At 35.0% G+C, this 144,179-nt stretch overlaps 1 long non-coding RNA gene across 2 annotated transcripts; it reads right to left on the bottom strand.

The window, feature by feature from the left end:
- Nucleotides 1-70,710: 70,710 nt before the first annotated feature.
- LOC116585130 lies at nt 70,711-132,161 on the bottom strand. 2 transcript variants are annotated; one of them, XR_004283479.1, is made up of 4 exons: nt 131,995-132,161; nt 124,251-124,362; nt 123,031-123,116; nt 70,711-70,879 (listed from the first exon to the last, which is right to left on the bottom strand). It is a non-coding gene; the product is annotated as an uncharacterized LOC116585130 (long non-coding RNA). The 2 variants fall into 2 exon arrangements; XR_004283478.1 differs by lacking the exon at nt 70,711-70,879 and adding an exon at nt 115,415-115,448.
- Nucleotides 132,162-144,179: the final 12,018 nt, after the last annotated feature.

The raw sequence follows: 144,179 nt of genomic DNA, 5'->3' as shown, positions 1-144,179 counted from the left end.
AATGGAAGGACATTTAGTATTTACAGATTGTGAGACTTAATATTATTAATAAAATGTCAGTGTTTTCTAAGGTGATCTACAGATTCAATGCAATTTTTTATCAAAATGCTAACATTTTTTGCAGAAACAGAAAAATCCATACTAAAATTAGTTTGGAATCCCAAGAAATGCCCCAAAAGCTAAAACAATCTTAAGAAAAGAACAAAGTTGTAGGTCTCACAATTCTTGATTTCAGACTTAATACTAAGCTACAATGATCAAAACAGTGTAGTCTCAACATAAAAATACATATATAGACCAATGGAATAGAAGAGAGGTCCCAGAAAAAACCTTCATGTATATGGTCAAGTTATTTTCAACAAGAGCACCCATTTAACTGGGAAAAGACAATTTTTTTCAGTAAAAGGTATTGGGAAAAGTGAATATCCACATGCAAAATAATGAAGTTGGCTCTTACACTATACACAAAAATTAACTCAAAATGGATCAAAGCCATAAACATAAGTGTTAAAACTATAAAATTCTTAGAAGAAAACATGGAGGGAAGCTTTATGACATTGGATTTGGGAATGATTTCTTGACTATGACACTAAATGGACAGGAAGCAAAAATAGAAAAAATTGTTAAATTGACTTCATCAACATTGAAAGAAAGGTTTTGTACATCAAAAGACGCTATCAATAAAATAAAAAGGCAATTTAGCAAAAAGGGAGAATATATTTTCAAATTTTATAAATGAGAAGGGACTAGTGACTAGAATATATAAAGAAGTCCTAAGAGTTTGATTTAAAATGAGCAAAGGACTTAAAGAGACATTTCTCCAAAGAAAATATATGGAGGGCCAATAGGGACATGAAAGGATGTTCAACATGACTAATCATTAAGGAAATGAGGAAAATACAAACCAAACCCACCATGGGATACTAATTCATACCCATTAGACTAGAAAGAAAAAGAAAACCAGCATTACAGAAAATAAGGAGAAATTGGAACTCTATCCAATTTGGGAACATAAAATTGTACAGCTGGTGAGAACATAAATAGTACAACCACCATGGAAAATGGTATGATGATTTCTCAAAAACAAACTAAACTACTAGTTATTATACTTCTGGGTATATATTCAAAAGAATCAAAAGAAGGGGTTCAAACAGATATCTGTACACCCATGTTCATAGCAGCATTGTTCACAATAGCCAAAAGGTAGAAGCAACCTAACTGTCCATCAAGAGATAAATAGATAAGCAAAAATGTGGTATAAATGTGCAATGGAATATCACTCATCTTAAAAAGGAAGAAAATTCTGACAAATGATACAATATGGATTAAATCTGAAGATATTACACTAGGTGAAATAAAGTAGTCACAAAAAGACAAATACTACATGAATCCATTTATATCATGTACTCAGAATAGTCAGATTCATAGAGAGAAAAAGTAGAATGGTGGTTGCCAGAAGATAAAGAAAGAGGAGAATTGAGATTCAATGTTAAGCCATTTAACATATGTATGCAAGTTCAGATTAGGAAGATAAAGAAAAGTTCCCGAGATGGTTGCAGTGGTGGTTACATAGCAACATGAATATACTTGATGTCACTGAGCTCATGGCATTTAAATATGGTTAAAAAGGTAAAATTTATGTTACATATTTTTTTTATCACAATCATATGATAAATGGAAGAAACAAAGGAATCTCTCCAAAGGAAATGAATTATAAGTAATACACATATATAGATATTCAAAGATATCTGTAGAGATAATCTGCCCTTATTAGTGTCTATGCTGTGTAAGCTGCACAGAATGACTTCCTTCTTTTAAGAGTACAGTATGTGGAGGAAGGGAAAGAGAATAACTTTGCAGTCAAGAAAACTGACAAATACTTCCTCAGCTAGGAGGGTCAATATCAATAGTAGTAAATCATATTGATATCTTGTACTCTAATATGAGGTAATAAGAATGGCACTTTCCCTCTGTGATCTTGCATCCAAAAATGTAGAACAAGGCAAATCATGAAAAAATCATCATAATTGAGATATGTTCTACAAAGTCCCTGATGAGCACTCCTCAAAACTGTGAAAGTCATCAAAAGAAAAGTCTGAGGTACTTTAACAGTCAAGAGGAGCCTTAGCTTTGAGACATGGCAACTAAATGTAATGTGATACCCTCAATGGGATCCCTAGAGAGAAAAAAGATGCTAGGTGAAAATTAAGGAAATATGAATAAAGAATGGATTTCATTAGTCATAATATATCAGTATTGGTTCATTAACTATAACAAGTATACATGCCTCTCTCTCTCAAATAAATAAATAAATCTTTAAAAAATCTAAAATGATCCTGATTTTTAAAAATTATTTAAAAAAGACTGAGAAAATGAGTAGACAAAACACAAAGCATGAAAAATATAAAATATTTAATAAAATAATTTTATTTAGTGTATACAAAGCTCTTATAATTTGAAAAAATATAAAAATTTTGAAATGGAGAAAAGTTATTTTCTTAAGTTATTTAGGTTCAGGGCAACTGTTTCTGTTGTTTGTGGGTTTTTTTTTGTTTGTTCTGTTTCTGAATGAATATTTTGATGGGGGATCAAAGAAACAGCCATTCTCTGTCTTCTAATGAACATGCTAAGATATTAAGAGAAGTTTACATTTAACTAGAGACACTAAGAGTAGTATCATTTTGGGATACACAGTAAATGCTTTCTCTATGAAATGATATAGCTTTGCTTTATAGATTTAAGTGGATGAAATAGGAGGAATAAAGGATGAAGCTATAACTCCAGAGGTTCAGCTAAAAATTAAAATTTCATAGTCTGCCTGAACTGAGAAACAAACTGCATAATCTCTAAGTAGCCAGTATTAAGACATTTGTCAGTATTTTTTATTGATTAAATGTTTTATTAAATCAGGAAAAAAGTGCATTTCTTAACAATTCAACCCCAGAGATAATATTATTTGTACAAATTTGTTTTATTTTATTTCATACCCCACTTTGAGAAAACATTTATATGTTTCACTGATAAGCCCTGCCTTTTGTTCTTTTTATGGTTATGTGATGGGTGAGAATAAGTAGTAAAGGTTTAAATTGGAATGGGATATAAATACAATCTAGATTTCCCCTAAATGAACATAGCAAGATTTTTTTTTTTTAAAGGTAAGATCGAAGGTTGTGGACATAATGCTTTGTTTTAGGTAATAAATTGTTTTATTTTAAGTTCTCAGTAGGAGCCTCTTCATTTAAAAGTTAAATTGAATGAACCAGATACTGCATTTGTTGCTTACTTCAAAATTAGCCATTCAATTAATGAGAGATGTTGGCAAGGGTTAAAGATCAAGGACTCTGCATTATTCATTCATGTATTTATTATGTATTTCCTGCCACACTACATTACCCTGAATCTATGTCTTATAAATAAGAATTGGGAACCTTGTAGCACACTGAATACCAATGTATCTTAGATGCATAGAAATGTACTACATGAACATGCATTAAAATCATAGCACATTAGACTTGGAACCTTATAGGTCATTTTGTCCAATTTTATCATTTTTCAAATGGTTTAGAGTGAGAATGGGAATTGTTTTGCAGAAGTGAGAGAAAGACTAGGTTAAATAGCTTCTCAAAATTCACATGCATACTTAGTTTTAGAACTAGAGTTATAATCCAGGCATTGTTATTTTCAGTGTAACACACTCTCCACTTCATTAGGCTGATAATTTGAAAAATGTCACAATTAATGTTCTATGACCTTTATGTGAAAATGTATAACCTCTGGTGAAATTAAATAAAATGTAAATAATCTGCACACATATTTTAAACAAGTATTTTCAAATACTATAAATTATGTTAACTATGATTTGCATAATATATTTTAGTGCAAATGAAAAGAAACCGTAGTATAAATTAATGGAGGGTCAAGCATGTAACATTCCCCATTTCATTCAGATTTGGCTACCTGATCTCATTTTGTGTATTAGACGTGTATAATCTTTCTCTTCCTGAAGGGGAAAAGGTAAATAAATTCTGACACTCTTCTGTAAAATTAATCTTACAGAATTATAAATATTTGGAAAAATCAAAACGAATAGGACATAGTCAGGAAAATAATTTATCATGGCCTGGGTAGAATATCATCCACAATGTTTCTGTCCCTCTACTTCTAAATCTTGTGTTACTGTAATCAATCGGCATAAATAATTGAAAAGCTCTCTTAAAATAAGTAAAAGCTAACTTTAAATACAGCTGAAGGTTAGAATCAGCTTGATATGGTAGAAAGAAGAGTGAATGGGAGTTAGAAGACCACATAGGATCTCTAGCATTGTCACTGACCCGTATTATTGAACGATTCACTTTTTTAATCTTGTGTAACAAGATTAAAAAATCCTCACTTTTTTTAATCTTGTGTAACAACAGGGGCAAGTAACATATCTTTGTTACTATTGTATCTGCTTCATACATTCTATGTTGATGATTATTTTTTTACTACAAAAAAATCTCAGGTCTTGTAATTTACTTCACTGATCTTACATTATGTGAATTGAAATTCAGAAATAACAATAATGATTATAATAAGACAGAGTGCTCACTGAAAATTTGGTATAAAATAATTCAAAAACACTGCTATTACTTAAATGAATGTAGACTATAAATAAACATTTTAGATCATTACAATTAAAGCCTATTGAATGTACCATTTTTTAATTGTTCTCCAATCTTCAATTCTTCAAGGTAAAGACAGCTTTTCCTTTCTTTCTTTCTATCTTTCTTTTCTTTTTTTTTTTTTTTAATCAGTCCTTCAAAACTCTAGCAGAAATATTAAGGGTACAAACTTATGACTAATAGACATGTAAATCTGGATTTCTTATACACATGAAAGTAAATATAGACAATCATATTCTATTATAATCATCAAACTTGCTAAAAGACTTAATTGTTGCCACAAAAAAGAAAAAAAAAGAAATGAAACGTGTTCTGATAGAGATATAATTCCTACAATGGCAATCATATTATAGTATATAAGTGGATTAAATTAACATGTACCCCCTAAATTTACACAGTTATATCTCTAACATATTTCAAGAAAAATAAAAACTCATGAATAAAATAAAATAAAATAAAACTCATGTAGTAATTATGGATTTAAAAAACCCTAGTAGAAGTTCTGAAATAAAATTTAATTTAAAAAAAATAAATATTTTTTTAGCAAATGTCCTACATTTAAGTCAAATAATGAAGATGTAAACAATGTCTAAAAGAACCTAGTTAAGTAATAATTATTGTTTAGGGGACCAACTGGGTTAGAGGATTTTTTTTTTAAGTTGTTTTTGTACACCATTTAAACATAGAGGACCAATGTAGAGACTTCTAAGTATGACAATGTGGCAGGTCAGATCCAAAAACCTGATTCATTTTTGAAATATACATTGATCTCATTAAAAAAAATAAGTAAAATCCCTATTGACCAAAAAAGATAGACTTGAGAATCATAGAAATGAGATCATTAGATAACATTAGATAACATTAGTTCTGGATGGATTGAGTGACTTCCAACCTCAATAACCACAATCCTATAGTTTTACTGCCCAGACATGGGAATAAATGAGACATAGAGCCCAGTTGCCCACATAATTCCAGGGACTATGATAAGCTATTCTCTCAGTGAAAAGATAGCACACACACAAAAATAAATCTTACAGGCAGAACCTTTTGTCTACTTGTGTTTTTGTTAATTTCAAAAATGTTAAAATTTATAGTTTTACTTCATGTTACATTATATTGTTATTCCTATTGAAAGCACTTACTGAAAATTCATTCATTTGTTTGCAGATTTCCACCAAAATACACTGGATCACTCAGTCTCAAATATTCTTTGATGAGAGAGAATTACAACACTGTTCTCAAAGCAGAGTTTGAGAAGTTAAGACTAAATATAAGATTATAAACCATTTTTGTGTATTTATACCATTTTTCATATAATAATTACACATGGAGAACAGCAATTCAAATGTTTTTATAGTCAATGATGGGAGGGATCCCTCTTTACATCTGATGAGAATAAACCATACTTTTGATTGAAAGAATGGCTATTGTACATAATGCATCTGGAGCTTTTCACTTAGAAGTCAGATGTTTCATTCATGAATATCTCAGTCAGTGAATGTTTAAAAAAGGCAATGATTCTAGATTGGTAAGGCTGTCCTAGCATCCTATTTTGTAGGGCATCGGTAATAGCTCTATAATTACAAGGGAATTACATGTTCCTACAAATTACTTGATAATTATACTTGATATTACCAAGTAATTCAAAGATTAGTTACTATATAACTTACAATTTTGAGATCTCATTGCTACATATTTCTTTCCTTATTTTAAGGTTTCACTGCTACCCTGTGCAGTGGACACTGAGAGTATATTTTATATTATTTTTAGGTTACTTTGCAACACAAATTTGTTACAAAAATCAAACATCTGTCAGAAAGAGCCAGTAAATATGGACAATGTAGTCATTTATCTTCAGGCTTAATTTGCATTCATAATATATTTTAAGTATTATATTTCCTTTAATGTAGATGGTTCTGTGGGACCAGCCAGGGGTTTCTTGTAAAAGCTACATTTAAACCAAAATGATAAATTAGGTAAATTAATTCATAGTGAATTTATATAATCAAAATATTAAATGGCATAAATACTCAAAACTATTTAGATTGATAGCAAACTTTAAGGATCTAATGGTAGGTCAATTCAGTTATGCTAGAGACTCAACAGCATTTATAGAACATTAATTGGCATAGGGAAATTAAAAGATTTTAGAAACAATTTAATCTGAGTGTAATTATATAGCAACTGAAATATGTTGGATACTTGTGTTTTAATAAAAGCCAAGGAAAAGAAAGGATCAGATAATGTTTCTTTAATATCCTATGTCAGTTAATTGTCAATTAATGTTTTATATTGAGATTATGAGATGTATAGATGTTTGCTTCAAGGAGACACCCAGTGAGAAAGAGTGGGTGCTAGAGTTGCACTCCCCTTTGCCGATGGAACAAGAAATCACTTTCAGAGAACAAGAGAAATTCAACCAGACAGGTGTAGTTCTAATTCAAATTGAGGTATTAAGCCCCTCATATGAAAATTTAGGGCCTCATTCAAAATTAGGAATTTCAAGACAGCAATAGTTGAACATTAAACCAAACATGAGATCTCTCTGAATATAAGTTGTTTGCTCATGTAGTTGGCCTTGTACCGGTGTCTGAAATATTTGCTTCTGTGGCCAGTATTGGCTAGGACACAATAACAGAGACTTCAGAATGGATGATCCCTGGAAGTCAAAGCAAGCAACTTGAAATTAAGAAACATTTTATAATCTTTAGAACAAAGAAGTCATGAAAAATAAAATGATCAACTACTATGTAAAAAGCAATAAATTGATTTCACCCCTAAATTTTTGGGACACTTCTAAGTTTCACTCAGGAAAAATTTGAACACTTACACTTTATTATTAAAAAGAAAAATTCTAAAAAAAAAAAAAAGAAAAATCCTAAAAATAAATGATGTAGCTATTAATCTCAAGAAATCAAAAACTAAACTTTACATCAAAATAACATAATGTATTATAGCTTAATTAAATAAGAACTCTTTTAACTAATGAAACATAAGAGTTAATAAGTATTGATTTTTATAGAATCATCAAGCTAAAAATGGGAAAAATTGGGAGATTTGGGGACTTTGCTTTGGTTCTAACTTAATAGATAAATAGCGATTCAGGTGGAAAAAAATCACATTAGAAGACATTGTAATGTTATAGTTTCAGGTGTCTTCAAATTCCATCACTAAAACCATGGAAAGAGAAGAGGAAGTTCAGAGGATTGAAAAATGATGTTTGAAATAATCAGCCATGGGGTGCATGGGTGGCTCAGTGGGTTAAGCCTTTGCTCTTCGCTCAGGTCGTGATCTCAGGGTCCTGGGATCGAGCCCCGCATCGGGCTCTCTGCTCAGCAGGCAGCCTGCTTCTCCCTCTCTCTCTCTCTGCCTGCCTCTGCCTACTTGTGATCTTTCTCCCTCTGTCGAATAAATAGAATCTTTAAAAAATTTTAAAAGAAATAATTAGTTGTGTTATCTAAACATGATAAGAAGAAATTCATGTCATGATGGTATTGCTAGGCTAGGTTAAAATGTTTCATGAATTAATGGGTACACAGAGTAGTTTCAGAAACTGGGGGAAAGTTGGAAATCTATACTTGCAGGTGAATTCTTAAAGGTCAATATGTTAACAGAGGAAGCTCTCAAGTTATGGCCAGGCCAATCTTGTCTTATCTTGTGCTTTGATATGGAATAGGGTCCACTATAAAAGAATCCTGATTTGAATAAATGATGAAAAATGACATTTGCAAATAATAATAATGTAAACCATACTCAAGTGGAATGGAACTATTTATGTGGAAATTTATATACTGTTTTCAAATGTTAATGGTCTAAAAATATTCCTCTTGTGTTTATCCTTATTTTATTTTACCTTCACCTATAATCCATATTTTGGAAAATATTTTAAAGAGGAAAATTAAGATTGCTTCTTAAAGTAATGAAAGCATTTACAAGTCAGTACTAGCCAGAGGCTGGAGAGTCTCTAGCTAAAATTAAATTACTGGTTAGAGAACTTAAGGCAAATAGCAATCTTTCAACAACAACAAAAAATGTATACTTGGGTTTTTGCTACAGGCTGTGTGCGCTGAAAGTCTGCCTTCAAATGGAAGCCATAAAATGTAGCGGTTTCTCCATTACCTACTCCTACATTTTTAAAAAATTGTACTAGATTTCAAATATTTGTTATTTATTCTAGATTGGAAAATGGAAAAAGCCTGAGAGCAGCAAGGGCACTGTTACTGGAAATATCAAAGGCAGTGAGGAAATTACAGAATCCTAAGAAAAAGTGGTGCCTGTTATAAAGTGGCAGGATATTTGCAACACTGTTGCCTATGGTAAGGTAAATCTGAAAATATAACTAATGAGCTTGTGGAAGTGGTTATGGAGACTTCCAGGCAGCATGTAAAAAGTGCCAAATGTCTCTTTTAATTGTGTCTGATAAAATTTGGGAGGACAGAAATGTATCAAGGAGGGAACTGTCCAGTTCCAAGGGAAATTGAGGGAAATATTTTTACCTAAAGACTTGGTTGAAAACTAAAGCTATTTCTCCTTTGAACTTCTCAGGCTGGCAAAATATTCTCGAAGTATGAAATTGTTTCAGTACCAACAACTCAGAGGGCGGGACACACAGCTCAGAAAGTAGAGCACAGAATGAAGAAGTACCTTGGGAGCGGACTGTCCTACTCCACACACATTTCATGGTTGTTAAACAGGGCCACTTCCGGACGTCTGCCTGGCCCTATAGACAGGATTGCTGCATGTCTTGCATTTTCCCCTTTTTGAACTGTTATTTGATCTATTTGAACTGTGTTATTACCAGAGTAATTACCTATTTGAACTGGGTTATTACCAGAGTGATCCCACCATGACTATTTCTATTACTATATATAAACTACCTTCCTCATACATCTTTGTCTTTTTAGATTCATCACTTAATTCTCTTAAAGTATACACACGTATTAACCAGTTCATTGCCCAAGTATTTCAGACAGCCGCTCATCAGTTTTGTTGGCAAGGTGGTTCACTTGGTAAATCTTCATGACTCTGAAAGATCATTCAGTTATTAAAAAAAATGACTAAAAAATTAATGTTGAATTAAGTGCAGTTGTATTGCTGGGATGAAATGGAGTTCATGTATGGCCTGAAAGCAATCCTGAAAATATAGGAATGTTGTATTTTGAATGGAGACTACTTATTCCTCTATGTTCATTTATAACAAAATTACATTGACATCATAAATACTTCAAAGGAACCCTAAGATCTCTGGCTAAGTGTTTAAATTATGACATTTTCCTTCCTGGGTGCTTCTAGGAAGTTGAGAGTTTTTCTAGAAGTAATATGTTGATATTCCATTTACACTTAAAAAAGAATTCTGTTGCAGTTATAAAACTATAAATTAAACAGACTTTGCACAGTTCAAAAGGAAGAAAGTAAGAAAAAGAGGGACCCTGAAAAAAATTAATTACATTATAAATCCTTAGCTCAGGGGGTGTGGTAATAGAAATAAAAGTTCTAAGGCTTGGAAGGAGGACTTCAAAAATTGATAATTTTCCTGCAGTTATATTGTCATTTAAAACTATATAAATCAATAAGCTATATATATATATATTTTAAAGATTTTTATTTATTTATTTATTTGAGAGACAGAGATCACAAGTAGGCAGAGAGACAGGCAGGGAGAGAGAGAGAGAGGAGGAAGCAGGCTCCCTGCAGAGGAGAGAGTCCGATGTGGGGCTTGGTCCCAGGACCCTGGGATCATAACCTGAGCCAAAGGCAGAGGCTTTAACCCACTGAGCCACCCAGGTGCCCCAATAAGCTATATTTTAAACTTAATCCATTCTGTTAGATTCCCAGCCTCCATAAACAACTTCTTACATAAATATAGTATGTCAAATAAAAATCATTGTCAAAATCGAAAAACATCGTTAAAACATGATTTCAGGCCAGCATATCATAACATGGCAGTCCTTTTAAGGAAAAATACATTGAAAGTATTATATCTTATCCAGATCCATATGGTTTTATAATTACAAATACTATTCAATCTTTTTTAACCTGTATTTTTTGCAATAAAAATTTCAGGGTTTTAGGGAATTGGTGTTCATTCTGAAACTAAATTGTCTTGCAGTAAGTTTTAATGTGACTTTATAGGGAGAAGAAAGTTGTTAAAATAAATCTTCCTGCATTTCAAAGTAAAGCAAAGGTACCTGTTTCCAAACTGCAAATTGCTATACATTCAGCAATAACATTTGTGATGATTTTCAAAGACTTCCAGCCTTACATTAAGCATCTTTGTAATGAAAGTCTAGTCTTTGAATAGTTTCACCTGCTTCTTCTTTGTGCTTATGTAGAAATTACTGAAATACTTTCTGGAACATTAAAAACTGCTTCATAGACATTGAACTACTGTCAAGAGGAGGGAATATATATAGCCAGGAACCATCATCTAACATCTTTCTAAGACTTGTCAAACTGTATGTAACAGAGAGATCATTTCTGCATTATAGGCATGAAAATGGTTGTAATTAAGTTCTCAAGCCCAACTGCATGGTGAGAGGGATAATTATAAAAGAATTCAAACCAATCTCAGCCTTAATTATTCTGCACAGGGATGGGGTGTGGGGATTTCCAATAGTCTCCTGTTGTGCTATTGGAGCCAAAGCAAGCTTGATTGGTACAGACTATGTCAGGTTCTTCTTCACCCAAATAGTTATATTGACTCTCAACATAAAATGCAAGCAGTAACCTTTGTCAACTTAGAGAACCATTTCAGAGAATTTAGTTTAAGAACAGGATGGGTTACAGATGAGGTTGAAGGTCATACACCTGGGAGAAGATTCTCTTAGACAAGGATTCAAATCTGATTTGACAACAAGGGCAACAAATTAAAACGTGTCACTGTTTTTGACAGGTTTGATACTAAAAGCCTCCTTTTATTTGATTTGTGCCATTATAGTCTTTATTGTGAAGAGAAGGGAAGCACTGAAATTTCTATAAAGAGAGATACAAGTGCTGTACGAGTGCTATTATTGTTGTTATTGCCATTAACCTGAGTATCGATGTATTTCTGTTTTTTAGGATTTTAATTTACGTATTTTTCAAAATTAGTTAAGACCTATTTTCTTCCTTTTTACATCAAAGGAGAAGGATAGAATACTACTGTTGTACTGAAGTGCACACATAATTACAATAAGGGTGGGGCTACCGTATGAAGTGTTAGGTACTGGAGATAAAGAGCTAGTAAAAGACTAAGTAATTTTACAGAAGCACTTCCAGCAAAACCCCGGTTCTGGCCACCTTAGGGACATTGTTTATATACTTTTTATAAATGTTTTTTGTTTGTTTTTGTACTGTGTAATCTATAAAGGACTTAAGTATTTGCAGTAAAATATACAGCCAAACCCATTTAAACAAAGATTAAAAAATACCCATGTAGGGGAGATTCCCGGGATTATATTTATGGACTAGCTAAACACACTATAAGCAAACCTCAAATATATGTCTGAGATTCCTGAAAATCTGGGAAAATATAAAATAACCTTCATTGACTAGTATCAGATGCAAAATATTTGTGATAGATAATTCTGAGAAGTTGTTATGTGGCGTACTAAATAACTTAGCCTAGTACCAAGTTTTATACAGAATAAGAGCATGAAAATGAATTGTTATTTAATTTAAACACTGTTCCATATGTAATGAATTATTTATGAGAACCTAATGTTATATAGACCAATAGATAGTCTTAATATATTTTATTTATATCTATTTCATACCTGCATTCAGTTTAGTTTTAGTTTTCAATTATATTTTCATATTTTTAGTGAATTTGTTGTTTATTATTTTAGTACTGATAAAGTATATATTGAAAGTAAACCATATGACAGACTTAAAATATTTTGAGAGAAATGAGAGAACAAATTATCTCATAATTGTGTCGATATATTAAATCTGTGGAAACTTTTAAATGATGATGCTTGACTAATTCAAATTAATCCAGTATGGCTTATTTTTCAAGTCAGGTACAGACTTTCACAAGTACGATGAAAGGTTGAGGTCTATAGCTAGCAAAAACAATAGGATTAGCTGTTTAGAATTATTATAAGAACTGCAACATAAGTGATTATTGTTTGTTACCTTTTCTCATTCTTGACTTTTTGCTTCTCACTTCAATGGGTCATCCAAAATTATTTTGTCCTCACATGTCTTAACAAATGGTGTTAAAAAATAAGCCCTAAGAGCGGAATTTCCAGTGTTAGCCCTGTAAATGCTAATGGCAGCAAATGATCATTTCTCTGTAACCACTATCTCTTCGTGACCTTTAAAGACATTGACAAATATTTTGGCCAAAAACAAATACAGGATCTCCAACTTGTGTAAACTCAAGATAAAAGAAAAAAAAAAAAAAAGGGAAAAATGTATGTTTAAAATACTATTTCAGTGGCAAAAGAAAAACCCAATACTTTTGTTTACCTCAAAATTCCTTCAAATTATCAGCCAGTGAGGATTTATCCTTCTAAATTTATACACCACAGTCATATCACAGGCACTTCTGTGGAATCTCTAAATAACATGGATGCTGAGGACGAACTATTACCAATATTATTATTATTATTATTTTATATTATTATATATTATATAATATATAACATTGTATAGTATATATTATATATCATTAATATTAATTGATTATTAATAATTAATTTATTAATAATAATAATATTACAAATATTATTATATTGTAGATACTCTCATTTAAAGAATCCTAGAGTTATAAGTCACCTCACAAATATTTAGTTCAAACTACCTTCCATTATGTAATGATTCTTTCTGCTGACTCTGCTAAATTAAATGCTTCCCCCAAAAAAGCAGTTGTACTTTTATTTTACTTATTTATTTGTGGGGGTGGGTGGTGGGGAGAGCACACAAGAAAGGGAGCAGCAGGCAGAGAGAGAATAATACCCCCCCTGAGCAGGGAGCCTGATGCCAACTCAATCCCAGGACTCTGGGATCATGAGCAGAGCCGAAGGCAAACACTTAACCCACTGAGCCACCCAGACACTACTTTTTCAGGGAAATACAAAAATTCTTCACATTAGCAAATCCAAATGATACTTTGTAAATTTAACTGTTCTTAGAGGTCCTATAAAACATCAGTAGATTGAACAAAACTGGGAATTGTGGTTGGAAGTGTGAGCATATGTGTGTGTTATTGTCCAAGTGTGTGTGTGTGCATAGGTGTGTGTTTTATTAATATTGATCAATTTGGTGGCAAGGCCCACTTAAAATCTATCTTTTGATAGAATCACCTGTTTATTTTCACTATAGTAAGATTAAGTTTTACTTCACAACCAAAATTCAATCAAATGGCACACTTCTTTCCTGATTTGGTTTAGAGAGTTTTCTGGAAATGTAAATTCTTCCAGCTGATCATTAAATTAACCTGCCATGTAAAGAGTGCTATTTGCTCCTGTGCTAGGCATTTTTCTCTTGACTCTTGGATCCACTTATCTTTCTTCTCTCTCTCTCTCTCTCATATATGCTCTCTCAGGAGCATATGTGCCCACTCACTAATGCTTTTCTTACTAGCCCTTTATTGAATTACATAGTATATTTACAGTTTCTTTGCTAGATACTGACTTAAGCCACCACCATTCTTTGATATGGACAAGTTAAATGACAATCTAAAGAAACAAATACATTACATTAATATTATTTACTTCAAGAAGTTATGAAAAACAAATAAAAAGAGATTAGTGAGTGTAATAAAAATCTGACTATAATATTATAGCATATATACATATATGCATATTATATATTTATATAGAAATAGATTTCTATATAATATAGATATATAATATATACACATATAAAAACCTATTATTTATATATCTATATATAGATATATATTTATATTTATTTATATAAATATGTAGATATATAATATATAGAAATACATTTCTATATAATAACATAAATAACAGAAACATCACTTCTGTTCCTTTTCTAGAACAGAAAGACCTGGGTTGACACAGCTACTGTTTTCCTCAAGGACAAACAGAAGGCTGAATAAAAAATTTGCAATAAAAATTTAGTATAACTAGTTTTTAAAATATAAACATATTTTATATTTTGCATATAAATAGTAAAAGGCAACCCAAAATACTATATTCAGTTTTGCTAGAATTTCCTGGAATTCCTCAAAAACAAACATCCAATAATATCCATTCATAAATAATCATAAACTAATTTAAGTTACACAGGTAATACTAAATTGAATAAAGAAATAAATGTAATATTCCTTCAACTTTTTTTTCCCATTGACACAGATTGTCTTAGTCCTTTCTGATACAGATCTATAGAGCATTTTTCTTTTTTATTAAGCACAACTTCCTGCAAATAGTAGGTTTTGACGTTTTGATATTATGAAATGTCTCTATTAAATAGTGATTTTAAAAAATGAAACAAGTAACACTTCTTTTTGAGGTATTTTATCATTTACTCCATTTTCTTTTGCAGTATTATTATTATTACTATTATTTATACTTTATAGCAAGAGAGAGTTAAACAAAATATTTTATTTTCCTGTATTTTTGCTCCCTAGCAATGGTTCATATTTAAAGTTTGTTCTTTCACCTTGGACAATCTGACAAGGACAAATGGTTCATATATCAGGAAACACCCTGAACTGCGACGTGAGGCTCTCACACTTTGTGGACACAGTGTCCTACAGAGGTGATCGTAATGACTGTAATACATCATCTGGCAATGGGGCTGCAGAAACGGTGAATCCACGTCCCAGGAACAAAGTTTATTTATTTCTGCTGTTTTGATAGGAGCTGCTAGAAGCATTTTTCTAATGGTCCTAATGAGTCCCTGAAGACCTTGCTTTTTGTCTTATTTCTTACAGTACCTAAAAATAGAAGTTAGTATTTGTACTGCAATAGAGCTAGATAAATAGCTTCAGGAGAATTCAACAAACCACATTTTTTGTTTTATTTATTTATTTTTTCTCTGAATGGACTGCCAGGGACTTTAGCTTATTTTCTATGGCTTATCCTTACGTCAGGAAACAAGAACAGTTGGTATAAAATAGACATAACATATGCTAAACGAGTCATTCATATCCATTGCGTCTTAAAGGTACAGCACTTTCTAGCCATGTTCAGGTTCATTGAAATATATTTTAATCCTATCTTCTGATTATTTATTTAGTACACTCACTACTATGATCTATGGATATCAACTATACAATAAGCTGCTCCTTGAGAGAAGAGTTTTGTTTACTACAAAACTATTAATTTGAAAATACCCCTGACAATATTATAATTTTGGAATTGTACAAAGTACTTTAGTTGCATAGTTATTTTCAGAATTCTGCCTTTAGCTGGAAATTATTCTTTTTGATTTCTTAAGATTAGAAATGGAAGAGCCTTGGGTTTTAATAAGATAAGGACAAACAGAAGCGGTAACTTGGGGAGGATTTTGAAGCGGGTTCTATCAACATGACAACTGATAGATGACCGGGAATGTTCGACCAGTCATTTATCACCCCAGGCCTTACACTAGAACATTCCATCACAGGAGGGATCAGAAAAATCTGTTCAAACCTTAAAATGAATATAAACTTCATTTGAAAGTGAAATGAAAATTTTTGAGAGAGTAAACAAAATGATTATATATTTACATTGAATGACTCTATATAAAATGACTTTGTAAAGCCACTTGGCATTTCATAGTATGTCCCTTTTTACTTCTGAAAGGACATATGACTGACTAGTGATATTCCCCCCTTCCTCTGCCCCTTTATACATCCGGTTGTTAACTGTGGGGCAACCCCATTGGGTGGAGGCCCAGTCAGGTGGAGGCCATTGGTCTGGCAGTGAAAGTATTCTCCCAAAGCAGAGCAAAGAACATAGAAGTTTACTAGATACACTGAAAGGGAGCAGTAGGCGGGTCAGCAAAGGAGAGACTGTGAGGAGGCAGTGGTGGGGGGCTCTAGTTAAGGGGGAAGGTGAGGAGGTGTTCGAGAATTTTCCTTTTGTGGTATCTGTGTCTGGATGTAAGGAACCCATTGTTCAGTAGGGTTGAAGGATGTTTGGAGGTGGGTCACCTAATGGGCCTGCTTGTTTTCAGCCCCTGGGTCTGAACCCTTCTACCTCATTCAGGTTTCAGTGCTCAAGCTGGTTGCCTTAAAGCGGTCTCTACATTCACTTCTTCTTTACTTTTGTTGTCTTTCTCTACCGAACACTCTTCTACATGATTCACTTTCTATTATAGAGAACATCAAAATTACCATCCACACTTAGCAGTTATACTATAAAGACAAATTTTTCAACGTCCGCTGAGTTTCTGAATCAATCAAATAAGGCATTTGAATCCCTACACCATTAAAAGAACAAACAACAACAAACAACTTACAAGGGGGAGTGCTTTTATTTCTCTCTTTTATCAACAAAAGTGGATGAGCCTTTTTTTTTCTTATTTTACCTTTTTATCTATATGAGTTAAATTCATTCTTTCTAAATATATACCACAGGTTTCAGTTTCTGTCTTGATATAGTATTTTAGGTGAGATAAATGATACTATTTTCAAAGTGTCAAAAGGAAAGCTGGAATTCTGTTGAAATCATTCATGCAAAATGCAGACTTAGTCCACCAAAATTTGGAACTAAGAGTGAGTGTGAGAGTTCTTAACTCTATATGTCATAGTGTATATTAAAAATTTCTTTTAGCAGTCCAGTAAAGATGTTTAAATTTCACCTCCACCTAAAGTTAGTAAAACTTACGAAAATACGAGAGAAGCAGAAAACTCTTTGTTGATCAAGGAAACACAGTATGGCTAGACATTAAACAAAAACTACTTTATCTCTGAGTTTATTAAATGACTGGACCTAGCCTTAAAGAACTTGAAATTTTCCCTTCACATATAATTTGGGAATAGAAATTAAATATACATCTTTTAAAATTTCCTTAAGATTTTATCCACCACTTAAATATTTGAAACTTCCTAAGCCGTATTCCCTTGAGAAGTCTGTTAATAGTAAATTGCTTCTATTGCTTCATTTTGGCAAGCAGGACCATTCATTTTACTTAACATGGGTGAGGAACCTACTCTTATGAACTATATTATTTATATTATTTTAAACATGTTCTTGTTGCAAAATAATGGTGATCATTATCCATACTGCCTATTACGATGTGCGTAGTGTGTAACTAGCTCATAACTCTTTCATTCAGAACCAGCGCCATATAAAATACACCTAAGAATAATTTGTTACATGATTTTAAAATATGCTATTTTCCAAACGCCAGCAATCTATCAATTCTGGTAATAAATATGCAATAACAGTGCAGTATTTTCCTTTTATTGTATATCACTTATGGTAATAATGCTTCCTTTTCATTATCTATCTTTTATAAATAAAGACCAAATGCTTCTCCCTCTATCATAAATCTAAATTACACAGTACATCATTGACTGCTTTATCACCTTATAATACAAAGTCAGATATATTCCATTTAAATAACAAGAGAAATCAAATGCTTATAAAAACATGTTCTAGCACACTTTAAATTAATACATACAAATAGCAGAACCATACTTTCAGACCAAGTGAACATGGTCATGGAGGAGAAAAATTGAGTCCAAAAACTGATTTCACCGTCAAAATTTCAAGGAGTCACAATCTGAAGAGAAGTGATACATTTAAAGAGCATGGCAAATATTTTGACAAAATTTTACATTTAATATGCATTGAGAGCTGATCAATAGAATATACAGACATAATGCGAGCAGTCACCTTCTTGAGGGCTATTTATTTTTTCAGTCTTGCCTCCTTTTGGGCAAGAATGATTTATGAAATAACGAAAAGCTGCATTTTGCTTCACCACTAACCAAAAATGCAAAAAACACCACGTTTGAAGTCCTTTGTAAGACGGTAGCCAGGAAATTTGTCGTACTGAATGGAAAAGGTAAAGGAATTGTTTAGGGCGACCCAAGGGTGTATAACGAGGAGTAAAGGCATGAAATGAAGTAAAAGGGAAATGTAGGCTGATCTTCAGATCGATGTCCTAAGTTTATTAGGCTCTACAACTCTCTCTCGAGGGACATGGTGAAAGCCCCATTATTTCAGTCACTTAAAATTACCCAGGCAGAATACTCTAGGACATAATGTAAAAAATAATCCTGTATTGTCAGAATCAGATGGAAGAGATGATCTAACAGGTCTTTTCTATCATTAATTTCCATGGTCTATGAACTAGTGATTGTGGCTGCAATTAGCAGTGTTTAAATGAAAGTGCAATTTCAATACCACAACTAGCTTCCCTGGAGCTAAAACGCCTGGACCTAATTCAAAGTGAAAACAAGGGAAGGGGACCGGGAGCCAAACCAAACTACAATAAATATACTTAGAAGTGACAAAAGAAGGAAATTCTAGTGTTAGTGCTGCTGGAGATGGCTGTTGAGTCTTTTTTCTTTTTCTTTTACAAAGGAAACTTTGGTGGCAGTCCCAGCATTATTCTTTTCCACTCATGCATCATCTTGATTCATCGATTTATTTTCAGGTTCGGGGATAATGAATGTTTGGAGACTGTAAGGCTTGGCTCTCTAGTTAGCCACTTGAAATTGGTCCATGTCTTTATTCTCTCCATTTGTATGCTATTTTATCAAGCCATTTCGAAAAGATTCAAAACGCACAGATGAATTTCCAATGATGTCTAAAGAATTAAACTCTCCAGGGCAATGAAGTACAGGATCTCTAACCAACCAGCCACCCTTAGTAGCTATCTTTGTCAAATTTTTAAAAAGCATTTAACTTTTCTTCAGACATTTGTTAATGATTTATTCTCTTTTTTTTAGGTTAAAAAAAGGAGAAATGAAAAGGAGCAATTCTGTATCCTTGACACTGATTCTGAAAAATAACTTTCAAAATAAGAAGGAGAGCAATATTTGACGCTCATACTTCCTAGAAGTAAATATTTCAGAAAGGTGAAATGAACATTGTAGAGCAAAGGCGCTTCCCAGGGAAAAGAGAGCCATTTTCATATCAGTAAATACAATCGTAGAAGTCTATCGGATGTTTGCAGAAAGGCAGAAAAAAGAATTTACCTGAATTTTACTTTCAGTAAAAAGGAAGAGAACGGCCATATTTTAAAATTCTTCAAACAAAATCATTCTTATCTGTTTGAACTCCGCAGTCATTTTCAAGCGACAGCCTCTGCCTTCAAAGAGCACACAGTCTAAATGGCAGGAGGAGATAAAACATGCATTAAATGTAACGTTGATCATAATCGAATAATTTAATAAATACAACTGTATGTGTTGAAAAGATGAATTTACCTGACTGGTTCAAGGACAGAACCACAGTTTATTTATTTTTTAAAAAGTATTTTATTTATTTAATTGACAGAGAGAGAGATCACAAGTAGAGGGAGAGGCAGGCAGGGAGAGAGGGGGAAGCAGGCTCCCCGTGGAGCAGAGAGCCTAAAGCAGGGCTGGATCCCAGGACCCTGATTTCATGACCTGAGCCAAAGGCAGAGGCATAACCCAGGTGCCCCAGGACAGAACCACAGTTTATTAATCTTTGACTCTGTGTGTGTGTGTATGTGTGTGTGTGTGTGTATTGTGAGGATATAAAAAGGTATTTCTGCAAGTTGGGGCAGAATGAATAACCACATGGAAAAATGAAGTATATTAGGTCTTTGGGGAGCGACAGTTGTATGTTGCCAAAGGCAGACGTTTGAGAAGGAGTGCTAAGAATAAATGTACACACTAGAACAAGGATTCTCCATTCTTTGGCCATAGAGGACCATTAAAACGTTCTGTGTTTGCTCACTTGTTGGTTTGTTTAGCCAGGACTACTGTGATTAGTATGCGAACTACAAAGATTTCTGTGTCAAAGGGAATGGAAAGAAGAGCCTGCTGGAACCACAGAGATCCGCAGAAAGGCGAGTCCAAAAATGCTAACATTTTCTTTTCCCCAATTTTTTTTTTCAAATTTAATTTGGCCCCTCATACCCCCCCCCACAAAATATCTAGAAAGTATCGCTAGATATTGAATAACTATGAGTCTTTCTACTATAATTCACGGGAAATCAAATGTAATTAAACCGAAAAGGATAAAACAAAGTTTATCCACATCACTTAGGGCAAACAGCACAATAACCTTGGTAGAATTAGTATATACAACAGCAAGTTGATTCTGAAAGGCTATTGAATGAAAGCGGAAACCACCCTGTAATCTCATGTACTAAGTACAAAAATTGGCCTAAGAGTTTCAGCCGCCGCTGTGAACTGAAACAGGGCAGACGTGGTATCTAGGGCTTTGCTCCCTAGTATTGGGTTAGAAAGCTAAGACGCAAAGCTTCGAGAACCACAGGGGGGCGCTTTGACTGAAAACAGCATCATTCATTATCAAAAAAGAGCACCTCAAAAAAATACTTCTGAAGGAATAAAGATGTATTTTGCTTTGATCACTTTTAGAAACTTCTTTTATCAGTCATATTTTCTCCGATGGCAGGAATATAAGCTTAGCCACATGAACATTCACCTCACAGAGATCATGTAGCTATAGGCATCTGTAATGAAACACTCTAATCATTTTTGAAACCATCTCTATCATTGAGTACTACCTAAGTATGTATGAACTGATTTTGTTGTGGTTTTTGTTGTTTGGTTGGTTGGTTGGTTAGTTTGGTTTGGTTTTAACTGGTGGCTCTAAATATTGATGATTTATTTTGAACATTTCAACTCACCTTTATCACAAATTTTCCCAAAGCCTATTACTATAGAATAAACTACACTTAGGAGAAGCTTAAGCCTTATCATTAGAGATATTTTTACCTATCAGATGTTTCTATGGCAATTGCTTCTGCAATTATTATCAAGTAAACTCCAGTGTGTTTAATGTCGCAAATCACTTACGTAGACTCTTTCTGTATATCCAAAGTGAACATACATGATCTTACAAGCTTCTCTAGAGCCTACTGGCATCTCAGTCATTGTAAATGACCTTATCTTCCAGGGTCATCAGAGAACACAGAAGAGAATAAGCACAGAACTCTCACAAATTTCTCAACATCCACATAGAAATTTCTCATCACTTACATTCATCTTTCTCTCCCTAGTTCCACTTCCATGAGAAGAGACACCCTTCAATGTACATGTGGAAGGTGTTAAATATTACAAGGTACTTGAGTGATAAATGAGTAGAAAGAAGGGTGCCCTACAGAACACACACTTCCAAATCACAGGACAAAGATGACCATACTCTTTGTATCTCACTTAATCATGTTCCCTTACCATTTAGTTCATGACATGTGAAGATTTTGATATGAGAGACAAATAAGACAAGATTTTGAAGTATTATACTGGAGAAGGATATATATATGTATCTATCTATCTATCTATCTATATATAGAAAGAAAGAGAGATACAGATATAGATATATAATTTGAAATGAACTTGGACTGGAAGAAAGACATCTTGGCCTTTCTTCCTTACAACTCTAGGCTGTTCTAAAGTAAAATAAAATCTCTTAAGAGATGCGAATCATAATGATCTTTGTTTTAGTAACTAATCTTCACATGTCCATGGAGCCTGAGTTCTAAAGGATAATATTAACATCAGCTTTAGTCTGCAAATTATGTTTTTTGTTGTTTTTTTTTTACCATTTTACAGATGAGGCAAGTGATCACTAGGTATTAACTAATGTATCTAAGCTCACAACTTTTTCTGTCTGAATTCATGGAAATTTTCAGTAAACATTTTCACAAACATCTGTTTATTTGGCAAGTATTTTGTGTTTGTTTTGTTTTATGTATTTTGCATATATTTTCTTTGTTTCTGTTAACTGGTATAATTATCCCGTATTTAGTGATAAGAAAATTAAGGTTGAGTCTGACAGTCCTGGGAGTGAAGAGTGATCCAGGAAAGCCCACGGCAGATCCACCAGCACTAGCCCGGCCAGCATTATCATCAATAAGGCCATAGGCATGGCAGCAGTTCTTAGCACCTCAGGGACTGAACAGTGAGGAAGGAACCAGTTTTCACTCATTTTTGAGTCTTCCCCAGTTTGAGAAAACCAGGTCTGGCACCCCAGGTAGAGGTGAGGCACAAAGGAAGCAGCAGACCAGTGACCTCCAATTCATGACATCTTACACTAACATCTACTATATAAAAATATTTAAGACAAAATCAAATGAAAGACATTGTGAGATTTATTTTTGTGTAGAAGGGTTCCATAAGGATGATAAATCAGGAAGCAACTTCGTGATGCAAGAGGGGGAGAAACTATTTTGTCTAGTGTTTTTGAAAGAGACAAGGTACATTAACAGTAACTAATGTTACAGATTGTGTTCCAAGTCAAAGCGGAAAATCTGAAACAGATCATAACCATCATGGATGTCAACCATCCCAAATTACCCACAGCACCACCAACATAGTGAGAATGAGAAAAAAAGATGAATTAAAAGACGGTTCATGGAAGGCAACCCAATAATGCCATCCTCACTACAAATGATGGTGATTGTCTCATTACCGGATATAAACTCACTATGACCCTCAGTCAGGTATCCTAAGCTTCCCTGGGCAGTCGTGGAGAGTGTTGACAACTGTAACTAAGGTAAAGGAGGTAAACCAGAGAGACAGAATGTGTGCTAAGGTTGCAGAGGGCAACCTACTCAGCAGGGGGCCTCTTCACCAATGACAGCTTAAAGAGGGCATCAGTAAAGGACGAGGGTGAGGGAAATTGAGAAAATATGACCCAGGGAAAATAGTCACCTCGATTTAGGTACTACCACATCTTTAGCTACCTACCCAGACTGCCACAAAACTAAATTACAAGATGACAAAGAAAAGAAAAGGAGCACATCAATCATCTGAAGAATTCTTCGTCCAGAAAACCCTACACTTAACCCAGGAAACCCTCAGGTCTTGCTATTGAAAGTGTAATCCAGGAACCAGCATCATCAACATCTCCCAAGACTTTGTTAGAGATGCAGAACATTGGGGTCTCACCTCAGCCCTACTAAATCAGAATCTGCATTTTAACAGCATTCATTCCGAAATGATTGGTGAAGATGTCAGGCTTAGGAAGCACTGTCTTAATTCACAAGAGGGTAAAGATACATTAGCATCAGATTCACCAGATGAGCAAAATACATCTGCTCCAAGCTGTGCAATGGTTTACTGATTAAATGCTGCCTTAGCAACTTTAACCTTATCCAGTTTTGTTATTCAACTAGAAGTAATTGACATGAAATTATAGCAATAAGATTTGAACTAAAGGAGATAGAAAGAGTTCCGTGTTGGGTCTGTTATCAAAGGAACGAGACTGAGACAAAGTTACGCAAAGCCTTATTCTATGCCAAGCATTAGAAGTTAGACTGACCGGCCAGGGCGGCCTCCTAAGAGAGCGACGCCTTACAGGCTTGGTCTTACAGGCTAGTTTTTATAGGGCACAATCGCAGACATCTGCATATGTGGCTTTGGCTGATTGGATGTCTCCTACCTGTGTGTTTTAGTAACGGTTACCTGGAACCGATACTAGTAACTGTTTTGGCATTTATTAAACAACAAAATGGCCTTGTTTTAAGTATGTGTTCTATTAATAGTTACCTGGAACCGATATAAACAAAATGGCCTTATTTTAGGTGTGTGTTTTAGTAACAGTTACCTGGAACTGATATCAATAACTGTTGAGGCATTTATTAAACAACAAAATGTCTACCTAGGCAATATGGAGTCACTATGGCTAAGTAGGCCCAGGCAGGCCCTAGGGGATTAACATGTTTTAACGTGGAATCGACCCCAACACTCAGATGTTAGGAAATACGTAAAATGTATAAATTCATGAAGGTACCATCTTTGAAGCTTTTTAGTTAGTTTGGTAAATATTACAATAAATAATAAAAGAACAAATGAAAAACAATAAATATGGCAAAAATAAGTTTAAAATCACTTGTCATAAAAAAAATTAAGTGAGTGCCAATAAGTAATCCTTTTGTTATCCTTGGGAGCCTAATTTTCCACATAAGAGACAGATTCTACAGATATAAGATTAAAGATATTATGTTAAAAAAAATCCTTGAAATCCTAAATTTGAATTGGAGATACTGTTTTATACTCACAATGCATATCTTTAAAATGTAATATTTCTTAGATATAATAATCAAATGCAATGTGTGATTCTAGACTGGATCTTAGATTGAAAAAATAAAAACATTCTTTGCAGGACAAATTGGAATAATTTTAGAGAAGAGGATTTTATCATTATATTAAATTTGTTTTTTCTAGTGTTGTTATCTAAGATAATATCTTTCTTTTTAAGAGATTTGTGGATAATAGTTTTGTTCTTAAGAGATGTGTAGTGAAGTACTTAGATTAAGAGGGTCATGATTTCTTCAATTTACTCTCTAATGTTTAGCAAAATAACATGAATAAACAAAATAGTATATAGGTTTATATATCAATCCAGATGAATCAATAGAGAGGTAGATAAAACAACAGTCATAACATGTTAACAACTGGTGAATATAGAAACATACAGAATATGTTGTAACACGTAAAATCAAGGATGCTATCAAAGACTGCTGGAGTTGTATCTTACTCCCTTGAAAAGGCTCCCACAAGTCAAGATTTGTCCCACGAGCAGGAATAATTTGAGCATTAACAAGAATAACCATTACAATTTATTAAAATATTACATATCTAATTCTGTGAGTTTATCAAGATACAAAAATATATTTTTTTCAATTCCCATTCATCATTTTTGAAAAATATCCAGAACTAACTTGCTGTTTAAAACTGTGAATAAAATAAAATAATCAGACATCTATCTTGACAACTATATCACAGATAATTAATGAGAAAGTATTTCTCTCTATGGCAATATTGCAGCTAAGAAGCAAAGAAAAAAACACAGAAAAATACTATTTTTCAAACCCTTAATGAAATTCTTTTTTTTTTTTTTTAAGATTTTACTTATTTATTTGACAAACGGAGATCACAAGTAGGCAGAGAAGCAGGGAGAGAGAGGGGGAAGCAGTCTCTCTGCTGAGCAGAGAGCCCAATGCGGGGCTTGATCCCAGGACCCTGGGTTCATGACCTGAGCCAAAAGCAGAGGCTTTAACCCACTGAGCCACCCAGGCACCCCTAAGATGCATAATGGAATTCTTAATTTAGGCCATGATAATCATCAGACATTAATATCATAAAAGCAAAGACGACTAGCTAGTTTATACCCTTTGATGGAAGAACACAAGCCACCTATGAAACATGCTTACTAAAAACTTCTAACTTGAATCTGATTCCAGTTCCTATACTAGATGGATGGATGGATGGATGGTGGAAGGAACAAAGGAAGGGAGGGAGAGAGAGAGGATGGGGAACGAAGGAAGAAAGGAAGAAACGATGGAGAGGAAGGGAGGAAGGAGAAGATGAACAAAAAAAAATGGACTTGACAACTGCTTAAGTACTTGTTATGTGCTGACTACGTAACACTGTCTGCATTACCTATGTAGCAGGACTTTTGCTGTTTTGTTACATAATGTTCCTTTGGATAATGTTTTCTTATGTCTGGAACTTTTAAAAGCTCCTTTAAAGATTTTCACGCGGTCTTATGTACAATTGTAGTGATTTTTTTGAGAACTTCATTTTTAATTAGCAATATAACTTCCCAAATTATTTTCAAATGTCCATCTATAAGCATATACAGATTTGTTCCAGTAAAAGCAACAAAATAAAACAACAAAAACATCAACAACCAAATCAATAGTGGGAAATAAGAAGGATAATGCTTGAGAATATAGTCATTGAACTGTATGAGGAAACAAAAACTTGGCCTTCAGAAATAATGAATTTGTTATAAAGAACAGGTTAGGGGCACCTGTGTGGCTCAGCCAGCAAGTGTCTTCTTTTGGTTCAGGTCGTGATCCCAGAGTCCTGGGACTGAGTCCCCTCATGGACTCTCTATTCAGCAGGAAGCCTGCTTCTCCCTCTCCCACTCCCCTTGCTTGTGTTCCCTCTCTTGCTGTCTCTGTCAAATAAATAAAAATCTTAAAAAAAGAAAAGAGGTTAGAAAATTGTAAAATCAATATCAAAAAGTAGGTAAAGCTCAGTTGTTCAATATAGATAAAATAGAGCTGATTTTAAAAATATTCTAAAATCTTCTGTTAACATTTTATGGAGAAGAAGAGTTACAAATGGTAACTTTATATTTTCATGAATTTTCACAAATGTAACCAGCACCCAGGTTAAGAAACCAAAATTATCGGCACTTAGAAGCCCTTTTCATGGGACTGGCGAAAGGAAGAACCAAGAATTGAAAATCAGAGAAAGAGGGAGGAAGAGTGGAAGGGAAGAGAGTGGTCTTGGGAGACCTGGGCGGGGATCACCGCTGTTCTCTTTCACCTGAGGTCTTTGAAGGACTTCAACTCTCTGCCAGGGGGAGGGAGGATCTGGACTAGATGTTTCCAGCTCTGCTCAAGGCTCTCTGAAGATGCCGTATCAGCAGACCACGCAGTTGTTGCATCAAGCAGAGCAGATCCCTTTGAAGTCTCAGGTCATCCGTGGTCATCTAGGAGGAGGGGGAGAGATGTAGATGGAAGGGAGTCCCAGGGGGGCTCAAAAGGAGGTAAATAAATCCTAGGCGCAGCCAGCAAGGAGCCGCGTGAAAGGAGGACAACGGGTAGAAGGTGGGAAGACCATCAGTGCCCCGAAGCAGAAGAGATCTCTGAACTGCAGAATGGGAGATGCAGGTGAACGGCTTGGAGTCTAGGAAATAAGAGCTAAAGAAACAGCTGGATTTGCAACATACACTCACACAAGTGGTAGGGAGCTAATCAGAAGATTGAGGACCTCCAGGCCAATCAAGGTGTCAGGGCAGACCAGGAGCAGAAAATAAAGGACTTGGAGCAGAAGCTGCCCCTGCAGGAGCAAGATGATTGTGAAGGACAGGAAGTGTGCCGAGGCTGCCCCAGAGGGCAAGGGAGCTGCAGCACTAGAGGGTGGATGATGCCCGCCCGCTGGAGATACCCGAGGCCCACGGGCTGCTAGAGGAAGAGCTAGAGGGGCTCCAGCAGAGGCTGGAGCATCAGGAAAAGAGACAGGAAATCTGGTTGACCTGGAACTGGATAAGGAGAGGTTGCTGGCAAAGCTGCAAAGCTGGGAGAGACGGGACAAGACCATGGGCTGCCCACCCTACCCCCGCAAAGACATTTCCAGATTCATGGTTGACCTATAGTCGAGGGAGCTAGCCCTGAAGCACAGGGAAAGCTCCATCACCAGCAGCCCCCTGGGACAGAAGATCAGGCAACAGCTCAGAAGGAGGACCACCAGATCAGCTGTCTGCTGCCAGTGGAGAGGGAGAAGAGGGAGACCCATTAGGCATGGCCTGAAGACTTCAACTCCCACTGCTGACTGAAAAAGGTGAGGAAATGGAGGCCCAGAGAGCGTGAGGTGCCCAAGTAAATAAATAAAAAGCAGTATGTCCCTTACCCTGATTCTGTGCTGCCTCCCTTTGGCGACCACTGGGGTCTGTCCTGGTTCCCTTCCACCTTCCAGCCAGAACTTGTGCCGTGCCCTGCGTGTGGCAGCCAACTTCTGATTTCCGTGGCGTGTTTGAGCACATCAAAAGTGCTTGCAGCAAGATAACCCACACAGATATGTCTAATTGTGATGCTGTGGCTTAAAATTAACAACCTGGTAAGTGGTGTTAATTGCCTCTGCCTCCCTCTCCCCAATAATGAAAGTTAGAAGAATTGTAGCAGCTCTCAGTGGCAGAAGGCAGGAAGGTGAGTGGTGTGGGAGCAGGTGCCCAGGACCAGGACAGGGCTGACAACCTAGTCCGCTCTTCTTGAAGTGACCCCCCCCTTCTTTCTTCAGGTCTTTAGAGTTGCCAGTGCTTAGTGCAGAGGTGTTGGGACTCAGGCAGCACCGATGTCCCCTCAGATGCTAGTTCCTGCTACTCCACCTGTTCTAGAAGTCCCACACCCCCTCTTCTCCAGAGCACCTCATGCAGACTGGTCCTCATTCTCTGTTCTGTCACCTTCCTTGTGTCACATACAGGAAACTGGGGGTGCGTGGGTCACTGGGCTGTCATCAGCTCTTTCCAGCTGTTTTCTCCAGACTTAACTGATTGTGCACCCTTTTGTAAAAAAATTTCAATATGCATGTCAATATGTGCATATTCATTCTAAAAGCAGATATGAGACCTATGGGCAATGATTAAATATTAAATAATTAAATACTGAGTACACTTATTTTGAAAGTGTTTTAAAGATAAGATTACTTATAAAATGTTTTAAAGACTTCTTCATTTTAATTGAGATATAATTGACATAATATTAGTTTCAGATGTACAACATAATGATTCAATATGTGTATATATTGCCAGATGATTACCACACTAAGTCTGGTTCATATCATTCACCACACATAGTTATAATTTTTTCTTGTGATGATGGGAACTTCTTTCTTTTTTAAAGATTTATTTATTTATTTATTTATTTGACAGAGAGAGAGAGAGAGAGAGAGAGAGAGTGAGCACTAGAAAGGTGGGAGTGAGAGAGAGAGAAATTTCACAGAGTGCTAGAAAGGGGGGAGTGGGAGAGAGAGAAATTTCTCTCAGGCTTCCTGCTGAGCAGGGAACCCAATGTGGGGCTCGATCCCAGGACTCTGTGATCATGATCTAAGCCGAAGGCAGATACTTAACAACTGAGCCACGCAGGCACCCCAGATGAGAACTTTTAATATCTACTCTCTTAGCAACTTCCAAATATACAATATAGTATTACTAACTATGGTTACCGTACTATACATTAGAACCCCAAAAGCTTATTTATTTTATAATTGGAAATTTGTAACTTTTGAAGCTTTCACCCATTGTTGAGGACTTTGGCATCTATGTGCATCAGGGATATCTTCTAATTTTCTTGCCATGTCCCTGTCCAGTTTTGGTATCAGGGTAATGTTGGTCTTTTAAAATGAGTTTGGAAGTTTTTCCCCCTCTTCTTTTTTTTTTAGGAGTTTGAGAAGAACTAGTATTAATTCTTTATTAAATATTTGGTGGACTTCCGCAGTGAAGTCATTTGTGTGTGGACTTTCATTGAGAAGCTTGATTACTGATTCAGTCTCATTAGTAGTAATCATTCTGTTCAGATTTTCTATTTCTTCATGATTGAGTTTTGATAAATTGTGTATTTCTAAGAATGTGTAGACTTCCAGGTTGTCCGCATCCCAGAGGTTGAAAACCACTAGAAGGAAGAACATACCTAAGGGAAAAAAAATCATATTCAATTACACTCAAAGCAACACCTTATTCTGGTTTGAGGGGAATGAAACACAGAGCAGAGTATCTCTGTTTCAGAGTTCTAAAAAATAGTTCCTCTTTCTTATTAAGGAGTATCAACAAAGAACAACAAATTTAGTGTCATTTATGTGACTGGGAGACTAAACTACAAAGTCTGATAGCTTATTCCTATCCATTCTTAATGGGGTGAGGGAACTTAGTCTATTCACAGTAAGAACAGATTTTCTGCGGGTGCTCCAGAAACAAATAATGGTGCAATTTACCTGATAGTTATGTTTACTCACCTTCAAGTATGAACTCATAAAAACCCAAACCATGCATCAACATATTTCAGTATATCAGACTCAGCAATCGACACAATTTTGATGTTTTGATAATTTATCTTACTCTTCATAGTAAATACATCTGTGCTCTCATGAGTTCAAAATCCTCATACTGAACCTCTGACGTATTTGACAGTAAGCTCTATTTCTAAAACAGCCTAACATTTCCTTAATATTTCCCTTTACTTCTAAAACACCTTAATATTTCCAAACCTTTACTGATCAAAACACCCAAGCCTATTCCTCAATAAAAGGAGACATCTGTTAATACAAGTATATTGAATCCCGAATTGTTACAAGCTCCTTTACGATCTAGCAAGGCAACTGTGATTTAATAAGGAACAAACCACACAGAATTATTTTTTTCAAGGAAAGCACATAAAGTGGGAGGATGAATAAATGGTCTAGATGTTTTCATTTACTCAAGTGATAACCTCAGAATACACGAAAAATGTATCCTGCCAGTTGGATCTAAACTGAAGAAATGTCATTGTATCACTGTGGTTATGAATCACCTTCCCTTGACATGAAATAAAAAAGATTATGTGTACCTACAAATCTGCTTAATACAAAGAGAAGGAAGATTAAGCATCTCCATGTATTTGAAAGCTAGTTCCATGGAAGTCTATATATTATAAAATTTTTCATTTCTAAAATACATTTGTAATTATCAATAAGAAGAAACCACTTGAATCTCTTATTAAAATGAGGGTTTTAACTCCCTAATTCTATGCTACTTTTTATGAAGCTAAAAATTAACTTTATATATCTTTTAACTCACCCTTTTAAATCTGTAAAAAAAAATCTCTTCGGAAAATACATATAATATGTCTTAAACCAGCTGTCTCTGGGAATTACATAATAATGTTCCTTGGTAATAAATTACATCATAATTAATGACATCAGAGTGCTCTCAGAAAGTAATACTAGATTTCACTATTTTGATTCTCTTTGTTAGCAAATTGCCAAACAAATATTTATATTATTTCTTTAGATAGATCCATAGTTATTTTCTTCTTAAAATGCCATGCTGGGAACAATATGTATCTTGATACTTTAAAACCTACAGTAATTTCTACTTTAAGCAGTTTGTTACTATATTTTACAAAGTTAACAGTTTATAACATATTGGAAAAAGAAAAGTGGTCTTTCATTACAGATAATTTCAGAAGCACACCTCTATTCTACAACAGGATAGACTAGAAGCTAGTTCAAATGGATTCTGTCTCGTTCTCATCTTTTGGGGCTAAACTTTCCTTTTGCATACTATGACACAAAAATGTGTTCCAATCCTTTCAACTTTTATTCTGTTGGCTTTGAGGATTCATTAAATTATTAATACACTGAACAGAATCTCCCAGACTAATGAGGTATTCATTGTTACAAGGTGAACAATCAGTGGGCAAGGAGACTGGGTGCTGTCCAGAGAGAGTAACACAGGCCCTCAGTTTGGTTCCACAGATTCATGGTATTTTGACCTACCCATCCACATCTGGTCTTCCAACCATCTGACTCCCCAAAGTTGAAGGGCTCTTTTTTATTTTTCTTTTTTTTTCTTTTTTTTTTTTTTCTTTCCAGTTTCATAGAAGTTGAATTTCTAAGACACAGATATCCCTTCTCCTTTTCTATTACTTCAAATAAACATTTATCCAATTTCTGCTTCTGAAAAACTCTTCTTATTGAGGGACTCCTGGGTGTTTCAGTTGGTTAAGAGTCTGTCTTCAGCTCAGGTCATGATCCCAGGATCTTGGGATGGAGCCCCGCATCAGGCTCCCTGATCATCACGGAGTCTGCTTCTCCCTTTCCCATTTCATTGCTCATGCTCTCTCTCTCAAATAAATAAGTAAATCAGAAAAAAAAAAAAAGAGCGCATCTAAAATCTTTGTGACTAATGAGTGAAGTATCCACAGCCCTTATGTCTACCTTTGTAACAGATGGCTGAAATCTAACTGTGCAGGGCTAAAAAAATAAGTGTATCAAGTATCATTTGGGAAAATAAAATGCAGTCAAGGTGAAAAGGAAAACTCAGAGGTTAACATTTTGGATAATATTCCAAATTGGGATAATATATTCGTACTCTTAAATATTATATATATATACACACACACACACACACACACACACACACACACATACTATTTATTGTTACAAAACTGTTGATTCTTATTTTATATATTCTGAAGTAAAGTATTACCTTGTCAAAGGCAGAATGCAAGCATTAAGTGATAGAGCCAGTAACCAAACTCAGTTCTACACAAATCTGAGCCCCATTTACACTAGACTCAGTGTTTTCATCAGTCCATTTCACCTCCACCACAATAATGGAATATATGGCTAATTAGTATTTCCATACCTTTTTTTTTTTTTTATTTCCAGCATAACAGTATTCATTATTTTTGCACCACACCCCGTGCTCCATGCAATCCGTGCCCTCTATAATACCCACCACCTGGTGCCCCAACCTCCCACCCCCCGTCCCTTCAAAACCCTCAGATTGTTTTTCAGAGTCCATAGTCTCTCATGGTTCACCTCCCCTTCCAATTTCCCCCAACTCCCTTCTCCACTCTAAGTCCCCATGTCCTCCATGCTATTTGTTATGCTCCACAAATAAGTGAAACCATATGATAATTGACTCTCTCTGCTTGACTTATTTCACTCAGCATAATCTCTTCCAGTCCCGTCCATGTTGCTACAAAAGTTGGGTATTCATCCTTTCTGATGGAGGCATAATACTCTATCCCCAGGGGTACAGGTCTGTGAATCACCAGGTTTACACACTTCACAGCACTCACCAAAGCACATACCCTCCCCAATGTCCATAATCCCACCCCCTTCTCCCAAACCCCCTCCCCCCAGCAACCCTCAGTTTGTTTTGTGAGATTAAAAGTCACTTATGGTTTGTCTCCATACCTTTTATTTATTTATTTTTCTATTAGGCAGCAAGGGGTGATGAAAATTGTAGATGAAATGTGCAGAGCAATTTTATTGTACTGAAAGTAATCTTCATCAATTACAAGACTAAGACTAAACTTGAAAAATCATCCCAAACAAATAGGAATATTACATGGCCTACTCAGACAAAATAATAATAATAATAATATGGGACTTCAGGTTTAAAAATAAAATTACTATGCAAATGATAATCACATAAATGGAGAAGACATTCAGAATATTTACAAAATAAGATAGAGTTTAGGATATAAGACACAACAAACATTTATTTTTTTCTAGTACATTAGAATAAAGATAATATAAAACCAACATAAATTAGAATAGCATTGTAAGATGTCTTTTTCCCCTACTTTCCACATTTTACTCTTTTTTTTTTTTTTCTCTTTGAAGAAACAGCTGCTATTGGATGGAAAGAATAAAATTTCATTCCATGTACTTTACCTTGGCCAAGTGCAAATGACTTAGAATGGTGTTTATCTTATTAATCTAAATAGCATTAGGGAGGAGAGAGAAATGAACAGAAGAGAAGTACAATTCTGATTTCTGTGTCTGCAAATGGAAATACTTATCAGAGAATATGGTCTAACTGTGTGATCCTCTGAATAGAAATAAGGGAACAATGTGCATGATTTGTTAACTAGGTTTATCCTATGAAGTGTAATAATGTAATTGTCTGCTACATCAAACAAATAGAAGTATGCTGATTCATTCACTTACTTAGTTACTTCTGTGAAATGTCCTAATTTTCTTTCTTTATTTTTTTAGTATTTTGTTTTACTTTGTTTTGATGATATTGTTCATTTTTGAAGGGCAAAGTGAAAAAGAAACACAAGCTCATTCTAAAAATGATCTTAAAATTCTATTTTAGCCTTTAAAAATGTATTTATAATAAAATGAATTCCAATATGGAACTGTTAAAGTGTTTCTTTTTTTTTTTTTTCCTAAGTGCATGTTCATTCTCAACCACAAGACAAACACTTTTTATTGCAATATGATATTTTAGGGTCAAGTATATTTAAAAGTCAAGCAATGTTATTTAACTTGTGTTATGCTTCTAAGTTGTTATCCATATACAGGAATGTGTTATAATGAGCCCTGTTTAGTTCTTGACTACAGTAAGCTCTGTGCAGGCAGGAAGCACACAAATCTGTTTCATTGCTATATAAGGAATGAAGGACCTTTGCTCGTCAAGAAGACGTGTTCCTAACACAGAATTATGAATGAATTACTTAGTATTTAACTTCTTTTTTTTTTTTAATGTGTAAAATGAGAAAGTTAGATGAACTTATTTTAAGTGTTAATAAGTGAATTCTTTTTTTTTTTTTTTTTACTTTTTGGCCAAATAAACATGGGAAAAACTATATTTGAAATCTCTCTCCTAAAAATTCACAATGCCTATTAACATGTTAAGTTCTCACAGAAATCTTGAAACAAAACAAAACAAAACAAACCTGTGAAGATTTTTTTAAACCAACAGCTCCAAAATATGACTTCAGAACACTGTCTCTCCCCTCCCTCCAGGCATTCATGTTAGGTTACCAGTGGGCCTTTTTATGAAGACACGTGGATTCTCTAGGTATCAAGGTACATTTAAATTTAAACAAATTTAGATCCCTAATGGGATGTATCTTCAGAAAGTAGCATAATCCAGAAGCTAGATCAATTGAAAGTATGGTTATCTATGCTTAAACCAAGCTAAACACACAACATTTATTTATTTATTTACTAATTATTATTATTTAAAAACATTTGAATTTACTGCATTGAGTTGCCAGAATATTCATAACTGACTTTAAACATCTTCCTAAACAGACACAAATCTATTAGTTAGATTAATGACTCTAAAGGGCAGCAAACAAAATACCAACCTACAAAAAGTAAAAGAAGCTCTGACCTACATTAAGAAACCTGTACCTCAGACTGCTTGGGTGGCTTAGCGGGGTAAGCAGTTGCCTTTGGCTTTTGTCATTTCTCAGGACCCTGGATGTGAGTAGCACCTAGGCCTGTCTGCTCAGCAGGGAGTTGGCTTCTAACTCTTCTTCTGTACTATCCCCCTCTCTCTTACATAATATAATAAATAATATAATAAATCTCTCTTAATAATATAATAAATATATAATTATATATTATAAATATATAATTATATAAATATAATAAATATTTAATAATATAATAAATAAATAAAATCTTATAGGAAAAAAGCAAAGAAACTTTTATTTCTTATTTCATTTAAAAGTTTTGTTTATATAAATATTTGCTCGGATACACTTAATTTTGTTTCTCCTCCAAGTGCTAAGCGAGATTCTTTCTTACAGGTCTCCATCCACTGGCCCTCACTTTGCTAAGCTATTTTAAATTATGACATAGTTAAGAGTTAATTGGTTTGTAAATACTGACTTAGTTTTTGATCTCTGCTGACTCCACTACTTCTCGCTTCACTCTCAGAGATGAACTTTTTTTTTTTTTTTTTTTTTTTTAAGATTCCATTCATTTATTGGACAGACAGATCACAGGTAGGCAGAGAGGCAGGGCGAGAGAGAAGGGGAAGCAGGCTCCCCACAGAGCAGAGAGCCCGATGCAGGGCTTGATCCCAGGCCCCTGGGATCATGACCTGAACTGAAGGCAGAGACTTTAACTCACTGAGCCACCCAGGCGCCCCTCAGAGATCAACCTTAACTGTTCCCAGGTTATAATTCAAAACCGTCTTGTTGAATTTCAAGTCAACTACATATCAGATTTCAAAATTAATACCGTACACTCTATCATTTGATTCTATGTCTCCCTCTTCTGTCTGAAACTTATTCTGTATCTCTATTATATGACATCACATTTCTTAAAAGTGCCAAAGAAGAATATTTTACTGTTAATGGATTAAATTTATTTACTTAAAAAAAAATCAATGTAGGCAGAGCAGTATGTTAAAAAAAAAAATCCTACAGAAGTTTCTTTAGGGAACTAGTGTATGCAGGAGAGTCTTAGAAATGTATGTAGAGAAGAGCAGGGTATCAGAGTAGGGGCAATGAAATAATGACAAAGGAAGTAGATGTGCACTAATCTGACAAACTTCAGTACTTCCCAGCTGGTCTACAGCTGGCCCTGGATATGCAATTACAGTGTGTGCATGTGGGTGGTGGCAGGGGATGTGTATAGAGAGAACAATTAATAAATAAATTCATCTTTTCACCCACTGGAAAATACTTAACAATTAGAAGGAAAGAAGGAAGAAAGGAAAAGAGAGAGAGAGGGAGGGAATGAGGGGGGAAGGGTGAGAGAGAATATGACAGGAGCATTACATTTTAGTCCTATATCTCATAGTTAAAATTGACAAAAATATACACCTTCTCTTCACTATGTGTTAAGATTGAATCCTCTGAGGTCAAGAATGGCAAAGACAAACACCTATACTCATGTAGTTTGTAAAAAATTTACTGAGTCAGATCTGAAAACAAAAATATATCAAACAATATTTTTTTTAAGATTTTATTTATTATTTGACAAAAAGAGAGAGAGAGAAAACACCAGAGAGGAAGCTGAAGAGGGAGAAGCAGATTCCCTGTTGAGCAAGGAGCCCAGTGCTCCCTGGGGAACCCCGGGATCATGTCATGAGCCAATGGCAGATGCTTAGCTGAGTAAGCCCACCCAGACTTAAAAAAGTTACTTTGATAGAGAAATCTTTAAAAAGTTACTTTGATAGAGAAATCTCTGATGAATAGCTTACTTAGATCCCCACTCTGAAAGAATGTGGAGCTGACCTTCCCACAGTGTAAATGGCCATTGTGCATTGTTAACTTCCTTTCGAAGGCTACAGTATGGACAGTGGCAGGGGAATTGATATTACAGTGGAGAAATCTAAGAAACATTAACTCATCCAGGTGATCAAAGCCAAATTCAATGGGGATAATCTAGGTTTAAATTTTATATTTCTACACATCTAAAGCTATTCTAAAGTAATTGAAATTGCAACTGAAAAAGTATTTGTATAGCCAAATGATAAATTATACACATTCATTAATCTTATTCACTGAAACCAATAAAAAGATACTGCTTGGAATTATATTCATTAAAACATGTTGCAGTGATTATTTCTTATTGAGATCCTTCAATATTTATCAAATTTGAAATTTACATCTATACCCCATTTTTCCTGACTATTTCACCATAAGTTTGATATCAATGTATACAAACAAACAAAAATCAAGTGAGATTATATATGGTATATGGGAGATTACCAAAATACAATTTTATTACCACTCTGCTTGTCCCCATTTTTTTTTTTTGAGGGTGGGGAAGATGGACACACAGATATCAACTTAAGGTGACACGCTGGCTATTATTTGGCATCCACTATATATCAGGTACTGTGCTAAGCCTTTATGAATACCCCAATGGAAATAATGCAGTCCTTCCTCAAGGTGCTCACAAGAAACAAGTATATCACACAGTGTGATTCTACTATGATTGGGATAAATAAAATGTCACTATTGGAAAAATACATCCAAGACCAACTGACCAGTTCTGGGAGTTGTGTGAGGATTACAGAAAAAATAAAGGAAGGAAAATACACTGAAATCCAAATACTATGCAGGAATTGGTCAGGAAAACTGGTTAAAAACAACAAAGGCAAAGAAAAGAACACCTGCAAATTTTCAGGAATAGAGGCAGGGCTTATTTGGGCACAAAAATAGTTCTGTAAGTCTAGAACATAGAGTACATAGGCGAGATGGTGAGAGGTGGGAAGGACATTATATAGAAAAGACCTTTTTACATTTGTTGAAGAACCTGGATTTTGCCTTCATGGTGATCCAGCAATTGTGCTCCTTAAGGGGCTCCCAAGGGAAATGAAAACTTATGTCTAATCAGAAACCTGCATGCAGATGTTTATAGGAACTTTATTCATAATTGCTTAAACTTGGAAGCAAGCGAGATGTGTTTCGGTAGGCAAATGCATTTAGAAACTGTAGTACATGAAGACTGTGGAATATTATTCAGTGCTAAAAGGAAATGAAATAACAGATTATGCAAAGCCATGGAGGAAACTTAATGCATATCACTAAGTGAAAGAAGCCAATCTGAAAAGGCTACATGTTGTATGATTCCAACTAGATGCCACTGAAAAAGACAAAACTACAGAGACAGTAAAATGATCAGTGGTTGCCAGGGGTTAGGGTGGGGGCTGGGGAAAGGGAGATAAATGGATAGAGCACACAGGATTTTTAAGATAGTGTAAATACTCTGTGTGATACTATAATAGCAGATACATGTCATCACACATTTGTGTAAATCCATGGAATATACAACACCAAGAGGGAAGCTTAATGTAAATTATGGATTCTGGATAATGGTGGTGTGTCTGTGTAGGTCCACTACAGCAAATAGACCACTGTGCTAGGTTATGTCGATAGTGGAGGAAACTATGCCTGTGTAGCAGCAGGGAGTGGATGAGAATTAAAGTCAATTAAACAAAACAAAACAAAGAAACAAATACAGCACCAAGACTGGCCCCCAGGTATATGGGCCCTCAGGTAAACTTAAAACTGCTCTAAAAAAAATAAAAGCCTGAATAAATGAATAAATCTAGTTTTACAGTTGGGTCTAAATTTAGAAACTATAAAGACTGGAGGGGGTATGGATAAAGGATAATTAATGGATTAATTCATTCAGTTAATGACTGAATAATCATGGCCTAAACTGAAAGATCAGTCAGCCATGAGTTGAAGTAAGAGGAAAATAGTTTCAAGACATGTGAAGAGATTTGTATACATTTAGTAAGTCATTGGTTATGTCAATGTTTTATCCTCATACTGGAAATAAAAAGCAAAATCTTGACATAATTTACAAAATCTTTAGTTTACCTTGTCCTTACTAACATATCGTGTTCATCTAATATGTTCTCCATCACTCATGGTGATCCAATCCATCAATACTGATTTTCTTTATGTTCTGTGAATGTGCCCAGACATGTGTCATGTGTGTGTGTGTGTATTTTATATATATATATATATATATATTTTTTTTTTTTGCTCTTTTGTCTTACTGGAATAATTGCTTTTCCCTGATCTATACATGACTGACCATTTGACAATGATCAATTCATCTTAGAAGACATTTCCTCAGAGACACCTTTCCCCAGTGATTCCTCACCCCCTTCCATTCACACTATCCCAGAACTCTTATTTTCTTCTTTAGAGTTATTACCATCTGAAATTTTCTTCCCTATTGATTGACTTACATGTCTGTGAGCTCTTCACTTCACTACAATGTAAGTTTCCCGAGGACTAGAATATTTTGGTATCATAGGGTCTAGGAGATACTCAATAAACATTTGCGGATAGATGCTTGAATCAATGTAGATTTAGCTAGTGAAAGAGGAGACTGGGATGACTCTTGGACTTTTGGTTTTAGCAACCATTTGAATATTTAAGAAATTCAGTTAAGCAATAGGAAGGATGAGTAGATTTGTGGGAGAGGAAAATGCATTCAGTTTGGGATGTTTTCCGTTTAAGGTGCTTATAGGCACCAGAGTGGAGATGTCCAACAGATGTAGTAGGTTTGCCTCGTTCACAAAAATGATGGAGGCTGGCTGGGGTTACATTTGAATAAGAACAGCAATAATAGTTGTCCATGAAAACTGAAGCCTGATTGCATTAATTGGGGAAGCCAATTATCATTATATAAAGTCTCTACTCATTTGGAAAGAATGAGATTTGAATTTGCCTCCCAGAAACTAGTAGTTAAAACTGGCAGAACATTAGTGAGCTAAGAGCCTCAGTAAATTTTTATGTGATTTTATCAAAACAAGTTAATTTTAATTTTTTTTTTAATTTTTATCTAATTCCTAATTCCCTTGTCTACTTTACTATCACGAAGACTGAATGAGCTAGGAGATCCATTGTCCCTCAGTCCTTCTTATGATATGACATTTTATAGAAGATAGTCTACCCATTTTTTGGAGGGAAATCTAATAAATGTGCCTCAGACTATTTACCCTTTGGCAATAGAGTTCATGCAGTATTAAATGCTTTCTGTGGTGTGTGAAAGGCCTACAATATGAAGAAGAGAGAGGAGTTTATCAGGGTGGAAAAAATAAAAAAGTAGAGTGCTGTAAGCATTTTTTAGTCATCCTACTTGTATTTTAATCACGTGACCCAACTCTTTAAATTTAATACGATACGGGTAAAATACAACACCACTAAATAAACTGTGGTGGAAGAGTGATTTCTATAGACATAGAACACCAGGCATCCTGTAACCTCACAGCAGCTCTGCAAGGTATTATTAGCCTATATTAGAGATAAGGAGATTGAATTTCAGCAGGATTAAATTAACTCCACAGAGCTAGCAAATGGCTGGGCTGTGGTTTGAAAGAAGATATATCTGATTTCAAAGACTATGTTCTTAGCAGTATACCATGCTGCCTCCTTTGTCAAGCTTACTTCCACTGCACTAACTTTTTAAATCCATTCAACAAATATTTATTGATTGCTTTCTATGTGCCAGACACTCTGCTAGAGCTTGGGATACATAAATTAACCAGCGAGACAAATATTCTTCCTCTCATGGTTCCTATATGCTAATGATAAGCTAAGCCAGCAAGCATAATAAATACACAAAATAGGTAGAATATTACAAGGTGGTGATTGCTATAAAGCAACAGATTTAGGTAAGGGGAAATCTGCATGCTGAGATAGGGGTAAGGGTTGTAGTTTTAAATAAAGATGTCAGGACAGACCTCACTGACAAAGTGATATTTGAACAAGAGCTTGAAGAGAATGAATGATTAGTCATGAGGATATCTGGAAGAAAGGTGTTCCTGTCAAAGACTATAATATGTGCATGGGTCCTGCATCAGTCGGTTTCAGCAGAGTACATAGCTCATTCAAAACGGGTAGTTGGTGAAAATTTGAATATAGGGACTATTTATAAGCGTGTGGACAAGACACAAGGAAGAGTGCAGGCTCTCAGGACTAGTAATAAAATGAGGGACTGAGAAAGCAGTTAAGGGAAGACAAAGCAAACCAAGGAGAAAGACCACGGCCTCCCAGGAGCTCTGGAAGCCTCTGATTGAGGAACTCAGCCCATTCGCACTGAACACACAGGGAAGGAGCCAGGGTAAGTGCATGGAACCCCTCTCCTCCCTCCTCTGGATGCTTTCTTGGTGATGCCTAGCAGAGGAACCCACCAGAAGCCAGAGGGGAGGGAAACCACTGAGAGGGCACAGAGGATAGTAGAGAAACATAAAGAAAGGATCTATACAAGAAAACCAAGATCTCCAGCTCACACCCTAAAGGAGAAATCGTGCCTGGTCTTTCTCAGAAAGCATATGGAACCCAGTGTGACTAGAGCAAACTAAGTGAAAGAAGGCATGGTAGGGGAGTCAGAAATATATGAGAAGGGACACACGTCATACATAGCAAAGAAAGAGTGAATTTGAAATTTTAGTTTACGATTGCATGTGTACATGTGGTTTATTTTATTTAGTTTATGCATTTTCCAAACATCCTTACTGATTATATAGTTCACATAAAAAGCTTCCTTCTTATTTGGAGAATCTCCTGAACTTGAATAGACAGAAATCTGGAAATGCTCTAAAAAGTTACATAGTACTAAAACTCAACATTGCACTGTGTTTTTAAGACTCTGGGTTCCGGTCACAAGCTGATTTACACTGAAATCTGCAGTTTCCACTTTCATATTTCATAATGATTTACAATGATTCATTTAAGCTTTTTAAGCTGCAATCATATCACCTAAAAATTAAAAATAATAATAGGACATTCCTTAAAATGTTGTGGTGAGGACTGAATGAATTAATGTACGTATAAAAGTTATTGTAATGCCTAGTACATTCCAATGTTAGACATATCTTTATGTCTAAAGATATTATTTGTTCATAGGCTAAACTATTTTTCTTAATCTTCCTTCAGAGGTTTGCTTTTGTACCTTTCAGAAATCTAGCAATAATTCAAGGAAAGGAGCTCTCCACACTGACTGTGTCTAGTGGTGTATGTTAAGATTCAAAACAGAGCAGTTAGACACTTTTATCTATTGTATATTTTTCTGAATATTTAACAATGTTCTTGAAGTGTAGGAATATCTAGGAAAAAAGTGAAAAGCATTATGAATAAGCTAGTTTTATCTAAGCTACAAGGTAATTAAAACAATTCAAATATAAACAAGTTTTCATTAGCATGTACCCTTAGGAACTTCTGAGATTTAACCTAAATCCTGGCGTATAATTTAGGATTTCCTCTTCCAAGCATAAAGTTACTAACTATGTAGAATGAGGTGTTAGAAACACCATATAAATGGGGCTATTCATTGACTGTGGATTGTCTTTCTGTTTTATTGTTTTGTCAATTAAGAACCTAAGAGCCTTTGAAGTATTCCCTTCTGATAACTCATTTTGACATAGAGCTGCCAGGCATCATCCGTTCCAATAAGAAGTGACAGTCCTAAGATTAAACTATCATTTCCCTATGAAGATTGTAAAGGTGCATTTACTTATAATTAGTATGCATGCCTTGACGGACCAGACATTTGCAGCAGTCTTTCAAATAAAAAGACTAATTAACTATAAATTAATATTTATAAGGCAATCTAGTGCCTGAATTTGACTGTATGTATAGAAAGATGATTCCAAAAAGAAAAACAATAAACTAGAGTTATCTGTCTTTCAGGGGTAAAAAAAAAAAAAATGTAGTATCTGAGTTATTATTTCCTTCTTGATTTGAAGTATTTTGTTTTAGGCTTTACAGTCTTTATTTAGGGAATGCTCTTTTGACCAATACAGTTTTTCTATGTAGACAGATGGTTGCATTGGCTGACTGTTGATGTCTTAGTTAAAAAAAAACATTGTTTTGAGCAGGGAGCTGAATATATTCCATTTGTGAAGAGAAGTTGTATTTGAATTTCCTCCAGCTTTCAAATAGATAGATGATGGATAGATAGATAAACAAGAAACATCATTTAGAAAACTCTTCCAAAACCAAGTGGCATCCCTTAAATATGATATTCTAAACCTAAGGAAATGCATAATAGCTCTGCTAATATTCAACTAGAGATTATTTTTACATGCTTTACTTTTTTTTTTGCATTTTATACAAATATACAGTGTGAAATTACAATCTCATAGCATACCTTTTCAGGCTCCATGTGTCCGACCATAACCACCCTATTCAACACAGCAAATGACTCCCTACTACAAGCCCTCCTTATTCCATATACTACATCTTATCTATTTCCAAAATTCTATTAGAGAGCTGATATAATATATAATTTGCCACTTTTTTTTATTGTTTATTGACTAAACTCAAAACACTCAGATAAGGCTATTTTTTGACTGGTATTTCCCTAGCATATGATAAGTGCTCAACAAATATTCTTCAAATTTATTCTTTAATTTATTAAATACAATCTTAAGATATCCTAACATTTTGCTTTGTTCTAAACCATATTCTGTCTAGCAGAAAACGGTATGTATTGGTAAGAAAGACAAAAGGGTTTTAAAAAGTATCTCTGCTTTTTATATCTTCTAGCCTTTATAGCACACACTGTTTATGTCACATCATAAGGAAAAGACATGGTAAAAGAACATGCTTTAAAATCACATATGGATGCAACCATTCTTAATTTCCTCTTATATATGTTTTTAGAGAGAGGGAGAGACAGAGCGAGGGAAAGAGAGGGGGAAGGACAGAGGAAGAGGGAGACAGAGAAAATCTTAAGCAGGCTCTATGCCTATCTGTAGAACCTAACATGGGGCTCCATCTCACAACCCTGAGGTCATGACCTGAGCTGAAATCAAGAATCTGATGCTTAACCGACCAAACCACCCAGGCGTCCCTCCTGACAAATACTGTTAAATTAAAAAAAAATTAAATATCAAACTATAACCTGATTTCAGGAAAAGCATGTAATTCTATTTAATTAATGAAAAAACGATGCAACATCTTCCACATTCTATTAGCCCTGGTCATCATTTTGGGTGAGTAGCTTATGTAGAAATAGAATGTATGCATTAAAAAAAGAATAAAGAGTTCACCTGGTGGGGGGCTTGGGTGGCTCAGTAGGTTAAGCATGGGACACATGGTTTCAGCTCAGTCACATGAGGATCTCCAGGTTGTAAGACTGAGTACCATGTGGGTTCCCCACTCGCTGCAGAGTCTGGTTCATATTATTTCTCTGTCTCCTTCCCCCTTTGTCCCTCCTCTCTCGTGATTGCACACTCTCACTCTCTCTAAAATAAATAAACAAATAAAAACTAAAACAAACAAACAAACAAACAAAAACCAAGAGCTCACCTGGTATCAGACAAATGGTGTGATTCAGAAGACATCAGAACCAAGCAAATATTACAGACGGTAGAAATGTGTCAATGATACCACTGTCAACGGTTACGTGAGGAGATGCAGGGACCATGTATCAGAACAAAAGAAGGTGATTAAATGGAACATGGTGAATCATGATACACAAGGTGTGGAGAATTTGGGCAAGGTATATTCTGCAAAGTTATTCCAGATTTAAACCAATGATTTCCCATCTGTGTTCAGCCGAGATCAGGGGACACCTTGGGAATGCAGATTAGAAGCGTAATGGTTAGATCTCTGCTCTCTGTACCTGTGTTAACCCATTGGGGTAGCTTCACTTATTGGTTTATAGGCTGTGATACCATGATAGACATGTTGTGAACTGGGTAAGAATAGTAAATTCTTCTTAATAAGATTAATAATTTCTGGGGATTTGATGTACAGCATGGTGACTTTAAGGGAAAGATTGGAGATAAATATATATCTATCTCCAATATAAGCCAACACAGGTAAGCTAGATTGGACATTGAATAAAAAGCCAATAAAATAAATCTGCATGCACTCTGGAATTCTTTCAGACCATGAACTATTTTTAGTATTTTCTCAATTCTTTCCTCCCTCTGTCCTACAACCATTGATATCCCCGTGATTTCAAATTCTGGGCTTCATAGTACAATATTAGTGAACCACCCCCAATAAGCTGATAATTGAAAATGACAATAGTAAAATAGCACAGAACCAATAGTTACTAAGAATGCATGTGAAGAGCTTTGAATACATCATCGTTTTCTTGAAAATCTCTTAATTCCCACCACTACTGCTAACAAGAAGCTTTCTTTTTGAAGCATATTTTACATAATTTTAATCCATGCAAGACACTGGTAGAGATACAGTGAGGATGGTTTCCTCTGGGCCATGGACCCTTGAAAGCAGAGAGGACACCAATTTTTCCTCAACGTTTTACTTCTTGTATCTCACATGCTGCTTGCATATGGTGTATAGAGTAAAGGCATCCTGCGTGATTTATTTGTCTCTCTTAGTTACCTAGGTGACTGCTTTAAGAAGTCACCTGTGCGATATTACAAACGTAAAATCATATCATACCATCATCCTTCAGGGCTGCTCATGGATAGTTCAATTCATGCACCTCAAACCTGCACAAACCTACTTTAACTGACACATGTAACATATTCATACGTGCTAATATGTCAATTTTCATTTTCAGCTTTATCCAGAAGCGTGTTCTAGTCCAAAAACGAACTGAAGTAAGCTGCCAAGATAAAAGCAAAAAAGCAAACAACAACAAACACTCCCAGATTTATGTTTCTTTTTCCAAATTCAGCTATTGAAAACAGGAATTCAACTCCACTAAACATGAACATGAGCTCAAGTTACTGTCTTCAATAGCATATTCAATCCTTTTACAGACACACCTTGGGGGGAAACCAACCCATCTTTAATTAATTTAATTAAAAGCAATTTTGTCAATTAACCTGATAAAATAGAGCTACCTATGGGCTGTCTGCTGGTGTGCTCCAGAGCCCCGCTGCCTGGCTCCTGCCTTTTGAAAAGACAGCTGCTAATTATTTGCCGCATTTGCAGACAGTGCTTTTGTTAAGGGTAGTGGATTTGTTGAAGCTTTAACATGATTTCAGCTGACTTTCAGTATTCTAGCCTTTCCTGTCAAGCTCTATCGGTTGTGTGTTGTAGCCTCTGCATGCCTTCATTTTCACATGCTCATGATAAGTGTTAGACTTGCTATGCCATGTCAGTAATGTTTTCTACAGATAATTAGAAGAAGTCATAAATATCAATCCTGTCATGTAAGAAAGAAATCGTTTCTCTGCCAACATAAACACAGATGTACACCGTTCTTGCTGCATAAGCCCCATCATTTGATATCACTGTGTGTAAGAACTTTGCGGTACTTTTACTACTCTCTTCCATATAGCTAATAAATTACTTGAAATCTAAATAGTTAATCACTAACAAAAGCAACAGGATTCAGTTTTTGCACAAATTACAACTTGGCAGGCTAAAGAGGAGAATTAGAAAGGAACCAAATATCTTTGTATTAAAGGCACAAATTGAACCATCATGTTTTTGGATTAGCAACTACATACATGTTAATTCAGTGACTCTAGGCAAGAGATGCCAAAGACCAATAAGAATAACTTGACTGATAAGAGACAAAGTAGAGAAGATTCAAAACAAAGCCTTTTTGTCTAAAAGCACTATATTTGTCCGTTGGATTTCTATGAATGCTAGAAAGTGAGTTGATCAATGTGATAATTTAACTCAAGGTATGTATGTAGAAAATCAACGTATGATTATGTATGAACACAGAAGCGTATCATTTTAATATTTCTAGTATATTGATATTTTAATTGTCTGCAAATAGTACTCAAAATCCTTGAAATAAAAGGAATACATACTATATCCAATTCATAATAACCCTCTTAATATCTTAAATATTAAATTGTAAAATGGGGAAGATTACAAAAAGGAGAGTTGAAAATTATAAATAATATGGAACCCAGTCAAAATTTTGTGGTACCTTTCTATATATGACGTGACATTAATTGATTAACTTGCCCTTGATTTTATACATTTGTTTGTTTTATTTTGTATTTTGTTATATATATTTATATAAGATGTGTATAAAAATAAAAATGTATTACACATACTTTATATAAATATATATCATTATACACACGTATACATATACATATATAATCATTTTATGCAGTAGACAACCATTTTCTTTAACACCAGTGATTGAATCAACTAATGAAGAAATAAACAGCAATTTGATTCAAATAGGAATGGTACTCCAGAGTGTTTTAGAAGAATCGTTATAGGATAAAAGATAAAGAAACTGAGACATGAGGAACAGGAGATATGGTAGAAAAAGGGGATGAGGAGGAGAAGGAAAGAGGCAAGCAAGAGACAGGCTTTGACAGCTGCTACATCAGATGCTTTCAACCAAAGTGATTGAGATTGGCAAAATTAGAAAACAGCTTTTCAATAAAATTATGCAAAATAGGTAAATTGAACAAAAAGCTTTTCTTGCTGGCAAAAATAAATTCCTTCTATTACTTTTAAGACTAAAAACCTAGTATGCTTGAGATCCCAAAGCTAGATAGCTAGATAACAAATAAGAACTAAAAATAATAATAATAAAAAAAAAGAATGTGGAAAACATGACTCCAAAACATGATTATATGAAAAAAGAACTTTTATTTTTTGACACTTTTATCAATGATTATTGATTCTTAGACATGATTTATAAACTGATCAGTCTATTGTAAAATCACAGAGAATCAGTTAGGGAAATAAGAGAAAAAAGAAATGATGAAAATTACTGAGGCTAATGTAAAAGAACATTTAAATGAATACCTAAAGACCTTGCTGACCAACAACGATGGGATCCTGACCTCCATCTTAACTATGTTTGTATTTTGCACTCTCCTTCATGAAGTCAAAGAATTCCATGGCTATGAAAAATAAGTCCAAAACCTAAAGTATACCAAGATTAAGAAAATTATAAGTAGTAAACTATTAAATATATATCATGCAAAAAACTGTATTTTACAGATTTTTTTGCCTATTTTTATTGTAATTGATTCATTTGAAATGAAACTATTTGAGGCAAGTCATTGCCTTCAAATAAAGGAAGGCTTATTTCTTAATTTTTATTAGCAGATGCCTCGAGTCAGTACAAAGTACCTTATGTTTTCTCAATTATTATTTTTTAGAATGGTATAATAATTGTAAAGACATATGTGAGGCTTTTCCATTCCCTTTCTTATTTTTGTCCTCAGGTCTACAAAGTTTAGAATTCATTTATTCTATACTGCAGAGTCATTAAAATATAATTTCCTTAATCTCATTTATTAATTCAACAGGTCTGGGGTGGGTCTCAGGTGTCTTTAATTTTAAAGATCTCCCAGAAAATTGTATGTACCTTTCCCACATTTTTTTCCCACCAACTTTTTTTGTTAAAACAATGGTTTAGACCAGAATGCCCCCACCTAAAGACTCAGTTTTCCTTAGAAACTAAGCCTTTGTTCACTTAAAAACATATTTTGGATATATAGCTTTATCAATATAATGAATTATACCCTGTTCTCTTTAATGTTTCATATCACCCAATTTTATAAAAATAATATTAATTCTTTCATATGCTACCTTTTGAGATCATTCAAGTTATCTCCTATTACTTTTCTCTCTCTGTGTGTATATACATATACACACACATATATGTATATGTAAATATACACAATGTTGCAAACCATATGTTCTGTCAATTCATAAGTATATTTGTAGGATATATTATGAATATTGAAATTACATCAAACCTACTGTTTTGATAGAAATGGTCAAATTTCTCTATCAAAAAAAAAATCCTATCTTCAACATGTGAACATTTTTTTCCCCCATAAGTTCTAAGCTGAAGATTATGGTCCTTTTTACTATTGCTTTTGCCAGTTTGAGAAGTTAAAAAACAGTGATATCTTTTATTATATAAATTTATATTTCTCCAATTATGAAAACTTGCATGCTATAGGTTACAGTTATTTTAATATGTTCTCTCTATTCATATGGTCTTCCAAATTTTGAAGTTCTCTTCTTGTGAATTTTAAGTGTTCTCTGTATCAGGACATTAGTATATTTCATGAAATAAACATTACCAGAGGGGCACCCGGCTGCCTCAGTTCATTAAGTGCCCAGCTCTTGCTTTTGGCTCAGCTCATGATCTCAAGAGTCCTGAGATCGAGCCCCCCATTGGGCTCCATGCTCAGAGGTGAGTCTGCTTGAGATTCTCTCTCTCCCTATCTTTTTGCCTTCCCCCCGTTTGTGCACACACTCTCTCTCCTTCAAATAAATAAGTAAAGAAAATAATTTTTAAAAAGTTACCAGAAGTTTAAAAATTAAGGTGCTGTGAGCATGAAGTTTTTAATTCCTGCAGACGTGGAGGAGAAAGGGGCTGAATTTTAAGAGTGTATTTATATAAAAGGAAGTGAAAACTTTAATGAGCATGTCATCAATTTGCCTTTAACTAATGTTCATCTCCCGAAAAGAGATGCATAAAGATGGGGAAAATTTCCCCCAATTCTCCTTTAACAAGAGGTAAGAGCAGCACTCTGATTCACTCTTCTTCCCAGTGATGAAAAACAGATGAACACACCTAATGTCTATAGGAGTCGAGGATCCACTAAATATCCCTAATATCCCTAAATATCTACTGGAATAATGTGGAAAATTTCAACCTCAGATCAGAATACTATCTAGAAGGGAAACTACTTCATTTTTTCTGCTTTTACACTAGTGAGTTTTGATTTTCATAATCATGTAACTTATTTTTTCATTATTAGCATTAGTTGTTATTTAATATACCATTTGACATGTATTACTTTATTTCTAATTAGAATTGATAATAATAGTAGTAACTTATAAGTATGTGGTAGACAATGTTCTAGGCACTTTATTTTTCGATTCCTTTCAGTCTCACAGTAGATCATTGTGGTGGGACAGAAGCTCGTGATTTATGCACAATCCCTTGTTGTATATCTATGATGAAGTAGTCTGATCCATTCTTAGGTCAAGAAGTTAGCATTATTCTGACTTCCACAATTACATAACATCTTTGATTAACTTGTAACTAGTGTCTAAGTATTATAGATCTCACTGTACAATACATAAGACTGGAGAAATTTGACACATATTTATGAACTCTGTGAAGATGTCCTCTTTGCCAAATCTGATTCAAGATGTCTGACTTAAATAAGATATTCTAATATACAAGTAAACCAAATGGAATTTCACACATGAGTAGAGACTAACACAGAATAGCAGAAGTGTGTTCTACTGTTTTTTTTGTTTTGTTTTGTTTTGTTTTTCTGGCTATATTCTATGTAGTCTTTCTTAGTCAGGTGCAGAGTCTCTCTAAGCCTCCAAAATCCTTCTAGGTTTATAGGTCCTGGTTCCCTGAAAAAACATTTTAGATGTTTTGTATTATCCATCCAAAGTGTGACACCTAAAAGCAAATGAGGAGAAATCATGTTGGTTTCTGTTGAACGTTGATTCTAAATGGAGAATGACCATTAGGGAGGACTCTAGTTTTGTGGTATCTTTGGGTGCCAGCAAAGACTGTGTTTGTTCATGAGGAGTCTTGTGCTCCTGTTTTTTGTTTGTTTGTTTGTTTTTCAGGTTACTCCACTTACTCAGTGGTTTATTGATCCAAGGCCTGGACAGAGGAGTCAACAGGGCCTTCTTCAAACACAGCCCTCCACACATCCTGAGATTCAGAATCCAGACGTGGCTCTGTCCTTGGCTTCACCGCTTCCACAACATTTTGTCTTGAGTATCTCCAAAGCTTAACATGTAAAGATTTTGTCCACACAGACAGACACACATCCGTTCTTGCCACAGGCGGTCACACTCACTGAAATGCTTCCACTCAGCCATTTGTGTGCGCTGGACACTGGGCATCTGCGGCTCTCCATCCATCTGCCACCCACTCATTCATCCATCTGTCCACGCACAACAAGAGGGCATCAAGTTCTGACCAATCGGACACCGGGGTTCACAGCAGTGGGGGCTGGGCTGCAGACCTTAGCCCTTGCCCAACGGCCCCCCAAGAAGATTATCCCTTTCTGAGGCAACAGAAGCCAGGGACGAGTGGCTAATTAATGGTTGGAGTCTCTAACCCTAAGTGGAGATAGGAGCCGAGATCTCAGCCCATGCATCTCCTGAGATGGGAGATGGTAATATAAATGGAGGTAGAATGAGAAATACTATATCTATGATCTTTCTAAGTATCATGCTACAAAAGTTAATTTTCACTTCTATAAAATGACTTTTTTTTTTTTTTTTGCCCTGCACCTTTTGTGTTCGACTGCCAAAATTTATGTGAATCTTTCCTTGACCCCCTTTTTCCTTTCTTTCATAAATTTGGCTGTAACTTCATGAAGTCTTTTACCTGTTGCATTCTATTTGTGATTGAAAATATTTCAAAATACTAGCCTCAGTATTATCCCCTTGTCCTTGCATTCACCAAATGTCTTCCTTTGAGAACTAAAGATTCCTCAACCCAATTTTCCAGTACAAATACCCAGACATGAATTATTTACTGTTTTGTGGGGAAAACTCAATTATGAAGCAGGGAAAAGGGAAATGAGTTCTTGAAAGTTAACATTTAAAAGATATGCACATAAGTTTGGGAGTAGAGATTTGGATGCATCCTTGGTCAGTATTTTTTCTCTGTTCAGACCTCATTGACCTCAGGAAGGAGAGAAAGGAAGGATCACACACATATCACTCCAAATTTTTATTTTATTTTTTTGGCTTATTATTTCTTCAGAGCTATTATAGAATCATTTATGTATTTCACCTAGTCTTCACTAGATTGATACTAAATTAAATGGGAGGTTTTGCTAATGTTTTAAAACTCTTTAGTAGTCAGTTTCTAAATCTATTAAACTGTGACCAGAAACTAAATCCTGTATTATTTTTATCAATTATAGGACATATCTTTAATATTTTATAGGCATTAGAAAAGGTACATTAATTTTAAGATATACATTTTTATCTAACTTTTAGGTATCTATAAACCAAATCTTAACTTAAATGCATACAAATGCAATTCAATTATATTATTTACATTATCCAAATATTCTGTACTCAATACATTTTTATCTACCTATCTTTCTAGTGATACAACAATAGCTCAAATTAAAATGAAGTTTTAAGATATTCTATACTGACTGACTTGAACGTATATACATGCGATTTTACATATGTGCCTATATAAATATTTTTTTTAATTTCCACATAAATTTTTATGTTAAATCACTTTGTCATATAATCAACTGATTTTTATTTTGAAATTTATTATGCCGGAGATTAGTATTGCCTCTTCTATTTTTCTTTGTATTTGCATAATATATTTTGCTCATCTCATGAAATATAAATGAGAAATATAGAAATGTAAATGTGTTATTTTGAGACTCAAATCATTAGATTTTACTTCTTATATTGAACAAAACTATTTTCTTTTTACTAAGAGAAGGACAACTCACTTATACTTACCAGCAAAAGTGTTCTTTATGTTTTCATTTACTATTTTAAAAATGTTTTCATATTTTAATGTCTCATTGATACTTTTGTTCTTCTTTTATTAACTGTAAAAACTAAAAATTTTAAAAGATTGAAGCTCACCTTGTCTTGTGGTCAGGGCTTAAGGAAATTTCACTGTACACTGCAACCTGTATCTTAGCAAGTATGTTCTGTCTGGTTCAAAACATGTATGTTCTCAGTCTCATCTTCATATAGATCTGTTTTTGAAGGTAGAAAATATAAAATCTGATAAATCAATTTATTTTCAGAAAAACATATAGTAGCAGATGCTAAAAGTTCATGTCTCATTTCTTCCTATTAACTTAAGTGTCAGTTTAAGAAATGACTTTTCTCCTCCGTAGAATTTATCTCTTAACCCAGTAATCTCAACTGGGGGAAACTTTTATTTCCCTGAGAATGTTTGTCAATATCTGGAGACATTTTCGTTTGTCATGACGGGTGAAAAGTTGCTCCTGGCCTCCAGAAAGTAGAGGTCAGGGATGCTGGTAAATATTGTATACTGCACAGGACCACAAAGAATTATTGGTCAAAACATCAGCCATGCCTCAACAGAGAGTCCCTGCCTTACTCTAACATTTGATCTCTAACGTTAGAAATATTCTGTAATAAAAAAGAGATTTTCAGTTCAGAAACTAGAGATCCTCAATGACAGTCTCTGGTATTCATATACATCATCCTAGATCAATTAATGAGGAATGAAAGTTAAACTTAAAGTAAAAAGAAAAATTGCCATAGTTTCTTTCTCTCTGTTACGGCTGAATTGTGCACCTCCAAAATTCGTATGTTGAAGTCTTTACTCCCAGTACCTCGGAATGTGACTATATTTGAGAAAAGGCCTTTAAAAAAGGTAATTAAGGTAAAATAAGGTCAAATGGGCAGGTCCTAAGCTGGGGGGTGTCCTTAGAAGAGGAGATTAGGACACAGACACATACAGAAGGAATACCATGTGAAGACACTCGAAGAAGGTGGCCATCTACTTAGTCAAGGAAAGAACACGTCAGAAGAATCCAACCCTGCCAACCCCTTGATCTTAGATTTCTAGACCCCAGAACTGTGAGGAAGTACATTTGTGTTGTTTCATCAACCTCATCTGTGTGGTACTTTGTTGTGAGTGCCCTAGCAAACTCAGAAAGTCTCCCTCTAACCAGATCCCCTTGTCATGTATTTTGAGTGTCTCTCATGGCTTGCTTTAATGACGCTGCTCTAATAAGTATGATCAAAACAGTCCTAAAAGGTCTGGCTGATGAGGTTTGCTTGTGTTTGCTGCTCTTGGAAGCACTGTAATCATCTCCATGCAAACAACCCTGGGGTAGCTTGCTGATGATGAGAAACACAGAGCTCAGCAAATACTTAATCCCATTCACCAGCCCCGTTTCCCCCAAAACAACAGTCATCCAACATGCAGAAATGGAAGCACTTGGATGTGCAGAGATTGCTCAGCAGAGCACAACTAAAATTATGAATCTACAGACTCTTAAGTAAGCCACCGTGATTTGGATGGTCAATTATGGTGGCAAAACCTAGTTGTCAGGTAACTAATAAAAATTTACAGGTTAAGGGTCAGTTTCCTTAGATTTTAGTTTCTGCAACAAGAGTTAGATTCCGTTGTTAGTGCTCTAACTAGGAAAAGCCTACTAGCTGCTATTGCCTTCAGCAGACTGGACACTTTTCTTAGTCCCTTTGTTGTAAATCCATAATTTCCATGAGACTATAGGATTTAGCAAATATAGGCCAATAGTCAAAAGCCATTAGACTGTGGATATTATCAAGGGGAAAATAGGATGCCTTCAATACTCAGATAAATGCTAAAACTCAAAAGACTGATTATAACAAAAATTGGGGGAGTACATTTTTTGATACCATTTATTCTATTGCACAGCTTGACACAGTGTACTATAGTATGCCAATAAATCAGTTGTAGCAAATTATTTAATGATGCATTAACTGTAGAATTTCACATACATTACTGTTCCTTAGCCAATGCTGAGTGCTTTTTCAACAGCTTAATCCATCCCTGAAGTACTGGAGCACACACAGTCATCCATCATGGCCAGACAGACAGTTTGAACTGCAGTTTTCTTATATTCTTTTATTTTATGTAAAAGTAGCCCTATCAATAGGAGGTTAGATACTCAATTAGAACTTCCATTAAATATATGCATAAAAGACCATGCAAAAGGTGTTTCCTTAATCCTTCTTTAAACTTATTTATTGATTTGCTCTTCACTCTTCCTCTACTCCCTCTCCCCCCCCACCCCTGCCCAGTGTAACTTACAGTCTGTAAAAATCTAAGCAAAATAAAACTAGAAGTTACTTATAAACAGATAACTTGGAAAAAATGACTTTAAACATTATTGTAGGACATATTTAGACAGGGATAATATAATAGCTTGAGTAAAAACCCAATCTAATTTTGTTTCTTAGAAAATTTTTCATCATTAATTTTGTTGTTTGCATTAATTTAATAAACCAAACAAGTTTCACACACATCCCAGGTAGATCGTAAGTAGACAATGTATTATTGGAGCTTTCATTAAACAGGGAGGACTGAAAATGCTTATTTATCCCTACTCCCTTCTGAAATTTAACTAAAATGATGGTAATTAAATATGAAAGTTACTAATCCACAAGGAGCCTTTGAAATTAAATCGGGGATTAGATTTTAATTTTGAATGACTCGGTATACAGATACTGCTTTCCTTCGAATGCTTACTGCAAAACCTTGTAGCTAACCCAAACTACTCTTTCTCTCAAACCCCACACAAAATCCATCAGCAAATCTTTTTAACTCAAGCTTTAAATTATATCTGACTTCTCACATACCCACCGTGGTGCAAAACACTATCGTCTTTCATCTAGATTATTACAGATGCTTTCTAGATGGTTTCCCTTCTCATACTCTTGGTCCTTCCTGTAAAAGCAACAGGGACTTTAAAATGAAAGTCACAGTATTTCTCTATCTTCTCAAAATTATCCAATGTGAAGATATTCTACTGGGCACAGAAGAGCTAGTCTTAAGCTGCTGGTGAGACTTCTGGTCTGGACTTCTTTAGCTTCCTCTACTCTACGTCTTAGAACACACCTGAGGTCCTGCCTTAGATTTTTGTTGTATTCTTCTATCTCTCTGAAACATTTCTCTCTCGAAACAGTTCACTTTCTACTTTCTGCAGGTTTCTCCTATTATCCCAATATCAGCAAGGCCTTCTTCTGCTTGCCACCATGAAATAACAGATCCTCAACTCCACTCTGACCTTAATCCTTAGTCTGTAGTATTTTTCTCCACAGTACCTGTAATTATCTGATTTTTGTTTGTTTGTTTGTTTGTTTCTTTCTTTCTAATTGTCTGTCTTTCCACATTAGAATTTAACTGCCATGATTACAGGAACCTTTTCTTGTGTATATTGTTCTGTATCCAGCATATAGAAGAATGCCTGGTATTCAATAGTAGGAATGGATGTAAGTTTATGAAATGATAAAATAAATGATTGCATTGCAATATATCATATCTGAGATGTTCTCTACCACCAAGATCTTTCATTCTGGAAATCCTCTTTGACCCACTTTGACCCACTTCCTATTTCTAGTTTGTCTATTTTCTGAATTACTCCCTTCACTCTTAAAACTTCTGCCTGCTCTTAAGTTCACCATCTCAGTCCATCCGTGGACAAACTCCATTATTCTGTCAATAGCAACATCACTTTGCTGTAGATACCAAGGAAAGACCCGATGGTTAGCCTTCTCAAAGATGTCATCATCAATAAACTAGTACTACATTTCCACATTAACTTCTGTCATGCTTTTTTGATAATGATTGGACATTAGAAATTACTACTGTCTGTGTTCTCTGATTTTCTAGCTGCCAGTTACTGCTAAAACATTCCACAAAACTATATGCTTTGGATGCATCATGCATGTTTTTCTGTAGGTTCATATTCGAAATTATATTTAGCACTTTCAGGCCACTAGGGTATTTGATAAAGAAAGCATATGTTAATTTTTAAAACACTGAACAGAATGTTTATAGCAGCAATGTCCACAATAGCCAAACTATGGAAAGAACCTAGATGTCCATCAACAGATGAATGGATCAAGAAGATGTGGTATATATACACAATGGAATACTATGCAGCCATCAAAAGAAATGAAATCTTGCCATTTGCGACAACATGGATGGAACTAGAGCGTATCATGCTTAGCGAAATAAGTCAAGCAGAGAAAGACAACTATCATATGATCTCCCTGATATGAGGAAGTGGTGATGCAACATGGGGGCTTAAGTGGGTAGGAGAAGAATAAATGAAACAAGATGGGATTGGGAGGGAGACAAACCATAAGTGACTCTTAATCTCACAAAACAAACTGAGGGTTGCTGGGGGGAGGGGGTTTGGGAGAAGGGGGTGGGATTATGGACATTGAGGAGGGTATGTGCTTTGGTGAGTGCTGTGAAGTGTGTAAACCTGGTGATTCACAGACCTGTACCCCTGGGGATAAAAGCATATGTTTATAAAAAATAAAAAATTAAAAAATAAATAAATAAATAAATAAATAAATAAACAGACCACGTTTCTCTTTAATCTGCCTATTTTTCCACTGAAACCAAAACTGCACTACATGTTGACTAACTAGAATTTAAATAAAGGCTTGATGGGGCACCTGGGTGGCTCAGTGGGTTAAAGCCTCTGCCTTTGGCTCAGGTCATGGTCCCAGGGTCCTGGGATCAAGCCCTGAATCGGGCTCTCTGCTCAGCAGGGAGCCTGCTTCCTCCTCTCTCTCTCTCTGCCTGCCTCTCTGCCTACTTGTGATCTGTGTCAAATAAAACCTTTAAAAATAAATTAAGGCTTGAAAGAATGAAAATAAATAAAATGTATTTATTTTTTAAATAGGCTCTCTTTAACAGATCTTGGTGCCTGCTTAATTATAGATCAAAATCCTTTTTAAGGGAATGACAATATAGTATAAGGTGTTTCAATTGATATATTAATTCTCAACTAAAGGCACTTAATATACAGAGAAATACCCAATGTTGGTACCTAAATATTATCTAAATAAGTGATGATATATAAGTTTTATGATCCTGAGGCAAAGTAAGAACAAACAAACAAACAACAACAACAGGGGCACCTGGGTGGCTCAGTAGGTTGAGCCTCTGCCTTCCGCTCGGGTTATGATCCCGGGGTCCTGGGTTCAAGTCCCGCATCAGGCTCTCTGCTCAGTGGGAAGCCTGCTTCCTCCCCTTTTTCTCTGCCTGCCTCTCTGCCTACTTGTGATCTCTGCCTGTCAAATAAATTAAGAAAATCTTTTAAAAAACAAAACAAAAAACAAACAAACAAACAAAAAACCAAGAAGACAAATAATAGAGAACTGAAAGGAAAGAAGCAGGTATTTCAGACATTTCCATGAAGAACCTGAGAGGGGATGATGAAATAAACTACGCTCTTCGGATCTGGAACAAATAAAATCTGCACCCTTGTTTCACATATTAAACCCATTGGTTATCTTCTGTGTCTTACCTATTTTTGCATATGGAATTGCCATATTACAAATTGTAGCTATAGATCCCACCACTGACATGATGGAAAACCTGTTATCATACTAGAGAAATAAGTGTCTCAAACTATGAGGAGTCTTAAAAAGCAAATGAAAATTGATGCTTCTTGTATGCTAACTTATGGTTTCCAGTAATAAAATTCTAGCCTTGTTCTGGTCATTTTTCTTGTTTTTGGAAATGATCCTGTCATATTCCCTAACAGGTGAGGGGTCTCTCTACTACCAGTTTCCCTGGGACCAAGGTCTTGTCTAACTTTTAGTGTTCCATTAACTAGAAAATGCTGTGAACTTTACTTTGTATTACAAGGTTTCGTCAACTTTTGCCAAATCTAGTCGTGCCAAATATATGCCTATATTGCCCTCTGGTCACCGCTTGATTCAACCAGTACCTTTCTGACTCTTGATTTGCTCCCAGAATCTTTAATGTGTCTGATCTTCAAGACCTTTCTATTCCTGGGCATGACACTTTATACCCAATTCTGGGCATATGTTCTTCACTTTTGTCATAACATCTAATCTACATTTCATCTTTAAACTTCTATTCTATACACAACAACAAACAGAGACTTCTGTTCTTTTCTCCTCTTTTTGTCGTCTTTTCCTCTCAGATGTATCCTCCCCCAGCCCCTGAAAGGTATTCCTTTCGCCTTACATCATGTTTCCATCATTTCTTTTCTTGTCTAGGAAACAACAACAACAACAGCAACAACAACAAACTCTTATCTCTTTCTCCCTGACCTTTACTTTACCTGCCCCTATAAATAGAGCCAACTCCATTTCTTCCCTGAACTGAATTCACAATAATTTCTATGAATTTAACCACTGCTATGAACTTTTTAATCATCTCTTGTCTTTCTTGACAGAACAGTTTGTAGTCTTTGTTTCTATTTTCTTCTCAAATATTAATACAGTCAGTCCTTCATACATCACAAAAGGCTGTCCTCACCATCCCATTCCACAGTTCAACAAACATACCTCTCAAGTAATAAATGTCCTTATTATCTCCTTATTAACTAGACCATTGTCTAGTTTTTGTTTTTTCCTGTAGTATTTAAAGTATGTCTTATTTTTAACATTAGTTTATTCCTCAGCTTCATAGTCTACATGCTTATAGTTTTCTTATTGCATAGACCACTTTTTTCTTATGCATCTCTGACATCTTTTCTGCCTTATTACAGCATTCTTTTCCTCATCCAATACATATTCTTTAGGGTTTTATTTTAAGTCCTTGTTCCCTTTACAATTTTTTTCTCTGAGATCTTTCATTAGCCTCTCAGTTACATAGAGATAGTAGCTGAAGGTAATGAACAAGTGTATATATCACAATCCTTTTTCCAAGCTCTATGATCCGATGGCATAGGATTCTGGAGATAATTAACTAGATACGCAATGACCTGGCACATCTACAGTAATCGTATAAAAATCTGTCACTTTTCCACAAATGAGCTCTTTATCTCTGCATCACTCTTAGTACTTGGCATGTGTCTTATTACAATTACCCAGGATTAATACTTAGGAGTCATTCTTACTTTCTGAGTTTGTCATATGGCATATCCTAATAATTGCCCAAATCTATAAATTCTGCTTTCTGATAAATTGCCATTACCCTGATCTAAATCATCATCACCTTTTTGTTGGGTTGTTTAGTTTCTTTTGTGGGGGTGGGGGACTTAACTGGTTTCTTAAATTACATTAGGGCCTCCATTATTTACTGATACACCTTATCTATAAACACCTCCAAACAATCACCACTCGTTCTTACTGATTATAATATTAAACTTTGCCTTTTTAAAAATCTCTTTATAACCTTTAGACTCTCAACAATCAGGTATTAATGGACTTTTTTTTTTTAAGATTTTATTTATTTGACAGAGAGAGAGAAATCACAAGTAGGCAGAGAGGCAGGCAGAGAGAGAGAGGGGAGGAAGCAGGCTCCCTGCGGAGCAGAGAGCCCGACGTGGGGCTTGATCCCGGAACCCTGGGATCATGACCTGAGCCGAAGGCAGAGGCTTTAACCCACTGAGCCACCCAGGGGCCCCAGGTATTAATGGACCTTTTGACAAGCATTATGATTTTTCTCTCATAACCACTTCTAGACCAGTCTAACTTATCAGTCCTTAAGTATCTGTGTACTTTCTCATACATTGCTCCTTACGGTTATTTTTACTGAAAGTCATTCCCAGTCATTCATGTGTTATCTCAATCTCTCAAACTTATACATTCTTCAAAAGCTTGCTCTGTCACTTTCTTTATAAAGCCATTCCTAGTTTATTACTTACTGATATATTTATTTTTCCACAAATTTTCATGACACTATTGTGCATCTTTTTGGGCATTTGTTGAACTGTTCTTTCTTAAGGTTCATACATTCTTTTGAAAAATATTCATTAAACCCTTCATTTCCTTCTCAATGAGGCCTATTCTATGCACCCACTTAACATTACAATCCTTTCCTTATACTTATAAACTTATTTACTCTTTTCCCAGCACTCATCAATTTCTAAAATACCACACATTTATATATTTATTGTGTTTATTGTATACTATCTTTCTTTTGTGCGCTGCATTGAAAGCTTTATGAAAGCAGAAATTTTTGTCTATTTTTTCACGAATATATTCCAAAATCTAAAATTATGCCTAGCAATGAGTAGACATTTAACAAAAATTTGTTGAATGAAAGAACACTGACTCTATTCCAAGTACAGTGGGCACTGCAGTAAATAAAACGGACAAAATTCATGGATCACTTATTCAGGGAATTGTGCTATTGGGAAGGAAATTGATAGTAAATACAAAATTAACCTAGAATCAAACATGTTGAAAAGGAAAAAAACAACTTATCTGCACAAATGACACGTAGGCTGCATCCTGGAAGATATACAGATGCTATTCTTTAATGAGCTGTCGACATGAAAATATTGCACATGTGAAAACACTAAGCTCTTTAAAATCTTTATTCAGCTTAAGTGATGTGAAGAATATGTCCACGAAGGGATTAGAGAGGAAAGCCTGGGTCATATCATATAGGATGTTTTTCTAAGAGCACTGAGAGATCATTACAGAATTTTAGAGCATTGGAAGTGTAGGAATTGTACTCATGTATTTGAAAAACCACTGTGACTGTTCTATAAGGAATGGATTGGAGAAGAAAAAGGGTTAATTAGATAAAATCCTGCCTGGTAACCTATTATAACAGTTCATGTCCAGGGATGGTGATTCTGGTTAGGATGGTAACCCATGGAGGTGAAAGATAGCAACTTTTTTGAGTACACGATTTTTCTCAATGAACACTGCAAACAGCTTGAGGGCAAGAACAGTGGTGGATACATTTTAGTTATGGTCTGGGATGGCGTCTTTATGTTAAGGGAACATTAGGTTTGGATTCAGCTATATCAGTGTTTTTAGTTCACTTTCCTTGTTTTTAAGCTATGTAGGTTTTTTGTTTTGTTTTTAAGATTTTATTTGTTTATTTGACAAGCAGAGATCACAAGTAGGCAGAGAGGCAGGCAGGGTTGGAGGGGGGGAACAGGCTCCCCGCTGAGCAGAGAGCCCAACGTGGGGCTCCATTTCAGGTCCCTGGGAGAATGAACTGAGCCGAAGGCAGAGGCTTTAACTCACTGAGCCACCCAGGTGCCCCAAAGCTATGTAGTTTTAGTAAGTACTTAGCTCTTTAAATCTCGGTTTCTCTGCATATATATTGAAACTGATATCATACCATTTATGAAACTTGGATAAAGTGTAAATTATACATGGAAATCTCCTAATAGAGATTGGTTAACAGAGATGGTTATCTGTAGCAGGCCCTCAATAAAAACGCTCCTTTCATGGACTTTCATAGTTCTTTGAGTACTCTTTCTGTACTCATATTCACTCAAAAAAATTGTAAATATTGGTACCAATAACTTTGGGGAAACTTTGATTTCCTTTTCAAAAATTCAAGTAAACAAACCTTTAAATTATGTTAAAAATGAGCTTAAACATTCTCAAATGATTACACACATTCAAAACCATGATTGGAATAATAAGATATCTAAAATAAATAAGTTATCTTCTAAATTTAATTTATCTATGCTTTAAATGACACTTTTTAGTTTGGAGATCACTACTCTTTCCACAGTTTACTGAGTTTTATCTTCCAGTTTTCATTTTGATATATCTTTCTGGGTCAAAAACAGAACAGATAATTATTTCAGGACATACATATGAAATTTATTAAGTAGACTTAATTACATTACTTTGCTAGCAATTTACTAGCGATTTTTAAATATTATTTTTCTGCTGGCATCTCCGTATATCTTCTAAAGGTATACATGCCTCATATATCCAATAATTGAATAATCCTTTTTTTTTAAATTTTATACATGAGCAACCTGAGTCCTAAAGTGATTAATTGTTGTGCTCAACATTACAGTTCCTTGATGTCAAAGTTTATTTAGTCTTCAATTTCTATGTTCTTATGCCTTTTGGCTACACCAACTATTTCTTTTACACTAACTATTTTACACCAACTGTTTCTTTTTATTTCCTTACTGACATCTAACCTCTTCTACTGATGTTATATTCCAGATGATCTGGAAAGATTCAGTGGCAGCAAAAAGAGAAAGAGAGCAAGGAAGGGAGGGAGAGAAGAGAAAAGGAGGGGGAAATTGAAGGGCTGGGCTTTTCTGGTTACAAGCTATGGGCCTCCGAATGCTGCTGGTCACCTTGTGAAGCTAGGGAGAGGCAAGGGAGCGTTCTTTCCTAGAGGCACGGGAGAGATTGTGGCCCTGCTGACACTTTGATTTTGAACTTCTAGCTTCCAAAACGGAGACAATAAATTTATGTTGTGTTAAGCACCCCAGGTTGTGGTACTTTGTTGCATCAGCCCTAGCAAACTAATCCAGTCATTATCGTCATCCTCTTCTGAACGGGTTTGTAGCTCAGAATGACTGCTAAGGGTCTCCATTGTAAATTTATGATTTTTGAACTGCTTCCAAAAGCTCCCATAAGGTGGGAAACTCCTAATGCATCAGATCTGAGAAATCTCCATTGTTGCAAGAAGGGCTTGGTCTTTTTCACCAGAATATAAAGAAAAGATCATTTGTTCAGGGATATGTAGATTTGGAAGTTTCAAAACTCATTAGGATAGCTGAGGTGAGCTCTGAATCTTTGCTGGGTCTGCAGACTTCCAGTGAACATCTGGCTTTGGAAAAGACGGAAGAAATGCCTCAACTGATTACCAGCATCAAGAAATACCGTTTCAGTGATCAAGTAGACCATACTGAGATTATTGAAATATCAAATTATTAAGTCATTGACTACGTTTATTTTTAATTATTATGGGCACAAACATTAATCGTTTATAATCATTATCTTTATCATGAGGTTTAGACTTACATATATTGATTGATCATAGAAACTTTGAGAAGCACATGTGAATAAGTAATACAAAACCAAAGTATTGGGAAAAAATCTTCTTTGGCTATCCACATGGAAACATTCAAGTTTTGATTTAACCTCATTTGATTGTAGAATGGCCCGTAAAAATATGGGGCACGCTTTTAAATGGCACCTATTTAAAATGACATGCCAATGAAACACGGCAAAATGAATCTCAGGGGAAGACAACTTAATAAGACTATAAATTTCTCAATATAAATTTAAATGAAATGCCTTACGAGATCGTGAAGGATTGCTGGTTAGCCCCTGGCTATCAGGGAAATGGTGGAAAGGTCCCATGAGAACAAGAGCTTCTGAGAAAGGAAGGTTTTCTGTAAAAGGGGGATGTTATGTTGGGAAATTAATCTCAGCAGGAAAACCTAAAAGGGTCGAATTTAATGGGTTTTTGATAACCCTTATGTATATATGTGGTATTACCTAGCTTTGAAGAACATTCTCTTTGTGTAATGGGCTTTGATATAATTTACAACTGCCACTCCTTTTTTGAGTTATAAGTGGTATATTTTCCTAACCACCCCAGCACTGACATGCTGTGTGTCAAATCAGAAAATGTTTCATTTCCTCTAAAAAGAAAATGCTTTCATCAAAAACTGTTTCTTTCCAGAGAAATACTTGCAACACACATTTCTGACATATATTTTGGGGAAAAATTCCTTTTTTATTATCACAAAAAGTCACTTCAGGCTGTGCTGAGGTACTGATTAATACTTGCCTGGGTGACACTGAAGGTACTCATGTTTCACCATGCTCTCCAGACAGGCAGTAATCGCTTCCAACACACCATGTTGTCATTTCTACTCCCAGGTTGGAAGCACTTAAAAAAAAAAAAAAATGCATCAAACATGGAGTAAAAAACACAGCAAGAAAAAAAAAAATACAAGTGGAAGTTGAAAGGACTATCGCTTTACTCAATTTTGTTTTACCTGATTTATTTAAATGATTGCTGAATTAAGAGATAATGCTAAGCCAACAGGAAAGAAAAGCTTTCTCAATCTTTTGTCTTCAAGTGTTAGTAGATGTTAAATTAAAAATGAAGGGAAGATTAACATAACTTGCTTGAAATTTATAGGAAAACTAAGGCTTATTGTTAAAGTTGTCCTTGACTATAATTTTAGGGAGCATGTTAAGTCTTTAGTCTCTGTTTGGTTGATCTGAACAAGTTGTTTGATGGTGGACCTAGACAGTGGTTAGGGTATGGAAGGAAGCCTTTGGACATGCCTCTATGTAGGATTAGCTAAAAAAACAGAGGCATTCAGGCATAATTTTCAGGACTTTCTTCTTTGTACTCTCTTGAATCAGCTGTTAAACTTTTTTCTTTGCACACTGTCAAGATGACTAATAATATTAGGAAAAAGTACATGACTGATATTAATGAAGATTGATAGAATGGTTCCTGTGTACCAGACATTAAAATTAGCATCTTACAAACACCAGTTTATTTAGTTCTTAGAATAAGCCTGAAGTGTATTTTAATATTGTCTCTAGTTTACAGATATTTAACAAATTAATATATACAGAAATTAGATAAGTTTACAAAAAAATACTAATTAATGAGTGGAAGAACCAGAGTCTAAACCCGATTCTATCTGATTACTTTCATTACACTCTTAACCACTACTCTGGGGTACTTTACCACCTTGAATCCTTTAGGTACTTCATGGAGCAAAGAACCACGATCATGAACTTTATAAGTCCATGAATAATAAAATTTCTTGATTGATTAAAAAAGTGTTGGGATGACACTCAAGAAAAATTTTTATATGCATTGTACTTCAGCCATTTGGGCCATAAATAATTCTTAAAAAAAAAATCATTCTTAATGGAAAACAAGAAGTGTTGTCATATGAAACATGATTTCAACTGGATTGCCTACAAGTATGTCCCTTGGTCAAATCTACACTTCAGATTTTATTCTTTAAACATTCTATAATAAAACACAGTAGAGATTGAATGTTTTTATCAAATAAAAATTAAATAAACAAAAGGCTGCACAAAGAACATAAGAAGAAGAGCTTGTTGATGACAGTTATCACTGATCTGTATTGCTTTCCAACCCAATATGGCAAAGGATATTTTTAAAATATTTATTGATTGATTTGAGAGAGAGAGCAAGCACATGTGGGGGAGGGGCAGAGAGAGAGAATCTCGAGCAGACTCCCACAGAGGGCTGAGCCTACATGGGACTGGATCTCACAACCTATGAGATCGTGACCTGAACCGAAACCAAGAGTCAGACACTTAACTGACGAAGCTACCAGGTGCCACTGCAAAGGATATTTTTTTAAGGGTTGGAACATTTCATGCTTTGATCATGTCCAGGCTTACACTGTTGTGAACTATAATGAGAGGGAGGGAGAGACAGACTGTGAGAGGAAGGCACAAAGCAAGTCTTTATCTAAAAGATTAGCTAAAATACTATCATATCACAGTCACTATTTTTATAAATTGATTGATCTTTCTGTTTGCTAGCTATAATTTTCTAACTATTCCCAATTTACCTTGAGGTTGATTTTCATGAAGAAAGCTTTAATTTATAGTGATCGTGTTTTAATAATGAAATAGAATATGAAAGTATATATCATATGGGATGATAACATATTAAATATGCAATAATTAATAAGATAATAATTAATAATAATAATTAATAATAATTAAGAGTAGGCACTCTCCAGTGGGGCATAACAGAGTTATGGGCAGTGGATGTGGTTCATCCCTTCTTTAGGTAGTAAGAGAGTACATTCCCTGTAGAGAATTTAAATACAGTAATAACAGCAAATAAAGGTTGTTTTGTTTTTCATTATTATCATATGGCAATTCTAAATAATGTCAATAATAAAATATTTTTTGATATGCTACTTTTTTTCCTTGCTATTCCACTTATGCTCTACTATAAAGATTTATGAACAACAGGTAATACTTATTTTTAGCTCATTTAGAACAATTGTTTAGGAAGAGATTTTCATAATTAACATATTGTATATTTTGTGTCTGTTCTTTCTCACATTTTCTTTTTTTTTAATATTTTATTTATTTATTTGACAGAGAGAGAGAGGTCACAAGTAGGCAGAGAGGCAGGCAGAGAGAGAGGGGGAAGCAGGCTCCCCACTGAGCAGAGAGCCTGAGGTCATGACCTGAGCTGAAGGCAGAAGCTTAACCCACTGAGCCACCCAGGCACCCTTATTCTTACATTTTTAATAATTATTTACTCTGTCTGTAAATACAGGCCCTCAGAATTCACAGGTGAGCATAGGATAACTTATTTCCCAGAGGATCCCAATGACAGGAATGCTGGAGAGAGACCCTTGAAAATGCTAGTGAAGTAAAGCCAATATCATACAGTCTATAACTTAATTTTTGATATGTATGTCATTAAAAAACTCATTAAGAGATACACTGTAATGTGTACTTCTTTCCTTTTTAATAATATTTTATTTACTTTTTTTATTTGAGAGAGAGGGAAAGAAGAGAGAGTATAATGTGTACTTTTTATATGGATTTTTCAGTTTCAAAGAAAGTTCATTGAAAAACTAAATACTTTAACGGAATATATACGAAAATAACATCATATTAACTTCATTAATTATAAAAGTTTGTATTCATGAAGTTCTAACTATGTTTTTTTCCATGAAAAGCTTTAGTTTTTAAGACAGTTTTAAATTGGGGTGTCTGGGTGGCTCAGTCGGTTAAGCATCTGTCTTCGGCTCAGGTCATGATCCCATGTCCTACAGAGTTCCCATATGCCCTGGTCCCCATAATTTATGGCATTTTCTTTTTCAGGAAAACAATAGCCATTTAAGTTTCCTTCCTGTCTTTCCATGGCTTGATAGCTCATTTCTTTTTAGCAATGAGTAATATTCTACTGTGTGGAACCATGTATCACTTTTTTTTTTAATGCATTTACCTCCTGAAGGACATCTTGGTTGCTTCCAGGTTTCGGTAATTATGAATAAAGCTGCAATAAACATTCACGTGTACATTTTTTTTTTTTAAGTGGGCTCCATGTCTAAGGTGGAGCCCAATGCAGGGCTTGAACTCATGATCCTGAGATCAAAAGCTGAGCTGTGATCAAGAGTCAGATGCTCAACAACAGAGCCACTGAGGCTCAGTGTACTTTTGTGTACTTTTATTGGTGTGGACATAAACTTTCAGCTTCTTTGGGTAAATACCAAGGAGTATGATCTTTGATGGTATGATGAGCACATTTTGTTCTATAAGATATATATATATATGTATATATATGAGAGTTATATCCTGATTCATAAGAATTCCTAGAATACATATTAACTATGATAAATGCAAACAATGTCATAAAATAAATTACTTTTGTCTAAATAATTTTAAAAACAAAATAAGAAAATTTCTTCCAAAATATTAGAAAAATAAAATTGTGAAGTAAGATATTAATACATTTTCTTATAGTTGATATTGAGTAGATTGAGATCTTCAAACTGATGGTACCCAGTTTGTCCTTTGTATTATTTATAAAACATCCCTAGCCAGAGTATTACACCTTCATATAACCATTATTAAAACTCTATTTGAGAGGGGCGCCTGGGTGGCTCAGTGGGGTAAAGCCTCTGCCTTAGGCTCAGGTCATGATCTCAGGGTCCTGGGATCTAGCCCTGCATTGCTTTTTGCTCCGCGGGGAGACTGTTTCTTCCTTCCTCTCTCTCTCTCTCTCTGTCTGCTGCTCTGCCTACCTGTGATCTCTGTCAAATAAATAAATAAATAATCTTTAAAACAAAAACAAAACAAACAAAAAAACCCTCTATTTGAGAAATGGAAGGAAAGTTTTGCTCTTCAGTGTCCAATATCCATGTCAAGAAAAGTTTGAAGACAATTTTAGAGTGTTAAGTATTTTATTTTATTTTATTTTGACACATACACTGATTTCTCCATGTTTTGTTCTCCTTTTCATTAGAAGAAAATGACCAAATTCCAGATAAATAGGACCTGAATAATTATAAAGTGCTTAATATTTAACTTATCTACCATGACATATTTGTAGATAGATCAGAAGTTTTTTATCATACATGGTGAGTGAAATTTCAATAAGCCTCTTTAGAAAATAACCATTTCTTAAATGAAGTAAAGCTTTCATTTAATTGTATAGAAAAACATTACCTACTCTAAAGTAATATAAGGCAAAAGAAGAAAAGATACTGAATTTGGTAGAAAATTTATAAAATCAGGATGTTTATTCAGCCATAATTAATACCTAGTAAATTATAAATATAAAAATTTTTATATAGTAGAATTTTATACAACTGATATATTTTGTGATAGAGGAATTTATACGAAAAAGAGGAAAGTTGAATCAATCCTAAATTTTTTTTATCAATTTCTTGCTCTACATTTTCTTCTTTTATTTTTATTTTTTTAAATTTATTTTTTATTTATTTTCAGCATAACAGTATTCATTATTTTTGCACCAGACCCAGTGCTCCATGTAATCCGTGCCCTCTCCAATACCCACCACCTGGTACCCCGATCTCCCAGCCCCTGCCCCTTCAAAACCCTCAGATTGTTTTTCAGAGTCCATAGTCTCTCATGGTTCACCTCCCCTTCCAATTTCCCCCAACTCCCTTCTCCTCTCTATCTCCCATGTACATTTTTCTTCTTTTAAATTTTATTTTAAATTGAGTCCACAGCTATTGGTTAAGAAAGAGAGAAAAAAAAAAAACTGTGACTAACCTAAAGATTCTTGAGAATTTTAAGCAAACTACATAAGCCAATTACATAAGCATATGTACAATTATATATATAATATGCAGCTCTTGTCTAAGGCCTATTTGTGTTTAAAAAAAAAAAAGAAAAAAGGAAAATTAAAAAGAAAGAAAAAGGAAAAAAAAGACTTGGGAAGAATGTGTAGCATGAGTGTAAGTGGTTTCTGGGCCCACCCCTAGATATTAAGATGCACCAAGGGTTGGTATAGCCTATGAATTTGCCTTTCTTTTTTTACTTTATTTTATTTTATTTTTAAAAATTTTTAAATTTATTTTCAGCATAACAGTATTCATTGTTTTTGCACCACACCCAGTGCTCCATGCAATCCGTGCCCTCTCCAATACCCACCACCTGGTTCCCCCAAACTCCCACCTCCCCCCCACCCCTTCAAAACCCTCAGATTATTTTTCAGAGTCCATAGTCTCTCATGGTTCAGGACCTCCTAAGTGCTGCTGGTTTTTCTGGTCTGGACACCCTGCCTGATTGGCTACTCAATCTGTAGTCTGTAAAACAACTTGCATCTCTGGGGAGTTTTAGAAATGCAGAATTTTAGTCTCAGCCAGAACCCACTGAATCCAAATTTAACAAGATTTCCGATAATGTGTGTGTATTTTATATTTTGAAAAGCACTAGCCTAAAGCATAAGAATATGGAAATTTTCTTTATGAAGATAACAAATTAACTCTAGAGATCTACCATATATTATATATTCTACTGTTGTGTGTATATTAACATGAAATAGGAGTGAAAAGCCAGCTGGAATAGTTTCCTTGACACCCCATAAAATGCAAACATATAAACAAAAAGGTTATGGGAATTATTAAAAGTGCTGAATACAGATAAAATTAGTTATACAGCTGAATCATATTGATTATTGGATTATATGAACTATTGAGATTATCATTTGTTTATATGCTGCCTATTTTCATTTCTAATTTGAAAAAAAATATAATCATTCTCAATGCTATTAATAATCAAAGTAAACTATTCTGGCAATAAGAGAAAAATAGTCACCTAGAGAAATAACCCTATAGAGCCCAAATTCTGTTAAAGAATGAGCCCTGTATTTACTAAATCTGTCAGGAAAATCCAGGATAACCTCTCACACTGTCATTCAAGGTAAAACATGGCTTTTTCTGTTTCTTTCTTTTCCCATGATTCTTACTCTTCTAATGGGGTCATTTCTAACTTGACAATTCAGGTGCCTCATCTCTGCTGAGCATATTTTCTAATGTGTCACCGGAGTGGTAATTTATCTCTCCTTGTCCCTTATCACTGGGTATGAAACATTTAATAATTGACACTTTACACGGTCTGTATTAAATCATTTTGTCAGCAGGCTTTCATTTATTGGGCTCCACACAATCATAGCTCTTGGTCTCCATGGTTTGAAAAGAAGCAAATGTATATTTTCATGAGAAACTTCACCTTCTCCAATGGTAGCAATGTCAAATAGTCATCATGTTTCTTCTCTAGTGAGCTTCAAATACCTGGAGAAAGGGAAAACAGTTGCCAAAGTTCAGATCCTACATTCCTGGAAATTACAATCAATAAAGAAAAGGGAAGTACTGGGATTAGAGCAAAAATGGTGCTGTACTAGGAAGTGGAAGAGTCTAGAAGCCCTCTGGTTTTATGGCCTTGAGCAAGGCTTTATCTCTGAACCTATTTTTCATCTATAAAATGAACAGATTGTACAAGAAGAGCATTGACTCACTCTAGCTTTAACATGACTTAATTCTAGGTGAATGACTCATGTTACCTCTTAAAGAATAAAAATGTTGTGAAGACCGTTTTATAAATTATATGTGGGCATTTAGGCCTAAATATGAATACTGAATGTCTCTTTGTTTAGCCTGAAGGAATGAGTCCAGTGATTGTATTTGAAACACCACGTGCCTTAATGGCATAGGAATAACAGAGCTAATGGAAGGTTCAATGTTCTTTTAATAACCCCCAACACACACACACACATGTACAACACAGAGTTTCTGCTATAGTTCCTTGATAGATATAGTCATATTAACACAAAGAACAATTAACTACAGTCTGGAAAAGTGACTAAGGACAAAAAAAGATAAAGGGTACTTTAGGAAACAAAGAGGAAATTAGAAGTATTTTATGCCTTGCACGTTGACAGGTGTGTTAACACGCTGAAAGGAGGGGGGAAAACCTGTCATTGCAACTACTATTAAAAAAAAAAAAAAATTTCCCAAACCAGGTCAGTGTTAAATTAAACTTGTTTTGGAGCACAGTATTTATATTACATAGACTTTATCACAGATCATGCTCCCTGAAACATATGATTACTCATTAAAACCTGATGTAGCCCAGCTGATGCACAAGACAAACACCATTAAGTATTTTACCTAAGCAAAATTAGAGACCGAAAGTAAACATTGCTAAAAATTTAACACACTCCTTCTAGAAGCATACTTATAATGCTGTGTTTATATTTGGTGTGTCAAAACGACCTGTGTTTTTTTTTAAGTAAAGGATAACAATGTAATGAGATGGTAAAAACAAACCAACAAAAAACCTTGGCTTCTTCTCATTTTGTAGTATGCTCTGGCTCACTGTCACTGAATAAACTTAGAAACAGTATCTCTGCAGTTTGTTCCTGATACTTCCCTAAGGTGCAAACATTTATTTTTTCTGTTCATTTATTTGAACAGATCTGCCTCTTAAGAAGCAAATTAAAATTTTATTTGTGACTTTGCATTAGTGTGAAAAATGCCATCTGGAACAGCCTGAGACACGATTATCTCATTTAGCCTAATGGAAGTTCATCAGGTAGCTATGGTTCTGGCACAGAGGAGAGAAACTAACAGGCTTCACTCAAAACAATAGGCTATTAATATTATTAATAATACCAAAGAGTTTTGTATTATTTCCTACTGAGAAATTTCCTATTTGACTCTACAACATGTTATTGTGAAGATCATGGACACACAATATGGTGGATATTTCCTGAAGTCTTATTTGTGATTATAGAAAATTTATTTCATTGGCTGATAACAACATAAAATCATAAAATTTGCTGAAAAATATTCTCTTGACGAATAATATTAGATTATGTTCTTCATACCCTAACCCTGAATAAAATTTAAAAGATACATATAGAATATTATTTTTGTTGTTCTAGTGATATGTAAGGATTACTTGATATTTTATAATGAATCAGAGATCATTTTAAACCTATTGGCCATGATTCAACAGAGAACTGTATTAATTTCTAGTAGTACAAAACTGCCTTCGTATTTATTTTCTAGTAAGGTAAACAAATGAGACAATGAAGAAGAAAAAAAGACATTTTTTTCTATTAAAATTAAATTAAGAGGCATCTGGATGGCTCAGTGGGTTAAAGCCTCTACCTTCAGCTCGGGTTACGATCCCAGGGTCCGGGATCAGGCCCTGCGTGGGGCTCTTTGCTCAGCAGGAGCCTGCTTCCCTTCCTCTCTCTGCCTGCTTCTCTGCCTACTTGTGATCTCTGTCAAATAAATAAATAAATAAACTTTTTTAAAAAATTAAGTTAAATTAATTTTTATTTTTTTATTTTTTTTTTAATTTTTTATTTTTTATAAACATATATTTTTATCCCCAGTGGTACAGGTCTGTGAATCACCAGGTTTACACACTTCACAGCACTCACCAAAGCACATACCCTCCCCAATGTCCATAATCCCACCCCCTTCTCCCAAACCCCCTCCCCCCAGCAACCCTCAGTTTGTTTTGTGAGATTAAGAGTCATTTATGGTTTGTCTCCCTCGCAATCCCATCTTGTTTCATTTATTCTTCTCCTACCCACTTAAGCCCCCATGTTGCATCATCACTTCCTCATATCACGGAGATCATATGATAGGTGTCTTTCTCTGCTTGACTTATTTCGCTAAGCATGATACGCTCTAGTTCCATCCATGTTGTCGCAAATGGCAAGATTTCATTTCTTTTGATGGCTGCATAGTATTCCATTGTGTATATATACCACATCTTCTTGATCCATTCATCTGTTGATGGACATCTAGGTTCTTTCCATAGTTTGGCTATTGTGGACATTGCTGCTATAAACATTCGGGTGCATGTGCCCCTTTGGATCACTACGTTTTTATCTTTAGGGTAAATACCCAATAGTGCAATTGCTGGGTCATAGGGCAGTTCTATTTTCAACATTTTGAGGAACCTCCGTGCTGTTTTCCAGAGTGGCTGCACCAGCTTGCATTCCCACCAACAGTGTAGGAGGGTTCCCCTTTCTCCGCATCCTCGCCAGCATCTGTCATTTCCTGACTTGTTGATTTTAGCCATTCTGACTGGTGTGAGGTGATATCTCATTGTGGTTTTGATTTGTATTTCCCTGATGCCGAGTGATATGGAGCACTTTTTCATGTGTCTGTTGGCCATCTGGATGTCTTCTTTGCAGAAATGTCTGTTCATGTCCTCTGTCCATTTCTTGATTGGATTATTTGTTCTTTGGGTGTTGAGTTTGCTAAGTTCTTTATAGATTCTGGACACTAGTCCTTTATCTGATATGTCATTTGCAAATATCTTCTCCCATTCTGTCAGTTGTCTTTTGATTTTGTTAACTGTTTCCTTTGCTGTGCAAAAGCTTTTGATCTTGATGAAATCCCAATAGTTCATTTTTTCCCTTGCTTCCCTTGCCTTTGGCGTTGTTCCTAGGAAGATGTTGCTGAGGCTGAGGTCGAAGAGGTTGCTGCCTGTGTTTTCCTCAAGGATTTTGATGGATTCCTTTTGCACATTGAGGTCCTTCATCCATTTTGAGTCTATTTTTGTGTGTGGTGTAAGGAAATGGTCCAATTTCATTTTTCTGCATGTGGCTGTCCAATTTTCCCAGCACCATTTATTGAAGAGGCTGTCTTTTTTCCATTGGACATTCTTTCCTGCTTTGTCGAAGATTAGTTGACTATAGAGTTGAGGGTCTATTTCTGGGCTCTCTATTCTGTTCCATTGATCTATGTGTCTGTTTTTGTGCCAGTACCATACTGTCTTGATGATGACAGCTTTGTAATAGAGCTTGAAGTCCGGAATTGTGATGCCACCAACGTTGGCTTTCTTTTTTAATATCCCTTTGACTATTTGAGGTCTTTTCTGTTCCATATAAATTTTAGAATTATTTGTTCCATTTCTTTGAAAAAGATGGATGGTACTTTGATAGGAATTGCATTAAATGTGTAGATTGCTTTAGGTAGCATAGACATTTTCACAATATTTATTCTTCCAATCCAGGAGCATGGAACATTTTTCCATTTCTTTGTGTCTTCCTCAATTTCTTTCATGAGTACTTTATAGTTTTCTGAGTATAGATTCTGTGCCTCTTTGGTTAGGTTTATACTTAGGTATCTTATGGTTTTGGGTGCAATTGTAAATGGGATTGACTCCTTAATTTCTCTTTCTTCTGTCTTGCTGTTGGTGTAGAGAAATGCAACTGATTTCTGTGCATTGATTTTATATCCTGACACTTTACTGAATTCCTGTATAAGTTCTAGCAGTTTTGGAGTGGAGACTTTTGGGTTTTCCACATATAGTATCATATCATCTGCGAAGAGTGATAATTTGACTTCTTCTTTGCCGATTTGGATGCCTTTAATTTCCTTTTGTTGTCTGATTGCTGAGGCTAGGACCTCTAGTACTATGTTGAATAGCAGTGGTGATAATGGACATCCCTGCCGTGTTCCTGACCTTAGCAGAAAAGCTTTCAGTTTTTCTCCATTGAGAATGATATTTGCGGTGGGTTTTTCATAGATGGCTTTGATGATATTGAGGTATGTGCCCTCTTGTCGCTCTCGCCTGCAAGAACGACCAGGAGACCTCAGCGAAGCAAGCTTTATTTCTGGGTAGCTGTTGGGATCTCCCTCTCCCCCGCCCGTGCATGTCTATATATACCAAGGTTGCACAACTAATCACTCGCAGCCACATAGATACAAAATCTTAAGTTCCGCCTACTGGCTCGCATCCAGCCGCCATATTAATGGCGTGTTTACTTTCGGGCACCGAAAAAGGCATGCGGCGCCTGAGGCCCCCACGGGCCCAGCCAGAGCAGCTCCACATCGTCGCCACCTGGCGGCGGCAACGGCTTGAGGCAGCAGCGGCCGAGGCAACGAGCGGGCACGGCGGAGCCCAAAAGCATCACCGCGCATACGCTACAAGCCGCTCGGGCACCGACACACTCTATCCCTACACTTTGAAGAGTTTTGATCAGGAAGGGATGCTGTACTTTGTCAAATGCTTTTTCAGCATCTATTGAGAGTATCATATGGTTCTTGTTCTTTCTTTTATTGATGTGTTGTATCACATTGACTGATTTGTGGATGTTGAACCAACCTTGCAGCCCTGGAATAAATCCCACTTGGTCGTGGTGAATAATCCTTTTAATGTACTGTTGAATCCTATTGGCTAGTATTTTGTTGAGTATTTTCGCATCTGTGTTCATCAAGGATATTGGTCTATAGCTCTCTTTTTTGATGGGATCCTTGTCTGGTTTTGGGATCAAGGTGATGCTGGCCTCATAAAATGAGTTTGGAAGTTTTCCTTCCATTTCTATTTTTTGGAACAGTTTCAGGAGAATAGGAATTAGTTCTTCTTTAAATGTTTGGTAGAATTCCCCCGGGAAGCTGTCTGGCCCTGGGCTTTTGTTTGTTTGGAGATTTTTAATGACTGTTTCAATCTCCTTACTGGTTATGGGTCTGTTCAGGCTTTCTATTTCTTCCTGGTTCAGTTGTGGTAGTTTATATGTTTCTAGAAATGCATCCATTTCTTCGAGATTGTCAAATTTATTGGCATAGAGTTGCTCATAGTATGTTCTTATAATAGTTTGTATTTCTTTGGTGTTAGTTGTGATCTCTCATCTTTCATTCATGATTTTATTTATTTGGGTCCTTTCTCGTTTATTTTTGATAAGTCTGGCCAGGAGTTTATCAATTTTATTAATTCTTTCAAAGAACCAGCTCCTAGTTTCGTTGATTTGTTCTATTGTTTTTTTTGGTTTCTATTTCATTGATTTCTGCTCTGATCTTTATGATTTCTCTTCTCCTGCTGGGCTTAGGGTTTCTTTCTTGTTCTTTCTCCAGCTCCTTTAGGTGTAGGGTTAGGTTGTGTACCTGAGACCTTTCTTGTTTCTTGAGAAAGGCTTGAACCGCTATATATTTTCCTCTCAGGACTGCCTTTGTTGTGTACCACAGATTTTGAACCGTTGTATTTTCATTATCATTTGTTTCCATGATTTTTTTCAATTCTTCTTTAATTTCCCGGTTGACCCATTCATTATTTAGAAGGATGCTGTTTAGTCTCCATGTATTTGGGTTCTTTTCAAACTTCCTTTTGTGGTTGAGGTCTAGCTTTAGAGCATTGTGGTCTGAAAATATGCAGGGAATGATCCCAATCTTTTGATACCGGTTGAGTCCTGATTTAGGACCGAGGATGTGATCTATTCTGGAGAATGTTCCATGTGCACTAGAGAAGAATGTGTATTCTGTTGCTTTGGGATGAAATGTTCTGAATATATCTGTGATGTCCATCTGGTCCAGTGTGTCGTTTAAGGCCTTTATTTCCTTGCTGATCTTTTGCTTGGATGATCTGTCCATTTCAGTGAGGGGAGTGTTAACGTCCCCTACTATTATTGTATTATTGTTTATGTGTTTCTTTGATTTTGTTATTAATTGGTTTATATAGTTGGCTGCTCCCACGTTGGGGGCTTAGATATTTAAAATTGTTAGATCTTCTTGTTGGACAGACCCTTTAAGTATGATATAGTGTCCTTCCTCATCTCTTATTATAGTCTTTGGCTTAAAATCTAATTGATCTGATATAAGGATTTCCACTCCTGCTTTCTTCTGATGCCCATTAGCATGGTAAATTCTTTTCCACCCCCTCACTTTAAATCTAGAGGTGTCTTCGGGCTTAAAATGAGTTTCTTGGAGGCAACATATAGATGGGCTTTGTTTTTTTATCCATTCTGATACCCTGTGTCTTTTGACAGGGGCATTTAGCCCATTAACATTCAGGGTAACTATTGAGAGATATGAATTTAGTGCCATTGTATTTCCTGTAAGGTGACTGTTACTGTATATGGTCTCTGTTCCTTTCTGATCTACCACTTGTAGGCTCTCTCTTTGCTTAGAGGACCCCTTTCAATATTTCCTGTAGAGCTGGTTTGGTGTTTGCAAATTCTTTCAGTTTTTGTTTGTCCTGGAAGCTTTTAATCTCTCCTTCTATTTTCAATGATAGCCTAGCTGGATATAGTATTCTTGGCTGCATGTTTTTCTCGTTTAGTGCTCTGAAAATATCATGCCAGCTCTTTCTGGCCTGCCAGGTCTCTATGGATAAGTCAGCTGCCAATCTAATATTTTTACCATTGTATGTTACAGACTTCTTTTCACGGGCTGCTTTCAGGATTTTCTCTTTGTCACTGAGACTTGTCAATTTTACTATTAGGTGACGGGGTGTGGGCCTATTCTTATTGATTTTGAGGGGCGTTCTCTGAACCTCCTGAATTTTGATGCTCGTTCCCTTTGCCATATTAGGGAAATTCTCCCCAATAATTCTCTCCAGTATACCTTCTGCTCCCCTCTCTCTTTCTTCTTCTTCTGGAATCCCAATTATTCTAATGTTGTTTCGTCTTATGGTGTCACTTATCTCTCGAATTCTCCCCTCGTGGTCCAGTAGCTGTTTGTCCCTCTTTTGCTCAGCTTCTTTATTCTCTGTCATTTGGTCTTCTATATCACTAATTCTTTCTTCTGCCTCATTTATCCTAGCAGTGAGAGCCTCCATTTTTGATTGCACCTCATTAATAGTTTTTTTTATTTCAACTTGGTTAGATTTTAGTTCTTTTATTTCTCCAGAAAGGGCTTTTATATCTCTCGAGATGGTTTCTCTAATATCTTCCATGCCTTTTTCGAGCCCGGCTAGAACCTTGAGAATTGTCATTCTGAACTCTAGATCTGACATATGACCAATGTCTGTATTGATTAGGTCCCTAGCCTTTGGTACTGCCTCTTGTTCTTTTTTTTGTGTTGAATTTTTCCTTCTTGTCATTTTGTCCAGATAAGAGTATATGAAGGAGCAAGTAAAATACTAAAAGGGTGGCAACAACCCCAGGAAAATATGCTTTAACCAAATTAGAAGAGATCCCAAATCGTGAGGGGTGAGAGAGGGGATAAAAAGAGGTTCAAAAAGGAAAAAAGAAAAAAAATAAAAAAAAATAAGAAAAGAATTTAAAAAAATAAGAAAAATATAAAAAAGAAAAAATATATATATTAGATAAACTGGTTAAAAAACGTTAAAAAAGAAAAAGGTAAAAGTTAAAAAAAAAATTTACCAGAAGGCGAGAAAAAAAACAAAAAATGAAAAAGAAAAAAATTAAATTAACTGCAAGACTAAAAAAAATCACAGGGAAAAAGCCATGAGTTCTGTGCTTTGCTTTCTCCTCCTCTGGAATTCTGCTGCTCTCCTTGGTATTGAAGCCGCATTCCTTGGTAGGTGAACTTGGTCTCGGCTGGATTTCTTGTTGATCTTCTGGGGGAGGGGCCTGTTGTAGTGATTCTCAAGTGTCTTTGCCCCAGGCGGAATTGCACCGCCCTTACCAGGGGCCGGGGTGAGTAATCCGCTCGGGTTTGCTTTCAGGAGCTTTTGTTCCCTGAGTGCTTTCCGTAGAGTTCCGGAGGACGGGAATACAAATGGCGGCCTCCTGGTCTCCGGCCCGGAGGAGCCGAGAGCCCAGGGCCGCACTCCTCAGTGCGCCCTCAGAGAACAGCGCCCAGTTACTCCCGTCTGCCTGACCTCCGGCCGAGCTCCGAGCTCACTGAGCCTGCGACCGGTTCAAGGTAACACCGAGCTGTGAGCTTACTGTCGGCTCTGTCTCTGTAGCCGGCTTTCCCATTCCAATACCCGCAAGGTCTGCGACACTCAGACACCCCCGATCCTTCTGTGACCCTGCGGGACCTGAGGCCACGCTGACCCCGCGTGGGCTTCGCCCCGGTTTAGCCTCTGGAGCGATGTCCCTCAGCGGAACAGACTTTTAAAAGTCCTGATTTTGTGCGCCGTTGCTCCGCCGCTTGCCGGGAGCCGGCCCCTACCCCCGGGGTCTATCTTCCCGTCGCTTTGGATTCACTTCTCCGCCGGTCCTACCTTTCAGAAAGTGGTTGTTTTTCTGTTTCCAGAATTGCTGTTCTTCTTCTCTTCATCTGCCGATGGATTTTCAGGTGTTTGCAATCTTTAGATAAGCTATCTAGCTGATCTCCAGCTAGCTGAAGTAGTCTCAGCCTGCTACTTCTCCGCCATCTTGACTCCTCCCTCAAATTAATTTTTATTTTTCACTATAAAATAATACATGTTCATTGTGAAAAATAAGAGAAGGAGAAAATAAAATTAGTCTATAATTCTGAGATTCACAAATAATGGGTGAGCCTTTCAGACTTTTTTTTTATAATTGTTATAGATTTATATATTTCTAATCAAGCAAGTGATACATAAATAAACATTCCATGAAAGAAATTCAAATGTTATTACAAAAGGCATTGAGAAATTCCCCCACCACACACACACACACACATGCGCGTGCGCACAAAGATCACACTCTAAAAACCAATTCTATTAAAAGTTTGTTATGTATTCTTTCAAATAATTTAACATGTACTTTATACAAATACATGTATTCTATAAACAGATGTATGGCTTATTAAAGAGATAACCTATATTGTGATATAATTAAATTCATCTAATTTCTCCTTTGTGATTTTGATCTTTCTGTCTTCTTTAAGAAATCCTTTCTCGTACCAATGTCAAAAATTATTCCTTTTTCTTTTCTTTCCCATCTTATTTCTTTGTTGTTAAGTCTTTAACACTGCTAGAGTCTGTATTTTAGAAAATTAGAGTTTTAATTTTTATTATATTTTATATATGTATGATATATTTATATGTAAAATATAAATATATATTAATATATTTTATTCATATATATTCATTCAAATATATATTCATATATATTCAGATTTCACAAGAGAAAGGGGAACCCTCTTACACTGTTGTTGGGAGTGCAAGTTGGTACAGCCAGCTTGGAAAACAATATGGAGGTTCCTCAAGACATTAAAAACAGAGCTACCGTACCACCCAGGAATTGCAGTACTAGGTATTCATCCCAAAGATACAGATGTAGTGAAAAGCAAGGACACATGTACCCTAATTTTCATAGCAGCAATGTCCACAGTAGCCCAAATGTGGATGGAGCCGAGATGCCCTTCAACAGATGAATGGATAAAGATGTGATTGATATATACAATGGAATGTTACTCAGCCATCAAAAAGGATGAATACCTACCATTTGCATCGACATGGATGGAACTGGAGTTGATTATGCTAAGTGAAATAAGTCAAGCAGAGAAAAATGATTATCATATGCTTCACTCACGTATAGAACGTAAGGATAACACTGAGGACCACAGGGGAAGGGAGATATAATTGAATGCGAAGAAATCAGAGGGGGAGACAAATCATGAGAGACTCTGGACTCCAGGAAATAATGTGAGGATTGGAGAAGGGAGGGTTGTGTGGGGATGGGTTAACTGGGTGATGGGTATTAAAAGGGAAACATGTCGTGATGAGCACTAGGTGTTATACACAACTAATGAATCATTGGCTAAGTGACCATAATAAAAATAAATAAATAAATATCCGTAAATTTTAATGGCTTTATTAACATTTCTATCAAGTAACAATTATAGCATATGTATAAATCTGTACCTGTATTATTCATTCTCTTGCAGGATTGAATTTATTCCACTTTCACTAGCAGCACAGGATTTTAACATAAGTTTGCAACATTACCTTAATACGTGTGTAGGAACATTCCCTGAACTGTGAATATCCTTTTATAAATTTTCCTAGATATTTGTGAATTTTTATTTTTCTATGTGTATTTTAGAATCACAATTTGCACAACTGCAAAAATAATATCCATCTTGGGTTTTGATTTGAATTTCAAAAACGGCATGCATTAAGAAAAATTGACATCTTGGGACGCCTGGGTGGCTCAGTTGGTTAAGCAGCTGCCTTTGGCTCAGGTCATGGTCCCGGCGTCCTGGGATCGAGTCCCACATCGGGCTCCTTGCTCAGCAGGGAGCCTGCTTCTCCCTCTGCCTCTGCCTGCCATTCTGTCTGCCTGTGTTGCTCTCTCCCCCTCTCTCTCTCTGATAAATAAATAAAATCTTTAAAAAAAAAATTGACATCTTTATAACACATTGTCATTTCATCCACTAACTTGGTATCCCTGTTTCTTTGGAACTTCTAATATGTATTTAACACTTCAAAAACTTTGTGTAATAGGCTGAGTAATGACCTCCAAGCTGTCCATCTTCTAATCCCTGGAACCTGTAACTATTATTTTATGTAGATGTGGAAATTATCCTGGATTATCTGCGTAAGACCTAAACATAATCACAAATGCTCCTAGGAGAAAAAATTAGAAGTTTTGATGCTGAAGAAAAGGTGTGTGACCATGGAAGCAAATATAAGAATGATGTACCATAAATTAAAGAATGCTAGCAGCCACCAGAAACTGCAAGAGTGAAGGAACATATTCTCCTCCCCTAGAGCCTGGGGCAGGAAAGCAGTTCTGCTGACACCTTAATTTCTACTTGGTGAAACTGTTTTTGGACTTTTGATCTCAGTAACTATAAGAGAATAAGTGTGTATTCATTTAAGCCAGAAATTCTCTGGTAATTTTTTAGTAGCCAACATTATGTGGATTTTGATAACAGTCATATCTAGTTTTTTGGGGTTTTTTTTAGATTTTATTTATTTATTAGACAGAGAGAGAGCACAAGTAGGCAGAGCAGTAGGCAAAGAGAAAAGCAGGTTCCCCACTGAGCAGAGATCTTGGTGTGGGGCTCGATCCCAGAACCCTGAGATCATGACCTGAACCAAAGGCAGAAGTTTAACTAAATGAGCCATGCAGGCACCCCTCATGTTTATAGGGTTTTGTTGTTGTTGTTGTTGTTGTTTTGGTTCTTTTCAGTTGTAGATAATACAGAATTTCTATTATATTTTTAATTGGCTACTATAGTGATAAAAACTTTCTTGATTTATATATATTGAACTAGTATTTATCAAAAGTATTAAAGATTTGTTAATCTTAAGACATTCTATGTAAATGATCAACTTTTTTTTTTTTTAAAGATTTTATTTATTTATTTGACAGAGAGAGATCACAAGTAGGCAGAGAGGCAGGCAGAGAGAGAGAGGAGGAAGCAGGCTCCCTGCTGAGCAGAGAGCCTGATGTGGGACTCCCAGGACCCTGAGATCATGACTTGAGCCGGAGGCAGTGGCTTAACCTACTGAGCCACCCAGGCGCCCATAAATGATCATCTTATAAGGTTTCCTTCTCCATTTCTTATGTATCTTTTTGCTTCTTCATTTGTAGGCAATCGATCAGAATTTTCATGTTGAGTAATAGTAGGAATTATAAACCACTTTGCCTTTTCAACATCAAGGGAACACTGGTAATGTAATGTATCTGTGTTATATATGCTATTTGGCCTGGTTTTATTTTATATAGATTTTTTGAGGTTAAAGAAGTTGCTTTCTGTGCTATCAACTCAACTAAGCTGGAACTGTTCTCCAGAATGCACTTCTCCTATATAACTCCCAGTTAGAATTGGCTGAAGGAGGAATATTTTTAGAAGTTGAAAGTTATAAGTGAAGTAAAGGTGGCCAATACCCTTTGCAGGTCAGTGTGGCGAGATGAGGAGACAGCGAAAGGCATTAAGCACTGGCAATTTTTATGTGGCTCTCACTTCTGCTTCACACCCAGTTCTCTTGACTGCTGAGCATGGAGATCAACTGCAGTTCCAGACCTACCACCTGATTCTTGGTTGGATCTATTTGTTAGCTTCCCATATACCCAGCCATGAACCCTCCATTTCCTTACAGGGGTATAGTTGGCAGAGATTATAGATTCAATGTGTTAGCTTATAAGGCTAGATAAGGTTCTCACGGGGCGCATGGGTGGCTCAGAGGTTTAAGCCTCTGCCTTCCGCTCAGGTCATGATCTCAGGGTCATGGGACTGAGCCCTGTATCGGGCTCTCTGCTCGGCAGGGAGGCTGCTTCCCACCCCCACCTGCCTTTCTGCCCACTTGGGATCTCTTTCTCTATGTCAAATAAATAAATAAATAAAATCTTTGGGGGAAAAAAAAAAAGAGAGAGAGAGAGAAAAAGAAGAAAAGGCTGTAATGGTTAATTACAGACTGAGACCAAAATATGAGGTGACTCATGTTAAATTCTGTTCTCATGCCAGAAATTCTTGGTATCTAACAGAGGAAGATACACAAAGGTAAACAGAGACTCAAAGCTGGAATGGATTTATAATGTCAGAGCTGTTTACCCTCTCCCTAATTACATCCAATAGGAAGTTGAATAGAATACCCTTAAAAAAGGCTTCGAGAAATATATTGGATGTAGAGGAAAGACATCCTTTAACAACGTTGTAATGGCTATTCTCTGCAGAGTAGGAATAACAGTGAGAAATGCTGCCACTGAAATGGGCAAGGACCATGTGGTAGCATTTACTCATTAGGGACATGGTGCATGTGATTACTGTAATGAATTCACAGAGATCATTTGCATTGGCTAATTGATCATGATGTCCTTGGACTGCAATAAGTGGGAAACCTACTAAAATTTCATTGATTTGTAGCAGTAAAAAAGCTCAGAAGTCTCATTTGATCACAATAGAGTCACTACTTAACTCTAAAGAGTTGAGCCAAATCACAGACCCATTGTCTCTTAATTAAGAAAAGGAGAGATCCTTCTGCAGAAGGATCTTAATTTATTGCAAATTTTAAATCTACCTTCTATCCTTCCCTAACATGACTTGTGGTCATTTGCCAGGATAGCTCTTCACTGAAAAAGTGAAAATAACCAGACTTACAGGGATACTGGACACTAGTCCTGATGTGACTAATACTTGGTGACTCCAACAACATTGTGGTTCACCAGTCAGTTGGGGTGCTTATAGAGATCAGAAGATTTAATGAAGTTTTAACTCAGATCCACTTTGCAGTAGTCTGGAGTGTTCTTCAGAATCTGCAATTTGTGTGTTAAAGTTGACTGATTTAACACCTCAGAACAGACAAGACTACAAATGGTACAGACCCTTCAGGAATGATAGTATGACTTATCACACTAGGCAAGGAATCATGACCAACAGAAATAATTGCTCAGAGACAAAAGAATATTCAATAGATGTGGAAAGAAACTATAACTGTCACTTCACCTATGACCAAATGAACAGCCACAGAAAGAGAATTTTGGAATATGTCAGTATTTCTTCCTTACTTTGATGTTAACCAATTATGTTTTCTTTTTCTCTCCCCCTACCCCCATCTCCTGTTGCACTACTATCATAAAATACCTCACTGTTTAAATCACAGGATATCAAAAATGGAATGTCACTCAACCACAAGAAAAATGAACCAAAGATGGATAAAGCATCATGTGGAACTTTTGAATCACCTTTTGAGGAGAGGGTTTGGTGCCTTCAGTTGAATGAGAGCTGGTTACTTCACGTGAGCATGGCTTTGTTATCATTTTTTTTTGACCATTAAATGTATTTAAAAATATGTTTGTAAAAATCAAATTGACTAGAATGGACAGTACTTTTGGAATTTTGTTAAATATATGTTAGAGTTGGCCAAAGGAAAATTTGGGGTGAATTTTAAAAAATGGATGCAGAGGCAGCTGTTACTGTATGAAGTCATCATGGTTAAGTGTGGTAACGTACAGACATAAAGTTGCCAGCAAATTCCAACTTGTCTTCAAACTCCTCCACCCACATGCAGCTTTTCTTCCTAACTGTTGAACCTATTGACTAACGTTGGCCCCATGTCCTTCACCAGAAGCTAGACAGTGGACCCATAATGGTGATGTCTCATAGAGAGCTCTCCAAAAGACCTCCCTTAGTAGTTCCATTTCAGTGGTGAGATGAGCTAGGTTTTTAAGATTTTCTGGTTGGTGACTACTCCTATCACTCAACTTCCTTCTCAGAACTTCAATATCTAGCTCCTCTAGCAGTTGTGCAAGGTCAAAACCCTAACCCTGTAAATTAAGGTGAGGTTGTCTCCTTCATTGAACACACTGATCTACATCGTGTAGATGTAGATCACTACACTTTCTACACCGTGTTGGTTAGTTGTCGCTGGGCAACAAACACCCTAACACTGAATGACATAGTGCCGGCCGGGGGTTGCAGTTTGTCTTCACATTCCTCCATCCACAGAGAGTTTTTATTACTTCTTAGGTAGCAGAAATAGGACAGCTGGGTAGTTCTCTGATCTGGCTCATGATCAATTGACCTGTCTTAATGGGAAGTTATGGGACTGGAGGTTAGCTGGTCTAGAAGGTTACAACCAGGACAATTCAGTTCTGCTCACATTTAACAACCAATAGCTTGCTAGACTGAGCTTTTTCTCGTAGGAATGGTAAAGTCTCAAGAGATAGCTAATCTAGGCTTGTTCTCGTAGTGAAGGCAGATGAAGGATGTAGAAAATTTCAAGCTCTGTTCTGAGACTATTTTGTGCATCAAATCTGTTAACATCCTACTCACTGCAGATAGTCATACACAGTCATAACCAAAATCAGAGGGAGAGGGCATCACATATTTTCAAGGAAAGGAAGCATGGATAAAGGGAGATTATTAACTGGGGCTATCAATGATATCAATTTAGCACATATTTCTAGTTTTTTAATGCATGGTTTTATTCACAAAGTGGAGGATTGAATATGTTAATGGTCAAAGTTAAGAGACGGTATAATTGCTGACAATATTTGCAACACAGAAAATCAACAAATTGCTATTTTTAATGTATAAGAAGAATTTAATATACCTAAAAATCACACAATAGAAAAATGGACAAATAAAAAATTAATAAATAAATAAAGCATAAACCAAAATATAGAATAATCATAGATGTTTAGCTTTGTTAGTAATAAATATATAAAATCAAAATAATATTGAGATACTATTCCATAAGCATTATTAACAAAAACAAAAAAAATGTAAGTCTGATAATAATTACTGGCAATATAAATTAACGTATCTTAAATCCATTGTTTTGACAGGAGGAAAATAAGTAAAGAGAATCTCGTGTGTGTGTGTGTGTGTGTGTGTGTGTGTGATTAAACTACACATAAGTGAGTGCTTTTGGGGAGAAAGAATAAGTAGTATATGAACGTAACATTAATTTTAAAATATAATTAAATCATACAAATACGCACTCACATAAGTGCATGTACACATACACAAGTGACCAAGAATGGTTTTTTTTTAAGAGGGAGAGAGGGGTTGTTCTCAGGAGTGGCAGAGGTGGGTGGGAAGAATGGAGGAAGAGGCAGAGGGAAAGGAAGAGAATCTTAAGCAGGATCCTGCTCAGCACAGAGCTGGGCTCAGTGGTTCTCATGACCCTAAGATCTTGACCTGAGCCAAAATTAAGAGTCTGATGCTTAACCAACTGAGCCACCCAATTACGCCTGGCCAAGAATGATTTAAATAAGCTGCTGTGCTAACAATTCAAGATTACAATCAGTCCTATGTCTAAAAAAAAGAAAGATAAAAAAAGAAAAAAGAGAGAAAGACCTATGTCTTCTATCTAATTAAAAAAATAGTTGTGGTACCCAACCTCAAAAGTGAACCCCAATGACCCTAGTATGCATGCAGTTGTATATTCTCCTTTTATATTAAGTAGACCTGACCCGTATAATCAATAGGATGTTGTGGGTATCAATAGGATAGAGCAGATCACACAGAAATTATATGACATGAGCTAAGTATGAATTTGTTACACATTAATTTGTGTTATGACAGCACTCTATTTCTTTTTTTTTTTAAGATTTTATTTATTTATTTGACAGACAGAGATCACAAGCAGGCAGAGAGGCAGGCAGAGAGAGAGGAGGAAGCAGGCTCCCTGCTGAGCAGAGAGCCTGATGCTGGGCTCGATGCCAGGACCCTGGGACCATGACCTGAGCCAAAGGCAGAGGCTTTAACCCACTGAACCACCCAGGCGCCCCACAGCACCCTATTTCTATATACAGAAATGTGTATTAGCTACCAATTGCTGTATAACAAATTATCTCAAAACTTGGTAGCTTTAAACAACCATAAACATTTATTAGCTTTGTTTTTTGGCCCATAAATTTGGAATTGGCATAGTTGGGTTGTTTTGGTTTGGAGTTTCCCCTTCATGGACAAGATGCCAGCTGGGGCTATAGTCATCTGAGCCTTGACTGCAGCTGAAGGATTTGCTTCTGAGATAGCTCATTCACTTTGCTGTCAAGTTCGTGCTGGCTGTTAGTAAGTACAAGAACTGTTTCTCACCATGTGAACCTTTCTATAGCACTGCTTGTGTGTCCATAAGCCATGACTTTGGCTTTCTCCAGAATGAATAATATAAGAGAGAACAAGTCAAAAGACCCAACATCTTTTATGACAGCCTCAGATATCACACAACATTTCTTCTATTCCCTATAGGTTACTAAGGTTACCACTATTCAATTAGGTAGGGGACGACACAGAATATCATTAACAGGACATGAGGTACATTGAGGGCTTTGTATGCGTAGATCTATATCTGGACTCTTTATTCCATTCCACTGGTCTACTGATCGACTTCCACCAAAATAACACTATTTTAATTAACATAAGTAACAAATATACATTCCAATCTGGTAGGGAAAATACTTCCTCTTGTTTCTTCTTTTAATGTGCATTTATTTATTTTTTTATTAAAGATTTTATTTACTTATTTGACAGACAGAGATCACAAGTAGGCAGAGAGGCAGGCAGAGAGAGAGGAGGAAGCAGGCTCCCTGCTGAGCAGAGAGCCCGATGCGGGGCTCAATCCCAGGACCCTGGGATCATGATCTGAGCTGAAGGCAGAGGCTTTAACCCACTGAGCCACCCAGGCGCCCCATGAGTTTTAAAGTCAAGCATAATTTTCCATAAAAAACCCATTTTTGGATTTTGATTAAGATTTAATTTAATTACTATATTAACTTATGGAAAACAAGGAAATATGGAAAATGGAAATATGGAAAAAATATGGAAAATAATGTCTCTCTAATACTGAACCTTCATATCCATGATCATATATGTTTTACTTAATTTATTTTCTTTTAAAAAGTATTTGTATGGAGATACAATTGAAATATAACATTAAATTAGTTTCAGGTGTATAACATAATGATTCAATATGTATAAATTATTAAATGATCACAAAAAATCTAGTCAACCCATCCATCACCAAATAGTTATGTAATTTTTTCTTATGATGAGAACTTTTAAGATCTATTTTCTTAGCAACTTTCACATATGTAATACATTATTAATAACTATAGGCATATACTGTACATTACATCTCCAGGACTTACATGTATTATAATTTATAATCAACTTATGTTCATCTTTATATTTATAATCAATATCAAAATCAATAATTGATAATACATTGTTTTAAAATATTTTAGTAAAATTAATTTATTTTCTTATTATAGTCCCACAGATTTCTTGTTATGATTATTCTTATGTACATTACATATTTGTTGTAATTGTGAATAGGATAATTTTATAAAAATTTTAGTGCATTTCTTTGTTGCTGCAAAAGAGTTGTTCTTTTTTTTTGATATTGCATCTCATATACATCCACATTGTGGAATTCTCTCATTATTTCTAACAGTAGATTGATACCATTTAACAAATTTCCTTTTGATCTATACATCTAAAATATAAATCACATTTCCTATATCAAGTGACCACTCGTAAAGACTTCTAAATTCAGTTGTACTATGCAAGTGGCCTGTTGTGATCTAACTAGAAATAGTCTATGTGAATAAATTGGTCACAAATAATTGTCAAACATAAAAGACATAACAAGAAATAAAATAATTTAACATTAGTTTCTCCATCACCTCTTTTTATTTCTTATTTTTAAAAGAGAATTAATTATTATTTTTTAATTTCCTTAAGTAATCTCTACATCCAATGTGAGACTGAAACCATTACCCTGAGATCAAGGGTCATATCCTCTACCAACTGAGTCAGCCAGGCACTGCTTTCTATTTCTTTTAAAGATCTTATTTTAAATGTGAATGAGTGTCTAAGTATTTAATTTAGAATGTATTTTTTTAATGCTTTATCTTTGGAAAGCTGATATATTAGCCAATAAACCACTATTAATAAAATATTTGTTATATATTTTTCCAAATTAGGATTGTATATGATTTATAGAAAAACAAATAAAGTTATTTACTACTTTGAGTAAATCTTCTTTGGTACGAAGTTCATATGTTAACCTATTTGGGATGAATTGATAATGAATTCTAAAATTATGACTTATAAACTGCAAAATTTGTATTCACAGTCATCTACAGAGTTGTGCATTAAAAGCTGGTATTTGTATATTTCTAAACCTTTGGTGGTAGGCTGAAAAAAGAAAATCATTTGAATTAGGAAAACATAAAATCAGATTAACTCTTTGATTTCAATCAGTGTTGGTCCAGCTCCTTGGATGGGTTTTTTCCATTCAGACAAGGTGATTTTCACTGGTTAAGACAGCCTTTCACTGATTTAGCCAGATTTTGTCTCCATCCTTCTTTTATGACATATAATTGGCATATTTCAGGTAGACATATGGTGCACAGCTGCATGGTCCCATTTTTTAAAGCTGGCGTACCTCTTCTTCTATTTTGTCCCTTTAACTCATTTCTAGAACTCTTGATGTAAATTCCCAGTTTCTTCCTTTAAAATGATAAAAGGTAGAAATAAATAAATAAATAATAAAAATAAATAAAAGAAAATTATAAAATAAAAATGTATTTTCTCATATATTTAACCTGTAGGTAATAAATAGGTATAAAATAAAATTTTCTCAAAATGAAGTCTTTAAATCAGAAATATTGAATTTCCTCAATACAAGGAAACTTGAGAAATTATTTAGGCATGAGGATGAAAAGGAAAAGATCAAGAACTTGGATAATCAGGGAAGTTTGGAAACAAATCCAAGTTGTGGATGAATGAATAACTTGAGAAACCAATGTAATGTTTCCTCATGCCAATCTGGCTTCTTTCCAGTGTCAATGTATGTGAAACATTAAGCCATTTCTACTTACTGGCTTTCTTTAGTGCTGCATTAGTTCTAGCATGCCAATTAGAATAGTCAACAGATGTGAAATTTAAAATGTTCTGGAATAAAATTAATTATTTCCAGAAGAAAAATAATGAAACTTAGATTTGTAAACCTTAGAACTAAAATTGTATCTTTTCAGAGTCCTGGTGCTCAAAAAATGTTTAAAGCTTTCCTTAATACCTGTTATAGAAAGTCATGATTCATTTGCATTAGGAAAGTCTTTGGGGTTAACACATACAGTTTGAAGGAGAGAGAGAGAGAGAGAGAGAGAGAGAGAAAGGATGTGAGATTTCACATTCATGCATATCATGTCTTTTATTTTTTTTTAAGTGAGTTTTGGTAATACACAAATTGCACCAAACCTCTAGAGTTCTGTTAAAGAGGAGAAAGAAAAATGCAGCTATGATCTCACCTATCAACACCCCCAAACCAGGTAATGGACAGAACTAGGAAGGATAGTATTCTGCTCAGAGAGCATCGGCATGGACAGATAACCAGAGAGACCCCAAACACACGAGCACTACATGATCATCTTGGCATCAACTCCGACTTTAGAGAGAAGCTGAAGAAGGAGGAAGAGGAAGAGGAGGAGGAGGAGGAAGAGAGGGAGGGGAAGGGGAAGAGGAAAGAGAAGTAGATGTAGAAGGAGAAGGAGAAGTAGAAGAGGAGGAGGAGAAGGAGAAGAAGGGGAGGGGGAGGAGAGAGGAGGAGGAAGAAGAAGAAACTGAAGTTTATTGAGATCCTCACAGGGCAGAATCAAGATGTCCAATTTGAATCTATGTCAGTTACAGATGACATCATATCATGATTCTTACACAGCTACTTTGTGGATGAAATATATTCTTTTTCCAATGTAGTTTTGATATTTGGCTGAGTACTCTCTCCACCCATGTATTAACGTGTTCTCATACTACTTAAGATAATATTTGGATCACTGACCTGAACTCTAAGCCACATGTTTTTAGAATATTGAATGGTTTGGCTATCAAAGGTTAGGCAAACCTGTTCTAGATAAAGAATGGCCAGACAGTGAGGGGCATTTGTCCTAAAAGCAGAGTCTTATGTACAAAAGCATCCCATGTAGTCATTCATCTTTTCTTCTTTAATTCATTGACAAATCTGCAAAATTTACGGACTGCTGTATTTTAGGGAATGGAGAAAGAACAATGGAGGAGGCAAACAACGTCTCTGCCATTCCAGAACTTGTAATTCTGTGAGCAAAACCAGAAAATATATATGTTAAAAATTAAATCTGGCAATTGTTTAGTTCTATGAAGATGTGAGAGGAAAAGAGTTGAGCCTTCTGAAATGGAGAATAACCTCTTCTTCAAAGGTAAACATGGAATTAATTAAATGGTTAAAGATTAAATGCTTAAATAATGAAAAGAAGCCTGACTGGAGAAGTTTGGATGAGCCTCAAAGCTTATATGATTCTATGAACCGTATTTTTAAAAATAAAATACTAAATTATAATGAAAAAATTAGGTTCAGGTGGCTAGTGCAATTGCAAGGTCTTGAAACATACATTTCATTTATTTCAAACAATTTGAAATATAGTAGCCGTGGTTCATACCATGTAGTGTATTTGGTTAAATAAACAAATGTAGGTTTCCATCAAAAATTCAATGGGAAATCATCAAAATGATCAATTTTGTAGCTGACTAAAAAGTAGGATAAGAAGTATACGAGAATTTAAGTGCAGTCTGAGCCATTGGTGTTAAACAAATGAGAAATGATAGTGGCTTGGTCGGCAATGGCAAAGCACAAATGAGGACAAACCCATGATGTGTGGAGATAGTGGTGACAGAGTTTGCTAGAAGATCAAATGCAAAAAATAGAAGGAATTCCTGAATCAAGAAAGATTTATTTACTAAGGTGGAAAGACCAAGGGAGGAGTAGTTTTGAGAGTTTTAGAATCTATTAACATTCACATTGGCAACTACATCAAAAAGTCAGGATTATGATGGTTGGAGAAGAGAAAACTTATGTTATTCATGGGAGGAGGCCAGCATTATCCAAAAAGTTTAGTGTATTTCAAAAAGCTATTCAAAAGTGTGCAGATATTTGAAAAGGGTCAGTACTTACCCGGTAATATTTTAAAGCAATCACTTTGGTGAAATTTAGCAATTGGTTTGTGAGATTATAACTTTCTTCTCTTGTTATATGGGGTGATCCCTTCATCAGAGTCATCAGTGAGAGAAGATGCCACGTGCACTCAACTGGCAAGATCGACATATGTGATCATAACATTGCTCAAGATATATTTTATGAGATCGCAAAGAGAAGAGAAGAAACTATCCCCAGCTGACCCATTGTTGGCTCACTCAGGTTCTCAAAAGAAATTTGATGTGCTCTTAGAGATCCCAATGTGGGAATCCTTTCTACGGATGTTCCTTCATATCAGCTACTATGACAGATGCTAGTATTGGAGAACTGTGGACTAGTAGGAAAAGTACATAAGTACACAAACAATGTAACAAATAAAGAGCATAACATGCTTTTATGATTAAGCACTTTGGAGACGATGGAATGGGAGATCAGACAAGACTTTTTGAAGAGAATGCCTATGTTGAGTCTAGAGAATAGCTAGTAATTAGGGAAGCCAAAAAAAAAAAAAAAAGTTCATTTTCAGCTCTGCTTGGCGACTTGCAGTAGCAGCACTAACCTACTCAATTTGTCTCTGGAAATTTCAGGGGAAAGGCTTTCATTATGTTGAGGCTAAACAAAAATCTGTTTCCAGTTAATTTTCATCCATGATTGCATGTCTGCCTTTTGCAGCTGTACTGTGTGTCTGCTTCCTCTCACTTGACAGGACTTCAAGTTTTCTCTTTCAAAGGGTTATTGCCCGGTTTCTTAACCTATTTTTCAATAATGAAGTTTTAGAACATTCACCATCCTAATTACCATCAGCTGGACACACTCACTTTCTACAATGCTCTTAACTTATGACGTAGAGAATTAAGCACACCATTCAAGCCGAATTAAAACACCAAGGAGAATTAAGGCAGAAGTATTTTGTCTTTAGAGTATTAAAAACAACGATTCTAGTGGCTCTAAAGTGGTAGTTTTCACATAATCCATAATTTGTGCAATCAGACACATTTGTGCTTTATCAAAGGTTTCCATAGTCAGGCAGTATGTTAAACACACATAGAAGGTAGATTTATTACTCAATAGATTTTATGGTTTCTTTGCAACCATTAGCGTCTATTGTGTGAATATGAGTTTTGGCAAATGACATGACTACAGTGAATAGGCGTACACATTATCAAGGTTTTCCTGCAATTTCGTAAGAACCTAATTGTGTGTATCTAGCAACAGCAACCGCAACACAAAAGCAGATCTGGACATACATGAGTCCTTTAAACAACTTAACAGTAAGGCCACAGTGCCTTACTCCAACTGACCTTCACCAAAATGTAGCTTAGATTAAGAAGGTGGGAGGAAAAGGTGTAACAGAATCAACAGTGATCAGAAAGGCAAGATAAAACTGAATAATCTGTAAGACTTTTTCAAGCTCTTCACATACCTAAATCCTGAGATTTTGACCATAATTGGCATTTCAAAAAATTTGGTGGGGAAGAGCATATATCATCGTTAAGAGGATTTTTTTTTCCTACCAAGTTACTGGGTTTTTTTGTTTGTTTGTTTGTTTTTTAAGGAAAAGAATGAGATAAAAAGTTAATTAAACTCATCAATTTTGTGACTCTCCACCAAATTATTTGGCAAAATAGTTTTTGTTCTTTTGATGTGTTTTTTCTTGTTTTAATTTACATGTGTACTAGGCATAGAACAGGCTGGTATGATCAAGAAATACAGTAGGAAATGTGGAAGGCTCCTGAAGAAGTATAAAATCAAAACTCTTCACATGCCTGTCAAGAATGGCTGTCCAAATATGTTTCAAGTATACTGAGACTTTCTTGTCTACTGAACAGCCCAAAGGGGTGTCTCAGGAAAACACACATTTGAAGGGTGTTGTGAGGAGACTTGCAATGATAATGATATAAAATAGAACTTGGAGAGTCACAGCCTATTAGCAAGGCTGGAGACAGCAAGAACTGTTACAGCCACATTCTTTTTACCCCTAAACTATTCTTACCCTTTTGTTTTAAACAAGGACAATGCATCTCCCCTCCCAGGAAAAACAAAACAAAAAACAAAAAGCTGTCAAGTGGAAATTCTTTAGGCTTTTTGTTAGCAACTACAAATGTTACATGTGCCATCAAACCCCCACCACATTTCCAGTTACAAAAGAAGGGTGACTTTCTAGCTAAGGTTAATTTCCCCACTTGTGTTCTTCAGCCCATCCCTTCTGGATTTTTGAACTCAATACTCCATAAACAATCACATGTACCATGCTACAAATTATTTAAATGGTGACTTACTGAATATAACAATTAGAAGATACTCTTTGCTCAAGTGCATGAGCATAAAAAGACCTATTTCCCAGAGTCCTTACGTTTATTGTTTATTCAAGTTACATATTTGAGGCTTAGAACGGGAAACATTTGCATTTTCTACCTATGCAGGTTATTCTTTTTTGCAGATAGATTAAAATACTTCATCACATCATCTTGAATTTTCTGAGACAAACTCTTTGTATATAATCGATCTCTCTCACCTTCTTTGAAAGAGAATGGGGTTACCCTAATTCTTTGACTCTCCAAGTGGATCTTCTTTTTTGCCTTTTAAGGATAATAACTCAGGAGACACAGGCTCAGGTGGCTGGGATGGTGGGGGGCCGCCATTAAAGTATGGAGGGGAGAAATAACAATGGTTATTAAGTAATATTTTCACCTGTATTATATGACCTGAAGTAGGGGGAGAAAAACAAAAAGTGATTATTCTCACTGATCCTGCCTACTCTCTCAGAGACTAGGTCCCTTAGAAGGGTTGTGCCTATTCATAATCTTATAGTGAGCTTCTGCTGATGAGGGAAAAAAAGGAAATATTCTTTCTGGTTTCTACCCCCCCCCCAAAAAAAAACCAAGTAAAAAAAAAATGAAATGAAATGAAAATAAAAGAAAGAAAGAAAGAAAGAAAATCAAGGACTTGAGCCATTATCTAAATGAAATGATGGGTTTTTTTTCATTTTTTGATATATATTAGTTTGTTTTGTTTCTAAAATGAATGGAAAAGGGCTATAATTACTTAGTAAACAAGCATATTTGGAACTTCAAAACATAATAGATAATATCAGTATAGTTTTCTCTATCATAAGTGGATACTTAAAATATATTTTCTCAAACATTTTTATGACATATCACAACCAGATAAATTCTGATTAACTTGTTGTAAAGATGACTTTTTTTTTTAAAGATTTTATTTATTTATTTGACAGACAGAGATCACAAGTAGGCAGAGAGGCAGGCAGAGAGAGAGGAGGCAGCAGGCTCCCTGCTGAGCAGAGAGCCCCATGTGGGGCTCGATCCCAGGACCCTGGGACCATGACCTGAGCCAAAGGCAGAGGCTTTAACCCACTGAGCCACCCAGGCACCCCAAAGATGTCTTATTTGTACACATTTATCATCACTGAAGACTCTAATTACAGCCAGGAAAAAGAAATTGTGCAGTTTCTTCATAGGAACCCTCACTCTGTATAGGCATATTTTCAAGGAATGAAGCACATTTTGATATTATACTTCATTCTTATATTAGTCCCATCTAAAGGGTTTTCTTTTTTTAATTTTCTTTGCTTTTACTCCATATAATTTAGGGATCTTTGGTTGTTGTAGGTGTATGGTTGTTTGTCTTCTATTACTCTATTTTGTAACTACAAATTGTTGATAATAATAGAAAAGATCCTTGTTGATAATAATATAAATACACTTTGGGAATGATACAATTTATTTTAGTCCTAAAGAAGATTATTTGAAATATTATATTTTATTATTATTTAGGTTATGAGTCAATTTTTTTATCTATAAGCAAATTCCAAACAGCATTATCAATTGCCTTTATACGTATATGATCTACAGATTCAGCTTTGAATCTGTTTAAGCCTCTTATGTTTTCCTCATTAATTAATTAGCTGAAGAAATTCCTTATTGGTAGGAGCATCAGGATTTTACTTTTATGAGAATTTTACTTCCTCAATATGCAAATAAATGTATTCAAGAATCTAAAAAGCTCTATTGCACCTTCATAGGGTTATACATTTTTCTCATATAATTATTGGTAAATAATGTGTCAGTAAAAATATACATTTTCTCATAAAATTATTGCTAAATAATATGTGAGTAAAATTCAGTGTTTTCTTTTTTTTTAAGATTTTACTTATTTATTTGATAGAGAGAGAGAGAGTGACAGCAAGAGCAGGAATACAAGCAGGGTATTGGGGGAGGGAAAGCAGGCTTCCCTCTGAGCAGGGAGCCTGATAAGGGCTCAAACCAGGATTCTGGGACCATGACCTCAGACAAAGGCAGATGTTTAAGGACTGAGCCACACAGGCACCCCAAAATTCACATTTCTGGCTATGAAAACAATAATGCATTTTCCATAGCATGATGGATATCATATCAGTCATCATTGTAAATATCTTGGGGAATAACGAAGTTCTTAAAATCACTGTCAATTTTGAAACGAAGACCCAGAAAGCTATAAGAAACTTGTTGAAAAAATTATCAAAAATCTATAGGAAGGGGAGGTGAACCATGAGAGACTATGGACTCTGAAAAACAATCTGAGGGTTTTGAAGGGACGGGGGGTGGGAGGTTGGGGTACCAGGTGGTGGGTATTATAGAGGGCACGGATTGCATGGAGCACGGGGTGCGGTGCAAAAATAATGAATACTGTTATGCTGGAAATAAAAAAAAAAATAATAAATAAATTAAATATTAAAAAAATAAAAATAAATAAAATTAAAAAAAAAGAAGGGGTTACTGGTTGAAAACCTGGAAAAAAAAAATCTATAGGTGTCACAGGTGGTGGGTATTATAGAGGGCACGGATTGCATGGAGCACGGGGTGTGGTGCAAAAATAATGAATACTGTTATGCTGGAAATAAAAAAAAATAATAAAGTAAAAAAAAAAATCTATAGGTGTCAGAGTTTTCTTAAAACAGAAGACCTTATATATTGAAAGAGCAGGGATTTGATGTATCATTTCATCAATAAGAACATGAAAAGTCTTGTCGAACAGTAACTGAAATGGGTATTTTACAAAATATACTGAATTCTAACCCTATCTCAAAAGCCAAAGCCCTATTTTGATGTATATGATTGGACCGCTGTTGCCACCTGCTATATCAGATTGGTTCCGATGACGCTCGCATGCAATTATTGATTTATCACCACTGTCAGCGGCACATAGCACTCATTCTCCAGTGGGGTAGCACCACTCTAACCTTTCCCGTTGCTGATTTAGACTTTCTCGTTTCCGTTCTCTTTTGTTAATTCAAACCATGCCTAGTTGGGTTGTCATAGCCTGTCTCTGCCCTCCGCTGTCACATAATAGTTCTAGCTCATTCCAACAGCTCACACCTCTTTCAGGATTCTCAGCTCCCACTTGCATGACGTACCGGTGACCTTAGCTTCATTGGTATTCTGTGAATGTCAGAGATATGCTTGCCTCAGCTGCCTGGGCCCTGGTGAGCAGGTGGAAAAATGACCAGTTGAAAATGAGTTGTTAAGACCACTACAGTGAAAAGATTGATGCAATTAATTTTTCATTATGCACAGTGTCTGCGGATTCTAATCAGTTTGGATTGTTCCTCCTTTGAGGCACAAATAAAATGCAAATGGCTTTGGAATGAAAGGGAGCATTCTTTACGGTATAGACTTTCCAAAGCTGTAAAATGGCTCAGGACTAATCTGTGGTGTTAGAAATATTTTATGAATTAGGCCCTGGCAGGCTAATGTACGTTCTTTCTGGGAAATCCAAGCGGTAGCAACTATAAGAAGCAGCTTGAAAGGTAGATTTCAAGGGCACAGACAGCAAAGGGGAATGAGCCTTGAGGTAAACCTTCCTGGATTGGAAAAAGAGTTGGGAAGCAAAGGAAATTTTGGTTTGATAAACTAATTGTCAATTAACATGGCACAATCTGCAGTCATTATGTGTGTAGATTTGTTTTCATAATCCATGCCAATCATTTTTGAAAACAAGAATATGGATTTAGAATTGTTTTTAGTCTCATGATAAAATCTTTGCCCCTCTGTTACAGCATCCCCTAAAATTTACTTTGTAGATATGGCAACCATCCATGATGAATTAACATTAACAAGTTAAATTATAAATATGCTTATATTATTACAGATCTCATTTTCTCTTAAGCTAAGGTCATTCCACTTATGAAACAAACAACTGACAATCTTTTATGGTTAGAATGAATATACCAATGTATTTTCACTTACTTTAGTAGAAAATACTGCTTTTAAGTTATATATTTATATTATCTGGGTAAGATATTTTCTTTCATTGGGATTAAAATTGCTAAGAAAAATGTAGAGATATAATTTAAAAACTAGTACTGGTAAAATATCACTAGAATGGTCAACAGAAAAGAAGAGAATGTCTCAGTCGTTTGGTGTGTTTTAGAATTAAAGATTTATTCCCATTAAAGATGTTGCTCAGCTCTCATTACAAAATTATTTGGATTTTTTTCTAAGATATATAATGAGGAATTAAAATATGCCTCTCGCGAAGTTCTCTTTTGAAATGTGATCTAAGTTGAAGATCATATTTTTATGAATTCTAAAAAGCCTTTTACAGCATTATTTGGTGACATGATTTAGGAACAAATAATTGGAACTGCCATTTTCCACTGTGGAATTCTTCTTGACATGAGAAACTGAGAAAACTATACTTAAACAATTCCTGAACAGAAAAGATATTAGTTATAATTATGCTTCACAATGCTTTCTTACAAAATTGACTTGCCTTAGAACATAGCAAAAGTGTTAAATTTAAAGGTTCCACTTTCAGAAGGAATAACTTTTAAAAAGTCATTCTAGATGTGTACATTTTAAACCTGTCTCAACTCTCTCTTTTTTTTTTTTTTTTTTTAAAGATTTTATTTATTTATTTGAGAGAGAAACAGTGAGAGAGAGCATGAGCGAGGAGACGGTCAGAGAGCGAAGCAGACTCCCCGTGGAGCTGGGAGCCCGATGCGGGACTCGATCCCGGGACTCCGGGATCATGACCTGAGCCGAAGGCAGTCGTCCAACCAACTGAGCCACCCAGGCGTCCCTCAACTCTCTCTTTAATATCAACTTAATCAATGAAAAATTTCTTTTGAGTGCACCTTCAGGTGTGTGAAATACAAAGAAACCTGTCTTTAAAATTGCCCTCAATAAAATTTTATTCTAGGTCTTAAAGTTTTTGCCAGTCACCTACAATTCATGAGCAGAGAAAGCCTTTTTTCCTCTTTTTCTCTGCTTCTATTCAATTCTCACTTCCTTTTACTTGCTCAAGTAAGGAAAGCCAAATAGGCGAAGGACCCACCTGAACTCAATAATTAAAAATCACTTACAAACCTCTCTTCCCTGTTTATTTATATTAAAAAAAAATGGTAGTTCAACTCAAAAACTTTCCTTTTAAAAAAAAAAAATATTTTAGGGACACCTGGGTGGCTCAGTGAGGTAAAGCCTCTGCCTTCGGCTCAGGTCATGATCTCAGGGTCCTGGGATCGAGTCCCGCATCGGGCTCTCTGCTCAGCGGGGAGCCTGCTTCCTTCTCTCTCTGCCTGCCTCTCTGCCTACTCGTGATATCCGTCTGTCAAATAAATAAATAAAATCTTTAAAAAATATTTTCTTTACTTATTTATTTGAGAGAGAGAGAGATCACAAGTGGCAGGGGAGGAGCAGAGTGGGAATGTGAGGGAGACAGAGCGGGAAAGAATCTCAAACAGATGCCGCACTGAGCAGGAGCACACTTCAGGGCTCAATCTCATGATCCTGAGTTCATGACCTGAGCGGAAACTGAGTCAGATGCTTAACTGACTGAGCCACCCAGGCACCCCTCAACTCAAAGACTTTCTAATCTGTAGACAATATAAATAGGTAAAATTTGTGGGGAATTCCTGGTTTCCTCACACATTACCTCTTTTGAAGTATCTCCTCATTCTCTAGATACTAGAAGAACCTAAGTCAGTCAGTGCATTTTCATTCAGTTTCTGAAATTATAAATTACTGACTCTAAAAACTACAAAATTATTCAATACCCTTATAAATGGGTCTACTTATAAATGGTCTACTATATTCCAAACACCACACTGACACTGTAAGTATGAAAAAAAGCCCTTGAGTATGAATTCATATTATTTCTAGAAAAGTTGATAGTCATGCAAATAATTATAAAATTCAGTAAATGTTATAAAAATAGAAATATATGAAGTGTTATGGACACATAAAAGAGGAAGTTTTCATCTCTTTAGGGTAGATCCTATTCAAGCAGAACCTGACAAAATGAGTAGGTAGAAAAAAAAATTTAGATTTAAAAAAGAAAAGTCCTGTAGGGTCTATTGATTGATCCAAGACTCATGTGGCTGTAAATGCTAGCATCCAGGGAATAAAATCTAGTAGTGATAATGGGTTAAGAATGTTAAAATCTGGGTGTCAAATGCATGAAAATAAATACAGTAAGAGAGAGTAGTTGAACATATTAGGAAAAACCATTCGTCATAAAGGACACAGACAGAAAATAAAGATCCAATGAAAGGGAATTTAACTAAAAAAAAAAAAAATTAGAAGATTTTTTTTAAAGGAGTCACTGCACAGTTGAGAGAAAAGAGATTCAATAAAGATGAACTCAAACTTGTTATACCAAGTGTTTTCAAGACGCAGAACTTTGAAATTGGAAATATAGCGGTCTTTGACACACACACATAGACACACACTCACAGACACATAGCTTTTCACTTATTTAGAATAGAACATTTTATTGATTATTTAATAATCTCTGAAGGTTGGCTTTATTATCTTTTTGGTTTATTTCAGGTAGGAGAGGAGACAGTATAACATACTTATGATAGAAATATAAAAACACACTTGTTAGATCTTATAGGATTGAGAATCATTGTTTTATCTATCAAAATTAGCTTCAAAGTGTAATCTAGTTTGCAAGAACTGTTAAGGAGGTTAATTATATGAGGAAATTTATTTGATATGTAGGTGGAGGAGAACCAAGTCCTAGATGTCTGCCTGGATGGAGAATTGGAAAAGACAGACCTTTTTTTTTTTATCATTTTAACTCTCTCTTGATTAGATCTTAAACTATGATATTAAAGTCTGTCTTTCTCTGTAAGTGGTGCATAGGTGGCAAATGTCAAAAAATCATATAATAGTTCTCATTATTTCACCAAAAAAAAGTTTATCATCTATGTAGATCCAGATTCCCATATTCCCCACTATTTTCTAGTGGGGCAGCACCATTTCTTTGAACCCCTGGATTAGAATATTTTTGCATGAGATATAATAAGAATGTAAACATGACTATATTTGGCATTTCATTTAGTTTTTCTTTTTCTTTCAGTCACCAGAAGGTATAAATTTTAACCAACTATGTAGAATATATATTTATATCATATTTATATTTATATTTATATAATCCCAATTTTAAATGTGGTCTTGTGTTTTATTACTAATTGTGTAGTTATTCTACGCACAGTCTCTTGGGTATTTCTTAGCATTACAGAATCTCAAGTCCCTCCACAGACCTATATAATCCCTATGGAATCCAAATTTGTATTTTAATAAGACATCCAAGGGATTTCAATGCACATTAAATTTAGTTTGAGAAGCACTGGTCTAGTATTTTGGTTGAATAAATGACCATATGTTCGTATACATTTTTATAATTATTGAAAATGAATACCAAATTAATTCTTTTATAATTGGGGATTTTCTCTCCTGTAATGATATATCTCGTTAGTAAGTTACAGTCATACATATATGTTTAGCAAGGCCAAAGCCAAATGTGTTGTCTGGATTTAAAGATTTGGGAGAGAGATGGCTCAGACCTCAGGGTTTCATTGGCTTAAGTCTATTATCTAGAGAGTCATGGAAAGGAAGCAAAATATAAGCATTCAAAATGGGTGAGAAGCAGCTTCCAAGAGGACTATGGAAAGTTTCTAACCTAGATCTGCAATTTTGATGTGTACTTTTTGTGTGAGATTGTTCTGCTTGAGCATATACTTGCAATTTGAAATCACACCTCCTCTCCTACCTAACCTTTTACAATTGATTAAAAAAAAAAAAGAAAAAAAAAAAAAAACATGGTTCCCCATCATACCAAAAGTTATACCTTGGGGTATAAAATGGTTGAGGGCATCAAATAACCTGTAGTATAAAATTTGATGTCTGAGAAGATCTTTTTAGTGAAGGTATGCTAAACCGGCAGCAAAGCTTAATGTCTTCCTTTTCCTTACACATATTTCCATAAAAGGAAACAACTGACATTTGAAATGGGATCATTTTGGATGTTAGAATTCAGATGTATTATAGAGAAGTGGGGGAGTATGACAGTTTTGCTTTAATGTTCCAACCTTTTTTTTTATCCTAAAGTATGTAAATATATCCAAAGATACCTAAAATATACCACTTTCAATTATATGGGAGTTTTGTTGACCCTTTTAGCTTCATAAAAAAATTGTCTTTAATAATAAAGTAAATAACAATAGAATAACAATAATCGTGGGAAAGTCTTGAGAGAACTTATTTATTTACATGATTTCTACACTCAGCGTGGGGCTCAAATTTATGATGACAAGTTTAAGAGTTACATGCTCTTCCAAGTGAGCCCTGAGGAAACTTGTTAGTTATTTGTTTACTTAGCAGAAATAAGAAACGGAGAAAGGACATGACTTGAATGGCTAAGAAACAAATTCTCTTTCAAATTGGGATGTCGTTAATGAATTTGAAAGAGAAAATAATTGATAAAATACACAAAACAATTGAATAATAGATCATTGTGTGATACATACCATATAATTCAGAAGAAGTTCAACCGTGGGCATGGCTATAACCAAACTTTCTTTTCTTCTCATATTGATCATTATGAAGATTTCACAGTGCTTACATTTATAAAAAAGAAAAGTAAGGGCACTTGGGTGGCTCATTTGAGGGACCCACTCTTGATTTCAGCTCAGGTAATGATCTCAGGATTGTAAGATTGAGTCCCAAGTCGGGCTCCATGCTCAGCAGGAAGTCTGTTTGAGATTCTCTCCTTCTCCCACTGCCTCTCCCCCTGATTGCATGTGCACATGCATTTGCTTTATCTCTAAAATAGGTAACTAAATCTTAAAAAAAAAAAATTAGGAAAATTAGGAAATGTTAGGAAGCTGAACAGAGATTCCTTCTAAAAGTAACTTTCAGGGGCGCCTGGGTGGCTCAGTGGATTAAAGCCTCTGCCTTTGGCTCAGGTCTTGATCTCAGCATCCTGGGATTGAGTCCCGCATCAGACTCTCTGCTCAGCAGGGAGCCTGCTTCCTTCTCTCTCTCTCTCTGCCTACCCCTCTGCCTACTTGTGATCTCTGTCTGTCAAATAAATAAATAAAATCCTTAAAAAAATAAATAAAAGTAATTTTCACTCACTGATTTATGAAAAAATCTCTCATTAAAAGATGCATTTGTAAAATTTAAATATTATCAAAATAGCTATTATATTTGTTTTGATCAAGCATGTAGACATAATAATTATAACTTCATTATAGAAAAAACCTTTTGCAATATTCTATATAGAAAATAAAGAAACAGAAAATAAACAAAAATCTCAATACATATTTTTGTACTTTTTATGTATTTTGTATTTAAAATAAACATTTTTAATGTTTAAGAAGTATGAGAGAACCCTTGACAAAATAATATCCAAATATATATATATATATATATTTATTTATTTATTTATTTATTTTAGGATAAGATTCTCTAGGGAATTAGTTCAAGGAGAAAAACAGTATTAATACAGAATCTAAAAGAAAAGCCTGTTCATATATTTTTAAATAAATATGGTATTACTGAATCATCATGATATTTAGATTCCTTTGGTATATTTAAAAGAGATGTTATTTATTTAAAAGCATCAATATATGCAATATGCTAAAAGCCTTGATATTTGCAATTAGAACCCAAGCTCACTGTGGGGATAATAAAGCTTAAGTTTGGGGATCCCCTTTTATTTACACAGGCTTTTTCCAAGCCCGGAGGCTTTAACAGCATATTTATAAAGCCATATGTTCTTATTAAATTTTCAAAAAGAAATTAATTTAAGTGCAATTGTTTAAGATCTCCAACACATTCAATCGATTTACCCTTCGCACATCTTTTCTGTATATGATTTTAAAGCGGCTTTGGAAATTCTGCAATCCAAAGGGGAAATTGAATTGGTGATACATTTAGTTTGGGTTTAACGCAATAAATGTATACAATCCAAACTCACTTTGTGTAGAGCTATTATTGCTATCTGTTCTACTGTAAAAATGACTTTCATGGACATTCTTTACCACTCACTGTGCCAACTCATCATTACCATTCCACGGCTAGAGGTCATTTTGTGATATGACCATGTCCAATGGCATCCAGCACTTGAAATATGTGGATAATGGAGGAGAAACAAGGTTTGAGAAGTAAAGAGCCAGAAGCTAGTCTGAGAAAATTTCTTCCCATCATTAGACATACCCCATGGTTAGTAGGATACTTCATCAATGTCTATTTCGAATAGAAATTATCTCCTCCTATACTTGGCAATTAATACAGTTTTGATGATTAGAAATATATATAACATTTACATTTTTTGTGGGAGTCACAGAAAATAGAAGTTTTAGAATTTGGGGGATGTGGGAAGGATAAAATTGTGCAGTAGTACAATTGGTAAGTATATATCTTTGTAAAGTCACATGTATTATGCAACTCAACCAAAATAATAGAAACCAAATTTTAACCAACTGTGTTGAAAGAGACACCAATTCTCATTCTTTTCTCTGTGGAAAGTATTACAAAATCATAGTAATCTGATAACTTGATCAAAAAGTATGCTACCAATAATACTGTGGTCAAAAACCAGTACTATTGATGGATATCAGGCAGTAAGTTAATACAAATATGTTGTTTTCCCGTATATTTTTTTGATGTTTGTGTTTCTTGCCTGTGTTTTTTTTTTAAATTGTAATTTGCTGTGATTTCTTATTCTATAGAAATACTATTTTCTATTTTTTTATTAATAATTTTGTACATTTTTCTTAAAACAATTTTTGTGTGTAAACTCTGTGTCCCACAAAATGAAGTTTGCTTTCATTTGCAATGATTTAAATGCAAAGAAAAATTATAAAAATTTATAAACATATGTGAAAATATAAAAATTATATGGTATATTGTATTGCTATGTATTTTATACTATATACATATTACATGTATATTATATATGTTTTTATATACATATATAGTGTATATATGTGTGTCTGTATTTGTGTATATATGTGTATACATATTTGTACATGTATACATATATACATGTAGATATATACATACATACACACATACTGTATACTGTCTTGTACTATAAGTTTAAAAAAAGGTATATAGAAGTAAAACCATTTTTAGGTTATTGCTATAAGAGATAAACATACATTTAAGTGAGTAGTTGCGGCTTCCAAATGTTGCCTTAGTTCCTCTAGCAAGCAAGTCTACAATCTCATTGCTGATATAACCCAGATGGAGGGAAGATGCACTAGAAAGGTCCATGGCCTTAGGTAAGCTGCCTGGCATGTCATTAGTTTGCAGGGGCCATACAGGCACATAATGGTCTATGTCCTACAGTCTGTATAAAGAGTAAAAGTACCACAGTTACACAGCTCTATTTCATCTGTAAAATTGAGCCTACATAATAGGTGATGTTTTATGAAAATCTGAAACTAAATATGGATTGTTTTCACCCGATTTTTCAATATCATTTTATAGGTAATCAATTGCTATCATCCATGATCATTTTATGCTGTGACTATCTACATAACTCTATGTTATGATAAACTACACACAACTGTATTTTATGCTACTTTGGAAGAACATTTACACTAATGAAAGTATACATCAGTTAAAAAATTCAGATGAATATGGAAATTGTGTGGATTTAAAAATCACCAAAATTACAGTAGTTATATTAAGATGAAGCAGATACTTGAAATTAACATGAAATTATCTCATCTTAAATTGCAAGTAAAATATGACATATAGATAGTAGAAGGAGAATTTTTAAAAGGAAAATGCTGAGAGGTTCACAAGTGAATCATGGTGGTACTCAGGAACCATGTCATATTTAATGATGTGAAAACAGGAAAACGAGATAGTCATACATCCTGGGAAGCACAGACTCAAACAACATAAGAGGTTCCTGCCAGAGCCAATAAAATACTTAAGTCTAGCATCACTACATGATACTCTCATTTGAGAACATTCAGAAAAACTTCATTTAAACGACACCAGGCCTTGGGTCAAGTTTTTCCCCCTTTTCTTTGTTACGACCTACTTTGGCTTTTAGAGACTACTGCTTTGTCCACAGATCTCAGTTTTGTATTTTTCAATTCTTTGTTCTTAAAAGTGATTTTCATTGTTAATACTTTTTGAAAAATCTCTGGTAGAAGGAGGCCTGCATTGTCTGAAATGTGTCTTTAAACAAATGAATAAACAAACAAAGAAGTATTCTAACAAACCTTTGTGATTTCAAGATAGGGAATTTTTATTCTACTAATAAACACCCTTAGAAGGACTGATTTCCTTATTTGCAATCATACAAAAACATTTTCAAATGCTCTCTATGATAACATTGAAAGTTATGCTGCAATAAATATTAATAGCATTTATTCTGAGCACTGAACATGAATATATCAAAGGCAATACTCTTCCATTTGACACTTTTGGAAACTATTTTTGATAAAGAATCAGAAAGGAGATTTCAAGTGACAGTCCTACACCAGCCCTCAGGGGTTGACAGGATGACCTAATTGGTGTTATGAAACCTCTTATTCTTATGATTGATTGATTAATTTTCTTCATGCAAAATGTTATTACTATCCTATTTTCCTTGCTTTATTTGCCTTATCTTCTTTTTGAGAAATAACAGGGTATGTTAGAAAGCAATACAAGCAATCAGACATCAAAATTATACTCTTTGTTATTCATCATTACTAAAGAATATACAGGGTTCTGATTCTACCATCAATACTTCAACACTTGAAGAGACTTAGTCATAGGTTTTGCATATCAAACATACGTATGTGAGGGTATATATCAGCTTTAATTCAACTGAATACATCGTATTCATTCATTGTACTGTTCATGTTAGCATATAGCACCTCAACTAGCAGGTGAGCAGGAAAGAAAAACAGGGTGGTTATAGAAAATTGTATAAGATTGTATCAAAATTTTGTCATATTTTGGTCAATATGGTCAGCAAGAGGTTTTGGAAGTTTATTTAAAATAAACTTTTAATTTAATAAAGGTTTATTTAAAATAAACAAAATTGGTTTTCATATAGAAAAACTTGCACTCTGTGCTATATTTTGGATGCAAATATTCTACACTTTTTATATCAAACATTCTCAAGAGATTATGGATATGAACATTATGGATATGGTAGAATAAGTAAGTTTTCTTAAGGATGCTACTATTAAGATGTTTTCTCCCAAATCTACTTCTTTGTGGAAGTATGGAGTGTCTATTTTTTGCAAGGCACTCATTTGAAGCACAGATTTATAGCCGTCATTTCAGTCCATTGCTATTATATACATTTATTTGTATTTCTCTATTATTTGTAGAGAACAACCACAATATCCAAACTATCAGCATATTTATGCTTTTTCCCCACTTATAGAATAATATTTTGTCCAAAAAGATGCTCCACCACTACCAGAAAATACCAGAAAATTTCGGATAGTAACTCTGTCATCACTCTTGGCCTCCAATTATCATTTCTCCGATCCCTGATTATCACCGATTATCTTATTTTTTCATTAGGAGTAACAAAAATAACACTTAAGAAAAATACAAGTGATTTTTTCCTAGGAAGTCATTAGGTTCCATATATCAGTTGCCAATGTGAGGCATCATTAACACAACAGCAGAAACTTTTCTTTGGAAGGGAAAGAATGTTTGGCTTATTTAAAACTTTGTATATTCTACTATAATGAATAAAATTCATACTCATGAAATAGATATGCAACATAAAAATACCTCATGAGATTTAAACTGTTTTATTGCTTGTGGATATACCTTTGTACCAATAAGATGAAACCTAAAAATACTCTGTTCATCTAGATTTATTTCTGGGAAATTGGACTGTGTTGACTGGTATACAGTAAAATATTATATATCTCCAGTGCCTGTCAGTAAAAGATCTGACACTGTCTTAATAAACTATATTTTAGGTCATCTTCCTTTATAAATCTTTGAAGAAAGAAACTAAGATATTATAATGAGACTATAATTGGAACTCTGAATAAATATTCTGACTCTCTTCCTTGTTAGCTAACTGACATTAAACAATATATTTAAGTATATTTAAGCTTGGTTTCCTCATTTGTATGAGTAAACATAAAATGCATGCAAAAATCCCTGGTATAGCAGAGTGACTTCTATAATATGCATGCATATTTATTTATATTTATATTTACATTTATATTTATATTTTATATGTGGTGTGTATATGTATGTGTGTTTGTATGTACACACATTTGTATATGCCATACAATTATATTACATGCAAATATTATACAATTATATATACATCATATGTACAATTTTATATACACATACATATATAAATATGTGTATATACTATATATATTCCATAGAGTAAAAAAAACCAAGTTATATGTATATATATGTGTGTGTATACAGGAACACACTGACACACAGACACTCGCACACACAATAGATCCATACCCACTGCTTAATAATACATACATTTGCTTTTTAAATTCTGTCCACATATTATGTTTTGGAATATTAAGATAAATATCTCTACTGTGGAAATTGTTGTCATTTAAAATCCTTGGAAAAATATCTGTAATAGCACAATGACATTCGACTATAATTGCCAGAGTTTGATCCACTGAAGTACCTATTGAAAATCCTGAGCCTGTTCTCCTACTACTTCGGAAAAACACTCTAGGATAATTTCTTGATCTCCATTTTGACCTACAGGATTGATTCTTTCTTCTTATAATTTTTTCTAAAGCAGAAATAATAACCCCAAACACCCACAATTTAAGTCGGAGTACGTTAAAAGGACATGTATCCAGTCTAAAGCATGATCCTCCCAGTTGTGCTTAGCAAGGGGTGACACCAGCTATAGGAACAGCTGATTTCACCCGGGGCTACCCTAGGAATTCCTCCCACCCTTCACTGTTGCACACTCTTATTTCAAAAGTGCATCTGTGGGAAGGAACTCAGAGTTGGTGCTATTCTGGAACGACCACCCATCTACTTAGTGTTTCCCAGTATACAACTCTCTCACATAATCATTCTTTTATTTATACAAACCAAATGTCTTTCTTGGTGGTCAGTTCTGTGCTTGGCAGTGTGTTGAGCTAACAAGAAATGAAAGAAAACTTCTTACTCCCACAGGTTATACTGTATCATGGGAGAGAACACTCAATCAGATGAATAAGCAGATGAATAAAACAATAGGAATGTGTAGGGAATTCTATGATAAAAGCTAAAATCTGGGAAAGAAAATTAAAGGAAATAGATATGGTGGGCCAGATGCTGTGTAGTGGGAGGGGGCAATGAGATATTTTGGATCTTTCACTGTTTTTTTCAGAACTAAATGCTTCCAACTCAAAGAAGCTTAGTCACTCACTCACTGGTCGGTCCAAACATGGGACAGAATTGTTCCATAGTACGGGGATGGATGGGGAGAGTCTTAAATGGTTTCTGCTACAGCCTCTTGAGTTGATGAATACAAGTGCCATGGGAGGCAATAAGGAATCTTGATTGTCACAAAACATAGCACTTAGGCGATGGCCCTCAATGATGGCTGCAAGAGTCACCCAAGATTTTTTGAATCCCAGAACATAGTAGAGGCAAGGGGTACAGGTTTTCTTGGGGTGGAACACTGGACTCAGTATTTTAAAAGTTTTCAGATATTGGGGGTGCCTAGGTGGCTCAGTCAGTTAAATGTCTGGCTCTTGATTTCAGCTCAGGTCACGAGCTCAGGGCTGTGATCTCAGGGTCTCTGCGCTCAGTGGGGAGTCTGCCTGAGATTCTCTCTCTCTCTTCTCTCTCTGCTCATGCGCATTCTCTCTCTCTCTCTCTCTCACACACACAGACACACAAATAAATAAATCTTAAAAAAAAAAAAAAAAAAAAAAAAAGGAAAGGAAAAGCTTTTCATATGCCGAATGGAGTCAAGGCTGAGAACCAGTGGATGAAGAAATCTCATCCACTATTTTTTTTTTTTTCTATTTTTTTGCTAAGGAATCTGGCTAATATATTTTCAACAGAAAACTGATTCCCCCTCCATGACACACATCTCCATTTACTGAGGCAGAAGATCTGTTGGCTCTCAGCCTTCTATAATAGTTAAGTGCCAAACTCATGTGTGTGTGTGTGTTATGTGTGAACAACCCTAAGCATTTTACTGATAAGGTAATTTAATGAGTATATTTGAAATAGTCAATCCAAAGCTCATTTTTTTAAATACTAAACTATTTCAAGACACAAAGGTACTTTCGTGGTAGTCATTTATGGGTAAATACAAAGGAATCTCATAACCTCCCAACTTTGGACAAAAATAACCTCCTTTGGAGAAGCACTGAAGATTAAGTTCAATTCCTTCTGAACTGTGTTTATAATTGAACAGTGTTTTCCAAGTTCATTCTACCTACAACGTGGGTAGCTTTTTTTGAGATTTTATTTATTTGATAGAGTGAAAGAAAGAGCAGAGAGAGAGAGCACAGGAGAGGGAGGAGGAGAAGAGGGCCAGGGAGAAGCAGACTCCCCGCTGAACAGGGAGCCCAAAGCAGGACTTGATCCCAGGACCCTGGGATCACGACCTGAATATAAGGTAGGCGCTTAACTGATTGAGCCACGCAGGGCCCCGATATCTGTAGTTTTCATTAAAAGTACTAAAATATTTTTTTAAGAAAATGTACCTATTCCATTTTCTTAGAATGTAAATGGCATTTTCCAAAAACGTCCAAGTGGAATATAAACTACCGTTGAAATAGAATCCCCCTCTGATGCCCCCGGCAAAGGAAAGAGGTCAGGGCTGACTGCTTCTCATTCTCATTTCCTCTGACACATGCTCATTTAGTCATTACATTATATCTTACGAATGACTTTATTTTTATTTGTCTGCTACCATTATTCTTTATTGCTTTGGGAAGAGAGCAATATCAAATGAATCTGGCAAATATCAGATTTTCTCTGTCCTGACCAGAAATTTCTTTAATGCTTATGGTATTAAAATATTTTTAAATTTTTGATGAAGGCATGTTTAATAAATCAGAGAATTTTAATCAGAGATGATTTGAAGTATGATATATATTTATGAGAACTGAGCTAAGGGCCCATGGGCATTCTAAATACCAATTCAATGTATTAGGTGTCTTTTGTTCCACGGTTTCCTTATTTTCAAAATGCTCCAACTCCTTATTTTCATCCAATATTGCTTTATAGGTGAGTGATAGTAGCTATCAGAACATCTCACTTTCTGAATATTCATGAAGCATTTTTTACTTCCCCTGGCAAGAAGAAAAAAAGCGAAATATATTATTGAGAAAGAAACCTCGTTGAAACGGAGGTGCCCTAATTCTGGTATGGTCTTCGTTGACAAAGAACTTTTTATTCTTTTCTGTAACAAAAGAAAAATACCATTGAAGAGTTCTAGACAAAGAAACCTGATATGGAAATCATGAGAATAGGTCAGCAAAGGATGGTTGGGTCTTTTTTTTTTTTTTTTTTTTTTAAAGCAACTTAGAGTTCTTAAAACCATTTTAGATAGTTGGCCTTTGAAAAACGCATACTTGGGATTTTATGCTTTGGCACTAATGAGAACTTTGGCAAATTTTTCAAGTTCTCTACAGTCTTTGTTTCCTCTTTTGAACAATGGAGTTCATGGCATCAACTTTTCAGGGTTATTTTGAGGCTTTGACAGAGCACCTGGTATATAGTTGGACTAGGTATATGTTCGTTTCCTTCCTTGCCTGCTTTATTTAGCCTTTTCCTGTTGGTGAGGAAAACAGCTGAAAACTACTGTCCTGGTTTCCTTACCCCACATCGCTCCTGTCAGTGAGGCAAGCTATGTAAATCTCTGGCCATTAGCATCTATTTCTGGTTCTGTAGATCCGTAGGGCATCTTAGAATCACTTTAGCCACCTGCCTGATGTGCCACATCTCTATATTCCTTCTGCTCACTTCTTTTTCTCTGCCTCCTTAGCCTTAAGCGATAAGAGAAATAGAGAGAACAGAGAAGCTGAATTTCCATCTTATAAAAAGGGGTCTCGCCTATTCGTATTTATGCTCTGATTCCTCATTCTCTATCCTCACAGAGAGTGAGGGACTGAGATTCTGTACAGTTTTGTCTTTGGGTAAATTTAGAGGACAGAAATTGTCTAATGGATGGGACAAACCCACATACTAAAAAGATAGCAAACCATTCTTCTGCATAAGGTAGTTAACATTTCGAAAACAATTTATTTGGCAGCACTACTGCATATAATCATAAACCAAGTCAAACAAGATGAACATATGCACATTGTTGAGCTGAGTGGTAGAATGGCTTTTCCAGCAGCAACACACCTGTGTAACAACATAATTTCCAGGTAAATAGCTCTTTTATTGCTAATTAGAATTGAGTTTGAGATATTGTTTTGAAGCTCCAGTCAAGAAGCCTGGCTATTTGCACATCCCTGACTGAAGAATCATGTCCCTAGAGCTAGAAAGGTCAGTCTCTCATCTTTTGTTCATATTACACTGCTGAAGAAGAGGACAGCTCCTGAAACTGCTGCCTTCATCCTCGGCAAATAGGGAGCATGCACAGTGACATCCAGGTAATCCCGACATGCGGCCCCCTTACTCAATTTCTTTTTTAATTTTTTAAAAAAAGATTTTGTTTATTTATTTGACAGAGAGAGAGATCACAAGTAGGCAGAGAGAGAGAGAGAGGAGGAACAGGCTCCCTTCAGAGCAGTGAGCCCGATGCGGGACTCGATCCCAGGACCCTGAGATCAACACCTGAGCAGAAGACAGAGGCTTAACCCACTGAACCACCCAAGCACCCCTTACTCAATTTATTCATAAAGAGAAATTCACTGCTTAGTGTGCTAAGAGCATAATTTAAATAAGTCTGGGGGCTAACATTGCAGATTATAATTTACTCCACTCTTTTTAGTACATACAATTCTTGGGATGGGCTTTTGAGACAAGAAGTTATTAATCTCTCATTTTACCTTTGATTTAAAGTCTTGATTCCTGATTCTATGTTCTTTCATGCTTTGAGTGAGAATTTTAAGGAGCAGTGGGGGAAAAATAAGATAAACCAAGGGCTTTTAAACACTGTTGGTTTGAAATCAGTTGGCATTTAAATCTGCTTCATGGAAAAACAATATCCTTATCAAAGCAAATCTAGAAAAGAACCGAATCAGGTAAAGCATGAATTAACTCTTGCTTTTTATGATCTTCTTCGCCGTGTAAAATCGTGAAGAAATCAGCGTTAGAGAAAAGAATGGGGAAGGAAAAAGTTAAGTATAGATATTCAAGCTTTTCATTTTATAGGTAAAACAACTAAAGAAATCAGTGGAAACACATTGGTTTCCATAAACTATACTGCTTGGCTAATTAGTAAGAGATCTGGGATGAGAATTAACATCTCCTAGTTTATAGGACAATAGAGCTTTGACACACTGGACTACTCAAATTTAAAGACAACAAAGGAATAGACATTTTCTTTTGGTACAGATTCTGGTAAATAGTTTCAACCAAGCACTCAAATAAAATAAAAAGCAAAACCAGTCGCACAGCAAATTAGTGTGTGTGGGGGGGGGATGTACAGTTTTTCTAAAGAGAGAAGAAGACAGTTAACCCAAACTAATGGAATCTATGTATGATTTGAGACGATCTGCTTTTTCTTTAAAGATTCCACAAATATGCCATTCTTTGAAAAATGGATTTACTTAGATAAATGTTACTTATTTAAGCAAGAAATCCAAACTACTGAAATAGTGTGTTATGATTATAAATGTATCATGGTCTATCACCACTTATTTCATTTTATTATATTATCCCAACAGCAAAACAGCTTTAAATACTTGTGGTTATAAAAACTGTAGGTCATAAAGTCTAACTTCAATCAACATAGTTTCTACAATTTAAAATTTAATAGTGTTAAGTGCTGATGGAACAGGAAAACAAAAATCATTGACATTTTCCTGTGGAAAGACTACCCTCTTGTGACTTCAATTTGTACTACAACTGTCTACCTTTTGCAAGATTGGAAGCCTACAAAGGGACTTGGAATAGTTTGACTTCGGACCTAAAATTACCTTAACAATATTCTTATGAATTCTACTAATTTTTTATTGTAGCCTCATTGTAAAGATATCAAACCTGAATCCTGGGTTTTTAGTAACATTAGATTACAAACACCTCTCTGAGATTTGTAGCCTTAAATAATGAAACCCTAAGAAACTGTGCAATATTTGAAGCTTTACATCATCTTCACTAACGTATTACATCATCTGTTAACTCTTAATTTTAAAGCTATAAACTTATTTTACATGAAAATCTAAAATTTATGTCTCACATTAGCTGCCTTCAAACCTGCCTTTGGCTCAGGTCATGATCCCAGGGTCCTGGGAACAAGCCCCACATCAGGCCCCCTGCTCTGTGGGAAGCTTGCTTCTTCCTGTCCCCTCCCCCTGCTTGTGTTCCCTCTCTTGCTGTCTCTTCTCTGTCAAATAAATAAATAAATAAATAAGATCTTTTAAAAAAAACTTAAAATACTCACCATTCTAACCATTAACTATTCAGAATGTCATAAATTAAATTACAGATTTTATATAATGTGAAATGTCACCTAAACTAAGCCATTTCCCAGTTCAAATCCAGTGATAATTAATATTTTTTCAAATAAGTATTAATTTATCACCAAATGGATAGTGAATGGTAACTAAGCCAAATAAGTGGTTAAAGAGTTTCTTCGTTTCAATATAAATCTTGTTACAGTTTGAAGTGTTGAGGTTGCCGGAAGGACTAATTTAGCAGAAGTTTGTTCTCAGATTGAAGGGGGAAATCACGGAGGTTTTACAATCTGCCCAGGACTCTGAACAAGGGATAGTTCTTTAGGGAGAGTCCTATGTACCCAAACTTCAGCTAAAGGTGTCTATGGCTTTATGTAGTGTTCCCTGCTTCTTGTAAGGATATATCAGCATGCATTTATGTTGTGTAGCAAAATAATAGTAAAATAGTAAAAGCAGGATGAAAGACACATAAGGACTGGTTTTGAGTGCTAATAGATCCTCAAAATTTTACCTTTATTCTCATTTAATTGGTAGGCATTTTCACTATTTTTTTTAAGATTTTATTTATTTATTTGTTTATTTACTTACTTGACAGACAGAGATCACAAGTAGGCAGAGAGAGAGGAAGGGAAGCAGGCTCCCCGCCCAGCAGAGAGCCCGTTGTGGGACTCAATCCCAGGACGCTGGGACCATGACCCAAGCCAAAGACAGAGGCTTTAGCACACTGAGCCACCCAGGTGCCCCTCAGTATTTTAAAATAATCTCTACACCCAATGTGAGACTTAAATTCATGACATCAAGAATCAAGAGTCTCATGCTGTACTGACTGAGCCACCCAGGCAACCCTCACGTGGTAGATATTATTATTCAGAAACATTCACAATGCTTCCTGACCTCTCTAGGAGTGCACTTACTCTATTCTGGACATTATGCTCAAAGATGTGACTCCGGATAACTGGATGTCATCACACATGATTGGGCATAAGCTTGAAATAGGTTTGTCTCAGTTTACTCACTTGCTCCTCTGTTACCATTATCTTAAGAATGCACTTAACCTAGCCTGCTGGCCCCGGAAGGATGAGATGCAGGACAGAGTCCACTACCTCTTCTAACCACTCCTAGTCTCAATCCATTGACTCTGGACTGACACAGATTTCTGGGCTAAACTGAAGCTTCATATTGTATGCTGCTGAGATTTTCATCACCTTTTCGTAGCACAGCATACTGTGATCATGTTTAATAAGACAACTTTCTTTCCCCACATGGAAAAATATTTAACTGCTTCACAGTCATATAGAGTCAGAGTCACATAATTGTTCCGTCAGTTCTCTCCTTCCACATTTTTTTAAATGTTTTATTTATTTATTTATTGGGGGTAGGGGTTGAGTTGCAGAGGGAGAGGGAGACAGAGATACTCAGGCAGACTCTGCCTGAGCCAAAATCAAGAGTTGGATGTTTAACCTTAACTCTTCTTCCAAATTTTTTTTCTTTTTTTTGAAGATTTTATTTATTTATTTGACAGAGAACACACATAGGCAGAGGCAGGCAGAGAGAGAGAGGGAGGCATGGATGTGCTCAGCAGGGAGCCGGATGTGGGGCTCGATCCTAGGACCCTGGGATCACAACCTAAGCCAAACAGAGGCTTCAACCCACTGAGCCACCCAGGTGCCCCTCTTCTTCCAAATCTTAATGAAACTCCCTATTTTGACCTTGAGATCAAATAAATGTCACTTTCTCAGAGAGCATTTTCAGATTATTCTGTTTAGAATATCTCAGCAAATAATTTTTTTTGATGACATACTCAACTTTTTAATTTCCTTTGTAGAAGTTAATATTACTTTTATTTTCAGTGTTCTTATTCATTTAAGTTATCTGCAATCCCCAGTCAAATATACATTTCATGAAGGTAAAATCCTATCTTTTTGTTCCCTGCCACATCCCCAGTGTCTAGCTCCCAAAATTTTCTCATTAAATATTTTTGAATGAACAAATGCATGATATATTCAGCCCATTAATACATCAATCAGTTCTATTACCTGATCTGGTAAATCCCCACTTCAAACATCACTTAAAAAAAATCGTCCTCATTAGTGTTAATAACCTCTGTAACTGTTCGCTCATTTTACCTGTGTGTCAGCTCTCAAGGATTCAGGAGCTGAGCTGATAACAAATTATTCTCAGTTGATTCCCAGCCCTATGCTCTGATCAGGCAGATATGTATTTTTTAAATTGTCAGTTATTGTCAATATTTATTACTGTCAGCTATTTCTGTCCTGATCTTATTCCTTCTCTTCCTCATTATATTAAACAAGGTAAAAACTCTCCTACCATTTATTTCAAAACTGTACCTTTTTAAGGGCTTCTAACAATGTATGAGTGTATATGAAAACAGAAAATGTTCAAGTGGTTAGTTTGCATTTATTCATTTAACAATAAATATTTCTTCCAGTAATGGATACAAAGATACAAAGATACCTAGGGTCATACCCTCAAGACCTGACAATCTTGGAAGGGAGATAAGAGCTAAGGTAGACATTATGATAAATATAATTATGGCTCAGACTGCTATGGTGCTTTGCAGGGAGTTAGGATATAAAGAAAATTGCATTGCTGGAGGAGTATGTGAGCTTTGGTTCCAGTAGGATTCTGAACAAGAGAGAGGAACACAATAACTTAGGATAAGATAGTTTGCTACATAATTGACCATTGGTGTGTGAGCAGAATTTAAACAAATGTACCAGCTCCCAGTTGGTGTAATAGCACATTTTATGGAGAAAAGATTGTAATTGAAAGATTTCTATTGCTATTCTTACTATCACCAAAACAATTATTTTAAATAGTATGTCCATATAAATAAAGCCGTTGTCACCATATTGAGCAAATCACTACGAGAGATACAAAGAAAAACCATGAAGGTATTTTTCTCAGGGAGCTTATAGTCATTTGGTAAGTAACATAAACTTTTCGAGAAGATGGGTCACATGTAGTAATTATATTATTTTATATTTTTCAGGAGAACTATTTTATAATTGATAAGTAATGTCTATAACCTGAGGAAAACATTCATAATATAGAGTGTGAAAGGGGCAGTGAGAGGGACGAAAGGGTAGAATGGGGTGAAGGAGAAGGGATAAAAATAGGAAGAAACAAAGGAAGTGGGGGGGAGGAAGAGAAGAGTAGGAGGAAGCAATGGGCTGTGGGTTTTGATAAATTTAGTTCTCAACCCAAATCTTGCTAAGAAGAGCTGTAGAACAGGAGTTGGGACTTGAAATATAATAGCATTTTGGTAAGTGATAGGAAAGAGATGGTGCATGTGTGGGTGAACAAAGAATGTTTGGGAGATGGTTCATGAGACAACTTGATTGGGAAGTCAGGATAACATCTTGTATCGGAATACCCAAATTCTGATCCACAGAACACCTTTGAAATATTTAGCGATGCTTGCTATGGACTGATTCGTGTCTCTCTCTAAATTCATATGTTCAAGTTGTAGCCTTCAGTACTTAAGGGTATAACCATATTTTGAGATAGTACCTTCCTTCAAAGAAGTATTGAATAAAATGAAGTCTTAGGGGTGGTTTCTAATCCAGTATGACTGGTGTCCTTATAAGAGGACTTTAGGGCATAGGCACAGAGAGACCATGTGGAGACACCAGCTAAAGATGGCCATCTCCAAGCCAAGGAAAGAGTCTATCAGAAGAAATTAACCTGCCATTACCTTAATGTCAGAATTCTAGTTTCCAGAATTATAAGAAAATAAATTATTGTTTAAGCCACTCACTTTTTCCACATTCTGACCCTATAGCTCACTCATTCTTCAAAACCAGTAGTGTCTTCCTAAATCACAGAGCAGGTACTGTGAGCCCATTGCACATGTCCCTCTGTGACCTCATGGCAAACTGAATAAAGCCCAAGTGTCCTATCTTGGGGGCTAAGGCCCTATTGACCTGCATTCAGTGTTTCTCCTCACCTCATCTACGTTCTAGTTCTTCCTCTAGCCCATTTCAACCAACCTGACTGGATTATTTCCCCTTTGGTTTATTTGTTTGTTTGTTTTTCCTCAGGGACATGGCAGTAGATTTGCGTTTAATTGGGTCTTTTCTTCTCCCATTTTTTTCTTTTTTTAAATTATTCAAATCTCATTGTAAGGGCTAGCTGCCTTGTCAGAGATTCCTTGTCTAAGCTAAAGAAATACCTGTCTCCATTTTCCTGATTACTGTTCACGTTACCCTATTTCAGTTTCATGTTTTTTTGTTTTTTTAATTTTCTGCAGCATCTGCTTTTAAGATGGGGTCAGTATCTGTTTCCTTTTGTGCTTTATTATCAGTGGCTAGTGCTAGTTTTGCTACCCAAGACTACAACAGTTACCCACATGAGGCTATTAAGCACTTAAAAATGTGATTACTCCCTATTAGGATGTACTGTTAGTATAAAATACACATCAAAATTTGAATGTTTGGTATAAAAGCATGTCTAATATGTTAATAATGATCATATTTGTGGGGTGCTAAATGATAATATTGTGGATATGTTTATTTAAATAAAATATATTACTATACTTTTTTTACCTGATTCATTCTACTTTTTTTATGTGGTTGGTTAAAAAAAAAAGTTAAGGTTATATAATTGGCTTAAAGTTGTGACATATATTATACTTCTTCTTTTAATTACTTTATTGAGGTATGATTGACACATAAGAAGCTATATAAATTTAATGTATAATTTGATGAGTTTGGAGAAAAGTAAACATCCATGAAACTGTCATCAAAATCTACACTGTAAACATATCCGTCACCTCCAAAAGCTTCCCCCTATGCTCTTTGTTCATTATTATTATGGTGTGTGTGATAGGAGTATTTATCCAAATATCTACCATCTTCACAAGTTTTTCAGTAGACAATGTAGTATTTTGAACTACAGGCAGAATCTCTATACTGGTTTCTGTAGTAGTTGCACAAATTTATATTCCCACTAGCAGTATACATTGTTTGTCTCTTGTCCATATCTTTGCCAACACTTTTTTTTGTGTTTTGAAAATAGTCATTCTAACTGCTATGAGGGGATATCTCATTGTGATTTTGATTTGCATTTTCCTGATGATTAGAAACATTGAGGATGTCTTCCAGTGCCTGTTGAGTACTTGCATGTCTTTGGAGAAATGTCTATTGAGTTCCTTTGTTCATTTTTGTAATTGGGCTGTGTTGTTGCTGTTGAATGGTAGAAGCTCCTTATATATTACAGATATTAACTCTTCATCAGATACAGCTTGGGAGAATTTTCTCACATTTCATAAGTTGTCTTCTCATTTTCTGGATTGTTTCCTTTTCTAGGCAGAGCTTTTTAGGTTGATATAGTCCCACTTGTCTATTTTTTGCTGTGCTTCTTGTGCTTTTGATGTCACATCAGAGAAATAACAGAAAAGATCAAAGTCAAGAACTTATTCCTCCATGTTTTCTTCTAGGAGTTTCACAGTTTCAGGTCGACATGTTTAAGTGCTTAATGTATTTGAGCTTATTTTTGAATATGGTGTATGGTAAGGGTCCAATTTCATTTTTCTGCATGCTTATATGTGACTTTCTCAACATCATTTACTAAAGAAAATATCCTTTCCTTTTTGTGTATTTTGGCACCTTTGTGAAGAAGTGGTTATTTCTGGGTTTTTATTCTGTTCTATTGATCTATATGTCTGTTTTCATTCCAGAGCCATAATACCTCCAGCATTGTTCTTTCTCAAGATTTCTTTGAGTATTTGGAGTCTCTGGGGTTGTATATGAATTTTAGGATTAATTGTTCTCTTTGTATAAAAAATTCTGGTGAAATATTGATAGGGATTACACTGAATTTGTAGATCACTTGGCAAGTATGAACATTTAAACAATATTAATTCTTCCAATCCAGGAATATGGAATATCTTTCCATTTACTTGCATTTATTTTAAACATATTTTTCACCTTCTTGGTTAAGTTTATTCTCAAATATTTTGTTCTTTTTGATGCAGTTGTAAATGGTATTATTTTCTTAATTTTATTTTTCTATAGTTCATTGTTAGTATGTAGAGATGCAAATAATTTCTGTATGTTCATTTTGTTTTGTTTAACTGTATTGAATTTATTTTTTAGTTCTAACAGTGTTTTTGTTGCATATGAGATCATGCCATCTGTGAAGAGAGATTACTTTTTTTCCAATTTGGCCATGTTTTTATTTATTGTACTTGACTAATTGTTCTGCCTAGGGCTTTCAGAACATGTTGAACGGAAGTGGCAAGAGTGAATATGTTTGACCTGTTCCAGATCTTAGGTAAAATGCTGTCAGTTTTAACTCTCTTGAGTATCATATTAAGTATGGGCTTTTCATATATAGCCTTTAATGTATTGAGGTGACTCTCTTCTATACCTTATTTGTTGAGCATTTGTATCATGAAAGGGTGTTGGGTTTGTCAAACTTTTTCTTTTTAATCTTTTGAGATGATCATATAATTTTATTCTTTCACTATCTTAACGTGGTTTATCATGTTGATTGATTTGCATATATTGAACCATCCTTGTGTTGCAGAGATAAATCCTAGTTAATGGTGGTATATAATCCTTTTAATGTGTCATTGAATTTGGTTTGCTAATAGTTCGTTGATGATTTTGGGGTCTGATTCATCAAGGATATTGGTCTGTAGCTGTACTTTCTGGAGGTACCTTTCTCTGGCTTGGATATCAAGGGAACATTGGCCTCATAAAGAGAGTTTAGAAGTATTCCCTCTTCTATTTTGCGGAGAGTTTAAGAAGTATTGGTACTAATTTTTAAATATTTGGTAGAATTTGCTTGGGAAGCCATATGGTACTGGACTTTTCTTTGTTGAGAAGTTTTGCTTACTTATTCAATCTCCTTACTTGTTGTTGGTCTATTCAGGCTTTCTGTTTTTTCTTGATTCAATTCTGGTAGGTAATTTTTTTCTAAGAATGTATCTATTTCCTCTAGGTTGTCAAATTTATTGACATAGTCTTGTTTATAACAATTCTCTATGATATTTTAAATTTGTGACATCATTTTTTATGTTTCCTCCTTCATTTTTTATTTTGTCTTCTCTCTTTTTCCCTTAATTAGCCTACCTCAGGTTTTTTACTTTTATTAAAAAACAAAAACAAGGGGCACCTGGGTGGCTCAGTAGGTTAAAGCCTCTGCCTTCAGCTCAGGTCATGATCCCAGGGTCCTGGGATGGAGCCCTGCATCTGGATCTCTGCTCTGCTGGGAGCCTGCTTCCTCCTCTCTCTCTCTCTCTCTCTCTCTCTGCCTGCCTCTCTGCCTACTTGTGATTTCTGTCTGTCAAATTAAAAAAAAACAAAAACAAACAAACAAAAAACTTTCAGAAAACTCCTAGTTTCACTCTTTGTTTTTTTATGTTTTTCTATTCTGTATTTTATTTATTTACGCTCTAATCTTTATTATTCCCACCCATCTTGTAACTTTGGGCTTAGTTTGCTCTCCTTTTAGTTTTTTGAGATTTAAAGTTAGGTTGTTTACCTTACTCTTTAGATCTTTCTTCTTTTTTAATGTAGATATTTTCACATTGTATTTCTATTGGCTATATCCTTGGCTTATAGCAGTAGCTGAAACATAATTGGTTTGAAAAAAAATTCATTGTTTGACCTGAACATGTTAGTTAAGACCAGTCACTGCTCTAAAGAATTTCACATTTTATCCCTGCAAATCTGTGATGAAGGCAATTGATTAACTGCATTTATAGATGGGAAAGCAGAGGAAAACAGATTATTCATTATGTAGACTTGGAATCATTGTTTAAGAGAGGAAAAAGGTAGAAATAATAGGCTCATTTTAACAATGATAATCTCTAGCTGGGCAGGGTAATTAGTATTTTTTTTTAATCTGTACTTTCTGACATTTACCCACGTTTTCTGCAAAGCACATATACTATTTTACTTAAAAAAATATATATATATACATATATATATATATATATATATATATATATATATATATATGAAGCAGAACAAAGCCATTACTAAGGACATTAGGAAATGAAGACAACAGTTAAAGAAGAAAAAAAAAAATCTCATGCCTGTACAATTTAAGAGTAACCTTCAAACTAATCTTTTTTGTCCTAGTCTCCATATTATTAATTGATGCTAATAATAATAATTAGGATGTGTCCTACTCTTATACATACCTGCTAAAACTTTAGCTATTCTCTGAATTCAGTCTTCTTCCTCCTTGTTCTGCAATTCAATCATATTTCTCATATACTTTACTTATACTACTTCCTTAGAGTTAATACTTACCGTGCTTTGTTGTTGTTGTTGTTTTAATTTTAAATGGAAAGGGCCAAAACCCAAACAAACAAAACAATAACACTAGAGTTTACAATTAAATGGAGCAATTTTAATTTCCCTTCCTTCCTTCCTTCCTTCCTTTCTTCTTCTTGTAAATATGTGTTTTTTTTTTTTTTCTCTTAAAACATTCTGGTCTATAGCTTGATAGAATTATTCCTGCTATGAGAGGAAGAGAGTCAGTCCTCTTAGCAATAAATTCAATGATTGTCATTAGGCAAAGGATATCAGGTGACATCACTAATAAATGCATACTAAACGATGTGTTTAACCAGTTAACAGTTCTTTTGTCTCACAATAAAATTATCTCTAAATAGTTTATTCTTATATTGAACATTTGTCAAAGTTGGGAGTATATCATTCTTAATTTTTTAAAGCATTCTTTGTTTGTATTACCTTGTGTCTTCCGGTTTCGGAGGTAGTTCTTACTCTTCTCTTTGCGGCTCCCCGCATTATTTACATATGTTGATGGTGTGTAAACTAGGCCTGCTTTTGAATTTTCATTTATCTGTCATATAAAATACATATTAAATTAAAAAATAACATAAGTAAGTTTCTTTGGGTAATATATTGATGACTGACTTTGTTTGAATTTTCTTCCTTCCGTCCTTCTTTCCTTCCTATAAATAAATACATACACACTCATATTTATATATGTAAATGCATATATATTTATGTATATATTTATATATTTATATATAGGCATATATGTATATGCCTATATATACAGGCATATACATATATATGAGCTGTAGAAAAACTTGTCTTGGACTAAAAACTTTCATAAATAGTGTTATTTAAAGGGTAAATATAAGTTTAGCAAAAACAATTTATTTCTACCTATGTCCTCCAAGTATCAATCACTTCTTTTTCCTTTGCTGAGTAAAAGAAGGACCTGTTGTAGCTTGCCACACATCAGTTTCCTGAGATGAAACTTATTAGAATAAGAACATGATGAATTTTCCCATTTTTCTACATCCAATCAGTCTGTTCATTGTCTGAGAGCACACCAGATGACTAAAGATGTCAGTTGCTTCTCTCCAGGTTTTTTCCGGTAGCCTTGTGCTTTAATCCAGCTGCTGCTTTGCATTTGAAAACTAAATCACACTCAATGTTTCATAGTCTTTTTGATCTTGGGTTTTATGATAATGAGATGGGCTACAGAAACCTTCATTCAGGGAATTCAAACAGATTTTAGCACCTGTTAACAGGTATTAAAAAAACAAGTGCATCATTTAAATTCTTCCATTCTTTTCAATTTGTTCACCTATAATTAAAAACATTTTGTCCATGAAAAGTGCTCTAGAAAAGTGCACTTAAAAAGTGCACATAAAAAGTGATTTTTATGCATTTATTTTTTTATTATAAGGCATTCCTTGAATTAACTTCCTATCTATAAATATCAATTTGTCCGTCTTTAAAATGGGGAAAGAAGATGAGAGAATTAGGGTTTTCTGAGTCATCAAAGAACATTTTTGTAGAAAGAAAAAGTCTCAAATTTGTTTATAGTCTTAGTGTCAGTGTTGTAGCAAAAATAGCAAAATTTGAATCCAAGGAACAATGTCAAGGCTCAGTTTAAGACTCAGCTACCAGGGAACACAGGGGACTGTGTTATTTAAACTCTTATTTATTTTTAGCTGGAAAATGAAGTAGTTGGAGTTAATGATTGAAGCTGAGGTTCTATATGCCGTATAAATAACTTGTTTTTAAAAGCTGTATAACTAGGCAAATCCATGGTGTGTTATTACCATTAATCATGAAAGATTAACATTTCATTAATTTTTCATTAATTTTCATTAATTTCATTAATCATGAAATCTAAAATAAAATTTTAAAGAAGTTATTAACTGTGGGAAAATCAAGGATTCTATTTGGATATTCCTTTTTAATATTGAGTGAATAACTCTTCACTAGAATTGTAATTGCTTAAGTATATATATGTATGTATGTCTATAGACATATATGTATGTCTATAGACATATATATGTCTAAACATTATAAACATTAAATATATTCAATATATTCCATAAATAAAGTAATAAAGCACTTCTTGATCAAGGTCTGTATATCTATATCTATCGATCGATATAGATAGATATAGTTATCTATTTGAGAGAGAGAGAGCATGTGTCCAAGCACGGGGTGGGGGTGGGGGGCCAAGATTGTGGGGCTTGATCCCAGGGCCTCAGAATCATGACCTGAGCCAAAGGCAGATGTTTAACCAACTAAGCCACCCAGGTGCTCCAACTAGGTCTATCTATGGTAATTCTTCTTTGCTTTCTGACAAGTCATTGAGATGCTGATGGCACATGAACCATTAGGAGAAAAATCTGAATATCACTTTTGTATTTAAAAAAGAAGTAAAATAGGAAGATCTCCAACTGTTAGATACATTTAGTTTAAAATGCAAGTAGGAGCATAACATTTAGTCAGAGAACACAGCACAATGTAAAAAGATATTTTCTGAGGCTCTGGGGTGACGTGGAAATGTTGGGGTTCAGAGCAAACAGTGAAAAAAAATTATTGAGCTATCTTAGGTGCAAATAGTTGTTTTATTAAAGCACAAAGACAGGAACGTTGGGCAGAAAGAGCTGCACTGGGATTGTGATGGGTGACTGATGATGTACTTTCAAGTTGGGAGGTGGTTAGTAATAGGGCTAAGTCTCTAAGGAATTTTAGAAACAAGGTTTCCAGGACCTTGAGAGGGCTAATTATTTTTAGAAAAAGGTCATTTATTACTGTCTAATAAAACCTTAGTCATGAGACCCTTCAGATGTATATCAGTGGGCCATATGCTTGGAGGGTGATTGCTAACATATATCTTGGAGGGTAGAGATAAAGGAGTCTCCAAAAGAATTTTTATATGTTAAAGGAGACTTAGAGGATCCTGGAGGTGGAGAAAATGTTAAGCTAAGATGGCCTTTTGTCTTTAGCAAAGTATCAACATTGAGACAGCTGAGTTCCTGGAGGGTGGTCATTTCTGCCTGTTTCAAGGATTTGTCAATGGGCTGTAAGAACTAAGGAAATTTAATTTGTTTCTTTTGCCTTTGTTCTCCACATGGATGGGGGAGTAAAATGTATCAGGAGTAGAAAAAGATGGATGCAGATTTTCTTTCCTTTTTTTTTGTCCTTTTCTTTCTTTGTTTATGTTTAACTTACTGGCAATTTGGCAAGAAACACAACTTTACAGAGACAATTAAAGCTGCATAACTATGCTTTTGAACAATATTCTGACTTATGTAATCTTCAAAGCGGAAGTCTTTTGGGGTCTATATGTCAGCATTTAGCTTGGCTGAACACACCTCCTGTTTGAGGTGTGACCTCCTGCTTTGTTTACACAATATGCTCTCCCTTCACCCTGTCCTTCAGAGCTCTTTCAGGCTTCTTCACCAGTTCCCAGTGCCCAGTTCTACACATTCTCTTAAAGAGATTGCGTTCATTCGCAGAGCTTTAACTATTATTACTTTGTAGAACAGCCTGGATCTTGTATCCTGTTCACACTTTCATCTGTTCAGATTTGACTTAAGTCTCTGTGGCTGATTTCAGACTAAATTTCAAACAAAGGGCATCTTAAGTCTTCTGTGTCACAAACTAGTGAAAAGAATGCATCTGTAGTGAACATTTAAATCTTAAGATAAGAATGATACTTAACGATATCTAAGAATGGTTGAAAGAACAGTGGTTGTTACCCTAAGGAGGAAAAGTGTTCCAGAAATGGCAGAACACTTTTAAGGCAGTAAAGTCTAAGGCAAGAGGATAAAAACATTCCTTTTAATGAGGTTTTAAAATCTGGAAATGGGAAACAAGTTTTTTCAAATGAATTGTTTTAGCCATATTATTTATTGTAAAATTCAAGTTGTTAATAACGTGATTCAGGAGATTTTGATGTTCTTATTCATGAACATGGACATAAATTTCAGGAGTTTGACAACCTTGCCGTATGGTATTGGAATAAGAAATTTTCACCATGTTATGACAGTTTCTATGTAAAACCATCATTTGGAAGGAAGAGTGGCTCAAAATTTTTGTAAGCAAAGGAATGTTTGTCTAAGTTTTTAAATAGTAAAAATACTTTTTATTAAATGAGTATATGTACCACTGAAGGCATTCCGTCTTATACTGACCATAAGTTTTCTATATACCCAACTGCATAGGAAGGAGATCGTAACCTACACCTGATGTCATATAAGAAGAAGGAAATCTATGGAACCGGCACTTAATGGGCTAATTATGTCCTCACTGTTCATAATTCAGTATTTGGACAAGACAAATAACAGGGGTATATATTGTACAAGAGATTCTAGTGTTATAAAACTTTTCAGACATAGAGAAAATATGCTTACGGTTCTAAGAATTTGATAGGTCATCATTAAAAGCCAATAGAAGACTCTCCTTAGAATTTTTCTATTAAATGTTATTGAGTGCCCATTTCACACTAGATTTTTAGCAATTAAACAATGTGTTTGGCAATTAAACAATGAAAGATAAATAAAATATGGATTCTGTCTCTTAAGAGTTTATCAGGAAAGTGGGAAGGGGGCAAGATCACTAAAAACTTTCAATGCAAAGAAACGATTTTACATACTTAAATGCATTTTAAATGACAAAATGTTGGAAAACCATATGTATTTTCCAATATAAGTGCTCCCCACCCATAAACAAGGATTCTAACTAGAGGTGTATATGTGTATATGGATGTGTGTGTGTGTAAGTATGTGTACATATGGTGATAACATACAATTAGAATCTTAGTATAAAGATATGTGGAGTTTGTACTTTATAGCAGTTATAGTTTTATTTCACTTGGATTCCTTATCCCTAATAATAATAATAATAAAATCAGTTAGATAATAGCTGAACTCTAAAATCAGTTAGATAATAGCTGAACCCTAGTTAGCCTGAGAGTTATCTTCTATTTGCCTACAACCCTGTAAAAAAGTATTGAAATAATATTATGAACCTCTAAAAAGATACCAAAATATTTCTGGCAATGAATTAAGAATATACTAATCACAGAGGTGCCTGGGTGTCACAGGCATTGGACTCTTGGTTTCAGCTCAGGTCACGATTTCAAGGTTGTGAGATCCAGTCCCATGTTGGGCTGCAAGGTCAGTGTGGAGTCTGCTGGAGATGGTTTCTCCCTCTGTCCCTCCCACTCATGCTCTTTCTCTCTCTCATTCTCTCTCTCTCATATAAATAACTCCTTTTTTAAAAAGAATACACTAATTACAGAATTAAAAATAGTAAATATAATGAATGAATTCCATGGTATTGAGATTCAGAATAGGTTTAAGTCAAAGACAAGTGGTAAATTTTGTAATACTTGTTATTAAAATTTTTGCTTATAGTTTGTTATAAGATTTCAAAAAAAATCAATCATTAAATATGTGAGATTTATATTTTAAGGTAAGTTAGTTTATTTTTAAAGATTTTTTAAATATTACAAAATTGGTTTTCAAAATTTAATGTTAACAAGTTGAAATTTTATACAAATGATTGCAGATATGTTTTATATAGAAATTTTCTGGTAAATTATATTAGGTTCATCTGAGAGTGACAGATAATCAACAGAACTGCAAACTAAAAATTCATTTAAGGGGGCCTGAGTGGCTCTGTTGGTTAAGTGTCTGACTTCAGCTCAGCTACATACATTATGGCTAAAACAGAATGAAATAACATGCTTGCCAGAAACAATCAGCAATATGAAAATTATTTGGCCTTCAGTTTATGCATGCATATATACAAGAGTGCCAGAGAAGAGCAGATAACTAAGTCAAGTTTTCAACTACTCCACCAATCTCTGTAAATACTGATGGATAATATAACTCAATATGCCCTGCTGAAGAGAATTACTTTGAGAATTTGGTGAATTTGCTAACACTTGGACTTCTAAGTAAAAAACAAAGCTATTACTAAAGTTCAGTGAGGCCACAACATTTTTCAAATCAAATTTTGATTTGAAATCAGAAATTGATTTCAAATCAAATTTTTCACATCTTTTCTATGTAAAGTATATTTCTTTAATATAAAAATACAACTAAAAAAATTTTTTTTTGGTGGAAGGCAGATGTTCACAATTTCTTTTCATTAAGCAGTTGTTTCTGGTGAGGAAAAATGATTTGGTAAAGCAGTTGACAATACATTTTCCAAAGACACCAGAGGATCTGTATAATACTGTAAAGCAGGACTGAATCCTTTCTGCTGTAAATACTCAACTCGGCCTTGGTCAATCAGCAATTTACAAAGATGCCCTATTTTCTTCTTCTCTTCAACAGTAGGGAACCCAAACCGAATAAGTACAAAATATTGTTTCTTTTTTGTTTTTTTTTTGTTGTTGTTGTTTTTTTAAAAAAAAGGGTCCTGGTACCCCAACCTCCCACCCCCCGTCCCTTCAAAACCCTCAGGTGGTGGGTATTATAGAGGGCACGGATTGCATGGAGCACAGGGTGTGGTGCAAAAATAATGAATACTGTTATGCTGGAAATAAAAAAAAAAAAATTAAAAAAAAAAAAATTAAAAAAAAAAAATTAAAAAAAAAAAGGGTCCTGGGATCAAGTCCCAGAATCAAGTCCCACATTGGGCTCCCTGGGTCCTGGGATCAAGTCCCACATTGGGCTCCCAGCTCAGGAGAAAGTCTGCTTCTCCCTCTCCTTCTGCCTGCCACTCTCCCTGTTCGTGTGTGTGTTCTTTCTCCCTCTGTCAAATAAATGAATAAAATCTTTAAAAAAATGTTTAATATTTCTTTATATTTAAGTCCAAGACACTTAACAATAATAGTTTAAAACCTAAGGTAGGGAAGAGTGACATCAGCCAGCTGGCAGACGAGAAAACTCCAAGCACTCCTTTCCCCCATGGAATCATTAGACGTCTAGAAATTAGCTACAGTAACTTTACAGGAGTTCTGGAAATCAGTCAAAGATATATAGCAACCAAGTTGGAAAGAAATTGTAACCTGTCTGGCTGTTGCTTGTGTGACTGGTCTTTGCTATCTAACTCAGACTTCAGATTGTCAAAAGTGGCATGCCTCAGATACCAGGGTAGGAAAAACTGTGGGCAGCAATTGGCACTGCAGGGAGTAATATAGGGCTTTCGATGTATGGGACAAGAAATTACTAATTAAAAATCCAATGGCTAAGATCCTGAGAAGAAACAGGGATAATACTCTGGGGAAGTTAAGACTTTTAAGATCAATTGTCCATATGGGAATCTGGAAAAGGAGCACATGCACAGGTCCAAGAAAGAGTCATGCCCAAAATATATCTTAGAAGCCTTCCTTTGTATGACATACCTAGAGGGTCAAATTCACAGAAAGAAAAAAAATAATGGTGATTGATTAGGGTTGGTGGGGAGGGAAAACAGAGTTATTATTTAATGAGTGTGGAGTTTTATTTGGGAATTTGAAGAAGTTCTGGAGTAGATGGTGGTGATGGTGGCCCAGATATGAAAAATGTAATAATGCCATTGCACTGTACACTTTAAGCTGATAGAATAAATTGTACATTATGTATATCTTACCACAAACAAAAAAATATTGATTTGTGTTGAAAATAGGTCTCATTTGAGGCATTGTAATTAAGTCATTGCAATTATATCATTCTAAGATCTGAACCACTTGCAGACTCCGAATTCCTAAAATAAAGATAGTCCATACAACGTAAAGTGTAACCATTTATTGAATGTTTGCCACAAATCTTCCTTCTAGTAATCTCTAAAGGATCATCTGTCAGGTAGCGAGCTCATGGGTTATTACACACCATCTCTAATCCTGATGTTGATGCTTTGAATACAGACTGCCACTGTAATCCACTTGAATTTAGGTGATGAGTGGGTTTTTAATTAAATCTGTAGTACAATGAAACAAGGGTTCACAGACCTTGTTTTTACTTGCCCAGTTTCTTCATATATGGTTAAAATTATTTTACTCAGGAAACGAGAGAATCTCTACATTGCTCCCTGATATTTGGATTGGGGGATATTATAGTAGGAATAAATCGTGGAATACTTATAGCTTCCTTTTTTAAAAAAAATCACAAGTCAAATGCAAAACTACATCCCCTCTGGTACGCAAAGATTATTGCCACCCTCAAAAAATTTGAAAATGCAGGAATGGGGACTCCCATTACAACTTAATTTAACTTACATTTTCAGTGTCTGTAAAAGAAGAATTGATCTTCAAAGAATATGATGGATTAGATACTCCACGGATACCATGGAGTATCTTCCACTGATGCTATTGTTCCAGATGTGATCTCTCTATTGGAGATAATTAATACCGTAATTACCGATAAATTTTGTGTGATTGGTCATCATAGTAATGGTCCCTAAAAAAAAAAAAGTCACATATTTCCCTACCCATTTCCTAGCTTAATCTCTTCACTCATTCACTATGGGCTTCACCATGTGATTTGCTTAGGACAACGGAATGTAACAAAAATGACCCTAGAGGCTTGAAACATGCTTGTGGATTAGTCTTTGCCCTCTCTTGCTTCTCGCTTTTGGAAACTGGCCACAGTGCGAAGAAGATAGGCTGGCCTGCTGGAGATATGCAGCCCAGACAACAGTCAGCATCAACTTCCATGCATAATTATAAAACTGAACAAAATTACAGGAAATAATTATTTTTACAAATTGGAAGAAAGGTAGAAGAGGACTGGGATCCCTGAGAAAATGGAATCAAACAAGGTGAGCCCTATAATCTCACAGCTTTACAACTTGATATATAGTGTGAAGACATCTCTTCAGGCTACAACACAGGGACAGTTTCCAGAGCAAATTTTGTCTTATGTTGCCGTGAGGTGGGATGTCAAGAGATAGAAGTTCATATAGAACAAAGCAGTTGGCATTTGGGGGGACAGGGTACCAGAGAGAACAGAACTATTAAGAAAGGAGTTTGACAGAAGTTTCTTTCATGGAAGTTTCTTTATTTCTCTTAATGAATACTGATCTATGCAAGTATAGGTTACAATTTCATGAAGCCAAATACAGAAGAACTTTCAGGGAAAACCTGAAAATCTCAAGCTTAAACATTCTCAAAACTCACTCAAGGACCAGGATAGTGGTAGGAAAAACTATTACTGAAGCTCACACAAGGCTTGGAATAATTTAGGTTTATACAAGTCAGAATGGAAAGACCAAATAATATAGAATCCTCAAAATTATATCAACCTAGTTGTAAGACTGACTTAACTCTTGACTATAAAATTACTGTGGCTCTGTGTTAACAAAGCAGAAATAAAATCTTAGGAATGATTAAACTAATTCCAAGAAACCTAGGTAAACAAAAGAACAGAATCAAACACTATTTAAAGGACCCATCAGAATCTAGCAAACAAGAGTTTGAAATCTGCAAAGTTTACCCTAAAGTGAAGAAAAAAAAAAAAAAAAGAAAGAAAAGAAGGAGATAAATGCAGTTGATAACCATTCAGATAAAATCAACAGAGAAATGACAAGAAGTGTTGGAAACAAAAGAATTATTAAATGTTTAAAAACTTCCTAAAGTTGGAAGAAGCATGACTGATGAAGAGACTAATGGAAGGTACATAAAAGATAAAAGTAGAATATCTAGATATTAAAAATAAAATATCTGAAATTACAAGTATACTGGAATTAATAAAGACAGAGTAAGGTCTACAGAAGAAAACGCCATAGAAATTTTTAAAAATTAGAAACTAAAGTCAAATAGAAAGAAAAAAAGTCAGAAAAATAAACAGAGCAGCTGTGAACTGTGAGACATTATTCAGACTAACATACATGTAGTCAAAGTCCCAGAAGAAAAGGAAAGAGAGGGAGATAGAGACATATTTTTGAAGGAATTATAACCAAAAAGTTTGCATATTTCATAAAAATTTTAAACCCACAGCTCAAACAAGCTCCACAAAAATAAGCAGAACAAATATATAGAAAACCACATCAAAGTAGATAAAAATCAACTTCCTAAATACCAAGGATAAGAGAAAATCTTAAAACAGCAAAATATTGCCAAACTTTACGTAGTCAAGACAAGAATAAAAATAAGAATGACTGCACAATATGCTTTGTAAAGTATATAAGCCAGGAGACAAAACAAGAGACATATCTTTATTGTAAGAAAAAAAGTTAATCTAGCGTTCTTTAACCAGCAAAAATATTTTTCAACACTGGAGGAGTTATTTTAAAGACAAACAGCAACTGAAAGAATTAATCACCAGCAAAATGACACTATGAGAATTTGAAAAGAAGTACTTTAGGGCACTGAGTAGCTCAGTAGGTTGAGCATCTGACTCTTGATTTTTAGCTCAGGTCATTATCTCAGGATCATGTTCTCAAGGTTGTGAGATCAAGTCCGTGGGTCAGGCTCTGTGCTGGGCCTAGAGCCCGCTTAAGGTTCTCTTTCCCCTTCTCCCTCTACCCTCACCCATGTGCATGCAAACATATGCTCTCTCTCTTCCTAAAATAAATAAATAAATAAATCTTAAAGAAAAAGTACTTCAAGCAAAAAGAAAATGACACCATATGTTCATTTAAATCTACACGAGTGATGAGTGCTGATAAGGGAAATTGTGTGGATATATTTTTCCTCATATTTTACATGTTTTTAAAAAATAAATGAGCAAATATAAAAGCAATATAGCATGAGATTTATGACACATGTAAATGTGATATATATGACAACAGTAGCCCAAAAGGTGGAAGGGAATATAAAAGTGTACAACTGTAAGATTCTTTCATAAGTTAAATATATTAAAACCTAGAGATACCTCCAAAATTAAAAAAAAAAATAGTGGCAATAAGCTAAAAATAAAGATAAATAAAATCATTTAAAAATTCAGTAGAAGGGGTACCTGGGTGGCTGTCAGTTAAGTGTCTGCCTTTGGCTCAGGTCATGATCCTGGGGTCCTAGGATCAAGCCCTGCATCAGGCTCCCTGCTGAGAAATTCTTCTTCCTCTGCCTGCAGCTTCCCCGGCTTGTCTACTCATTCTCTCTCTTTCTCTCTCTGTCAAATAAATATATATAATCTTTAAAAAAATTTTTAAAAATAAAAATTCAGTAGAAGACCAGAAAAGAGGGCAGAAAAACCCACAAATTACAGGTGGAACAAATAGAAAGCAAAGAGCAAAATAGTAGATTGAAACCTAAACATATGGACTGCTATTTTAAATATTAATTTTATTCACATTACAATCAAAACAGATCATGAGGTAGGTTATAAATGAAGATAAAACTATAGGCTATATACAAGAAAGCAACATAGAAATATATATAAAGATTAAAAGTTAAGTTTGAATTTCCCATGAAGATGGAGTTACAAGAAATTGACTTACCTTTCCTTATAAAAAAAGGTAAAACACAGAACAAAACAAATGAAATAACAGCACTCAAGAAATTGGACAGCAGGAGAATGATACCTGAATGATGGGAAGCAAATGAGATGATCCATGTGACTTCTAGCTTACTTCCTGGAGAATGTTTCTAAGTTATGATCCAGGGTTGGGGCAACACTACATAGATTGTCTGTCTCTCATTGAAGAGACTGGGCTGAAATTCTAGGGAAGACAAGATGGCAAGAGTTTACAGAACAGAGTATCAGACAGGAGAAACTGTAAGAGAGAAATTCCGTATATCTGAGGAAAGTCTTCTTCTGACACTTAGATGAGTAGTGATCACCATGTGCACATGCTGAAACTACCCAGCGCTGAGAGATAAACTGCAGGGATTATAGGGACTACTGCTTGAAGATTATATAGGGTCAAGAGTAGTGCTTCTTTCTAACAACTCAGAGCAGAAAAACTCAATTCAGAGAATATCGCTTGAGATAATAAGAAGGATTTTGCTTTAGTGATGGGGAAAAAAATTAACCCCCGATTAAATATGTCTTTGTACCCACCTAACAGAGATTAATTTATACTTTCAAAAAATAAATAATATCCTAAAAGATCAAACTGTTTCTAAGTAACTATCTATGTCCCAAAACATGGGTGTATTTTCAACTATTTTATTTTATTTATTTAACAGAGAGATCTGAAGTAGACAGAGATTAGGCAGAGAGAGAGAGGGAGGGGGAAGCAGGTTCCCCACTGAGCAGAGAGTCCGACGTGGAGCTTGGTCAGAGCCCCACCTGGAGCTTGATCCCAGGACCCTGAGATCATGACCTGAGCTAAAGGCAGAGGATTAACCCACTGAGACACCCACGTGCCCTAAAATGGGTGTATTTTTCAGCACAAAACCTTACATTTGGTTCTTTATATCTTTTACTGACTTGCTAAGGCTTTCTACTTTTTCATTTCATTCAAGAGTGTTTATAATTCTTTACCGAAGCATTTTTATCCTCCCTGGTTTAAAATTGTGTCAAGTAATTCTGTCATCTTTATTATCTTGGTGTTGATATTTATTGTCTTTTTTCACTCAGGTTGAGGTCTTCCTAGTTCTTGGTATGTTGAATGATTTTTTTATTGAAACTTGTTATATTATGAGATTCTGAAGCTTACTTAATTTTTATGTTTTAACTGTTTTGTTTTGATATTGTTGTGGCTGGGAAAAGTTGTTATCACCTCACTATTAGCAGGTGGAGGTAAGTCAATTTCTTATTGGGTCTCCATTGACACCTGAAGGGGATGGGAGGCTTTTCCTTCCTCTTAAGTAGGAATGAGAACACTGCTCTTCATGTGGCTTCCGCTGACGCTGCAGAGAGGACATTGCCCCTCCTGGGCAATAGTGAAAATCCTGCCTTTCACGTAGGCCACCTCTGACATTTCCTCACATAGGAGGGAGCACCTTGTTCCTGTTGAAAGGGGTGAAATTGTAGGCTTGCTACATATTCTTTGTTAACACGGGGTGAGTGGGATGTCTTCTTATTGGCCAATGGGAATGAAGGTTTCATCTTTGTACTGTGTATTCTCTGACACCATAGTAACAGGTTCTTCATTATAGCCTTGGGAGGCTGGAAGTCATGTTCTCCATTCAATCTTAGCTGGAGGAAAGGAGGGTAAGAGCAATATTTTCTATGGTATTTGCCTGGAATAGAATAGTTACAATCTGAAAATTTTACATCTGTTTGGCAGGTCCTGGTCCTTTACTAGAGAGAGTCAGTTTTGTTTGGGCTTTAGTTTTATGTGTGCCTATTAGTATTTTTAAGTAGTCAGCTTCTTTATCTCCAAATTGAGGACTTATGAGGCAAAATTAAGATTCAGGGAATTCACTTCCTTGTCATTTCTAAGACCCAAGATAATTAACCAGTCTACTTTATTCTCTCCATTTTTCATAATCTTCTGAGTTTTGTTTTAAATATAATACCCATGGCTTTTAACTGTGCTAAGTGCAAGCAATGAAGAAAAGTATACCTACTCCATTTTCCCTGAGATAGAAGTCTACATTTTCTTTTTTTGTGATAGGTAAAATAATATGAGTCTGCATAAACATTTGATCACATTGACTTCTGTCTTCCTCAAAGCTAGTTTCCTAATCCACAATAAATTTTAGAAACTCAGTTCTGGTGAATCTTGCCTGTAAAGTTTAAGTTGTAGGTATAATAAGGAGTAAAGATGGGATTATCCTTAATGATGCCATTCTATTTGTATTAAAACTATGATTTGGGGCATTAAATGTGCTTGATGTATAGATTTTTAGAGCTTTAGGTTTAATCAACCACTTAGAAGTCATTATAATATATTTAGGAATAGTTTTGGATTTGGAAGTATTGTGGAAGAAAGGAGTAGAATAAGCAAACCTTGTTTGAGCTGAAATACTGCCTCTACATTTCCTGGCTTTGTGACTGTGAAATAATTATTTAACCTCAATTTCATTTTTTTATCTCTAAAAGAACAATAATATTTGCCATAATTATCTCAGTGGATTATTTTATTCCTAAATTTTAAATTTTATATAAATCATTATTCATTGATAACAATCATTACAATATTCACTATTAAAACCACATATTTCTGAGACTACATTGATCTAAGCTGAGTCACTGATAATTTTTCAAAAGAAAAATATAATGCATGTGCAAACTGCCTGAACAATAAAATATGAATTTTATGGACATCAAATATACCTGATAATAATAATATGTTTAGAGATTCATAAAGCTCAATGAATATCAATCAGAATAAAAACAAAGAAAGCCAAGTGTACATACTTACTTACTTAATACATATATGCAACATGACTTTTAATAAAACATTAAGAGTTCTGCACATGATATCTATATATAAGTAATCTCCTAATGGGCTGATTGTCCTACTGAAATAAATTTTAAACTTGGAAGATAATTTCAAAATGACAAGCAAAACAACAACAGAATTTACTCAAATGCTTTGCAGCATGAACAAAGACAAGCTAGCTGATTTTGAAGATCAGCTTCTGTGTGCAAGAGAAAAGTGACAACATAGCCAAATTTTCTGTTGTTAGAGCTTTCAGCTAGAGGGAAGCCCATGTATAGCTCTGTATAAGGCATTTGCAAGTTTCAAAGAAAGAAAATTCATCTTTATGGTGTGTTTGAGAAGACAAAGCTCAGTATCATAGCTACAAAAACATGCAGAGGGAATTTCAAAGGAGAAGAGCAGTAGAGGAGATAGCTGCATTCTATGTACAAACTGTCCAGAATCTGGTTGATACATAAGGTTTCGAAGTATAGAATAGACTGCAAGCAACCCAACTGTGAATGAAGACACTGAAATCAGATTTCAGCTGCTCTCCGAGATATGGAGTTTGAATTTTGAGTCTATTCAAGTTAAATTTCCTGTTAAACATACCAATATCCTTAAAAGGAATATAACAAAATCCTTAGTATCAACAATATTATTTTCACAATGTTCAAATATAAACCAAAATTACTCAACATCTGAGTAACCAGGAAAATGTGACCCATTGTCAAATATAAAAGAAATGATTTCCGAGATTACCTAGTTACCAACAGATATCACCAGAGAAGAGCTTTAAAGCCCCTATAATAACTATACTTGCTAATATAATGAAAAATATTTTTGTATTTAGTGAAAAGATATATAATATGAACAGAAATTTTGAAACAATAAAAAAATAACCAAGTGGAAATACTCCAACTAAAAAAGAGAACAATATCTGAAATAAAATTTCACTGACTGGTCTTAACAACAAAATGGGGATTATACAGGAGAGAATTTGTGAAACTGAAAAAGATCAAAATAAATTATCCAATATAATGAAAAAAGAGAAAAAAAGACTGAAAAATATTAATACAGTGTCTGGGACTTCTGAGACAATATAAAAATATTTAAAATACTTGTTATTGCAGTCCCCAAAGGAGAACAGGAAAAAAGTTTTGAGGAAATACAAAAATTTCCCTATTTTGGTGAAAAATACATAGTTTCTAAAAGGTCAATATATTCAAAGCAAGCTAGATATAAGAAAACTATACCTAAAAATATCATAGAAAAAGTACTGCACACCTAAAATAAGAAAAATCCTGAGTGAAGCCATATAGGGAAATCTACAGCAAAATCCATGAATGCCAGAAGACAGTGGAATAAACCTTTAAATATTGAGAAAAAAAATCTATCTACTCAGAAATATTATATGTTGAAAAAATATCTTCAAAATATAGATAAAATAAAGACATTTTCACATAAAATATATTGACACCAGAATGTAATACAAGAAATGGTAAAGAGGAGTGTCTGGGTGTCTCAGTGGGTTAAAGCCTCAGCCTTTGGCTCAGGTCATGATCCCAGGGTCCTGGGATCCAGCCCCACTTCAGGCTCTCTGCTCAGCAGGGAGCCTGCTTCCCCCTCTCTCTCTGCCTGCCTTTCTGACTACTTGTGATCTCTGTCTGTCAAATAAATAAATAAAATCTTTAAAAAAATAGTAAAGAAAGTACTTCAGGCTGAAAATAAATGATACAAGAGGATTTTTAGAAGGGAATGAAGGAGGTCAAAATGCTAAAAACTTGATAAATGTAAAAGACAATACTTTCTTATTGTACTGAAAGTAAATGTATGATTTAAAGCAACATTATAGTATTATCATGTAAAATTATAATGCATATTGTGATTATGTCATTAAGAGTGGGAAATGTTCCCACATAGTCCAATGTTTCTACATTTTACTTACAGCAGAACATTATCAAACATAAGAAGAATAGTATTAGAATATGTATAAATAATTACCACATGTATATAAATAATTACTTTTTGTAATAATTATATATAAATGATCAATAAGGATGAGATTGGCTAAATTACCTTTAGATATCAGTGGTACAAGTGGAAAACTGTTTCTGAGGAAGGTTTTCAATAGGAATACCACAAAATGAAATCCCTTCAGGGAGAGAACTGCCAAGGTAACAGAAGACTAGGCAGAAAAAACAATGTATTAAGTGTATTAAGAATAAAGATATCAGAAGACCTCATCAAAATAAAACAGATCAGTGGGAAAAAAAGTTGCTTCAGCATATCAGATACAGTATATACAGATCTAGTTCATGCACATTCAGGTGTTAACACTAAAGATCCATGTAAATTGGAGTTGCTTGAAAAGTTTTCTGATCTTGTCCACTTTCTCTAGATTTCATCAGCTAGGATGATATCAGTCATAACTTTGTAATGAATATGTGAACTGTGTTATTAGATACAAATCTCTGGGATAATCATTAATCAGTATAGATAAATAAATCTATATAGATACATGGATCTATTTTCCAGTAATCAGAATAGATACATAAACATATATGGGATATATATGTGTGTGTACTAGAAACTGAGTTTCACAGTACATATATACCACTATATATATTTTATTATGCAATAGTTACATACAGTTCTATATGTATATACACACTACAATAGGTAATATGGTATATAGGAGCTATATATATTATATACATGCTGTTATATGTAATATGATATATGTTAGCTATATACATATATGTAATATATATATGGGCTATAAACATGAGCTATATACATATATAATATATATTATGGAATAGTTACATATATTTATATATACTGTTACATATATTATATATAAGCTATGTGCATTATGTAATATATAGATCTGTACTTAGCAGTTGAGTCTGGTGAAGGAAAGAACATTACAACCACATCACATTCACATTTAAATAAGGCCGATGTTGCAGATGCTAAGGTTAGGAGGGCACACCAATCAACGCAGCTGCCATGTTTTACTCTAATTTCCATCACTGTTGCTCTCTTATAAGAAGTCCACATGCTGTAAGAAAGAAATAGATGATTTCAAATCTACTAATTATTATCATGATGTTATTAATTTAGACCAAGATAATAATAAGATGGTGTCTATAAAGAAAGACTTCATTATGGAATTAATTGCTTTGATTAGGGTCAACACAGGAGAAAAGATTTGCATAGCATTTAAGAAACAATTACTTTGATGGCTATTCAGGAGCCAAAGACATGCAAATTTAAAGAGGGCATTTTACAATTTCCCCTTTTATATTCAGATGCTAAGTTCTCTGATAAACCCTACTTGTTCAACAGAAAATTAAAATCACTGAATTGAGGAAAATCTGAGTAATGATGTATTATTGATGTATTCTGTAAATGTTCAAATTATTCTTGGCTTCAATTTCAAATTTATTTCATAGAAACAAAAAATGGCATTACAAAGTCAATGTTAATCTTAGTGTTGATGTTGTGGTTGTTTTCCCCTAATAGATGTCGATAGAAGTAAATTATAGTTATCTTTATGAATTTACTGTTACTCTTTTTATTCTCATAGTTCTTGACTTGAAGACACATATGGAATGAGAAATTTCTCTATGTTTTACACCTGCTTCTAATTCATTGACTAAAAATGTAACTTAATTCTTTTGTTTTGCTGTTCTCAGTATTTTTATTGCACTTTTCTCTTTGATGAGTGTTGAAACTCAATTTGAGAGAAAGCATCTCAGATAAATCTGTCATATAAAAATATATTCTTGAAAAATGAAAAATTACCAATACATTTTAGATGTGTAAGTAAACTAATTTTGTTTTCCCTTTTCTCTTATTTTCTTGGTTGGTATTCACTGTAAGGTCTCTTTGAAGTAAATGACCAAAACCATACCCAGGGGCATATTTGACCATTAAAATTTAGAGGGAGTCATGAGCCTGTAAATGTCAAGATATTTGACTACTCTTGAATAATAAGCAAACTAAAAATAGTTTTCTGATTCTAACACATCTGCTTTATATTGAAAAGTGACCATAAACCAAACTGCCATATGTTCCTTTAAAAACATATATGAGCAAAAATATTTCCCTTTCATACTCTTTTTTTTTTAAATTAAGCTCGCATATCAACATCTAACTTTGAAAATAAAAGGAAAAGGTAAAAACTTGGAAACAAAAAGAAAAATACAAATGTCTGATCTATCTTTGGCATTTTAATTAACAACAACAAACACATCTACAGTCCTTCGAGCTGTCAAACACATCTAGAAGATACAGTATTCCTGATATAATTCCTGTCTTTCATATAATCATTTTAGTTACATGAGACACTGCCATCAAAAATTCTTATTAAAATTTTCTTTATTCAGGATCCATAAATCCTAAGTAAAAAAAGTACATCTATGAAAGAATTATTTTTCATTTTAATGACTTTTTTCTCAGAGCCGTTTTAGGTTTGTCCCCAATGTTGGGTCCCCCAATAATGGGTCCGTGATTAAAGGAGCGAGACTGATATAAAGTGAAGGTCAAGCAAAGCTTTATTTTGCGCCAAGCATCAAGAATCAAACCGATTGTCAAACAGATCGGTCAGGGCCGCTCCTTAGAGAGAGGACAACCTCTCTTTGTCTCACAGACTAGCTTCTATAGAGCAAAGGCCATGTGGTTGTGTCTAGCCATGCACAGGTGGCCAGTGAAATTGTAACACATAAAGAAAGCTATACAGTCATGCTAGGTGACCAATTGAATTACAATTTACCCTAGTAGATATTTGAACCAGCCTATCACCTTGGTCAGAATTGGCACCCAAAAGGTGCCCAAAGGGTGGGGCCCATACTCCTTGGTAGCTAGGAGACAGTATGAGCCCCGACTGATTGAATACCTTCATCTGGCCTGACCCACCCTTGTACTTGGACTTTATTACCTGGGACTGGTTTCTGGGACATGTTTTTAAGTAAATGCCCCTGGGGGGGGGGGGCAGAGTCAATTTAAGTTTTACAACAAAATGGCAGTTCAGCCAAGGTGGGGCTGCTCTGGCTGAATAGGCCCTTACAGGAGAACTGTTTATGATGACCACACCCTGTCACTGCTTACATGTTATCTACTGTGCTGGAAGAATCCAAAGATACTGTCTCTTTGTCCCTGACAATGAGGACATATGCTATTTGCAGTATAAGGCATGTGTAGAGTGGGGTAGGGGTGTAGGTCCTAGTGAGAATAGAAGCTGGAGAAAAGGAAAAAAAAAATGTCTTTTTTTATGGGGTCCCTTCAGTTTTCCTGTCTCACAAATACATGATCAAAATTGAAATTTGGTTTTCAACAATGCAAATGCAGTAATAAATATATTCATTTAGCATGGTCAAATAAAGATTGTATGTTTAAATCCATACCCTAAAGCAAGGATTAAGGAATTAGAGTCTATAATTCCCCTTCAACTGCCCTTCAACTTCAAAAATCATCCAACCAACCCTGACTCATTAAATCTTTCATGAAACGTTAATTATATATTTTTAGTACTAAAATCATCTCCAGAAGCCTTGCTTTGAATGCTCCTATATTTCAGATAACCACAGACAATAAATAAATCAGCTCATATTTTAGTATGTACCAGAGCTGGCAACATTAGTATCATAAGATATTAATTATAGGATTTCAACTATCTTGTGTCCCAATTAGGCTATATAACCAATCCCAGATTTGTTACATTTCCCTGCAGATGTGGTGCTCACATCTCTATCTTCGGAACAGTACTTTATTAGTCAAAGATACTGGTTATAATAAATAGGATCCAACCCTCACTAACTAAGCAGAAAATGAATTCATTATAATTCTGGATTTGTATGAGAGATTCACAGAAATAAGGAAAAGTTTAAGAAACAGGACAGGAAATGAAAAGTAGATAAGAAACACCAAGCTGCAGGAACCTTAGCGATGTCCTTGCAAATATGAGCAGGCGTTATTGTTGACTTAACCATTAGCACTACTGTGGAATGTCCCTGGTCTTGGGTACCAAGGCTACACTATTGCTGGATAACAACAATTTACCTTTTTCTGCCACGATCATGATAACTCTAAGCCTGATAGATTGATAAGTTTATTAAAGAAACTATTAAGTTGAAAGGACTTGCTTATGAAAAAGTAATTAGTATTTTACTACCCACCTAAAAAATATAGAGAGAAGAA

The sequence above is a fragment of the Mustela erminea genome, chromosome 2 (assembly GCF_009829155.1).
Source record: "Mustela erminea isolate mMusErm1 chromosome 2, mMusErm1.Pri, whole genome shotgun sequence".
NCBI classification, from domain to species: domain Eukaryota; kingdom Metazoa; phylum Chordata; class Mammalia; order Carnivora; family Mustelidae; genus Mustela; species Mustela erminea.
Note: the sequence above shows the minus strand (reverse complement) of the source record. Positions and strands in the feature narration are given on the sequence as shown.